Here is a 144,179-nt window from a genome sequence, read left to right as displayed (position 1 = left end):
ATATTTTACACCTAAATAGCCTTAAATTTAAATTAAAACGAATAGGTTTTATACGTTTGGAAGTGTTTCTAGAAAAAAAAAAAGATACGTTCTGAACATTTGGTAGAATTCGTTCGAATATTCTAGCCTATATCATAACAAATAAAAAGATGTCACCAGCATGAAGGTAGATTATGAAGGTGGTTTAATAAAATTGTAATGTTAAACAAATAATTCAAATGATTTCATAATGTTGATCGGACCTACTTTTGCAATTTTAATTTTAAAATTTCTATTATCATTAAATTCGCTGTAACTCAAAACAATATTCACTAAATGAATTAATCATTTTCAACGTACATATTTATACTTAAAATTCATTTTTTGCATTTAAAATGAATTAAAAATGATTAGATGGGATCAATTACTTTTGATTTTATTATTTATTAATATTTCAAAAAATTCTTTTCACAATTTTCTGCCGTGATAAACAAAGAGATGATACTAACATGAAAGAAAATCATGACCATGAAGATGGCGTATTGCCAGTAAATTCAAAATACTTTTATGACGTTGGTTAATTTTATTTTTGTAACTTCATTAGTATTTTAAAATTTACATTTTCGTTAAATTTATAGTTTGAGCCATTAAGAATGATGTTAGCTCCACTAATTCAAATCATTTTGAATGCATGGATTAATATTTTCTTACGTAATTATTTTCTTACGTAAAAATCACTTAATTGAGGTCAATTTTTGGGATCAATTTTTTAAAAAAAATTAATTTATTATTTGACATGTAATGACTATCTGATTTTTTAATAATAACTAGAAATATTATTCGAAAATTGCTAAAACAACAAAAAATGAAATAATTTAAAATGAGATTTAAGAGAAAAAATGCATAGAAATTAAGCATACCGTTGTCCCGAAGACATAAGTTATAGCAGCATCTCACTGAAATGCTTTCTGGTTTGAATAGCATATGGCATTGAATACTGATATGCTTGCTTAATCGTAAGGAAGCACTGCAATTTATAAACTATATTTGATTATTGTTTATGAGAAAAGTTCACTTTGAAATTAGGTGAAGAATAAATTGTAATAAATAAATTGGAAATATAATAACAATAAGACACTATAGTAATTTAATAACACTACTACTAATAGTAATAACAGTAGTAATAATAATTAATAATAATAATGAAAACAACAATAATAATAAATAGTAGTAACAATAATTATTAATAACAATTAATAATAATACTAATAATAATAGCAAATAACAAATAATAAAGGAAGGCGACGTCAGTTACTAACGGATAAGTGTTTGCATGTATGATTGACCTTTTACCATCACTGTACAGCGTTTATCTCTGTTCTTTATTGATCAAATCGTTCCTTTGTTTCTACCACTGTCGCGAGAATGTGTTACATTCATTGATGTTTCCACTTTCATATTCTCAAGTCCATAAATTTTTATTCTCATATCTATGCCTTACTCAATTAGTTTTTTAGCTTTCAAAATGAACAATGTAAATTGAAACTAATAATTTTTAGAATCCAATTACATATAATTGTAAATAATTGATGATTACTTTTTACGTTTCGTTACTATTAGTCCTGTAGAGCAAATGAGTTTTAAGCATGCTTGTTTCATTTATTATTTTTTTTAAAGCATATATGATTTTATTTATCATACCTTCTGTGAATATAATTTTTTTTTTTGACAGGCTAGCAGCAACCTAAAATATTATTTTTTCTTTACAAATAATTTTGAAACGCCATGCTATAAGAGGGAAGCAGTTTTTTGAGGAAATTAAACATTGAAAGTTGAAAGTTAACAAACCTTTGAAATGGTCGATATATCCGAGCATCAGAAAAATTCTGTTTACTGAATCTAAGATCAGTGACGTCATGGACTTCATAATTATTCACCGAGATTACAATTCATAAATCTTCATTGAAAAACAATCTTAAATTTAGAGATTTAAAAAAAAAAAAAAAGAATTCATAATATGAATAAATTACAAAAAGCATGCAGTTAATAGAATTAACAGAAAAATGCATGCAAACAATGTTAATAAAAAACGAGTGAAAAATAAAAGCATGCAATAAATACAAAAGAAAAAAGTGTGCGCCTTAATAATAAATGGTGTGAGTAAGTTTACAAAAAACATGCATGTTAATAAAACTAGACAAGAAACGCATGCAAAAACAATGTTAATAAAAAAACAGAAAATAATATAAAGTTACAAAAAACATGCAGTTAATAAAATTAACCAAAAAATTCATGAGAAAAAGTTACAAAAAGCATGCAATTAGTAGAATACAAAAATTTACGTGTTAATAGCAAAAATAAAAAAAAATAAAAAAAAACACGCAATTGGTAGAAATAACCGAAAACACATGCAAAACCAATATAAACAAAGAAAAGATAAAAGTGACAATTTTTTGAAACAAAAGAAAAAGTGATACAAATTAGTGGTAATATAACAATAATTAAATTAGTATTAGTGGAATGGACAAAAGTTAGCAAGAAGTAAAATGCTAAAGGCATAAAAAAATGAAAATAGCAACAAATGGAATGAATAAAAAAAAAGCATGCAGTTAATAAAATACAAAAAAAATTTCCAAAAAAAGATTCCAAATAATAATCTGAATAAAACAGGTTCAAAAAAAATTGAGAGCGATTTTAACTCATTTTTTTAAAATTTTAACTCAATTGAAAAAAAAAATTGAAAACGCAAAAATTCAAAACAAAAATTAAATATTTTTGAGATCTTTTTAAAGCTTAAAGTTCTATCAATTCAAAAAATATATTTAAAAATGAATAGAGATCAAAAGTTTTGAAATTTATTCCAGATTTCAGAAGGTCCTTCAACTGAATTTCAAAACCAAACATTTTTTCTATATGCTTGGTTAATGTTATACTGACGAAGGAAGGTATAATTCTATACCTCCCTTCGACCAACCCTATCCTCCCTCCCAACTAATACACACAAAGATAATTACAAATTGATACCGACTTATGAGAGCTCAAAAAAAAATTTTAATTACATCTTATTAAATCTATCCTCTGTTGACAACTTATCTCATTTAAATTAAAACTTGAATACAGACAGAAACTTTCAAAAATTGCTCAATTCCCTTAAAAATATATTCATATGAAAAAATTTGTGCTTTTTTTTAATAGCAAAAAATCATCTTAAAATGTAAAGAACTTATTAAAAGTTAAAAAATACAAAAAATAAATATACAATAAGTTGATATCTGATGTACACAGCAATAAAATTAAATAAAAAAATTTAACACCGCTAGTAACACTAAAATAACAATGAAAATTTTCATTAAACAAAAACAGTGGTTAAAGTAACATAAACAATAAAAAAAAAGAACAATTGTGATAAGTTTAGAAAATCAAAAAAACAGTTATAAGTAGTCAAAAAAAAAAAAAAAAACAGTTATTAAACAGTTACAAGTAATATCAAAAAAAATAAAAACATTAAATTACATTATTTAAATGAAAATAAATAAAATACACAATTTTTAATAAAAATTAGCAGCCCAAAAGGCTAAAAAAACAAAAAAAAAGCAAGAAAAAACAACTGATTTCAAAGTAATCTGATTTATCTTTTTTGTTGGCAAAAAAATGCCTTTTACAATCTTTTTATTGCTCTATCACTAGGACGGTAAATGACATACAGAAACATAAAGGAATTACAAACTTTTCCATATTTTGAAATCAGTTGTTCTTATGTTAAATCAAAGAACAAATCATTTTTTTTTTCATTTTTTCTATTTTTAATTTTTTTTATTCTTTTGATTTTTTTTTTTGGTTTTTTTGATTTTTTTGTTCTTTAGTTTTTTTTTTTATTTCTTAGTTTTTTCTTTTATTTTTTAGTTTTTTTTTGTTTTTTTTTTTTTTTTTTTTTTTTTTTTTTTTTTTTAGTTTTTTTTTTTTTTTTTTTTTTTTTTTTTTTTTTTAATTTTTTGGATGTTACTAACCAGCTTTCATTGGAAGAGGATGGAGATTCGCAGCAGGCAGCGACAGGTGGCCGCATGAGGAAGACCAGGCAATAATATTAGCCTGAAAAAAACCACTGATTAGAAAAATTACGAGACCCACTTTAATATTTTGTTTTCTATGGTCATTCAATTTTTTTTTTTAACTTTTAAATTTCACTTCTTCAATGCTAATTAATTTCTTACCTGGGATGAAGAGGTGATGTGCATCCTCTTCTCTTCCTACCAGATCAAGTCTGCGCCGCTTCACCTGTCGTTCGCTTATTACGGCCGCGCATGCCCTCGGGCACCAATCGAGGGCATGAAGCTCCATTGCTGCCGTTCTTTGGGCGACCGTAAATTCAGGTGGCAGCAAGAGGTAATGCCCACAACGGGCACAAAAACCTGGAATATGCAAATTAATCAGTCTACTGGCTTTTAAATGAATCAAATGTAGCGATATCTTTAAAAACTAATTGGAAATTCATTTCGCAATACTTACCATCTTGCTTGTGTGTTCTCGACGCGTGAATGCGCCACCCTTTCAACGTTTCAAACTGCCTGCAGCAGAGGCCACACACTGAAAACAGAAATAGTAAGAAAATATTGTTGCACAAATTGTTCTTTGAGTATCGATATAGAATTTTGTAATCGTTTTGGTGCATTATAAGGGATGAAATTTTCGATGAAATCATATGATTTTATCAGTACGAAGTCAAAATATGATTATATTTCTTCTACAAATTGCGGCATATAATCATTTCTTAAGTTATTAAAATTATAACTTACCGATTTTCTTGTTTCCTTCTTCTTGTGCCACCGTGTATGGCTCTGCTTGCGGCACTATCAACTCTCTTCGGAGTTGCTCCGGAAGATCTTTTAAATCAGCTGGTTCGAACTTTTCCGGAGGTGCCGCAGCCATTGCTTCTTGCATGGCAGGAACCGGGATTCTGATCGTCCTCGTTCGCCTGAAACAGTTTTATATTTATTGCAAATTATTTGGCAGGTAAGTTAATATCTAGTTAGCAAATTAATACAATAGCTGCTAAAACTTAAACTTACAGGACGAGTTCGCGTACTGCTTCTACCGGTTCCTCGATCTCCATTGGTACCCCCGGTACCTCAGGCTCTTCTTCTTCTTCCTCTTCTTCTGGCAGAGGGGTCCACTCTGCTTCTGATGGCCAGTTCTCGGCCTCATCATTTTCATTTTCAGGCAGAGGAGCCCACTCTGCCTCTTCTTCGTTAAATTCCGGTTCCTGAGGTACCGGGTCCTCTTCCATTGCTGGCTGGGCACTCTGCCCTACCAGTTCCTCCAACCTCCACCCCGCCTCCGCCATCCTTTCTATGAGCGACTGTTCAAACTGAAAAAGCTATTTTTTAAAGTCACTTTTTAAATTTGAGGCAGTGCAAAGTTCATCAATTCTTTCTTCATACTGTATCAATTTATAAAAAAAAAAAAAAAAAAATAATAATATAAAAAATAAAAACAAAAAAGAGGAAGACAAAGTGAAAATTACCTGAACAGTCCTGCTCACGAACCTTTGCAAAATCCGGTACATCCCCGGCTCCCTTTTAAGGTATTCGAAAAGCACTTCGATTTCTTGATCCTCCATGGGAGCCGCAATTCTATAAAATTAGCAAACTTATCAAATATTCATTAAGCACAAAAACCAGTGACGTAACTATTATTTACTTATGGTAAAAGAACACATGGTAAAAAAACACTGATTTACATATTTTAATTTACCTACACATAATTCCACTTATGCTAATCATTAAATATCCCGTACTTTCCCTGATAATTCTGACATAACCAAAAGGACAGGAAAATAATCACGAAAATAAACATTCATAATAATAGTATTTCTCTGCAATCTTTCGCGCTCATGAAGATTTTTTTTTTTTCATCTAATATATGGAGACTGTTCCATCCTTTTTTTTTCTTCGAATATTCCTTTGGTCTCTACTAAATCTCAATCTAACATCTTTGTACTACGTGTATTATCGTTCTTCTACATAAACATTTTTTTTTTCTTCTCTCAATTATTTCTATTAATTAATGCAGATTTTTATTGATTATCTTAGGAATGAATAGTCAAATAAAGGCTACGTACAAATTACCACTTCTGATTTTTTCGCAATTTAATAAGATTTTTTTATCAATTCTTTCATGTTGTATTCCTTGTATTTCTCATCGTCGTCTAAATTTTTTTATCATTATGGCATCCACCAGGTACTGTATTGACTAAAAACAGTGCAGTTATAGGAGCTGTTTACAAAAAGACTTTTTGATTTACTAGCTGAACAGGATATAACTTTTCATCCTTTTAATCAATTATTAGTCAGTATGTCATCAATGCTTTTTGACTTCGTTTTTGCTGAATATTTTCAATTGCTTGCTTTAGAATTCAGTTGAGATTGGTATTGCATATATATATTATGGTGCATCAGTATGATTTTAAATAATTTATATTTCATTATGGTGCATCAGTATGATTTTAAATAATTTTCTTTTTGGCAATTTTCTTTTTCATTGAAATTTTATTTCATCAAATGTTGATTTTTTTTCTAATTTATATGCAAGCTGAATTTTAACTCAAAACTTGCAAATGTTTTCTTCCTTGAATATTGAAATACATTTACGCTTTTATGATTCATTCCTAATTGGTCCTTGCTATTGTATATTGCTGTAGAACTCCAAATTTTAATTTATTTTTTGATTTCAAACATTTCTATCAGCAAATGAAAATTTCATCATTACTGTGTTAAACTTGTTAGGTATCTATTATAATAAATCATCTGATAAAAGTTTTCTACCAAAGCGTGTTATCATTTCATGACTTATTACCTTTCGTGTGCTTCTTGAAATGAATTTACATTCATACTATGTCCATTAAAGACTTGCATGGTCATGGCTCTCTCATAATAAAATTACACTTTATTGACATGAACCAGTAATTTCTGTTGCAGTCATGAAATATTAGTGTTTAGAGCTCTTGTAACTCTATGTGGAAAAAAATGCCCATTTTTTACGGAATGGAAGAAATAATCAGCAATAATCAACACGATAAACCACTTCACTAGTGAAACGAAAGTTTTGCTGGAATTCCAGACCATCAAGTTTTTGCAAATGCTAATTTTTCAAAAAATATTCGGTTAGTTGCGATATTTATTAAAATTTCATACATTTTATTCAGATTATAATAAGTAAACTGGACAAAAATAACACTTGATTAAATAAATATCTCTTAATAAGTAAATTTTTTGATTGTAAACTTCTGTATATAAAATTATTTTATATTATTTTTTTTCTCAACTTTAAATTATTTCAAAAATTTTTTTTGGATTGTCAGGAAATGTAGAAATTTTTAACAACAGAATTTAATTAATTTTTGCAATTGAAATAAATTTTAATTTAAAAATTTAAATTTTGTTTATTAAACAAATAAAAAAGTTCTAAGATCATCAATTTTTATTCCAATAAATTATTAAAATTATTATAAATATTAATTCATTAAAAACAAGAGATATATTCAACATAATTGATTATTTAGTAAGCATTTGCTGGGTGCTGGTCATCCACGATTTGATCACATCGCAACAAAAAAAATAAAATGAACTTTAAAGAAAACTTAATTATTAAAGTTTTAAAAATAATTCAGTGGCGAAATTAATAAAGTTATTGGCTTTGCAATCATTTTTGCAATTAAAATAAATTTTAATTTAAAAATTTAAATTTTGTTTTTTATGAAAATTTTACAAACCGTAAGAATTTTTGTTTATTAAATCAGTCAAAAAATTCTAAGATCATCAAATTTTATTCCAATAATGTATTAAAAATATGAATTCATTAAAAACAAGAGACATATTCAACTTAATTGATTATTTATAATCATTTGTTGGGTGCTGGTCATCCACGATTTGATCACATCGCAACAAAAAAAATAAAATAAACTTTAAAAAAAAACTTAATTATTAAAGTTTTGACAATAATTCAGTAGCGAAATTAATAAAATTATTTAATTTATTTTTGCAATTAAAATAAATTTTAATTTAAAAATTATTATTATTATTATAACGCTTTTGTGGATTGGTTTATATGGGTCCTCTTTCTATTAAAACCAGATGGACAGTACCGGAAGATTTTTGTTTCTTTAGAACTAGAAATTGTCGTTTTTATTCATTATACATATTAGGCAAATTCCAATCTCACGTAAGAAATCATTTATTCGATTTCCACCTTTCTTGTAGCTTATTTGCATTGTTATTTTGTTAACCAAAAATACTTATTGGAAATTGTCCTCGATTCGAAGACTGTTTAAAATTATCAACTCCTTATTTAGTTAATATATTTTTGTTATTCTTGGCTCCATAAATTAGGCTCGAATTTGACAAGATTAACAGTTCTTCGTTTAGTTAGTCTCCTTAATCATACGTTTTGTTATAAGTTACTGCTCAAGGAGTTACCTCCAATTGTTTTTTTTTTTTTTTTTTTTTTTTTCCAATTTGACTTTACAATCTCTATTCGAATCAGACTGTATTTCAGGCAGCTACCAAATATCGATCATTGAAATGGTAAAATTCTGAGAAGGAGAATTTTTTGATTCCGATCCACATAGTTGAAGTGAATTAATTGGAACTGCAAATGCAAAATGAATAAAATTGAAGACAAATCGCAGAATAGAATAACTTAATCACGTCACGACATCCAGCAATCAGACAAAACTCAAGTCACTGTAAAAAACTACAGCCCCTTAAAGGGCTTCCAAAAAATATGTTAACAATCATAAATACTCTCCTGCACGGAAATCTTTAGTAAAAGGCGAAAGATTTTCTCGGTCAAATGCAGGAGAGCAAGACGAACTAATACCTCACTGAATCAATTGTTATAGCCAACTTCGCAAGGATTTTACAGTGGTTCAGTGGACGAAAGAGACGAATAGAGAAAAGTATTCTCAGCTGTGATACAATTGAATGAGGTAGAAGAAAGTTCCACTTTAGGATTGAATTTTACTTTAGTATTTTTCACACAGATTTTAATCCAAAACAAATTATCATCTGAGGTCAATGAGTTTGACATTTCATAAAGGTATCCAACTCAAATGTCTGAAAATTCCCCTCATCAAATTGATCTTTCCCCTCTTCTTTCTTCGCTTATTGACCTTCTCTACTTCTCCCCTCTTTCCCACTTCCTTTGTCTCCCTTTCTTTTCTTCCTCCCCATGTTTCAACCGTTTCATTTGGTCTTTTGCTGTCAATGTCGTTGCAACTGATGCATTGGAAGAGAAATCCGCTAGAAAATTGCAAAACCCATCCGAAGTTTGCTGCAGCGTGAACTATTATATAATAGCAATGAGATTGCAGTATCGCTTCTCGGCCTATTGGCTAAGATCAAAGTGTAGTATCTGTTCTTATCAGCTTAATCTCTGATATGTGGTCAATCGATCACTTCGAGATTATCCTATTTTTGAGACCATGGTGGGTTTGAAGGGGCTTGCTCCTCACCTACCGCGGGTCGACCCGGTATCGCACCTACCTCCGGGAACGGCCCATTCACCCTCCGGGGTGGAAATTGAACTGCTTGGTATGGTACTGGAGGAGAGGACGCTAGAATAAATATAGTATATGCTGATGGTAGAAGTGAGAGCGTAAATTTATTTCATCTCATTATTGACCATCTTGATGATGTCAAGAAAGGAAAGCAAAACATATATCTATATACAGTAACTCTGTTTCGCCCCCTATCACATAAGATTGTCCAGCGTATCTTTTTCAAATGTTTTTGTTAGTATTCTATAACCAGAATGCAAACAGCCATTGTCAAAATTAAGTATTATTGGACAAATAAAACTTAAATTGTTAATTAATCAACATATATGTACAAATATATATGATGTCGGAAAACCGAAAAAATATTTACTACACATTAAATGTTTAGAACATTTCTAATTCATTAGTATAAACCAATTCGTTATTCCTTTGTTAATTCCCATTTTTGAAATAATGAATCCGTTATTTAAACCTCAGATCGTAAATGTGCAGATGCCTAAATGTAGATGTACATCTACATGTAAATGTATATCCGCTAAGTCAAGCTCATTTTCTACATTTTTACAAACCCTCTCTGGTCAGTTGATAAAGAAACGATCGATGGCAGTCTTCTCATCCTGTTACTCAATAGTGCCATTCATTCCTGAGTTGTTTCGATTATTCAACTGTATATCGTGTCGATTCACATTTTGAAAGAAACCAAATTTATTAATTTCAGCATTGAAAGTTTGCTTTAAAGTTGATTTTTAAAACTTTCCTTTTGCATAAAATGTCAAAAATAGTCGATAAAATGTGAGCAGATCAACCAAGATGCAAATAAAAGTAGTAGTATGAATTTGTTTTTATCACGAAGATGTTAAGCAGTGTAAGACTTCTAACATCCGCACCTCTGATGCGCCATCACTCTGACCATAACTAACGCAGAACTGCTTTGCACTTCATCGGTCATAATCCTGACGAATGCTGGACATAATTCTTAACCGAAAATTAAATCAATTACTGAACAAAGCGTGGGAAGAGCAACCGACTCCCAAGCTACGTGTGGGTGTGCGATAAGTGAATATGGTAGTCTTATTGCGTACGCCATTAGGCCACCTTTATTTGCATCTTGGTTGATCTGCTCAGATTTTATCGACTATTTTTGACATTTTATGCAAAAGGAAAGTTTTTTAAAACAAACTTTCAATGCTGAAATTAACTGAATTTGCAATTGTAAATGATTTCAATTATTTTTTAAATATTAAAATTAATTTTAGTAACAATCTTGGTCGATCTTGGTCCTTGCTTGCAGACAAGAAGCAAAGAGTTCAATTCAAGTTTTACAAACTTAAAGTAAGTCCAGTGAACTTAACTAACGAAAAAATCATCTACTCTTTTAACCAAAAAGATATTTCAAATTCACGACAAGATCCTTCTCAACACATTCATTTCCAAACTAGGAAGGTTCCTTAACAATGGCTTTATTTCTCAACACTTGATTTGTATTCGTGAGAAAGATGAGCTGAAAAGTCATCTTCAATGCTAAGTCGACAAGGGTTGATAGATCCTGAACTTCTGCTCCTCAAAATTGATTTCTGCTTACTTCTTATTCCAGTAGTTTTCAGCTGTTCATGACGGCTCAGAAATGAAAAGTAAATACTGACTTTGTAAGCTGATTGGTTATCATTCCAGCAACTATATCGACAAAAGCAATACATATAGGAAGAAAATATACTTTAAAACAAAACAATAAAAGGTTAACAACTGGAGTTCTTTCTAAAATCCTGCCGATATGGTGAAAAGACATTTGAATTATTGGGAGCATAGGCCATATGTAGTCAACTTCCCACACTAGGTGAAAACAGCACCGTGACACCCCTACCGGTTGAATTGAATGAGGGTGAGAAAGCGCTCGGTGAAAAAACTACAAGAGCAATATAAGATGGAGAAAAGAAAGACGGTGAAAGGGCAAATGGACTTGCGACCAAAGCACCAAGTGCGGATGGTGAAAAGATGGAAGGGTTTAGGGCAAAAGGACTCAAAATAGCTGGTGAAAGTACAGACGGTGATACAATACCTGGTGATAATGCGCTGGGTGACAAAACAGATGGTGCTAGTGCAGCAGGACTTAAGATACCTGGATTAAGGGAAAAAGGTGACAGGATAAGAGCAGCGAATGCTACTGGTGACAAGACCGCAGGACTGAGTACACTTGGAGATAAGATTGTGGCAAGGAACGCACCTGGACTTAATATAGAAGGACCTAGAACTGATGGAGAAAAAATTGTTAGTGCAAATGCTGCAGGTGACAGGACGGATGGTGCTCCGCCTGGATTGAGGATATTAGTGACGAAGGCTGCAGGAGCAAGTACGTTTTGTCGTTTTCGACGTATTTTCAAAGAAGAATGCATCTTTGCCATATCACGGATATCACTAAGAATGTGATGGTGCATGTCATCTTCACTTAGTGACATGAAGAAATCCAACGCTTTGCTGTTGTTTAAAGGTGACTTTGGGCCATAGAACATTGTCAGTTGCTTTGGAGTCATCATCGAGAATCCGGTTGTATTGAAGTCCATTAACTGTAATATTTGTTTTATTGACTGAGGTGGTCAGACAATTTGCTCGAATTAAGAATTTTGATAATTTTCGTTTATCGGCAACTCATGCCGGTAATGACCTCGAAATCAAAAAATAATAGTTTTTAAATACGAAAGTGATTTGAAAATTTGATTTTGATTTTTTCCAAAGGATCTATTACGAAGAAAACAATCCAACCTGTTTTGGCGTAAGTGAATGTGTCAAATTTTCGAAAAGTTCCACTTTCCTAGCCAATTCAGGATCAAATTCTGTCACGTTTTCCTTCGTAAAAAACATCGGTTGACCATCTATTCCACGTGGCATTGATTTATAACCGGGTGGTAGCCAATCTAATTCATCTTTTTCCTAAATGTTTTTCAGAAAATTATTAACTCAGACTGAATGCTTAATTGAAAACGAGGTATCATAATGTTCATGATACCTGAACACTTCTGATAAATCAGACCTTCAATTTATGTATTGCATCAGTTGTACCGGATGCTTCTATAATGAAGTTTAGCCATTCCTCGTAATCCTTATTACCGGCAACTTTCAGCAATTCCGGAATGCTGGTTAATGCTTCTAAACCTTTGCCTTTATCATGCATGCTGAACAGCGATGGAGATAAGATGCTAATCTGAAAGGAAAATTTTTTATTTTGCTCCAAATAGCAAAGTGAATAATCAGGTCGCTGATAAGAAAGAACTTCAAACGGTTAACAGTGCAAAAAGAGAACAGTTCAAAACATCCGGAATAATTCAATGTTCAGCAAGCATACCTGATCATTAACATTGTCAGGTACCAATGATAACAGACGCGGTGAACCAAATCTGAGTGTCTTATTTTCTAATTTGGTACCGTTGGCACCATTAAGAACCATCGCAAGTTTAACTGCTCGTTGAAAGAGTCGAACAATTTCCAAAGTTTTTTTTGTTTTCACATTGTTTTTATCCAAATCTTGCAGAAGATGTTTCGATATATGTAATTCTTTCGCTAAGAGTTTTTCTTCCTGAGAGAATAGAATTAAATAAAATTAAAAGTTTTACATTTCGAGATTGAACCATTCTGTTTTGTATCATGACTATGTATTGAAGTAGGAGTCGAGTAAGGATACTCAATTTATTTATCAAAATTATTCAATTCAATCCGACGAATTGCTTAACGTGCTTACTGGTGTTAGTTTGAGTTCCGCATTTTTGAGACTGAATGGAAATCGTTTCTGTAATTGCTCAGCGAAATCATTTTTTTCTTGTTCTCGTCGTTTTAAACTTTCGATTTCATACAGCGTTTTCTTCCATCTAAATTAGGTGTTCTTTTGAAATGGACTAAAAATGAAGATATAAGTGAAAGATTAAAAAATGTGGGTAGGAAAATGTTTATAGCTTAAATTCTTTGTTTCCAATCTTATGTTTCTACCATGAATCCTTTATACATTATTTCTCACTTCATATTTACCCTTCTCTTTTTTTGTTTACATTATAACTGTGAAGCCTACCAAAGAATTTATCATCACTTGCAATTCAACAACATACGTGTATGTTACCTAAAACAATTTGTAGAACCAAAAAAAAAGATTTCGACTTTTCAAATTTTATTATATTGTTGCTTCTGTGTTACTCCAAATATTTATATATGCATCAAACAAATTTTCCTGAGATCAGAAAATCTCTTCCAAATAATACTTTTTTTTTTTTGCTACAACAACAATTTCATTCTCCGTAGTGTTAAGTTTTAAGAAAACTACGCTCAAAACTAACGATGAATTTGGGTCCTTATTTTTGATAATTCTTGTCATCTTCGATAAGTATTTGCCGAGAATACCAAAGGGTGTCAAATGTTCGTATTCAGTGTGTAACTTATAACTGTGTCGATTGATTACACTTCGCCGTGTTCGGAATTCCACCTGTTCCCTTTTCCTGCTTCGATTGAAATCGATGTGATGTGATTCAGATTGGATTATAGCACCGACTATCTTCTGTTTTCCATCCATTAATTTTTGCAGCTTTTGCATATGTGAAACTGTACGAGGAGAAGAATGTTAATTAAATTGCTTCAATTAAACATCAATTTAAGTAATAACTACCTATACTATGCATCCAATACAAGTATTTCTATTGATTTTTAAATATTGAAGTGATTATATCTTCCATCAGAAGTGTGAACAGTTGCACTAATAGTTGACGTAAGTGTGTTTTAAGACGTGAAACGATACTTCTTGTAGGATCCATCTGTTTCGGTTTTGCATCAATGGCTCGGACTACACATCTTGCCTGTTCGTAAATGTCCTGAGCGGCTTGTGAACACTTTTGCACTCGATTCCGTTCATATTCGTTTAATTTGCTTAGGCTGAAGTAAACATTTTTCTGCTAAAGAATGTTAATTTCAAAATGAAAATAATATTTGGATGTGACATCGAGATCAACAACTGAGTTTTATATTTCTTTTTGTGCTCCTCCTGTCTCTTTTTTCCGTTCAGAGAGAATTTCCTGATCTACAAAAAGCCAATTTATGTTTAAATTCATGCATGTCACACATGAGAGTACAGATGACAAGAACGAACTAACCGTTGGGTGGCAATACAAGCCATCATACTGCTTATTCCCTGATGAATCCATCGTTCAATGAGTTCAACTGCAGCCTCTTTTGAAATTGGAATATTTAACTTTTTACCATCATAATATTGTGCACCTGGCATTGTTTCTCGCGTGTATTGGATAGAACTTGAAACCGGTCCAACGATGATGCCTTAATAGGTGGATGGATGAAGTAGGTACACGGCTATCATCATAATAACGTATGTCATCAGAATACATGTCGCAAATCTTGTGAAGAGTTCAAGCGAACTTCAACTTACAAGCTATCCATATCGCAAGCAGTGTCGCACTCTGATATTGGTAATTTCTCATTGAGCAATATGTGAAAAATTGTTATTCCAAGAGACAGTGACCTGGAAAATTAAGCAGTTTATCCGTTTGATACCTTCTGCTAAAAACTGTAATTCGCAAGCATTCGTAAATGATTTGCTTTACAATCGCTTAAGTGGAAGCTTAGAATGCAACAGTAATCAGAATCTCCAACTAAATCAACGAATAGTGGGGTGATTAGTCGAATGGGTGGATAGATAGATAGATAAAAATAAAGAAAGAGATAAGAGTAAAATACTTGAAAGAAATAGAAAACAAAATTGTGGTGATGCATACTCGGGTCTAAGTAACTTTATGCATAAAGACATACAATATGTTGAATTCAGCAAAGTATTGCCTCCATCACACTATTCGGAGTTTCTCAAAAGGAATAACTTCGTTCATCCTAATTCTTTCATAAAGAAGGAACTCGAAAGAAGTGTAATACTATTTGATTGAGTAGCATCAACAAGATGATTCCTTATCTATAACTTGGAAAATGGAACGCCTTTATTTAATTATGTTTTCTTTTTTTTTTTTTTTTTTTTTCGCGTATCTTGAATATCTTTGTAGTTAATGATATCCGCCATGTGTTTTGACACCGATGATAGATCTGGCAATATTATTTTTGGCAACAAGTGTTGTAATAGTTTGGTTAATCGACGTTTTATTGTGATTTCAATTCTCTTGTGAAAATGGCTCATTTGAAACGAGTTAATTGTTGACTGTTTCTTAATCACATATTTTTGCAAATTTAACGAATCAATTACTGAGACTTCTTTAAGCTCATGAAATAAGAATTATTAGCAAGGTATTGCATTAAAAAGAAAAATTGTACTTAAATCAGGAATGCAATTGGAAGCGCAAAAAGAAGGTTCATATTTTTGATTGACTGACTATTGCATCTGTTGTATTTTATTGACTATAATAAATCTTTGTAAATGGAACTTTAGGCTAAATGTGGTGAGTTCTTCTAGTTTGAGAAATAACATTCAATGGTTAAGATGTTTTGGTTGTCTTTGTTTACTGAACACTTTTTGTTTTGCAAATAATTTTCACAAAATGGTTCAAAAAAAAAAAAAAAAAAAGAAAAACTTTATTGTAAACTAATTACTATTATATATGGAATTAAGATCATTCGCTGATAAAACTTTTATGACTTTGTGACCTTTGCTACAAAAAGCTCACTTAGATTTGGTTCAATTCAATGCTACAATTTATAACCCTTACCAAATTTCTATCCAATTTTCTCGAAGAAGCTCAGTATAATGATCGATCAGTCTAGCGGCTCAAATATTTTCCAATAATTATTAGTCAACAAAATCTTTATGACAAATATTCGTTAGTGACAATAAAGACCACAAACAAAACATTCACGAAAATTGTTAGTTGTGCATTAAGATAGAGTAAAGATTTTGCGTATTGATGTTTTTTTTTTTATGTGATATTTGTGTGCTATGCTATATCGCTTAGTCTCGTGAACGAACATTTATGAAGGAATTTACCCAGATTTGTTGTCAACCCGTTAGGCTAAAAGAACCAGTGAATAATAAGGAGTGATCCTTGATATGTTCACTTCAAGAGGTAGCTGCATTCTCGAAGACGGTGCAGCACTCTATGCTTTTTTGATTGGAAACCGGAGTGAATCACTAACGATGATTCAGGAAATTTTTGAACCTTGTTTTTGAGGCACATCTATTGTAGCCAATGGCGAATTTATCACAGAGAAAATGTTGGAAAAATAACTTGCCCAAATAGCTGTATCTAACTAGCGTGACCTCAATACTACTAATCCTTGATTATTCGAAGACGATCATACGCCATGCGTTCAGGGTAGTGGAAATTTAGAATGATTCGAAGGCAACACTGATGGTGTCATTCAAGGAGAGATCGCAGATGGTGACAGTAGATGACCTATGTTTCAGATCCGTACAAAAGAGTAAATACCGACACTAATCTTAGTATTTTTCTTCAGGTGTTTATTGTTCCACATTCAAAATTGAAAAAGAGAAATTGGAAATAGATTATTAATGGTATACGTATGCTCTGCGTGTTTTTGTTAGGCCTTTGTCAAAATATCTTCCAATCTAGCGTCCGAGGAAATAGTGTTATGTAGGTAAGTAAACTGATATGCTGATAATAATTTGCGTGCAGTGATGCCAAGGATGGGTGTCGCCTGCAAGGAGAAGTTTTCGATGAGGTGACGACTGAGTTATGGGTTATGTGTTTTCAATTGCCTGGAATTGCATAGATTTCCGTCAATAAGATATCGAATTATAAGTACGAATTATAGTTTAATTATATGTATTAATTATATATATGAATTGTAAGTTTTCTTCATCAAAATTTGCCGTGATTCTTTGGAACATTGTGTTGAAGAATATTATGAGCAAAGTCTGGTGTGAGAACTTTGATTATGGAAAGTTTGTGAAACAGGGTAATTGTTTTGAGGAATTGAAAGTGACAATCTAATCATTACAAGATTTGTCATAAGTTCTTTCTGCTCATGGTGTCAAATACTTTGATATGTTAATTGATATGTTATTACATTATTCTTGCATTTACTGAAAACAAATACCACATCTAAATGCTTTTATTAATTTTAATGACTATTTCATGCTAAATTCCATAAATTTATTGTGAACTGTGCGAACAAAGCGGATTTCTATCGGATCTCATCATCACACGATAATTACATCTCGAAGATCGGAGATAGCTTGTGGAATTTAACATAGGCTGTTTATTCTCCGTACTTCCAGATTTTAATATGGAATTCTATCCAAACTCAGATACTGTTTCCAGATTCTAACTGCTGTATGACCTTGAGAGCTACATCAAGTTCAGTTTTCCTAACTGCTGCTGAGTGATGTGTTGAATTGCTGGACGATAAGCATTGAAGAGTACTTAAGATCATTTATCAGATGAGTTCAGATCATCGGATGAGAATAGTGGGTTTATCGATAAGAAGGGAGTGCCATCTGTATTGTTCATGCAATGCTTTCAAAGTGTCGTAGTGATATGATAACCGAAATCTGTATCTTTTATGCTAGATAGCTATCATTTGTTCTTTACATCATAAAATTTCTTTTAAAACTTACTACAATGCAAGATAAAAAGATGATTTTCTTGCAAGACAAAATAGGTGAGAGAGATGTGCTCGGGTGGCAAATTCTCCTCTTAGATAGTTGTTTTAAAAGACAATTCTCTTCTTGAATAGCTGTTCCTAAATCTGTAAATTGTTTGTTCGACTTAAAGAAATGCTGGATGCTATCTTTAATTAGTTATAGGAAGGAAATCCGTAAGGTGTCTGTAAGTGTAGTTCGAGGACAGCTCTTTTTATAAAAATTTCAAGGTTATTGGTTTCAAGCGTTTTTCATGATATTTTGCCATTTTTAGATTTGGCGGAAAATGGAAGTTGAGCTTATGTTGCACAAGACGGTAATTTATTTGACATTTGGCATTATTATCACTCGAGTGGAAGTGCATCTTTGCTGCACTAAAATGGTATCAATGTTTGGATGAGGTATCAATGTTTGGATCAAGAAATCATCATCCAAATTTCCAAGTCGTTTTAAATTTTTCTGCTGAAAGATGGTTTTTTTTTTTTTTTTTTTTATGTTCGTAAGTTGCTGTTCCGCATAAAACTCTAGCAAGAGATTACAATTTTTGTTGCAGTACCAAAGTCTTTTACCTATTTTGACTTTCTTTCAGGATTCAGAATTCTTTCCTACACTGAAATCATCAAGAATTATAATTTTATCATCCAGAAATCGGATAAGATGGCGAAAGTTGGTGTAGAACTTGGTTTTTCTGTGGAATCAGCTTGAAGAGTTGAAGCATACATGCTGAGAGGAACAACATGTCATTTACGGTATAGTGGAAAATTTAGAAGATAATTAGAAGATCTATCGACAAATTAATAAATTTGGAGGCAATTGAATTCATGATCGTGAAACCAGCTGTTGACTAGAAATGTTCAGTTTTGAGTTTATCTGACTTTTTTTCTTGACACTTATTTTTTTCGATGGGGATGCATTTCACGAAAGTTAGTAATGTTAATGTTGAATCCTGACTCTAGGTAATTAATGAAAGTTGTTATTTGTATTTTAGTGTTACTTGCATTGTGATGATATTCCAATATGCACAAGTTATTTAGGGCTATTGAAAAAGGCAACTTGGTCATTCAATATGCTGCCGAACAAGGCTGTAATCTTCAAGGCCAATCCCGAGTGACTAAAGTCCTGAATTATCTGTAAGCAAAGTCAGGTTTGCAATTTTTACTGCACCTTCTGCTATTTTGTTCCTCACCCATCCACAGTGCTTTATGAAACGGGATGTATACTTCGAGCCTACGCAAAGGCTTTTGAAGATGAATTGCAAAGTATGCGAAACTGATTCAAACTTAGATTTCAACTGTCAGGTTTAGCAAGCTTAGGAGACAGTTGTAAGGAAGTTCTCAGTTTAGAGTACTTCTGTAAACGGACAACTCTGAAAGCCCAACGGGCTCCATCTACTCAAATTTGAGATCAGAGTTGTTCTTCTCTTAAGCTAATTATCATAAAGCTAATGACGGGTCTATCTCTACTCATGACATATTTTTTATAATCTTTCAGTTGAGACTTATCTGGCTTAGACATATGGTATTGCTAGCATAGCTCGTAACTTCACAATGGCACTAAATTCTTCTCCCATGATCATTTAATCGAATATAAAATGTTATATTTTATTCATTTTCATTTGACTCATCCTTTTTTCATTAAGTTTATAAGAAGAACAACTCTGATCTCAAGAAAACAAGTAAATAAATAAATGCATAATGTATATATTATAAATAGATATGATATATATGTATATAAACTACTTTTTAATTTTTTTATTTTTCTAACCAATTAATTTATTCAGTTACTTACTTATTCAGTATTTATGTATGTACCATCCATTATCATGATACATCAGGAAGTTATAGAATTTGTCATAGATAAAAAGCGGCTTGAAATAAAATCAAGATTAATAAATGAAGGTCAGAATTAATAAAATCTATCTTCAAACAAGCATATTCCATTACAGTTATATTTTTCAAAGCATCAAATATCAAAACTTCAAAATGAATAAACTTTGTCAGATGATACTTATCATACAGCTTTACAATTGAATGTCAAGAATTATTCCATAATTTTATCGACTGCAACCAGAAAGTCACAGATTACTTTCTAGCGTGTCACGTGTCGTTCACACTTCATTCATACTCATGAATAAAAAAAAAAAAAAAAAAAAAAAAAAACTAAAAAGAAATTTTCGATATCTATTAGCAATGCTAAACAACTGGTAGAATTAGTGAACCGTCGTTAATTTTACGGTTATCATTCTAGCAGCTAAATTGTGCTAATAAAAACAATACATATAATTTTATGGCAGCAAATATACATTGTAGAACAAAACAATAAAAAGTCTATTCATTTTAAAATTAATAATTTCAGATTGCCGAAAGACATTCAGAGCTATTGGGAACATATATTAACTTCCTATACTAGGTGAAAACAGCACCGTGACACCCCTACCGGTCGAATTGAATGAGGGTGAGAAAGCGCTCGGTGAAAAAATAACAAGAGCAATATAAGATGGAGAAAAGAAAGACGGTGAAAGGGCAAATGGACTTCCGACCAAACCGCCAAGTGCAGATGGTGAAAAGACGGATGGGTTTAGGGCAAAAGGACTCAAAATAGCTGGTGAAAGTACAGACGGTGATACAATACCTGGTGATAATGCGTTCGGAGATAAGATAGATGGTGCTAGTGCAGCAGGACTTAAGATACCTGGATTAAGGGAAAATGGTGACAGGATAAGAGCAGAAAATGCTACTGGTGACAAGACCGCAGGACTGAGTACACTTGGAGATAAGATTGTGGCAAGGAACGCACCTGGACTTAATATAGAAGGACCTAGAACTGATGGAGAAAAAATTGTTAGTGCAAATGCTGCAGGTGACAGGACGGATGGTGCTCCGCCTGGATTGAGGATATTAGTGACGAAGGCTGCAGGAGCAAGTACGTTTTGTCGTTTTCGACGTATTTTCAAAGAAGAATGCATCTTTGCCATATCACGGATATCACTAAGAATGTGACGGTGCATGTCATCTTCACTTAGTGACATGAAGAAATCCAACGCTTTGCTGTTGTTTAAAGGTGACTTTGGGCCATAGAACATTGTCAGTTGCTTTGGAGTCATCATCGAGAATCCGGTTGTATTGAAGTCCATTAACTGTAGTATTTATATTATTGATTGAGGTGATCAAAGAATTTTCTTGAATTAAGAATGTTGATAATTTTCATTCATCGGTAACTCATGCCGGTAATGATCTCGAAATCTTTGAATCTATTCCAAAGGATCTATTACGAAGAAAACAATCCAACCTGTTTTGGCGTAAGTGAATGTGTCAAATTTTCGAAAAGTTCCACTTTCCTAGCCAATTCAGGATCAAATTCTGTCACGTTTTCCTTCGTAAAAAACATCGGTTGACCATCTATTCCACGTGGCATTGATTTATAACCGGGTGGTAGCCAATCTAATTCATCTTTTTCCTAAATGTTTTTCTGAAAATTATTAACTCAGACTGAATGCTTAATTGAAAACGAGGTATCATAATGTTCATGATACCTGAAGACTTCTGATAAATCAGACCTTCAATTTATGAATTGCATCAGTTGTACCGGATGCTTCTATAATGAAGTTTAGCCATTCCTCGTAATCCTTATTACCGGCAACTTTCAGCAATTCCGGAATGCTGGTTAATGCTTCTAAGCCTTTGCCTTTATCATGCATGCTGAACAGCGATGGAGATAAGATGCTAATCTGAAAGGAAAATTTTTTATTTTGCTCCAAATAGCAAAGTGAATAATCAGGTCGCTGATAAGAAAGAACTTCAAACGGTTAACAGTGCAAAAAGAGAACAGTTCAAAACATCCGGAATAATTCAATGTTCAGCAAGCATACCTGATCATTAACATTGTCAGGTACCAATGATAACAGACGCGGTGAACCAAATCTGAGTGTCTTATTTTCTAATTTGGTACCGTTGGCACCATTAAGAACCATCGCAAGTTTAACTGCTCGTTGAAAGAGTCGAACAATTTCCAAAGTTTTTTTTGTTTTCACATTGTTTTTATCCAAACCTTGCAGAAGATGTTTCGATATATGTAATTCTTTCGCTAAGAGTTTTTCTTCCTGAGAGAATAGAATTAAATAAAATTAAAAGTTTTACATTTCGAGATTGAACCATTCTGTTTTGTATCATGACTATGTATTGAAGTAGGAGTCGAGTAAGGATACTCAATTTATTTATCAAAATTATTCAATTCAATCCGACAATTTGCTTAAAAGTGCTCACTGGTGTTAGTTTAGGTTCCGCATTTTTGAAACTGAATGGAAATCGTTTCTGTAATTGCTCAGCGAAATCTTTTTTTTCTTGTTCTCGTCGTTTTAAACTTTCGATTTCATACATCGTTTTCTTCCATCTAAATTAGTGTTCTTTTGATATGGAACTAGAAATGATTTTACATTACTTAGTTCATTTCATTCTCATTTGAAACATTTCATTTTTCATAGTCATAGTAATAAGTTCTAAGAAAATTACTGCAAAACTCAAAACTAACGATGAATTTGGGTCCTTATTTTTGATAATTCTTGTCATCTTCGATAAGTATTTGCCGAGAATACCAAAAGGTGTCAAATGTTCGTATTCAGTGTGTAACTTATAACTGTGTCGATTGATTACACTTCGCCGTGTTCGGAATTCCACCTGTTCCCTTTTCCTGCTTCGATTGAAATCGATGTGATGTGATTCAGATTGGATTATAGCACCGACTATCTTCTGTTTTCCATCCATTAATTTTTGCAGCTTTTGCATATGTGAAACTGTACGAGGAGAAGAATGTTAATTAAATTGCTTCAATTAAACATCAATTTAAGTAATAACTACCTATACTATGCATCCAATACAAGTATTTCTATTGATTTTTAAATATTGAAGTGATTATATCTTCCATCAGAAGTGTGAACAGTTGCACTAATAGTTGACGTAAGTGTGTTTTAAGACGTGAAACGATACTTCTTGTAGGATCCATCTGTTTCGGTTTTGCATCAATGGCTCGGACTACACATCTTGCCTGTTCGTAAATGTCCTGAGCGGCTTGTGAACACTTTTGCACTCGATTCCGTTCATATTCGTTTAATTTGCTTAGGCTGAAGTAAACATTTTTCTGCTAAAGAATGTTAATTTCAAAATGAAAATAATATTTGGATGTGACATCGAGATCAACAACTGAGTTTTATATTTCTTTTTGTGCTCCTCCTGTCTCTTTTTTCCGTTCAGAGAGAATTTCCTGATCTACAAAAAGCCAATTTATGTTTAAATTCATGCATGTCACACATGAGAGTACAGATGACAAGAACGAACTAACCGTTGGGTGGCAATACAAGCCATCATACTGCTTATTCCCTGATGAATCCATCGTTCAATGAGTTCAACTGCAGCCTCTTTTGAAATTGGAATATTTAACTTTTTACCATCATAATATTGTGCACCTGGCATTGTTTCTCGCGTGTATTGGATAGAACTTGAAACCGGTCCAACGATGATGCCTTAATAGGTGGATGGATGAAGTAGGTACACGGCTATCATCATAATAACGTATGTCATCAGAATACATGTCGCAAATCTTGTGAAGAGTTCAAGCGAACTTCAACTTACAAGCTATCCATGTCGCAAATCTTATGAAGAGTTCAAGCGAACTTCAACTTACAAGCTATCCATGTCGCAAATCTTATAAAGAGTTCAAGCGAACTTCAACTTACAAGCTATCCATGTCGCAAATCTTATGAAGAGTTCAAGCGAACTTCAACTTACAAGCTATCCATGTCGCAAATCTTATGAAGAGTTCAAGCGAACTTCAACTTACAAGCTATCCATATCGCAAGCAGTGTCGCACTCTGATATTGGTAATTTCTCATTGAGCAATATGTGAAAAAATGCGACTACAAGAGGCAACACCCTGAAAAATTGAGCAATTTACCTATTTGGCACTTTCTACTAAGAGCTGAAATTTAAGATTCTGAAAGCTTAATTTTATAATAGGTTTGTAGAAATGGCTGATTTTTTTGAAAAGGAACATATTATTTCAAAAAGCTTTCTGGAATTGTAAGCTTGGAAAAGTACAACTGTTGCAGTCGATAATCTGCAATTACTCATTCCTTAATATCAAACAAATTTTTGTATTGCAAATGTTTCATTACTTTGACCCAAGTTTTTTTTTTGATTACTTTATTTGAAAATTTCTTTTTTTACTGAATAGGTTTGAATGAGTCACCAATTTGAGGATATTTTCAAATGCCTTTTTGCATAAATCGACATTAAAATACATTAAAAGAAATATGAAAAATTAGCCATTATTTCTAAAGTTCACCAAACGTTTATCATTATTACCACAAACATATCATATTATTTGATCCATGAAGATATGTTTCCAGTAAAATTTTGAACAGTAATTTTTGAATAGCAGAAGGATGACTGATTTGTAATCAGGTCGTAATTGGTTTTTAAATGGACAACAGTAAACTCGTCTTTTTCTTAACCTTTTTTGAAAAAAGAAAAATTTTTTTTTTCTTTTAAAATTATTTTATTAACAATAAACGTTTCATTAATACTTTCCAAAAAAAGAAAAATTTTTTTTCTAATAACATATCATTTGACTGTCACTTCATGTTACAATTTTGAATTACAATTGGGACAGTAATGAAAAAATGGCATCTATTTGTGATTAAATTACAAAAAAAAAAAAATTAGTTCAAGTATTTTAATAATGTACTGTAATTTATCTGATCTCTTATTTTCATTTTTAGGTAATTTTGCATTAAAAGATCAAATAAAACAATTGCACCCAAAAACAATTAACATTTTTTTATTTTCTTCTCTTTGAATAAATCAATTTTTCAACTATGACAAATGTTGCGTTAATTTTCAGTTTTGTTTATTTATTATTTGGTACATGTTTGAACAGTCAACTTCCCCCTGTATCTGTTATCGGGCAGACAACTTTCAATTTTTTAAAAATTTCAAACTGATACAGATTCTGAGAACTTTCTCATACTACTAATATCCTTTCAGTTGTGAATGTCCTTATTATAGCCATATTTTCTTGCGGCTTAAATTCAGCTCTTAAATTCAGCTTTTAAGCCTATTATCGAATTCAGCTCCATACTTGCTACTATCTAATTAATTTATATCCTCGTCCTTTACTTTTAGCCATCTCCTCATTCCTTTTTCTCTCTCTCTCTCTCTCTCTCCTTTTGTCACTCTGTTCCATTTCTCCTTTCTCCTTATGCTAAAATTCAGTGGTGACTTAAATTCACTTAAATTCTTATCTAGCATTTTAATTTTCCGTTCAATCGCATTATTGAACTTAAAAGAATGCAGAAATGTTGTTCGTTGAGTTTAACCTTTCACCCTCAATTCCGATGATAAAAACTTTAGATGATGAGCAGATCATGGTGACAACATGTGAAGACAAGCTTTAATGTATATTTTAACTTAGAAGAATGGAAGAAAGAATTAAAGTTTATTTGTAAGAAATTTGACTGAAAAAAAAAAAAAAAAAACAATCAGTCTATAAAAGCAAATTTTTCTTTAAATTGATAAAAGTTTGGATAACACAACAAATTTCAAAAAAAAGTATTTCAGTTGCAAAGAATCAGTAAGACAAAAGGTTCACTTTACAGCTAAAAATTTGTAGAAACATTCCGCAGACAAATAAAATGAACCATTTTTGAAATTGAAATTTTGCTATCTTATGAAAATATTTAACAAATATTACATCAATTCTATGGTAATTTTGGCATAAGTATCATATAAAAGAATAAAATTATCATTGAATTGCATTTTAATAAACTTATAAAATAGTAAGCACAAAATAACATTTTGACATATTTTAAATAAAAATTTTTATGAACATTTTGATAATGTGACAATATGTAAGAGAAAATAATTAAGAAAAAATTTGTATCAATGAGGAATAAATTTGATTCATTAAACACCATTTATCACTTCAGGTTATAAACAAAGAAAAAAATGATAACGTTAAATCTTTAATGTGATTATCCCTACATATTTATTTCAATTGATTGTACTCATGTATTTCACGTATTACGAGTTATAAGTGGTTGTTTTAATATTAATTTTTAATTGGAAATATAATTTTAAGTCATATAAAGTTCATGCGGGTAGCATAAATTAATATTGAAATATTTTAGTTTTAAATGATCAACAAATGTGTTATGAAAAGTGATATTAAATTGATATTAAATCTAGTCGTTATCATTTCATACTAATGAATGCTTACTTAATCATTGTCATTGTGATTATGATAATGATAAAAGCAATGCTTATCAATAAATGATATTGCTCATTTTAAATTGAAAGTATAAATTTGCTCACTTTGTAGCTTAGATTTTAAGTCTCTAATAGAAGATTTTGGAATTGTAATCATTCGTTTGTTTCAGTTATAAACTAAGAAATCAATGAAGTAATATCCCTTCTTTTCATTTCTTCTATTATTATCATTCTTATTATTATTTATTATTATTATTACTGTTATTACTATTATTATTATTATTACTATTATTATTATTATTGTTATTATTATTATTACTGTTATTAATATTATTATTATTATTATTATTATTACTATTATTATTATTATTATATTATTATTATTATTATATTATTATTATTATTATTATTATTATTATTATTATTATTATTATTATTATTATTATTATTATTATTATTATTATTGCTATACCACTGATACTATAAATCATTAATATCAGTAGTAATAATTGTGATAATAATTCTTATCTTATTGATATTAATATACATTCTATTTTTTTTAAAAAAAAAATATTCATTTTTTATCTGTAATCATAAACATAACATGTCGCTTCCAATCGTTTTCAAATCCAATGACAACAAATTTAATTTTCTGAAAATTGAAATATTGACCCGTTTTCAGTAATTTCGAACCATTCTTCTCTTATGATAATCATTTCTTGTTATTAAAAAATTGTAATCAACAGGAATGTCAGTGATTTAAAATTGTAATCAGCAAGAATTTTGATGATTTAAACTATGCATTTTAGCTTTAGCAATTCATTGATAACATAAAAAGCTTATTAAATACTTTTTTTTTTTTTAGTTTTAAAAACTTCGTTTTTTTTTAAACCATTAAATTGACCTTTATAATAATTAAAAGTTTTATTATGTTGAATAGTAAGAAAAAAAAATGATTTGAATGAGAAATAAATTAATAATTAGCTTACAAATGAATTTTCCCAAATATTGTATGATGTATGTGTTACACTGTATGTTAGCAAAATTTAATTAAGTTTACCCAACAAAAGTTTACCTAACCATTTTTGATATTTTTGATTCTGATTTTTATAAATTCAGCATAATACGATGCATACATTTGAAAAGCTATTTATTTAATTACCCATTAATTTGTAAATATGTAAATGATATCTTTTAAATTGATAGTATTTCTAGAAAAATTACTAAATTTAGAACAATCTTTACTTCAAATTTTAATAAAATACTTAAAAAAAATGACCTTATTAGAAAATTAAAAGACCAATAACTTTTACTTTTACTCAATTACAATTTTTTAAATAACTTTTACTTATTGAAAGCAGGCATACTCATTAGAAAACAAAAATATTACTTAATTGTGCTACTCACATTTTCATGACCATTTTTTTTTTTTTTTTTAATGAATTCATATAATATTATTAAAAATGATTTTGTCTAAATTCTCTACTTTGAATATTTATTTCGTGTTTTTTCTTTTTTTTTTTTTTTTTTTTTTAATGAATTCATTCTTAAAATGACTTTTAAAATAGGTAACGGTTATTATTTTTCTTGTAAAGACAACGCGGTTTTTTTTTTTTTTTTTTTTTCATTTTTATGATGATGAAAATATTTTAGAAAGTTTTCTCAGTTTTTGCAATTTTTCTTTTCTTTTTTTCTTTTTTTTTTTATAGGAAAAAGAAGAAAAGAAACTTCCGAATGTAATTTATCAGCGTGCAGTTTGCCAGTTAATTGTAAAAAAAGAAAGAATGGAAATAAAAAATCTTAGTTAAATTAAATATGAATTTTTTTTCTTGTAAAGCATATAACATATTAAAATTTAAAATTTATAAAAATGAAACTATTAAAAAGTCTCGAGTAAATTTGAAATATTTTGTTGCAAATAATTTGACTAATACTTTACAAAACAAATCAAAAATAAAACGAGCACACTTTACACAGTTTACAGAAAAGAAATCAGAAAACTTAACATCAGATGAAGATTGACCGATTAACCTAAAGTAGATCGAATTTGAATTGAAACTAAATTATGATTTAAACAAAAATCATATCAAAAAATAAGTAAACTTATAGCCTACTACCGCTCCTTCTTTTGAAAATTAAAAACTGCTGAACTTATTGAAGGTAAAATTTGCATTACTCTAAATCATTTATAAAAATTAAAAAAAAAAAAAACCAGTTCGATTTAAAATAAACTAACTTGTATCAATTTAAATGATAATAAACGATGTGTTAACTCGATTTGATATCTTTAGAAATTTCCAAAGTGCTTCTTAATCACCCTATTTTTATTTTTATTCATTCTTGATACATTCAAATTTTTTTTTTTTCAAATAAATTTTGAAGTTAATAATCACAATTGATATAATCAAAGAATTTTTAATTTAATGAATTAATGCAGTGACAAAGAATATGAAAATTTTGCCGTAATAAAACAGATTTTATAATATAGAAACCAAAAAAAAAAAAACATTCATGTAGATGAAAATGTTTTTTGATTTATAAAATGAAAATTTGCAGAAAGATTTAGCAAAATATCGATAATTTTTATTTACTAATTTTTTTTCACTTTATTAATTTAATTAATTTGAAGACAATAAAATTGATTTACAACAATAAAATCAATTATTATCAAATAATATCAATAAAAAAAAAGATGATAGTAAAGTAAAACTGAAGTAAAATATTAATAAAATTACAATGATTTCCATTTTAAAGATAAAAACAAAAAAAAAAATTCGATTTTGCTTTTCTAATCAAAAATTATTATTGATTATTAAATAATGATAATTTGATTTAAATGAATAATTCATGTCTGTGCTAAGTATGTCGTTTCATTTTCTAATACAAAATAGAATTCATTAGGAATTTTGAGGTCAAAAGGGCAAAAAGTTAAAAGATTGCACTTCGTGAACTCATTACTTTTGTTGTAATTGCACTAACTGCTGCTTTGAACAACTTCCATTTTCACTGATGCGTGAAAACTTTTTTTTTTTTAAATGAAAAATCTAAATCAAAATGAAATGTTGGATTTATCAGCTGCAATAAGTGAAATATTGAATTTATCAGTTGCAATAAATGAAATGTTGAATTTATCAGTTGCAATAATTAAAATATTGTATTTGTCAGTTACAATAATTAAAATGTTGAATTTATCATTTCCAATGCTGAATTTATCAATTGCAATAATTCAGTGTTGAATTTATCAGTTGCAATAATTAAAATATTGTATTTGTCAGTTACAATAATTAAAATGTTGAATTTATCATTTCCAATGCTGAATTTATCAATAGCAATAATTCAGTGTTGAATTTATCAGTTGCAATAATTAAAATATTGTATTTGTCAGTTACAATAATTAAAATGTTGAATTTATCAGTTGAAATAATTCGGTGTTGAGTTTATCAGTTGCAATAATTAAAATATTGTATTTGTCAGTTACAATAATTAAAATGTTGAATTTATCAGTTGAAATAATTCGGTGTTGAGTTTATCAGTTGCAATAATTAAAATATTGTATTTGTCAGTTACAATAATTAAAATGTTGAATTTATCAGTTGAAATAATTCAGTGTTGAATTTATCAGTTGCAATAATTAAAATATTGTATTTGTCAGTTACAATAATTAAAATGTTGAATTTATCATTTCCAATGCTGAATTTATCAATTGCAATAATTCAGTGTTGAATTTATCAGTTGCAATAATTGAAATATTAAATTTATCAGTTGCAATAATTCATCAAAAGCTATCTTCTAATAATTCAATTAAAAATTAACACATTATTGTTTAAATTGTTATTTTTTTTCTTGTATATTATGCAAAATTCTTCACAATCATAATTTTCTTTTGGAAGATTTAATTTTAGCAAAACCAATTAGAAAATATAAATCAAAAAAATTTTTTAAATGTCTGATGAAAATACTATTGAAGCAATAAATTAACAAACTTCAGTATTTTTCTGCTCTTGCAAAAATATTTGCATAACACATGCCGTGATGTTTAAAAAATATCTACTTCCATATTTTATAATTTATAATTTGAAATTCTAAAAACTTTATAAACTTCATAAAGAAAAACTTAAACAAATAATGAAAAAAATTAAATAAATGCATTGAAAATTTCACTTCAGTTGACAGTTTCATTGATTTAAACTTCTTTATTTTAATTTAAATCTATATATTTATAAAATTATAAAAATAAGAAATAATAATGTGTTATAATGATGTTTAGTTTTGTTGAGCAAATCTTAACAAAAAGTAATTTCAAATTTTTTATCTAATTTCAAATTTTTATTTTAATAGAAAAAGAAAAAGTGGTTCATTATATTAACACTCTTTTATTCTATCATAATCTTGCAGTATCAGCTAAAATTTTATTGATAAATGGTTACAATTTTGATATCTTCCAGTGATAGATGCTTTTTTTAACATTATTTTTACATGATAACATTTCAAAACCGTGATATTTCATTTCTAGCTTTAAGTCAACTTGAATTAATTAATTAATTAGAGGAGAAAAAAGAAATAAAAAAGACGAACTTTTGAGTGATTTTTAACTTCATAACAGTTTAGATATGCATAAAATATGAATTTTTAATAGCTATTTTATCATAAATAAAATGTTCACAAAATAAATGATAGAGAGAGAAGTCATAGATTTAGAATATAAATGGAAGAGACTTTGTATACAAATGAATATTTATGTAAATTTAGCGAATATATTAGGCTCTAGAGTGTACTATCACAAACCAGAAACGAAAGTCTGATTGGAAGAGACTTTGAATAATATCCGATTAAATATAATTGAAAAATGGAATGTTGAAGATTGATATCTAACTTTGAGGGAGAGAGAGAGAGAGAGGGAAGAGGGAGAGAAGTAAGAAGATTATAATAATATGACATGGAACACTGGAACAAAGAGATATGATATTGCTTGAGATTTAATTATTTCAAATGTTATAGCTCATATGAGAAGAGGAGTTGCATGTATTAAAGTCATGGGCCGCATTTATTTCGGCTTCATTCTTGATTTTATTTGATTTGTACTGTTCGGTGGGAAATATGGGATATCGCGGGGTTTGTAGCGGACTTTAATTGTTTGAGATGTATTAATTTGAAATTTAACACAGAATTGTGATGTCTTCTGAAACATTGAAACTTCTACCGATTGGAGCTGAAGGAATTGTTGAAAAGATTATTCAGTTGGGTGCAACAAAATTTATACAAATTTCACAGCATGTATTGGAGAGAATGCCGGACACAGTTGACGTTGCAGATATATTTGACACAGAAGAACGAGAAAAGTTGCGCGAAAATTTACAAATTGATCTTCCAACAGAACTTTCTGTTTTTGTAAGTTCGTAGCTTTTCTTTTTGTTTTTTAATTTTTTTTTTTTGATGTTTGTTGATGAAGTTTACAATGGCAAATTTTTCTCTTTAGACATTTTTCTTCCATTGTTTTTAAAATTACTTCTTTATCCTCATTTTTTATTCCTTGCAGTTATTAGTTTTCCATTTTTACGAACTTTAATTTTTTTTTTTTAACTTTTTAATTCTGCTCTACACTATTGTCCTTATTACTTGTTGATGAAACTCAGATTGTTCGTGACGAATGCAAAGTTTCTTATTGTGGATAAAATGACTTTATAAACTCAACTACGATGAAGAATGATCAATTTTCAGTTGACCATAAGCGAATTATGGAAAAACATTGCATATTCTCAGCCTAAATTGCAGCCATTGCTTGAAAGTTTGAAAGAAGTAAGTTCTGTTAAGTGGGTATCTACGTTTGTCACTTTTAAGTTCGATAAAACGCTGTGCAGTATTCTTGAACTAGGGAGCAAGTTTAAACATTAATTCATCAACTTTTTTGATATTTTCAGATTGGATTTGATGATGAAATGAGGACCGCAATCGTAAAAGTTTGGTCAGAAAGCGGCGTGACGGTTTCAGATCAGTTGCGCAATATTTCATTTTCTGGACGTCCTAATGTTAGAGATGTCGGATGGACGCTACGTATGAGTGTAGCAAGGTAGTAATGAATCATTTTTTGAACATGTAGACCTTTTGACTTTTTTCTGCTTCTTCAGTTAACAAGATAATTAAATTGTTCGACCCAATTTAGTGTCGAATAACTCATTAGTTCATTAGTATATCATTTGAATACTATTTGAAATTCCTAAATCCCGTTAGCAGCTGTTATATTCGTGGTTTAAAATTTGTTATCCACAAAGAATGAAATATTGTTAAATAGTAATTCTTTTAGACAAGGTTTGAAACTGGGGACAAAAGAATTCATTCTAACTGATTAGTCTAGTTTTTTTTTTTTTTTTTCTGAAATGGCAATAACTGAAACAGAGTAATAATTAAGTGGTCTAGAAAATATCTGCTTACTAGCTATTTGTATTCATAACTCTCAATATACTGTGATGATATTCCAAGATACCGGATCTTTTTTAAACACAGTGATAGATAAGTCTTTATAAAGTAACCATCTTTGAAGTATGTGTTTTTTAGGGTTGTTCAGATTTATATTTATTTCCTTTTTTTCTTAGTAGCCATAATCCAGTGATGCGTGCTGCAGAAACAATTCTACAGTTTGATACAGATCGGGGTTCAAAAATTGTCGAGCTGAGCAGAGGTAAACTTGTAGAACTTTATATGATGCTGCAGGAGGTGCAAAAAAGTTTGGATGTTTTGCTTGAAAGGTAGCAAATATAATTAATTCATGTTTGTTTATCAAAGTTTCCTTCGGTTTTGTTCTTTAATTTTAATTAGGATTCTTCACCTAATGAATTAAATAAACTTGAATTTCATCGATATATTTATCTGATAAGTGGGAGATTATTTTCTTGAAATGAAATTTTGGATTTACTGTGATTTGTTTGTCTTTCTATTGTTATCGATATTACATCCATGCCATTGTTATATGTTAGTAATACTGTAATCCAAAAACGATAGCTGGAGTTATGGTAACAAAAGATTATATTACCCCTAGAACGATGAAAGTGACTTTTTTAAATGAAATTGCATTTCGAGTATTTTAAGACAAGTAAGACTGCTTTATCACAAAACAACAACAAAGGGAAACGAAAGTAATGGAAAGCATTAAAATTGCATTTGCCAACATTTAAAGGCTTTAGAGCCATTTTTTCAAAATCCAGCAAGCTTAATTAGTTGCAGCTGTACTAAAAAGTAATAAGAGTACTGTAGTGGTGGAACAATCGATTTAAATAGTTTAGTATCAATTCGAAATGTTGGCAGTTCTTGAAGTATAGCAAGTAAATACCTTTCATGTCGAAATTTTTCAAATATTTCATTAAAACGCACTTTGTTTGATTTATCATGAATAAATTAGTTGTAGAAGATTATTTCAGGCATTCGTTGGGAGACACAATCTGCAAAGCACTATAAAACAATCTGAAGAAGACACTGTTACAATAGTTACAATAGATGACAGCACTTCAATAGCAACTTAGGGATCATAGGTTCGAGTTTGAAATTTAATGCTACAAGTAAAGCAGTAATTTCACTACATAAAGGAAGTTAAACTTAGGGGAAGCTGAAGCTTTTTTTTTAAGCTAGATTCTTCACACGCTTTCATCTAAATAATTAGATGCTTTTTTATCGTAGTATAATCACAAATAGCGAGTTTTTTCTTTTCTAGCTTCAAGCGTTCTGGAATTTTATTTCAGATAACGGTTGCTATCAAAACATTTAACTGAAGGCAAAAACGACCAAATAGTTTTTAAAACGAACACATAACAGAAGGAGAAATTTGTTGCATTCTGCAGGCCTTTATAGGGAACAAAAACAAGTCTAAAAAGCAGAGTTTTTTTAGAAAAAAAAATTCTGAAGAAAAACCAATTTAGAAGAGTTCCACACTGCTTATTATAGTCATTTGGTTTCATTTAAGACACTTAAATATTTTTTGATATTGTTTACTTTAGCAGCGAATTGCATATTACAAAATTTAAATTGAAAAATTAAATTTGAGGAACTATTTCAAAAGATGAAGTTTCAGGCTTGCAACAATGCAAACTTTTGTAGTAAGCTATTTTAGTTAAAATATTCAAAAAAAAAAAAAAAAAACAATCGTTGAGGTCTTGGCATCAACGACCCCTACGTAATATATTCATAATCGAGGTATTCTGCATACGTATTTTTCATTGACAGAAAAATATAAGAGGAAAGAGTGATGGTTAAGACAATATACAACTTCTAACATCCACCGGAATAAAAAGAAAACCAGTAACAACTTTTATGATATCTAAATTTTTTATCAATTCTTGTAAACTTGGACTTCCTACTGAAATTTTTGAAGAAATTGAAAAAACTTCATTGCTTTAATGATTTCTCTAAATTCCAAGAATAGAGCAAGGAACTTTACTTTATTTTACAGTCATTTGAAGATGAAAAATGAGTCTACTAGGCGATATATAAAAATAAGATTTCCAAGAAGAATAGATTTATAATTATTGTTATTTATTACTATCAATTATTATTATTATTATTCATTATAAAGAGAAAAGGATGCAAAAGATCATATAAGAACAGAAAGTTGGATTTGAAAGATTAGAAAATTAGAAAAGAAACCTTATAGTTATATTAAAATTACAATAATTGTTATGAACATGAAAAAAAGCCTATGCAGAAATGAAAGAATGTTGAAATTATATGAGACCCCGATTTGGAATACATTATTGGAATCAATCAGCATTTAAGGCACCATGTAACGCTGTGGACCGTTGTGGCGAAGACCAAAAGAAATAAAATAGCACATCTATGATATGATCTCTTTCTTTTACGGGAATATCGTATTCAGCAAAAAAAAAAAAATAAAATAAATTTCTAGAGATAATTAAATACCGAAAAAGCTAGAATAATTTCTGATAAAGCTTGATGTATGCTAAGAAGTGTACTAGTAAAATAATGATTACATTACGGTTCCAAATACTCACATGCATCTTTCTATAAAGGACGCGCATTTGAGACTTTTTATACTCATTTAAAATTAAAAGACTAAATTTTCGTAAATACAAAAACTATATTAAACAAATTCAATTATAAAGGCTTAATGACAAGGCTTGAATCTTTTCTAAAGTAATACAAAATTAAAAGCTACTATTTTAGTGTACGTTTTAAACGAGACCTATATTAATCTATTTAAGTTTATCTTTATTTCTACATAAAGGTAAAAATCCTAATTGTGATGCTTATTTATCAGTCACTTAAATTACTTAGCTTCATTACCTCTTTTACTGAAATTTATAATACCAATGAAACATTAAAATATGTTCAACCATGTTGAAAAGCACTATCATAGAAAAAGATGGCAAATAGCAGTAAGCAAAATAAGAATAAATTTCATCTTTTTTAGTCCATAATTCGGAACATACAACTTTAGGGAAAAACTTTCAAACATCTAGAAAAATCTTGTATAATCGATTAGATAAATAATTTAGCAATAATCAAATGGAAACTATTGGAAAAAATTCGAGATTATTAAACGATTAGAAATTAATGGTCAAAAATAAAGATTTGTTCTGAAAGAAAGAGAAAGTAATATTTACAGCTTGCTGAACTGCTGTAAAAATGTAATTACAGAACGATTGAAATGATTAACAATTTCTGAAAAAAATGATAACGGTAAAAGTTTTAAGCAATAAGCTAATAAGAAATTGACGTATAATATAATATGCACTCTATATCTATAGCTTTTTTTTTTGCAGCTAAGTTAAAAATTAAGTTAAATTAAATTAAATTAAAATATATACCTTATTTCAACACGGTATATGCAAAGAATGAAAAATGAAAGAATAATAATTTAGTAAAGAGATTAAATCAACTTCATCATATTTCAATGATTGAATAATTTTGAAACTATCTTTTAAAACATGGAATTTCTTTTCATATAAATATTATAAATAACATCCAAAAACATCTTCCTTGTTCATATTTCGACAAATCGGCAAGCATAATAATGACAATGAAGCAAATTTAAAATTTCTACAAATTTAACTAAGAAAATATATACTTCATTAAAAACAAAATATTGGACAATCAGATGCCTTTTTATAGAAGAAAGTAATGAAATCAATAGTTAATTGATCTCCAAATCAAAAAAGAAAAGAAAAGAAAGGACAATCTACTTATATTACAAATCAATGCTACAAGCTTTTTTGCGCTCAAAATATGGCTATCAACGTTGAAAAAAAAAAAAAAAAAAAAAAAAAAGGAATAAAAGAATCAAGAAATATAAAATGGATTCAAATCCAAAAATAAATTTCTTCAAAAAAAAAAGAATCTTAATTCCTCAAAAAAAGAAACTCAAGTTACGGCGTACAAATAACTATTAATTTTATAAATCTGCAATCAATTTGAGGCGGACTTTTTTTTTAGCGCAAATGCAGGAATACTATATTACATGCAACACCAAATATCACTGAACTAACCACAGTATTGTTATACCGTAGGAAAGGAAAATCCAACGGCCATTATTTGAATTCACCCCCAATTCACTTTCCACGCTCTGCCAAAAACTGAAAAATTCCCTTTTCAGTATTTCATTGGTTTCGAAAATTCAAAAATTTCTATCCATAAAGTCTTTTTTCAAAAATACAGAGGAAATCAAAACTCCATAACATTTGTCATTCTTAAGCCAAAACATCCGTTTCATCATTCTGTTTTATTTATCTCTGATTGCAAAATAGCTCACAGTTGGAAGTCTAATTGACAGGTTTTTTTTTTTTTTTTTCCGATTCATTCATCCAATTTTCCAAATCTCTCAATATGAACTTTTCCCCAAAATCATTTCTTCCGAATATGGTAACTTAGATTATACCCGACTTAGCAGATAAGATGGTAGCAACATCAAAGGTCAAAGGGGACAACTGTGAGCTATGTAAAAGATTTAGCAATATATCGTATAAATAGAACAGTTAAACCACAGTTCTCTAAAATTTTATACAGAAGCCAAATTGGCAAAAATGAATCATTTAAATTCTTCGTACTGTAATTAAATATCTTATGAGCATTACAAAATTCCCTACAAATAAAGGAATATCAACTTCAGATTTCTCTACAAACATAGGAATATCACACTTCAGAGAAATTGAAAATATACATAAAAACAAATCGGCATACATTCATTTACATTTTTATAAAAAGCCTAATAAAATCAGCGACGAAATTGGGACTTACGAAAATCAACTAAAGAAATAGTGAAAATAGTGGATGCAACTTTAATACTATTGAAATTCTAAAGTAGTGAAATGAAAGTAATGGCATGAGAAAAGGAAAAATAGTTAAGCTAAAAAGAACTAAAAAGAAAAAACACTTTTTTAGAGAAATCAAAGTTTAAAACTTGGGTACAAAAATGAACAATGCTGTAGTATTTGAAATAAGCCAGCTCTATATTACTGCAATTTTTCCATCAAAATCCATAAAAAGCAAATAACCACCACAAAAAAAAAAAGTAGTAAATAATAAAAAATAAAAATTCACAAAAAATGACGAAAAAAACGAAACAACAAATTAGCATTTAGCAATACAAACCGAAGGAAAAGAAGATCCAGGTAATGATTAAGAATTTTTTTTCTTTTTTCTCAATATTAAGTTTGTGGTGGTTGTTGTTGTTGCTGTTGTAGACCAAGTGCATTGAATAAACGTGATTTTAAACCAGATGATGATTGTGATTGAGTCATACCACGATGTATTTGTGAAGCAGTAGCAGTAGTAGTAGTAGGTGACATTAACGAATCATCCGCATATGTACTAGTAGCTGTTAATGCTGACTGATGACCAGACACAGGCGGTTCATGCTGCAAATAATCAAAAACTATACACTACATTCACTTGAACAAACAATCATTAAGTTTTCTTTTTTTCCTTCTATGAAGAAAAAAGAAACTTGCAACAAGATAAAACCAAATAGAGAGAAAGAAAAAAAAAAAAACATTAACAACACAACAATCAACAAAAATAAGAAATATTACGATTGATATGCTCGATTTCTCTTACTACTATTCCACAAAAATAGTAGTAACTGCAAATTTTGAAGAATAAAGAACGATGACAGAAATGAGCATGATAGGAGAATCTTTCAAATGTACCCGAGTACAGGACAACACCACGAAACAAAATTTATGCATGCAAGAGGTGAAAATTTGAAAAAGGAAGCAACTTACAGAAATCGTAAATTTACAGACCCCTTTCGTTATCAAAAGGAAAAATTGCATATATATACTAAGGTTGTAACGTCAAGAATGAAGCAGGAAGTACATCCTTTTCTACACTACCAGAATTTCGAGCATGAGAAAAAAGCGTTATAAGGATTTGGTATCAATTTGAAGTGTTGTCGACTGTACTTTACTACCACCAGTACAGAGTAATAAATTGCTCAAATCAGAGTTTTCTAAATTAACTCCACTTTTTTGCAATATTATGGTACTGAACACCAAAACACAAAAAACATCAAATGCGACAAAAGCTTGTGCATATCATAAGACAATATTTATAAACACAAGCGGTTTGAACAAACCTCAACACCTTCATGAGGTGGTGATAAATCAGTTGTATGTTCGGCAATCAAGCGAGCTACTTTCGCTTGATGAGCTGCATCCAAGCACTACAAAGCTTGACAAACAATGCCCATTTTTAAATCGCATTTCAAAGAGTTAAAATTTCAACCGAGAAAGGTAAAAGTTGCTAAGATGAAGATAAAAATGAGATAACTTAAAATTGTTAAAGCTATCGTCAACAATCCCACAGTCAGCTGATGCATAAAATTTCTACAACAAGGTTTAAAATATGAAGAATAATTGAAATGCAATTTGTCACAGCAACTAAACGCTTCTAAATAATCCAACAATCAAAATAAAACTAATAATATTACCTGTTCTCAGTTAATGTTTGAACTCTCTTTAGGAAATGAAACTAAAAATAAACAATAGCTTACCTGCTTCTTTGCTCGCAATGCAGCATCTTCAAGAGTTTCCGCTGCTTCGTACTTCCCTTGACGTCTGTACAATGCTCCAAGATTCTTTAACGTGGTGGTTACTGTTGGACTACAAGAAAATCTATAGGTTCTGAATTTGAAAAAAAAATAAACAAGTAATCGAAAATAAGCAATGCCACAATATTTTTAAATCATAATTTGCAAAACAAGATGAACTTTTTGGATAAAAAACATACTTCATCTGTTTCCCACGAAAAAAAACATAAAGAATGGAAGTGATAAGCTCAAGACTTCAATACTTCACAAATCACCTGTCAACTTTTGCAGCTTTGTGCCAACCACCATATTCTTGATACGAGCTTGTATCACCTCCTTTATGTTTATTCTCTTCACGATCTTCAGCAATTTGCCAAATTGGCTTATTGTCATCCGCTACTTTCCCAAATTCACGTTCATGAGCACGAGTTAAGATCTGTTTGTAGAGGATTTCAGCATCCTGAAAATTCACTGAATTGAAAATTATCATCAGAAGAAACATGACCAAAAGTTTTAAGTAAAGATATCACTGAAGAAAGATAAAGACTGATCCCAAATATACAAAAACTTTAAACTGGAAGGCAAAATATAAACAAATTTGTGTGATATTCTATATTCAAGATGTATGTTTATCTACTATAAAAATACATATTGCCAGCACACTACAATGTGCCGATTGTAAAAAATATACCATCAGTATTAAAGAACGACTTAATATGTTATGCAAATTTTAATCAACTAAAAAATAACTCTGTAGTTGTTCGCAACGAGAAAGAATTTAACTATTAATTCCATTTAGCATGAATGCTTCAAAATATTAAGACTATGATGAATACAAGGTATTGCAATGAATAACGTGAATCTGATATATAATAAGCAGAAGAAAAGGCAAAAAGAAAACAGCAACGAGTTCTATGTTTTTGTGAAGAGAAAAAATGAAGGAAACATTAAGTTACATTTTCAGAATATGAAATATATAAGTTTTGAAGGTGAGTGGTAGAAAATTAAATTTCGCTGATAACAGCAATTTAAAAAATTACTTTAAAAAAAGGAAAAAAAAAACTAGAAGAAGCATTAAGGCTATTGATAACCATATACTCGGATAAATAAGTACAAAATTTTTTTCAAATTTCTAGAGACTAAATCAGGAGCAACTGGATTCTTTCATTCTAACATGTTTTCTACACAGAAAAAAAGAGAAAAGCTAGCAAAATGACAAAGTATAGACACATTGATTCCAAGAATGAATGATTAGTCCAAAAAATAAACATATCTAATCATAAACATATTAATATGTAATCAGTTAACGATAAATAAATTTACCTTAAGCAATGAAGATGTGAATTCAGTAAGATTAATGATAAAGTTGTGATAAAGTTTTAACACTACTATCAGCAAAACAACGTAGACATTACTTCTGCGAGCAAAATTTCTTCATCACTAATACTAATGATAACCGCAAAAAAAAGCGGTATGCATTTACCCCATAAACTTATATCACTTCAAATATAATTTGAAAAGGAGATACCTTATATTTCCCTTGCTTCAAATAAGCTGATGAAAGGTTGTTTTTCGTTTTTGCTACATTCGGATCATCGGGACCTAATTTTGTTTCATAGATTTCGAGTGCACGTTTGTAAAACTTTTCGACTTCATCATATTTACCCTGGTTTTGACAAAGCAAAGCAAGATTATTTAATTGCTTAGCAACATCTGGATGATCGGCGCCCAGCACCTAAAAAAAGTATTCGTAATGGACAATTACCAGTACTTCTAAAAGGTACATTTATAGCTTAATAATAGCAAAATGAACTTAAATACTTAAATGCTTAAATAACAAATGACACTTAAATGATGTCGTCCTTCATCACTGAATAATTTACTAGCCACATCCTGGCATTTCGCAAAAAGGTTCTACATTTATGATGAAATCTTAGATTTTTTCGAAAAAAAAAAAAAAAAATTTGAAATCCCAATTACAAAACGAACATTTTCTCGGATTTCCAAAGCTCTCTTACAAAGTGGTTCTGCATCCTTATATTTACCCCGTTTCCCATATAACACTGCCAGATTATTGAGTGTTGCCGCAACAGCGGGATGATTTTCACCAAGACATTTTTCACGTATATGTAATGCTTCGTTTAATAAGTTAGCTGCTTCCTTATACTTGTTTTGATCACTAAAAAAGAAAAATATTGATATTTCTCATGATATCTTTTGCGAAATAATCTAAGTCAATCTGGGAAAACAATTCAAACGTTTTTATTTCACAAATAACTTTAATGGAAATAACTATTTTAACCAAAACCATATTAATAGTCAATAACATCGTGTCTTTTGCTAATTAAAAGAATTACCGGTAAACAAGAGCTAGAATATTAAGCATAGTTGCGACATCTGGATGATCGTGCCCACTAGTCTTCTCTAAATCTTCCAGAGCTTGCTTACAAAGAGGTACTGCTACTTCATACCGTCCTTGTGATGCATATTGTATTACCTATAAAATTATTAGCAAATCAATAGCTCAATGATCATTTCGAAAAACTGTTGGAATTAATTTAAAAAATATCTACCAAATTGTGCAGAGTTCGAAGACGAGCTGGAATTTCATAGCCAGCAGATGCACTTGCTGCCATCGAATGAGCAGGTGTGGGATGTGCAAATTGCCCAGACATGTGTCCTATAACTCAACTTATTCTATCGCTGTTCTATTCATTAACTAAATTATAACAGTACAGCTTATAAACAATAGTAATAAAATGTATAACTGGAAATCAGATTAAGACATAATTTTAGTAAGTTTCTAATGCATACAGAGTATAACTAAGTATTCATAAGGAATGTGTGAAAAAATAATGATAAAGCTTGATAACTAAATGGATTGATTAGTAACGAAAGCAAATAACAAAAATGTGCATTACCACTTATTTCCTCGTCTTCTTCTGGACCAAAACCTAAATCCTGAAGAGTGTTGTCATTACGATTGTCGTTCTGATCCATGGTTTTGTCATTTTCCTGAATTCATCTAACAATTTAGATTATATTTTTAACATTAAACACAGATTCAAGGATTTTCTAACTAAGAAACATTTTAAAAGCAAAATTTTGCTAAATGCTTAACATTGTGCAGTTTTTAAAATTTCCAATTCCTTGCATTACTGAATACCGCATTATCAGCAAAATTACTTATCAACTTGATTTCTTAGCTATTTATCTAAAGAAATAATTGCTTACAAACGACTATTATATTAACAGATTTTTATATATCGAACATATAACATGCTTTTCTAATACTTATTTATAGAAGACTCAATATTGCTGCGTAAATTATAAGAAACCAAAATGCAGTAACCTGTTGGTCATCATATTTCTTGATCGAATTCATATATTCTAAGTGCTTTTTTTCCTCTTCCAATTGTGCTACTTGCTGTAATTTAATTATTGTTAAAAATTTGCCAGAGAAAAGCTCAAAAATTAGAAAAAATCGTAAAAAAGGAATTTTTTTTTTTTCGTCCTTTAATATCAATTAATATCAGTCAACAAACCTGTCCAGTGGCTTGCAGCTTTTGCTGCGTTGAATTTAATTCATCTCGAAGCCATGCATTCTCTTGACAAAGTCTTCGTACTTGCGCTTTCAACTTCTGTTTCTCGGCTTCTACTGTCTGTAGATGACCAGCTAATGCCATCATAACCTAAATTATTTTTAATAAAATTAAACCCGAACTTTTACTGACTTACTCTGCTGATAGATATAAAAAATAAAAAAGAAAAATATTATTTTTTGTTAAAAAAAAAGAAAAAAAAAAAACTAAATTCTAACCTGAGCTTCTTCGATGCCTAAGCGTAACATTTCCAAATTTCTGTCCACAATATGTGTCTTTTCCTCAATAAGTGCCGATTCATCAGCATGCAATCCTTGAATACTACTCACCAATGTACCCTGTAATGCTAACTATTGTTTAGAAAAGTAAACGAATTCTAAGATCGCTTTTTCAGAAAATCATCGGAATATTTGTCTATTTACCTTGATCGATTCATGCTCATCCTTCAGTGCTTCCAAACCCTGTAAAACTGTACGTGTACTTTGTAAGATCTCTTCCTGTGATAATGCTGTCATTCTGCCGATATCCTCTATTTTTTTCCTAAAAATATCATAACCAAATTAAAAAAAAAAATTTTTTTTTTTAAATCTTTGAAGATATTTTTCAAATTGTAAAGAAGGTGAAAAATGTTCAAAAACGTCGCTATTTATAAAATCTGTGGTCATGGATACCTCAACAAAAGGAGATGATGCAATCAATGCGTAAAGTGAATGAGAAAACCTATTAAAGAGGTAGACACACGACATCACTTAAAATGTTTGTTAGGTATGTGTGTGACAGAGAAATGGAAAAAAATCGAAACGAGTATGTCATTTTGTTGGTGACAGATGAAAAATACGCACAGTAACCCTTCATCCTTCTCCTTTTCGCATCAGCTAAAGTATTCATACTTCCACCGCAAATGTCTCTATTCCCACTTTTTTCACCTACACTAAACTCAAAGAATATGCCTAATGGAGTAAAAGTAATGGAAGAAAAAAATAATAAAACTGAAGAAGTCGCACCTGGGAGATCGAAATATCATATAGAATGTTGCACATAAATATAAGATGCATATAAATGTTGCTGGTTTAATCAAAAAACCAAACTTGTGGTCAAAAGAGAGAGAGAGAGAAAAAGGAAAAGCACGATGGATGTAAGTGAATCAATGAATGTTTGGAATGCCAATGTTTAAGGCAATCAATTTAGTGAAAGCAAATAAGCCTAGGACAAAACTGTTCATGCCTGCCCAACAATTTTCTCCCTAGAGAATTCAATAATAGAAAGAAGGAAAGGGGGTTTGTTTATTATACATTTGCTCCAAAGACAAATCAAACTAAGATAAACACTATCTAGAAATAAAAATTGAAGAATAAATTTAACAAATCTAATCACTCATAAAAAAACAATTAGAACAGATGGAAGTGACATCAGAATCTAATTCTCACAAAATGTCAACGAATTCTCTTCATTCCAACATTATCCACAACTCTAATGCCTACCGATAGACAATAGAAAGTTAATTTTGAAAAAAAAAAAAACAGAATGTGGAAATTAAAGGGAATGCATAATGTAAAATAAAATGCATAGTGTCAAGGACACATTTTACAATAGAAAACAGCATCTGTCCATTCATTTGAACTTAAACTTCTCAAATTATTTCATCCTTGAATAAGTTTAATAAATAAAAGTAGTAATGGAGAGAAAAAAAAATCAAAATACCAATTTCAAAAAAAAAAAAAAAAATGTGTATATATATCATTTATTTATTATTAAAGAATATACTTTCATGTTTTTCAATTTTTTTTCTTCTTTCTACATTTTCATTCAAACCGAATATCTAACAAGAAGTGTTAAGTATAAAAATGTTAACATTTCAAAGTAGAAATTTACAATATTAAAATTTAGATACATATTTTACACCAACATTCAACTGGAACTGAATTTAAATGCCATCAAAATGTCATCATAAACTGTAATATCTCAGAGTTATGTGGCATACATTAACAATGCAACATGCAATAAAGAGATCTCAGTGTAAATTTACAAATGTAATTTTGTATAAATTATTTTTTTAATTTTCGGAATTTTTTTATCTGAAATTCTGATATCTGAAATTTTTAAAAATTTTTAATTGCCCTTCATTTTTCTTCTTTCAATCTATAATTTATTTAAAACTTACAATCGATAAGCATTCAATGTGGACATATTTGTTGAAGATTAAAAATATTGAATTGCTCCAAAATTACTTCCAAATGTGATAGTAAAATAAAGTAATGAAACAGTGGAAAGAAGATGAAATTGTGACGATTTGTCGATATAGAAATATTCCTGAAATTTTAAAAAAATAAAAATTTCATATAACAATGTTGAAATTATTTAAATAAATAAATAAATGTATAAATAATGTAATGAAATGAATATGATAACTGATAATAGATGATAAATGGATGAAATGATAACATTGTTTACTAAAATAAATTTGATTTATTCGGAAGCTATTAGCATATTATGAGAAATTATGAAGAGGAAGCTGAAATTATATTTGATTAAGATTAAAGCAAAAATCTTGTTGAACATGAAATACAGCTATTTGAATAACTTTTTCTTCTTTTTCTGGGAAGGAGAAAATTGGAGGATGATAGTAATATTCAGATAGCAATTTTTGATAAAAAAAATTTTGGAAAATATTAAATCTATTAGAAAGCACTTTCGATATTATTAATGAATACTGAACAATAATAATTCTTTTTTCTATGGGAAACTGATAAAGTAAAGAAATGATGTTGCTTTAATATAACTCAAAATGTATGATAATTAATCTGCAATTTTTAATTTATACAAAGGAAGGAGAGAGAGAGAGAGAGAGAGAGAGAGAGAGGAGGTTAATCTTTATTTAGAGCTGAATTATAAATTCATTGTTACCATTCGCTTTTCAATATTATTGTTAAAAGGATATGATAATTAGAAATAATCGCAGATATTATTGATAAAAAAAAAAAAAAAAAAAAAGAAGTGAAATTTATTAGACTGAATAGTGACAATAATAAATTACATAAATATTTAGGAAAAGTAATAGATAAAAGTGAAATTGAATTTAAAATTCTCAAATGAATGCTTTATAGCTTCAACAATTATATGTCATTTCGGTTATTGAACATTTTGTTTGTTTCAAATTAAGTACCTATATTATATTTCTCAAAAAAAAAAGAAAAAAAAAAGTAGATACATTAATTTGTAGTAGACAAAATAAGAGAATATAAAAGAATAAAATAGCTATCATTTGAAAGAAAAGCGCATTTTAAATACGATCTATCAGTTGATATTCTCAAGAGTGATAAAAAAAAAAAGATGAAAATGTGAAGGCAATAATTTGTCTTTCTATTTTCTTCCTTAACAAGTTAGCATTTGCAAAATTTTTTTTTTTTAGTCCAATAAATATTTCAATTTCATCAATGATGAAATTGTTCAAAAAGTTATATCAAATTTGTATAAAATAAAGGTTGAAATGATAATTATTATCTTTCAATTATTTTCAATATACTACAATTAAAAAAAAAACTCTTTAAATTCACATAATTCATATAAGAATTTAGCTTTGAAATCTCAATAAAAAAGTTATTTAAAAAAAAAAAAATGATAGTAAATAACTGAAATAAAAAGTAAAAAATAAAAATAAAAAAATCAGGAAATGATGGAATAAGAGAGGATGTGATATATTAGACAATGTTGTGAATAACAGCAATCAGTTAAGTAAATAAACTAATGATATTTAACAATCCCATAAGCAACTAATATTTTTTTTTCAAATATATTTCTAAATTTGTTTTTCTTTTCGTTTTTTTTTTAAAGAAAAAAGACTTTTTATTGAAAATTTTCAATTAAATGCTTGATATTAAAATTTTATGAGCGTAGATAATTAAATACAATAATTGCTTTCTTTTTTTTTAAGAAAAAAAAAGAATATAAAAGAAATTAACAATAATGAAAAATTAGCTTTTTTTTTGTTTTTTTTTTTTAAATTATTTTGTAAAATAAAAGCATTTCCTATCATTCAATTATTTCACAAACAATCTAATCTTCTTCGTCTATTTATATTTTATTTATTTATTTTTTTTATTCTTTAAGTTTCTTCTCTAAAAAAAGAAAAAAAAAGAATTTTAAACTTATATCATAAATGATTAAATATAATTCATAGAGAATAAAATACATTTTTGAGATAAATCACTTCATAAAATACCCATCTAAATCAGAATTATTCATAAGTTATATTTTATTAATTAATTGCATCTATTATATGAATTAAAATTTTGCAAAATAAATTTAAAATGCAAAAATTGAAATGAATTGAAAAAAAAAAAAAGACGAAATTGTTACTTATTCCAAAGAGAAATCATTTCATTATTTATTGCACTGCTAGCAATAACATCAGCAAGAAGCTGCAATATCTAACATCAAGATATCATTTTCAAAGTCATGAGGTGTGTGTATGTGTATGTATATGTGTGTATGCATGGTGTATGTGCATGTGTGTGTGTGTGTGTATGTATGTGTGTGTTGTGTATGTGTGCATGTGTATATGTGTATGTGATGTTTATGTGTATGTGCATGTGTGTGCATATTTGTGTGTGTGTTATGTGTATGTTTGCGCATTTGTGTGTGTGTCCTAAAGACGAAAAAAAAACATTTTTTTTTGGATTATATTTAAATTCAGTGCAGTCAGTCCATCCAAATTCCATCTATGTTTTTTTTTTTTTTTTTTTTTAAGAAAAAATCAATTTTCATTTCTAAGCATACATACATTCATCGTTATATAAAAATATTTATTCTTATTGAAATATTATTATTTCAATTTTGTTATGTAAATAAAATTTTCAATTCTTTTTTTTTTATTTAAATTTGAAATTTATTTATTCATTGAAATGATTCATTTGAATAATATGAAATAAAAATTTAGTGAGCGAAGAATTCTTCATTCAATGATTGCATTTTGTTTTTGTTTTCAACTAAATTATTTTAATAATTAAATAGTAGATGAACAATTGTAAACATTTTTTTTTTAAAGTTGTCTTATTTATTAAAATTTGAACTGTTATTTACACTTATTAACTGAAATTTAATTAACTTAAGGAAAGGAAAAAAAAATTAATAATATTAAAAGTGTCTCCTGATGAAGTAAATTATTACAAATGTAATTTTTTTTTAAAAAAATGATACAAAAATGGTTAATTTGAAGAGGAAAATTACTAATTAATAATGCAAAATTATTAGTTAGTATGATTGAGAAATATACTAGCAAATGTATATTAATTAAAATTTTAATCTTATCCTTATGTTATCATTGATATTTTGATGCTAAAAGTTTTAATTAACAAAGCAAAAAAAAAATTTTTTTTATCAATTCTTTTCAAATAATTGAGTGAATTTTACAGATCTGTGATCTACTGAAATGAGATGAGATGACAAAAATTATGATAGGGTTAGGTTTTTTCTTTTTTTTTTTTTGATTACTCAAAATCTTTTTTTTTTTAATATTCAAAATCCTCCTTCTTTTTTTTTTTGCAAAACTCTAAAATTAAAAATTATTAAACAAATGGAATTTGAATAATTAAAAACAAAAAAAAAAAAAAGGATTCAAATGAAAATTTTTTTCCAACATAATCAATTTATCATTTACAAATATCAATGAAATTTGTTAGTTATTTTTTGATTAAGCAAATAAATTTTTATCAACTTTTTGAATTAATTTTGTAAGTCAAAAAAAATAGATATTCAACATTCATGGTAAGTGAATATATCAAAATTTAGCATTTTTGATTATAAAAAAAATAAAAGTTTCGTTTTTCTTTTTCTTTTTTTTTTAAATTGGAAGATTCCTAAGATTTAAATTGTTTAGTATTGATTTTTTTTTTCCATTTAAGCTATTCCCATTTTTCTTTCTTTTCTTTTTCTTTTCCTTTTCGTTGTTTGAAATATCTTAAAATTAGAATGGAAAAAAAAATGCCCATGTATATTTTTTTTTTAAAGTCTCATCAATTAAATAAAATGCAAAATGCGATATTATCCTTCGAGAAAAAATAATGAAAAAAAAAAAAGTGGACTACTATCTGTCTAATTAATTACAGTGTTACTAGTTGAATAAATGTCATCTCATTTCATTATTTTACAATTTAATTAGAACAATATGGTTGTTGTTGTTTAAATAAATGAAAATAATACAATCATTACTTTTTGCGCCACAGAAATTCAAATGCGCCATTGTGTATGTGCAGAAATATTGAAAAAGTAAGAAAAAAATTACAGAATATGATTATTATGAATATATAGTTCATTTGAATCTTTTTTTTTTTGTTTTAATTATTCAAATTCCATTTGTTTAATAATTTTTAATTTTAGAGTTTTGCAAAAAAAAAAAAGAAGGAGGATTTTGAATATTAAAAAAAAAAAGATTTTGAGTAATCAAAAAAAAAAAAGAAAAAACCTAACCCTATCATAATTTTTGTCATCTCATCTCATTTCAGTAGATCACAGATCTGTAAAATTCACTCAATTATTTGAAAAGAATTGATAAAAAAAAATTTTTTTTTTTGCTTTGTTAATTAAAACTTTTAGCATCAAAATATCAATGATAACATAAGGATAAGATTAAAATTTTAATTAATATACATTTGCTAGTATATTTCTCAATCATACTAACTAATAATTTTTGCATTATTAATTAGTAATTTTCCTCTTCAAATTAACCAATTTTTGTATCATTTTTTTAAAAAAAATTACATTTGTAATAATTTACTTCATCAGGAGACACTTTTAATATTATTAATTTTTTTTTCCTTTCCTTAAGTTAATTAAATTTCAGTTAATAAGTGTAAATAACAGTTCAAATTTTAATAAATAAGACAACTTTAAAAAAAAAATGTTTACAATTGTTCATCTACTATTTAATTATTAAAATAATTTAGTTGAAAACAAAAACAAAATGCAATCATTGAATGAAGAATTCTTCGCTCACTAAATTTTTATTTCATATTATTCAAATGAATCATTTCAATGAATAAATAAATTTCAAATTTAAATAAAAAAAAAAGGAATTGAAAATTTTATTTACATAACAAAATTGAAATAATAATATTTCAATAAGAATAAATATTTTTATATAACGATGAATGTATGTATGCTTAGAAATGAAAATTGATTTTTTCTTAAAAAAAAAAAAAAAAAAAAAACATAGATGGAATTTGGATGGACTGACTGCACTGAATTTAAATATAATCCAAAAAAAATGTTTTTTTTTTCGTCTTTAGGACACACACACAAATGCGCAAACATACACATAACACACACACAAATATGCACACACATGCACATACACATAAACATCACATACACATATACACATGCACACATACACAACACACACATACATACACACACACACACACATGCACATACACCATGCATACACACATATACATACACATACACACACCTCATGACTTTGAAAATGATATCTTGATGTTAGATATTGCAGCTTCTTGCTGATGTTATTGCTAGCAGTGCAATAAATAATGAAATGATTTCTCTTTGGAATAAGTAACAATTTCGTCTTTTTTTTTTTTTCAATTCATTTCAATTTTTGCATTTTAAATTTATTTTGCAAATTTTAATTCATATAATAGATGCAATTAATTAATAAAATATAACTTATGAATAATTCTGATTTAGATGGGTATTTTATGAAGTGATTTATCTCAAAAATGTATTTTATTCTCTATGAATTATATTTAATCATTTATGATATAAGTTTAAAATTCTTTTTTTTTCTTTTTTTTAGAGAAGAAACTTAAAGAATAAAAAAAATAAATAAATAAAATATAAATAGACGAAGAAGATTAGATTGTTTGTGAAATAATTGAATGATAGGAAATGCTTTTATTTTACAAAATAATTTAAAAAAAAAAACAAAAAAAAAGCTAATTTTTCATTATTGTTAATTTCTTTTATATTCTTTTTTTTTTTTAAAAAAAAGAAAGCAATTATTGTATTTAATTATCTACGCTCATAAAATTTTAATATCAAGCATTTAATTGAAAATTTTCAATAAAAAGTCTTTTTTTTTTAAAAAAAAACGAAAAGAAAAACAATTTAGAAATATATTTGAAAAAAAAATATTAGTTGCTTATGGGATTGTTAAATATCATTAGTTTATTTACTTAACTGATTGCTGTTATTCACAACATTGTCTAATATATCACATCCTCTCTTATTCCATCATTTCCTGATTTTTTTATTTTATTTTTTACTTTTTATTTCAGTTATTTACTATCATTTTTTTTTTTTTAAATAACTTTTTTATTGAGATTTCAAAGCTAAATTCTTATATGAATTATGTGAATTTAAAGAGTTTTTTTTTTAATTGTAGTATATTGAAAATAATTGAAAGATAATAATTATCATTTCAACCTTTATTTTATACAAATTTGATATAACTTTTTGAACAATTTCATCATTGATGAAATTGAAATATTTATTGGACTAAAAAAAAAAATTTTGCAAATGCTAACTTGTTAAGGAAGAAAATAGAAAGACAAATTATTGCCTTCACATTTTCATCTTTTTTTTTTTTATCACTCTTGAGAATATCAACTGATAGATCGTATTTAAAATGCGCTTTTCTTTCAAATGATAGCTATTTTATTCTTTTATATTCTCTTATTTTGTCTACTACAAATTAATGTATCTACTTTTTTTTTTCTTTTTTTTTTTGAGAAATATAATATAGGTACTTAATTTGAAACAAACAAAATGTTCAATAACTGAAATGACATATAATTGTTGAAGCTATAAAGCATTCATTTGAGAATTTTAAATTCAATTTCACTTTTATCTATTACTTTTCCTAAATATTTATGTAATTTATTATTGTCACTATTCAGTCTAATAAATTTCACTTCGTTTTTTTTTTTTTTTTTTTTATCAATAATATCTGCGATTATTTCTAATTATCATATCCTTTTAACAATAATATTGAAAAGCGAATGGTAACAATGAATTTATAATTCAGCTCTAAATAAAGATTAACCTCCTCCCTCTCTCTCTCTCTCTTTAGTTTTATCCTCTACGCCTATTTGTTTTTATTTTACATTATGCATTTCCTTTAATTTCCACATTCTATTTTTTTTTTTCAAAATTAACTTTCTATTGTCTAGGCATTAGAGTTGTGGATAATGTTGGAATGAAGAGAATTCGTTGACATTTATGTGAGAATTAGATTCTGATGTCACTTCCATCTGTTCTAATTGTTTTTTTATGAGTGATCAGATTTGTTAAATTTATTCTTCAATTTTTCATTCTAGATAGTGTTTATCATAGTTTGATTTGTCTTTGAAGCAAATGTATAATAAACAAACCCCCTTTCCTTCTTTCTATTATTGAATTCTCTAGGGAGAAAATTGTTGGGCAGGCATAAACAGATTTGTCCTAGGCTTATTTGCTTTCACTAAATTGATTGGCCTTAAACATTGGCATTCCGAACATTCATTGATTCACTTACATCCATCGTGCTTTTCCTTTTTTTCTCTCTCTCTCTTTTGACCACAAGTTTGGTTTATTGATTAAACCAGCAACATTTATATGCATCTTATTTTTATATGTAACATTCTATATAATATATCTATCTCCCAGGCGCGACTTCTTCAGTTTTATTAATATTTTTCTTCCAATACTTTAAATATTAAAATTAATTTTAGTCACAAATCCAAATGGGGTTACTACAGAAATTTCGACAGATTTTAAAAGTTTTAATAAATTATGTATTAAAAAGGTTTTAATTTTAATTAATTCTGTTTCGGTTAAAATCTGCCAATGCTGGAAAAATGTAATTCATTTTAAAATAAACATTTATGATTACTTTTATTTGCATTAAACTTGATCTGCTGACATTCTATTTACTATTTTTGACATTTTATGCTAACTTTGGACTTTAAAAGTTAACTTTAAAGCAAACTTTCATTGCAGAAATTAATTAAATCTGCAATTATAATTGATTTCAAATATTTTTTAAATATTAAAATTAATTTTAGTCACAAATCAGATTGGGTTACTACAGAAATTTCGACAGATTTTAAAAGTTTTAATAAAATAAATACTAAAAATGTTTTAATTTTGTTTAATTCTGTTTCAAATAAAATCTGCCAATGCTGGAAAAATATAATTCATTTAAAAATAAACATTTACTGAACTTAATTGATTACTTTTATTTGCATTAAACTTGATCTGCTGACATTTTATGTTACTATTTTTGACATTATATGTCAACTTTAAAGCAAACTTTCATTGCGGAAATTAATTAAATCTGCAATTATAATTGATTTCAAATATTTTTTAAATATTAAAATTATTTTTAGTCACAAATCCAGACAGGGTTACCTAAGAAATTTCGACAGATATTAAAAGTTATAATAAATTAAATGTTAAAAACATTTTAATTCTTACTAATTTTATTTTTACTAAAAAGGGTGAAAAGTTATATCCTGTTTAGCTAGTAAATCAAAAAGTCTTTTTGTAAACAGCTCCTATAACTGCACTGTTTTTGGTCAATACAGTACCTGGTGGATGCCATAATGATAAAAAAAATTTTGACGACGATGAGAAATACAAGGTATAGAACATGAATGAATTGCTAAAAAATCTTTTTAAATTGTGAAAAAATCAGAAGTGGTAATTTGTACGTAACCTTTATTTGTCTATTCATTCCTAAGAAAATCAATAAAAATCTGCATTAGTTAATAGAAATAATTGAGAGAAGAAAAAGAAAGTTTATGTAGAAGAACGATAATATACATAGTACAAAGATGTTAGGTCGAGATGTAGTAGAGACCAAAGAAATATTCGAAGATGGAACAGTCTCCATATATTAGATGAAAAAAAAAAAAAAAAAATCTTCATGAGCGCGAAAGGATAAAGACTCTCGAGCGCGAAAGATTGCAGAGAAATACTATTATTATGAATGTTCATTTTCGTCACTACTTTCTTTTCTTTTTGTTGCGTCAGAATTATCAGGGAAAGTATGGGGTATTTAATGATTAGCATAAATAGAATTATGTGTAGGTAAATTAAAATATGTAAACCAGTGTTTTTTTATCATGTGTTCTTTTACCATAAGTAAATAATGGTTACGTATAAGTAAATAATAGTTACGTAATAGTTACGGTCTTTGTACTTAGTGAATATTTGATAAGTTTGCTAATTTTATAGAATTGCGGCTCCCATGGAGGATCAAGAAATCGAAGTGCTTTTCGAATACCTTAAAAGGGAGCCGGAGATGTACCGGATTTTGCAAAGGTTCGTGAGCAGGACTGTTCAGGTAATTTTCACTTTGTCTTTCTCTTTCTTTAAAGTTTGTTCCACCCGCTGTATGGTCTTTTATCACGTGTTTTTTGCATGAATTTAAAGATGGCAGCGAATTTTATAGTCTTTCGTTGTATTTTGCTTGCATAATGTCTGCAAATTTCATGCAGGCATTTCTGATTTACTGCTGTTTATTTATGTGCTGCTGTAAGGGCATATCATCAACTCAAACACTAAAGTGAGTCATGCCAGCATTAACGCTTGCATTTTTTTTCTAAATCATTCATTGCAACACTGCTTATAACCATAGACTGCGTGTAAAATAAGCTAAAAGCGTCAAAAAATTTGTCGTCTTTTATTTTACCAATATGCACGCACGCACAAAACCAATATGAATGAATGTGCCACGTTTATTTTGATTACAGTAAAGCTTATTGCAGAGATGAATGAGTGGGTGCAGTACATTTTCCTTCAGCCAAATGTTCATATGATTTTTTTTAGCTATAGGCGCTGCAACTGGCAATGCTGGAGTACCGATGGAATGCTGCTGCTGCCGCTGCTATATTATGGTAATTAGTTATCTCGTATCGATCGATGACTTTCCTCTGTACATTATGGGATGACTAATTTTGTCTACTTACACGATATACCCAAATGATTAATAAAGAATGTAAGGGTGAAATCCAAAAATGATGTTAGAATAAACGAATTTGAGGCGTATTTTGCATGGGCATTTTGTACTGCCATCAGGGCTGCACAGTGATACGTACACACAATGCGCTAAGATTTTTGAGAATCCAAGGAGAGAAATGAAAGTCTGTGAGCTACTAGCAAATAAAATAAAAAAAAAAAAGAGCTAAAACTCCACAGATTTAATTAATACTCTTTTCTGCAATTGCTGGGATAATTGTTGGTTTCTGCGTTGTTATTCATCGAGTAAAATCCTTTTTTTGTATTTCTATTAAGGATTTGATAATAAAAAATTTCAAAATTTCATTGTTACATAGTGAAACAACAGGATTTCTCTTCTATTTTTTCTTAAGAGATTTTTCAATCTAAGTGATGTATAGTAGATGATTCTAATGAACAGTTTAGTTTTAGTTTATACAACTTTTTCGAATGTGAGGGAGGCTAAAACTATTCCTGAAGAATTATTAAAGAATAAAGAAATTAGCTATATATATATATATATATGTTTCTGAAGAAAGAAAAAATATATTACCTAAAGTGAATTCTCTTTATCTATAAAAAGGTGAAATTAATAGTAGTTGTGAAGTAATAGCAATTATGAAAAGCAGAAGCGATCAAATTGATTAAAATTATTGAAAAAGTTGAGCAATGCATTCTTATGATCAGCCCAGCTATTGTAATAATACCTATAGAAGAAACAAATCATACTAATTGGTGAGTAATAGTATGTTGTTACACAAGTGAATTGATGTTGGAGTAGGTGTAGCCAATAAAAGCATGCCAATAAATACAAAAGATAATGAATAAAGTTACGAAAAAGTTAAAAATAAAAGCATGCAATAAATACAAAAGAAAAAACGCCTTAATAATAAATTATGTAAGTAAGTTCACAAAATACATGCATGTTAATAAAACTAGCAAGAAACGCATGCAAAAACATTGTTAATAAAAAAACATCAAATAATATAAAGTTACAAAAAGCACGCAGTTAATAAAATTAACCGAAAAATGCATGCAAAAACAAAGTTAATAAAAAACGAGTGAGAACAACGAAAAAAATAAATGCATGCAATAAATACAAAAAAAAAAAGTGTAAACCTTAATAACAAATGGTGTAAGTTATTGTTAATAATACCTATAGAAGAAATAAATCATACTAAATGGTGTAAGCTATTGTAATAATACCTATAGAAGAAATAAATCATACTAATTGGTGAGTAATATAGTATGTTGTTACAGAAGTGAATAATGTTGGGGTGGGCGTAGCCAAGTGATAAGGCAGCGGTCTTCGGTGTCGCTGTGCTAGGGTTCGAATCCTTCTATCCAATCCGTATATTAACGGTGGTGGCGTAAAGTGATTCTCTAATGTCAACGTTATTTAATAATACATATATAAAATATATTAACATTTATAAGTAGAATGGAAAAGTTTGTATGGAAAGTAGTAAATTAATAACGCTGGTGCAATAAAAATCTTAAGAGGTCATGGTATTGTAAGGAAGCGTCCATCCAGGTGTGTACGTTGAAGGGGAGGGGGCGGGGGGAGAAAGAGGGGTTAGGGATACCTGGTGATGGGTCTGGCTTGCATATATGAGGTTGTTGATAATATAAGGTGTAGGTGAGTCTTTAGTGCTCGGGTATTATGGCAAAATTGAGGTTAGCATAGGTGAGTATCTGTGAGTGATAATGGTTGTAGCATTTGAGCTGATATTGTCATGAAGAAGGAATATCAGCAACATAGATAATAATAATGACCCTAGTGTACGAATCTGGTAGCAATATACCTATAAGGTTTCTGACGGATTTACGTGGTACATGGTGTTGGTATCTCCGTTGTAAATGCATTGTCAAGCTGGCTGGAATTAACTATTTGGCGCAATAAGAAAGAACGCTTTATGTGCTTTGAAGATGGTGAATAAATAAGAAGACAAACAAATGAGGGAATAGAGTAACATTTATACCGTCAACGGAGATTTTTATTAGCATTGATTTTCTCCACTCTTGATAATCGTATCAGAGAATTAGCTTTTTTAAATGCAAATAAACGATAGTAAACAATCTAAAGATAATTTTGGCACAACAAATTTCATGCGGTACCTAGACAAGAATAAAACATTTTAAAAGTTCTAATAAAAAAAGTATGTTATCAAACTTACCAGCATTTAAAAGTTCTAATAAATTAAATATTAAAAACGTTTTAATTTTTATTAACTCTGTTTCAAATAAAATCTGCCAGTGCTGGAAAAATGTATTTCATTTAAAAATAAACATTTATTGAACTTAATTGATTACATTTATATGCATTAAACTTGATCTGCTGACATTCTATTTACTATTTTTGACATTTTATGCTAACTTCTGACTTTAAAAGTTAACTTTAAAGCAAACTTTCATTGCAGAAATTAATTAAAACTGCAATTATAATTGATTTCGAATATTTTATAAATATTAAAATTAATTTTAGTCACAAATCTGGATTGGGTTACTGCAGAAATTTCGACAGATTTTAAAAGTTTTAATAAAATAAATACTAAAAATGTTTTAATTTCACTTAATTCTGTTTCAAATAAAATCTACCTGTGCTGGAAAAATGTAATTCATTTAAAAATAAACATTTATTGAACTTAATTGATTACTTTTATTTGCATTAAACTGATCTGCTGACATTCAATTTACTATTTTTGACATTTTATGCTAACTTTGGACTTTAAAAGTTAACTTTAAAGCAAACTTTCATTGCAAATTATTTTTTAATTAATTTCTTTCAGTAAATGTTTATTTTTTCTAAAAATAAACATTTACTGAACTTAATTGATTCTTTTATTTGCATTAAACTTGATCTGCCTACATTCTATTTACTATTTTTGACATTTTTTGCTAACTTCTGACTTTAAAAGTTAACTTTAAAGCAAACTTTCATTGCAGGAATTTTTTAAATGCAATTATAATTGATTTCAAATATTTTTTAAATATTAAAATTAATTTTAGTCACAAATCCAGATTGGGTTGCTACAGAAATTTCGACAGATATTAAAAGTTTTAATAAAATAAATACTAAAAATGTTTTAATTTTGTTTAATTCTGTTTCAAATAAAATTTACCTGTGCTGGAAAAATATATTTCATCTAAAAATAAACATTTATTGAACTTAATTGATTATTTTATTTGCATTAAACTTGATCTGCTGACATTTTAATTACTATTTTTGACATTTTATGCTAAATTTTAAAAGTTAACTTTAAAGCAAACTTTCATTGCAGAAATTTATTAAATCTGCAATTATAATTGATTTCAAATGTTTTTTAAATATTAAAATTATTTTTAGTCACAAATCCAGACAGGGTTACCTAAGAAATTTCGACAGATATTAAAAGTTATAATAAATTAAATGTTAAAAACATTTTAATTCTTACTAATTTTATTTTTACTAAAAAGGGTGAAAAGTTATATCCTGTTTAGCTAGTAAATCAAAAAGTCTTTTTGTAAACAGCTCCTATAACTGCACTGTTTTGGTCAATACAGTACCTGGTGGATGCCATAATGATAAAAAAATTTTGACGACGATGAGAAATACAAGGAATAGAACATGAATGAATTGCTAAAAAAATCTTATTAAATTGTGAAAAAATCAGAAGTGGTAATTTGTACGTAACCTTTATTTGTCTATTCATCCCTAAGAAAATCAATAAAAATCTGCATTAATTAATAGAAATAATTGAGAGAAGAAAAAAAAATGTTTATGTAGAAGAACGATAATACATATAGTACAAAGATGTTAGATTGAGATGTAGTAGAGACCAAAGGAATATTCGAAGAAACAAAAAAGGATGGAACAGCCTCCATATATTAGATGAAAAAAAAAAAAAAAATCTTCATGAGCGCGAAAGAATAATGACTCTCGAGCGCGAAAGATTGCAGAGAAATACTATTATTATGAATGTTCATTTTCGTCACTATTTTCGTGTCTTTTTGTTGTGTCAGAATTATGGTTAAAAGAAAGGATCAGGGAAAGTATGGGATATTTAATGATTAGCATAAAATTGAATTATGTGTAGGTAAATTAAAATTTGTAAATCGGTGTTTTTTTACCCTATGTTCTTTTACCATAAGTAAATAATAGTTACGTCACTGGTTTTTGTGCTTAATGAATATTTGATAAGTTTGCTAATTTTATAGAATTGCGGCTCTCATGGAGGATCAAGAAATAGAAATACTTTTCGAATACCTTAAAAGTGAGCCGGAGATGTACCGGATTTTGCAATGGTTCGTGAGCAGGACTGTTCAGGTAATTTTCACTTTGTCTTCCTCTTTCTTTAAAGTTTGTTCCACCCGCTGTATGGATTTAGAAAAAAATGCAAACGTTAATGCTGGCATAACTCACTTTAGTGTTTGAATTGATGATATGCCCTTACAGCACCACATAAATAAACAGCGGTAAATCAGAAACGCCTGCATGGAATTTGCAGACATTATGCAAGCAAAATACAATAAAAGACTATAAAATTCGCTGCCATCTTTAAATTCATGCAAAAAATACGTGATAAAAGACCATACAGCGGGTGGAACAAACTTTAAAGAAAGAGGAAGACAAAGTGAAAATTACCTGAACAGTCCTGTTCACGAACCATTGCAAAATGCGGTACATCTCCGGCTCCCTTTTAAGGTATTCGAAAAGCACTCCGATTTCTTGATCCTCCATGGAAGCCGCAATTTTATAAAATTAGCAAACTAATCAAATATTCATTAAGCACAAAAACCAGTGACGTAACTATTATTTACTTATGGTAAAAGAACATAGGTAAAAAAACACCGATTTACATATTTTAATTTACCTACACATAATTCCATATATGCTAATCATTAAATATCCCATACTTTCCCTGATCCTTTCTTTTAACCATAATTCTGACACAACAAAAAGACACGAAAATAGTGACGAAAATGAACATTCATAATAATAGTATTTCTCTGCAATCTTTCGCGCTCATGAGTCTTTATTCCTTCGCGCTCATGGAGATTTTTTTTTTTCATCCAATATATGGAGACTTTTCCATCCCTTTTTTTCTTCGAATATTTCTTTGGTCTCTACTAAATCTCAATCTAACATCTTTGTACTATGTGTATTATCGTTCTTCTATATAAACTTTTTTTTTCTTCTCTCAATTATTTCTATTAATTAATGCAGATTTTTATTGATTTGATTTGTCTTAAATATTTGGACTAAAATTTTGTAACTTATGTATTACAATTTTTTTTCGTTCAATTAATGCATTAATCTGATATATTCAAATGAAAAATGCCTAAATGCGTGGGACAGAAAAAATATTTTAGAACTTGAAACAAAAAATAAAATTTGGTTAAACCAATAAACTAATATTTTAGTTTGGTTCAAAATTTGCAACATCAAATTCTAAGACAGAACAAATTTTTTATCCTAACTAAATGAAACATAGAAATTGCATACCTCAATGAATGAATGCAACATAATTCCAGTACCAGTAGAGGGGTAGCACACAAACGTACAAAGTATCTTGGTATTTCCGCGGGAGCAATTGCAACGGGATAGCAACCATTCGATTTCTTTCACTTACCAATATTTCTTTCTAAATTTTTTAGCAGAAAAATACCCTTAATATTCAATTTTCTTTAACACCCTTAATATTCAATTTTCTTTATTTATTATTTTTTTGTTCTAAGCATACCACAATATTCGTTGCATTACCATATCAAAGAACATTTTGCGCCAAATCTTATATCCAATATAAATATAATGCAAAAGAAGAAGAAATTCTTACTCATTTTCACTCACAATATTTCCAAAAGTAATCTATTTTATAAGTCCAAATTACTTAGAATAAAGTAATAGACCAGGTGCAAAATTCATTCACAACAGAATAAATAGATGAATGATAATCTAATTTAATTGTGACATAAATCTTAACATAAAGATTTTCAAATATTTTTAAATATAATTTACTTAATGTGTTTATAAAGTTTAAAAACATTTTTAGAAAAATTTAATAAAAAAATTTAAAAAAAGAATAAAAATTAAGATTACAGAAGCACAAAAGAAAAAATTAAAAAAATAGGGTACATTATGAAAACACAATTCCATATTGTAAAATACCTACTGCATTGACAGAGAAATTGCATTTCCACGGGAAATCATATTCTATTGTGACATCTTTTGCTGATATACATTGTAAGCCATAATGAAGGATTACATTGATATCGCGACACTGACTGAATGCGAGAATTCGTATTAACGGTTCTTTTCGGCATAAGTCCAAAAATGCTTTATAGATAAAAAAGGTATCATCTGTCACATCTTTTGTGTAATTCATCATTGATGGAATCTTTTGAAATTCCGACTTCATAAACAAATCCCATCTTAATGATGAAAACGTTTGTTGTGCAAAAATTAAAATCTGCTTAATGAATATTTGAATTTGATGCAGTATCTCATAAGCTATCATCATTACATTTTGCTTCCCTTTATCCGAAATTCCGGTTCTGTTTTAAGATGTTACAGTATTTAATTTTAAACTTATTGATAGTTCATCATAAAATGATACATGACCGAAATGTATTATGCAGCACAAAGTCATTAAGTTCAAAAAATTCATTTTAAAATGAATTATATTTTTCCAGCATTGGCAGATTTAATTTGAAACAGAATTATTAAAAATTAAAACATTCTAAAAATTTGATTTATTAAAAGTTTTAAAATCTGTCGAAATTTCTTATGTAACCCTATCTGCATTTGTGACTAAAATTAATTTTAATATTTAAAAAATATTTGAAATCAATTATAAATGCAGATTTCATTAATTTCTGCATTGAAAGTTTGCTTTAAAGTAAACTTTTAAAGTCCAAAGTTAGCATAAAATGTCAGAAATAGTAATTAAAATGTCAGCAGATTAAGTTTAATGCAAATAAAAGTAATCAATTAAGTTCAGTAGATGTTTATTTTTAGAAAAAATATATTTCTCCGGCATTGGCAGATTTTATTTGAAACAGAATAGAGTAAAATTAAAACATTTTTAATGTTTAATTTATTAAAACTTTTAAAATCTGCCGAAATTTCTTAAGTAACCCTATCTGGATTTGTGACTGAAATTAATTTTAATATTTAAAAAATATTTGAAATCAATTATAATTGCAGATTTAATTAATTTCTGCATTGAAAGTTTGCTTTGGAGTTAATTTTTAAAGCTTTTTTTTGCGTAAAAAATAAAAATTTAAAATTTTTTTCTACCAGTGCTGGAAAAATATATTTGATGTAAAAATGAACATTTATTGAACTTAATTGATTACTTTTATTTGCATTAAACTTGATCTGCTTCACTATTTTTGACATTTTATGCCAATTTTAAGCAAACATTCATTGCAGAAATTAATTAAATCTGCAATTATAATTGATTTCAAATATTTTTTAAATATTAAAATTAACTTTAGTCACAAATCCAGATAGGGCTACTTAAGAAATTTCGAGAGATTTTAAAAGTTTTAATAAACTAAATATTAAAAATGTTTTAATTTTTATTAATTCTGTTTCAAATAAAATAATATGGATGACGCTCAAACCCCGGATTTTTGATTGGTTTGCTAAAATTGTGATGCAATGGGAATTCTTCATTTTGTACCAGCTTTTATTACTTTAACAAGGGATGAAACAAAAAATTTTGCAAAAATTAAAACTTTATTCGCATTTAATAATTAATTAAAAGAAATTTTTACATAATTCAAATTTATTTTTTTGTCTAAATTACTGAAACTGAAAAAAATGCGGGATTTTCACAAAGTACTTAGATTAGCAATTGAAATTATTTTCAGTGTCAGAAATGTTATAATTAATGTAATGAATCTATTAGTTATATATATTATTATAACATTTCTGACACTGAAACCCACTGCATGCACTTTATTGCTAGGACATAGATCTTTACTATTTGTAACGTCTATTAATGCCTCAAATATTAAGTCTATTACAGTTTTATTCTTATAACATAAATTAGCCTTATCCCTTAAGCATTCACCTAATATGTCTTTAACAAACTATTAGTTAATTTTTTATTGTTTTCTTCTCTTACATCTTTTTCCTTTATATTCCAATTCCTTATAAAGTTTATTAATAAGATTACTTTCATTTTTAGTTAATGGTGCTCTTAGTTTCATCAAAAGCGAGTATTCTGTAAGAAAAAAAAGTTATCTTCGTCGAGTCTAAATCGCTTAAATTGATATCAGTATTACTTTCATCTGAGCTAGAATCATTTGAATCAGTAGTTTCAACCAGCCAACAACTAACTAACTTATTATTGTAAATCAACACCTGACAGCATGCCACAATCCTCAAAATTGGAATCAGCACCTATCACCTAATCATTTTCATCTGATTAACTAGTTATTTGGTTAACGCACTTTCGACTTCAGCTCTTAGAAGTATATTTTCTCGTATATTCATCAAGTATATTTTCTCGAACACTCCCGTAATTTCTGTACTGCACTCGCTATTTTAGCATTTTAGCACTTCTTAACCATAACTTCTGTCTGTATAATTATTGCTTTCTGGCTATCCTGAATAAGTAATACCGGAAGTATGTTGATTACAATTCTCATCTGAAAAGTGATTAAGTTCTCAGCTGATTATTATGACTAGAAATATAATCTGAAATTGTATATTCGTCACAATTTTGTGTTCCTACTTTTTTTTTTCTCTTAGATGGCTTTTCAATTGATGGTGTTCGTTATTTCCTTAAAAACAAACTTCCCAGAATTCGTTTGTCATCTGCCGGCAACTCTGAGCTTGGCAAGAAGCTACACAGTTCTACTATACCTATAAAACAAAATTATATTAAGTCTATTACAGTTTTCCTACTATATTTATAACATAAATTAGACCAATCACCAAGTATTCACCATAATATGGATAGGTTTATGTATTCTACCACAGGTATTTATTTCTTCATCTTACTTAACTTTAACAGATATGGCTTAAGATATTTACCAGTAATACTTCCTGTATATCTATTATTTCTTCTGGCAACTACTTTCCCATCTTTCGTTCCACCTTCTGGACCAATGTCTATTATATAATCCTCAGTTTTTATAACGTTCAAGTTGTGCTCGATACCTATAACAGTATCCTAAATCAACTAACTCATGGAGTTATCTTCAGTAAATTATTCACATTCTCAAAATGCAATCCCCTCGTTGCTTCATCAAGAACAGTAGACTGTTTTGATAGCTCTCTGGATAGCTTTACCTCTAGACAGTTGTTCCTTCTATATATAGTTCTATATATCCAAGTCCATTTCTCGAAAAATGACCAATTTTTCATTCAGCATTGAAAGGTTGTCAAAAAAAAATCACACGCCTGATCTATTGTCATATCAAGCACGTCAGAAACTGATTTTCATTTGTAAGTAACTTCCATTGTTTCTCGAAATGCATTTCTACCCTTAAATGCTCATCATCTTTACACGCTTCTCACCTTTCCTCCCTTGGAAATCGGCTGACTCTAAGAGTATTCCTCACATCATTGAAAATGCCAACATATATTGCTGGATTCGATGTCGGAGTTCTATCAATTGGCAATTGGTTTATTTCTATAATTTTTTTATCTATATATTCAAAGCCTTCTAATCGCATTTGCCATACTTCGAGAATGAATTATATATTTTGCGCGCTAAATATTTATATAATGTTTCTACAACTAAACTTCATTTGTTTTTCCCCTCCCTTCCTGATATCCCAGTTACACAAATAAGATTTCCTTATAGGACATCTATATTTTCTATATTTTTAAGTTATTTTTTTTTTCCTTGCATTTATCATCTATATTTTTTAAGTTATTTTCCCATGCATTTATTACTTTTATGTACTGAATTGTTTGCTTGCTGAAATTAAGATTGTTTTCTCTTCCACTTAAATATTGCTCTGTTATGCTTTTCGAGGTCCCATGCATTTGATTTGATTGTTCCTTTCTGCAACAATTATTTCCTCCATTTACCTCAGCTTCAGGACCAATATCAATTGCATAATCAGCAGCTATTATTGTATCTTCATCAAATGATCACGGTGTTTCTCACATCTTTCAGGTTTTTAAATTTGGCAGTTAATCGATTGTAGTTGAAAATTGGCTGCTAGTATAAAGGAGAATGATAATCATTCCGAATGGAACTCTTTGGAGAAGAAAACATATTTGTGCTGTCTTCGATGATTGGTCCGATTAACTCCAAAGATTTTCTTTCATTGGCATATTTCTACTCAGAAATGATTTTGTTGAATGAAAGAAATTTCCTCTGTTCTTCAACACTGATTAACGAAAAGCTGCGTTGAAAATAATTCCAATTGCAAAAACGCTTTTTCAGTATCGGCTGTTATTATATTTTCCATCGTTCTAAGTTGAATGAATCAATACGCCTGCTAAATCTGAGAGTGCGATCGGATTGATATAGAACATCGTTCAAAATTTTCATATCTTTGGTGTGAGCAGAAGCATCGTAAGAGATTCTTAATTTTATTGTCGATTTATTCGGGTTAATATCGCATGATGTGTCTAATAATATATAAAGCCAATCTGATTCATTTCTAGGACTACTACTTTAATTATATTGAATTCCATTTGTTCTTGAATTATTTCCTAGTAACGTTTGAGAAATAATTTATTAGTATAAAGTCCTCCAATTAATATTTCTAATCTTTCGAGACAAAAAACCCTAATTATCATTTAGGCAAATCTTTGAACTTTTCCAGGACTAAAATACTTGATATCTTCCACTTTGCATAGCGATTGTTCCTTTGAAATATCTCAACTGTTGCTTGAAATATCTCAACATCTCGACTCCTTATTTCCAGAATTTTCCCATTTTTGGAATCATGGTGATATTGCTTACATGCATCGATTTGGTTTCAACAATAACTATCCCCAATTTAATTTGTCTTCGTCATAATTGTGAAATTTATTTTTATATTCCTTCCCAGTTATTATAGGATCAGCATTTGTATGGATTACGTAGAATCCTGATACCATTTGACGGACTTCATTTGAAGATATAAAATTGAAAAAACAGTCTACTCCAACGAATATACAGAGCCTTTTCCAATATCTTCCTTCCTCTTCAAGCTTTTCTTGAGCTATTATTTGTGGCAAATCTTTGCTGTTGAATTAATTGCTTGTAGTTTCTCTGTTCTGTTGAATTAATTACTTGTAGTTCTTCTGTTACTTAATTTAAATAATAAACTTTTAAATAATAGTAATTTAATTTAATATATATCTTTTTTATATAATTTAATATATACCTTGATGTGTAGTACCACTTATTTAATGTGCAGTATAACATATTTAGTATGTGGATGATTGAATATTGTAATTAATACTTCATAGAGATTTAATTTCACAGTCTAATTTTCTTAATTGCTTCCTTAGTTCTTAATAATAACGGTATAGGAGAAATGTTAGAGAGAATCCTCTGATTTTGAAGAACAGTGGAAGTACGGTAGTAACTTGTAAAAAACAATATTTTCGAAAACAGGATTGATGACTTCAAGCAATGCAATGCATATAACCTTCTTTATCGCAAACTTTATTTCCAATTCCATATTATTATTAGATTAAAAACGGGAATAAAAATGCTGAAAAAAAAAATACTTATTGTGAAGCATGTTTATTTATTTAAAAAATAACAAATTTCAAAATATTCAAAGATTATTTAATGATCTTTATAAAATTAGACAGAATCATTACTGGTGTACGGTCTTACCCTGTAGTCAGTATAAAAGTCGGCTGATGATGAACGTGTAAAAACGTTCAGGTTAATATTGTCACAACTGAAATATAATACATATCGATAAAATTAACAAAAAATCGAAAAATTTACCAAATGGAACAAACAAAAATCAGAAGTGAAAAGTGGGAATTAAGTTATTTAAAACCTGATTTTCTAATGTTTCGTAGTAAAAGAAACTAACATGGATAATCCCGGATTTATTATAAAATCACGCAACCCATCAATCTGGCGTAAATCATTCGCTATCGCTCTGATATCACCATCAAAAGAATCATGGAAAACGCAGCCATCCTCAGTTTCGGTCCAGTTAATAAAATAATTCTGCTTGGTTGAAATTAACAGTTTAGGTCGTTTCAAATTCAAGCGTTGCAAATTTTCAATATTAACCTGAAAACTAATTTCAGAATGTTTTCATGTCTTCCTGTCAAACTGACTACATAATTATCAGCAAACAGTAGACTTAATTTTTAAACCTGTTAAAGTGCTGAAGCTTCAATTTCTTCTCCTCGTTTTGGAATAACATCTCTCAGATGTTTATTTTTTTTGTCATCAATTCGACAATTTCTAAAGTTTTTCAGTAATTATCTCCATATTAAATGGCTCGACATAACCATCAAAATTGAAACTAAAAACCATCCAGACGAATTCTGAGCAATGTTTTCGATGAATAAATATCATGCATATTTTCGATTAACGATACCTTATTTCCATGAAGTATGAGAAGACGCAAATCTGGTAAATCATCGTCATCTAAATTATTCCAGACTTCGTCTTTATAACAATCTCCGAAATTGCTTAGGTCCAGAAAATCTAAATGCCTGAAACAAAAATACTTGCAATTATTATTAAAATTTCTGCATAAGAGCAGTTTACAGCGTGTGAAATGAAAAGAACTGCAAGAACTGCAGCTTAATCCTTGAACGTTGAAAAAACAATCAAAAAACAGGAAAGGAGCTCTCATAAAGAGGTTATAAAAAAAAAAACTTACTTGAAATTACTAACAATGAAAGGCATAACTCCATCATTGAACGTCAAATATCCACTGAATGGCAAACCCAGTGTTTTCAAATTTGGACAACTGTAATGATTTATAACATACTGTAATATAAATTCATAATATAAACTATTTACCATTGTATATTTCTTGTCGTGAAAGACGAAATATTTAAATTATTATATCCAAAACTAACAAATTCCTCTTATCTAATTCCTTTTCCTCGCACAACAAAAATCCTTTGTTAGCAAACCCTTTGTTAGCAAAACCCTTTATTAGCAGTCTTTGTTTCATATCATTTAAATGTCCTCCTCTGCCGAATATCTGGTCAGTTCAGTTCTGTATATAATCTTGTTAACAATCTTCTTTGTTCATCCATGAGAAATCCTCCCATCTAATCTCCATTCGTTAAATCAGTCTTATATATAACCCAACCAATCCTTCCATAACCATCATTTGCTTTATGTTTTGGGTGGTATTGGGATGCGTCTAATACTTTACAATTTTGTGTTATTTGACCATTTTTATATTATTGCATGTTTTATAATTATATCTTTCGTTACGCGTTTGTTAATCGGTGTAGCATCCGTACGACGACATGTATAAAGCGCTATTATTTGCTTCATGTTAAATAAAGGTTTAATTACCCAAGTTTGAGGTTTCACGACATTTCTCCTTCTTTATATACAAATATGTTCGTACAGAAAATTAACTTACTTCCGATCAATGACTCTAAAAAGATCGACCGTGCCTTCCAAGTAATTCGACATTATTAAATGCCTAAGTTTGTATGGGAATGAATTTTCAGGTCTTTTCTCTGGCAAAGTGAATAATTGAATTAATCCATCGGGCGAAACATCACAATCTTGTCCGCCAAACCATACCCGCAGCTCTTCCAAATTGTACAGTTTCTGCAATATTCAAATAATGTAAAAACCGAAATAGTATTTGATTACGGAATGTGAACGAAATAGTATTTCGTTCACATTCCGTAATGACTACTCTAAATTGGTAGTTAGAACGTTAACCACTAAAATCAAACTACTAAAATTCTTACACTAAAATATATAAAAATATTAAAGCACTTATCAATTTCAATAATATCAAACCAAATTAAATCTAGAGCAAACAAAACATTGAAACTACCAATGCAGCCAAATATTTTTAAAGTTGGAAAATGAATGATTTTTATAAAACTGCTAAAGATGTATACAAGCATAACTGTTCGGTAGCACTACCCTCATACAAACGACAACTTAATCTTATTTTTGCTAGCATTGTTCTTGCCTTTATGTGCGCAAATTCTTGATCAGAAGTATACAAACTCAGACCCCATGAAAATACTTTCAAATTATGCAAAAGACCAATGTACTCAATGCCATCATTTCTAATATAAGATCCAAGATGAAGTTCGGTAAGAGTAGACCTCCACGGAGAAGCTCTAATCACGCTGAAACTGAAAAACACTGATATTAATAAATATATTCACAATATTACCAAAATAAAACAGCTACCATGAATCAAGTAGCTTACAACTGAACAATCCAATAATAGATTTCAAATTACGATGTCACATGATCCCATAAGACTGTTTTCAAAAATGATTCAACTTGAACCTAGCGAGTAATCTGCGCTAAGAGAATTGTAGGGGAAAACGAACTTACTTAATGTCAGCTATCCCATCGTAAATATGTAATAAATTCAGCGGACGTTTATAAGCAGGCAATCTTGGATCATTTCCTGAACTGTATACACTTACATTACCAACAAAAAAATTTCTCACTTCTGGGAAAATGTTTTCATCTTCAAATAACATTTCCAACGTCTTTTCCCATTCGTCTGGATTATCAGACCCTGGACTCTAAAAGATAAGATACGCAAATCATGAATTATTATTGCTGATACTATTCATCTCAAATTAAAACTGTCTTTAATAAATGAAGCCCGAACTGTAATATTAAATAATAAATATAGTAAAAAATCAATTACTCAAACAGGAATAAGAATAACCTATAAAAATTGCGATACCTTAAAAAGGTGGTAATGAAATATTTCATTAAATTTATAATATCAAATCATACTTGTCTCACTTTTTCCATGTGCAAAGTTTTAACATTCGGGAAGCTATTTGATAATTTTGTCAATAGTGTAGTATTCATTTCTGCAAAACTTGTCATTTACAAGGAAGAATGGTTAAATTTAAAAAAATCAATCTATTATAAAATCTCTTGATTTAATTTTACTTTAATTTGTACCCTTAAATGAGCCAATATCGAGATGGATTACATTAGGAAAACAAATTTCGAATAATGCGTACACTTCGGCGGATGGCAATGGTACAGAACAATCAATACACAATTTCCGAAGATAATGCGAAGTCTGAAAACATATAAAAAACGAATATAACATACTAACTCATTAATTAGCAAAAATAAAGGGAAACAGAAGGAAACGAAAATAAATCAAGGTGATAAGACTGTCCTCAGAGTTTGATTAATTACGGTCAATAAACTACAAATACTTTCTTCATTGATTATCATACATCATTTGACATAAATTCATTCGCCAAAACTTACCCTATGGAAAAACTTTTTCACACTGCCATATTTCAACGAAATATCGTTAACTAATACCCGAACTTCGGTGAAAAAAGCAGAATGATTCGCCAAATAATTCCAACGGTGACAAACCAAAGAGAAACAGTGGATCAAATCAATCGGATGACAATAAGCAAATATTGTCAATAATATATCATTCGACAAGTCATTAATTGTTACCTTAATAAATTACTTACAATTGAAAAACTTTTCACTGGAATCGTTTGCAATGGATCGTAATAATGAAAACTTCCAAATATTCACCGCCGCGCTATCTGAATCAGCTGTAAATTGATTGATATCCACTTCACTTCCGGTCGAAGCCTGGAAATTTTCTATTTCATATTTTATTAAAGAGAGAAACAAAAAGAAAGCAGAAATTCGTTACACTGATAAGTAAAATGGATCACTTGGGACTTCAGATTGGTAGTCTTGTGTCGCGTAGATGAGTAAGAGGAACGACCAAGTTGTATCAACGGATAATATGTTTGCATCCGATGAGCACGAGTCCTAAAATTGACTGAGAACCCAATAAAACTGTCTTGTAGAGTCTAACATTCGATGAGAGTGGATTTTATGGCAGATCTGGGATAACAATCTTAAAACTTCTTAAAACTCTTTCCAACACTTTTAATATAACACAAGAAAACTTACGCCTCAAAAAACTTATATCTTCTGTCTATCGTATCATATTTGCGCGACACAGGCCGATATCGTCCAGGCGATTCTGTTATCGCATCCATTCTAAAATAATTATTGTCTAAAGCAAGCAGAAATTGATTCATTAAGAAATTTTCATTGCAATTCCAAATCTCAAAAGCAAAACACTGTCATTTTGCGCTCAAAATTGAGCAATTATATTTCAATCAAATAAAAAATCAATAAAAAGCAAATAAATCAAAAATTTAAATACGTCCGAGCAGCACGAATTCATCATAATGTGTGAATGACAGAAATGACACATTTGATGTCCGCGTGTGATCACAGTGACTCATCAAAGGTGCACAAAGGTGTAGCAGTAAATAATTTTTGAAATTCAAAAAATAAATTAATAAAAGGAATAAAGTGGGAAGGAAGTTAGAAATGGAGTGAATTTGTGGGGAAAAGTGGGATATAAATTAAAAATCAAACCAGTGGCAGTATTAAGTGCCAATTACTATGTTATTATTTTTTTTATTACTTTATTATTATTATTACTATTATATTATTATTATTACTAATTATTATCACTTTTATTACATGTTATTATTATCAATTATTACCAATTATTATTTACTGCTATTTATTATTCATGCCATTATTCATTATATACACTGCCTGACGGGTGCTCAAGACTGTGGTGTTTACTTGCTTGTGAATCCAATATACTCTCCATAACTTCGAAAGGCTTACTCATGATAAGGAATGACAATGATTATATGCTGATAAGAAATTGAAATGATTATCTTAATCCAGTAAGTTAATGTTCAGTTATGTTTATCTCCCATTGAAAAAGTGAGTAGGAAGAATTCATTGTCGATTTTTCTTGTAAGAATGTAAGGATGGTATTTGAATTTTGAATTAGAACTGCTGTTAATTATAAAAATGGAAAATTTGCTCTAGAAACAAAAAAAAAAAAAAAAAAAAAAAAAAACGAAAAAAAAACGAAAAATCAGTCGTTGTCGAAAATGTGCTTCAATAATTTAAATTAATGAAATATTTTAACTGATAAAGTGACTAATTCAAACATCGTTGCAGAACAAATTGATATTTCGATGAAATAATTTGCATTTACTAATTTTCAATTATATTTATTTAATTTACATTAAATATGATATTTAGTAGTGTGTTTTAATAATGATTTTAATCTTACATTAGATAACTGTTACAGTTTTTGGATATAAGTCTTCATTTGATTTAATAAACAATATTTCTCTCTCTCTCTCTCCTTTTTTTTGTTATCATTTTGGCTTGTTTCAATAATAGTTGAAAAATGGAAAGAATAAAATGAAAATTATTGAAAACGAAAAAAAGATTTTTTAAATATTAAAAAAAAAAAAAAAAAATTTGAGGGAAAGTATAAACAAGAATGATAATGATTTATAATTTGATTGTCATCTTTTTTCTTCTTTTAACTAAAGCATGAAAAAGTTACGTCATAATGCAGTAATGATGCTCTGACAATAGCATCCTTTCATCAGATTTTTGCAAAATAGCAAGCATCCTTGTTGCTTTAGGGCTTAAGAGGCAATTTTATTTTAAGGAATAATTTATCATCACATGCTAGCAACACAAGTACTCCTTATATTGACATTTTTTTTTTTCACTAATTAAATCCAAAAATGCGCATAAAATTCGCATATATCTGCATATATATATCATAGATATCATTTGATAGTAATAAAAAATATTAAATAAAAGTTCGAAACAATTTTTTTTTTTCCTTAGAATTAAATCTTTTTCCTTTCATTTCTAATTTATAAATTAGGATTTTATAATTTTTGTGACTCTTTTTGTTGATTTTTGGTTAGTGTACGATAGAATCTGAGTTTTTTTTTTTAATTCTATTTCATTATTTATTATTATTATTTGTATTTTATTTCTTTAAATTTTAATCTACAAATATTTTGCCTAATATGTAAACTATAAAGGATGTTAGTTATTGGCTGATTTTGTGCATCTGGAAATAACGTTGCTATTTTGATACAGTCGCATTTGTTTATGAATCAATTTGCTACACATATATATTTTAAGTAATACTTATATTATAATTAGTCTAAGTAATAATTAAACTAAAATATTTTGAAAATAATTTATAATCTGTTGAAAAATGTTGAATAATTGCGCCTATTTCATCAAATAAACATTTGAGCTATATATCATTTGTTCTAAATTCCATTCTTGGCTCATTTAAGCTTCTAGCAGTATATCATTTTTTTTTTCCTCTTTTATTGCATCTATTTATGAACCATTGCTAGCCCATAGTCATCAATCCCTATGGATTTTCAATTTTTATCTTATTTTTTATTTAAAAAAAAAACAATCACTTATGAATACTTTGGGAATTATCATTGAGAACTAAATTTAATGTATGAAACTTTAAATATGGTAAATAAATTTTTTTTTTTTATTCAAAGAGAAAAAATAAAAAATTAAACGGAATGGAAAATTTCTATTTATTGTCAATTACTCTCTCTCTCTCTCTTGTAGTCTTTATATTTTTTTATTAATATTTTAGCACTCAGTATTCAAAAAAAAGAAAATTGTCAAATTTATAAAATTGCACCACATTTTCTTCGTTTTTCAATAGGTAAGAAAATAAAAGAATAAAAAAACTAAAGCCTTTTTTTACATTTCATTTTATTTATTTATTTATTATTATTATTTTTTTTTATTCTTAATTCATTTCTAACGAATAAGAAGGAAACTATTAGCAATGCTACATCCGGATTCGAAATCATTTTCACATTCCGAATATACTCGCTTACCTGAAAACACTGCAATTTTTCTGTTTTTTATTAATCCTTTAAGAAATGACTAAAAGAATTGTAATGTTTATATTTTTTATTCAATATTCCTTTTTTATTTTTTTCATTTTTTTTTTCCAAATAATTCATTGATTTTTTAAAAATACTTTATGAAAATCACAATCTAAGAGATTAAAAAAAAAATTGAAATAGCAAATTGAGTAGTTTTTTGCTAAATATTTGATCGATTTATCAATTCTCTTTTTTTTTTCCCGAATAAATTTCAAATAAATTTTTCTTTTTGCACTACACTTAGTAACCAGTACATTAATTAAGTCAGTTATTTAAATAAAACTTTTCGTTTTTTTTTTTTTTCTTTTAGTAAATAATCAAACAAAATATTTATTTATTATTTTCACATGATTGTCAATATTAATTGCAATTCTTATATTCTCTTCTAGTTCATAATTTCATCCCAGAATTAATTTCAATATATTCATCAATTTTTTTTTTTATTATTTAGCGAAAGTATTAATGCAATATACTGTAATTATATCAGCTTCTATTTGTTCAAATAACTTTTAAAAATTTCATTTTCTTTTTTTTTTTACAATCTTAAGCATCGCATATATATTAAAATACATGTAACTAAACTTTTTTATATTCATATGAAAATTAAGAAAAGAGAAAAGATAAAGAATTTTGGAATAGAATAAACTGTAATTAAATGAAACTTGCTTACACAAGAAATAAGAAATTTTTGAAAAAAATTTTTTTTCATCCCTTTCTTTTTATCCATCTAATTATTACTGCATGATTACATTTGAACATTCAATTTAGCTGCTTAAAAATTGACTTAAAATGCAAGTTTCATTTTTCAGTATATTTTACCAATTTGATATTTTATGAATGAAATTTTCTATTGCAATCATTTAAAAATTATTTACAACAGTTGCAAATAGATGAAATATTTTTACTTTTTATATAAGATTACATTGTTTATTAAATTTTTTTTTTGTTTAATTTTTCTATTTCATTCTTATGTTAAAGTGCTAATTAAATAATCATTTTTTTGTCAAATAATCAATATTGAAAGCACAATTTAATTTGTTAAATTGTATTTTTTTTTTCTTTTCTTGTTTTTTTGTCAAAATATTTCAGAGATTCATTGAAAACTTTGTTATCTTCTTTTTTAAATTAAAAAAAAAAAACTAATTGCCCAAACATAAAACACATTCTAAATTGTTTAAAGAATATTATTAAAAAATTTGGTTTCAGCCGTAAGCTTATCGATTTACATTATTTATACGTCATCCTTGTTAGCAGTGAATATCTCCTTTTTAATCTTTCAGTTTAATGATTGAATGTTCCTACATTCTATTTACGATCTTTCCTCCACACCAATATTTCAGTAAGATTAAAGAATTATTTACGTCTAGATAGACGGATTAAGCGTAAGTTCATTTAGATTAAGCGTACTATCCGAGAGTTCATTTAGATTCCGTACTATCCGAGAGTTCATTTAGATTCCGTACTATCCGAAAGTTCATTTAGATTAAGCGTACTATTTGAAAGTTTATCTATAGATAAAGTATACTATCTGTTTGGTCAATTTTGATTGAACATATTAAACATATCCTAGTGTGCAGGTTTATTTAAATCAAGCATATTATATGAAAATTAGAAAATTTATTTAAAATAGATGTACTCCTTGTCGGTAGGTAAAAAATAATTGATGGTCTCATGAAATAATTCTATTACTTAGATGTATTGTTTTGTTTTTTTTTTTTTTTTTCTTTTTATTCTTAATTCAATTATCCATTCTTGGTTGCATTTCTTTTTTTTTTCACTTTTTAAATTATTCATATATATTCATTTGTTTACATAAACAAATTTTTTGTATTATTTCATATAGTTTTATTCTTCGATCTCATAAATTCTTGATTAAGAAGAAATTATTAGAGAAATATATAGTATGCCTTTTAACAATTAACATGAAATATATCGATTGAAATATATTACTTAAATTTTAAGTATAAATAAATTTTCCTTTAGGATAACTGATGCAAAAAAAAAAGCGCTTAATGGATATGAAAGTATTTAAAGTAAACAAAAAACAAAAAAAAAAAAAAATCTGTTCCAGTGACAAAGGAAAAAAAAAAAGAAGGAAAATATTGGTATAATTTGAATGCGAAAAGAAAAAATTTGTGAAATGGCATGGAAATTTACTGGCAATACCGATTTTGATTTAAATGCTGGCCGTAATGCATTTCGATGTGATACAGGCATTGATGACTGGGAATATGCTGGTAAGTTGCAGTAGGAAAGTGGAAAATTCATTATTTATTATCAGTCTTTAAAAAAAAAATTAATATTTTATGTTATAATCAAATTTATCATTAATAATTATCAGTTAATCATTTAATAATATCAATAATTAAAATTTACGCTTTTTTTTCTACAAAAATTTTCAAATATAGTATTTAAAATATGAATAAATTTTATGTATATTTTTAATAATGTATCATTCAGATTATGTTATATATTAAAAAAATATTGGTATCGAAAAAAAAAAAATGAAATCATTCAAGCGAGCATAAAGAAAATATTGGAATAATAAGAATAAGAAAAAGTTGAAAATAAACTGAAATAGATTAAATAAATGATTAAGGATTTAAAAATTCAAAAAGATCTCTAAGGCATATTTATTTTTTAAATTAATTTAATGTTGATTAGCAAAATGATGATTAGCTTGTTTACTCATTCATTTAAGTTAGATTTTTTTGTTTTTTAAATCTAAGCTAAGATGATGAGTTTGAGTAATATTTACTTGGCATTTTAGTCAATATTTTATTAGTTAGTCATACATATAGCACATTTCATATCTTATATAGTAGATGAAAATAGGCTAGTTGAATAAAATGAGCCCAGCTATAGCCTAAACTATAGTTTCTTTGCCATGGCTTTTAACTGCATATCTAAGAAATCGATTTTCAAACTAACTAAGAGCTATGAAAAAGGACGATGATGGCATATAAGATGTGGATTTATAATTAGTTCAACAATCTGTGCTTCCCTTTTTTTTTCTTTATTTTTTTAAAACATAAAAAAATGAAAATTTAGCAGCAAAGTGAAATGAATTATTCAGGTAATAAACAGTGAGAAATAGAAATGATCAGGGAAATAAATATGAAAATAGTTGACAGCTTTTAAGATTTTTAGTTTTTTAACAACTTGCAAAATTTTACTTCTTTAATAGATTTTTTTATTTATTTATTAAATTACCGTTCATTAATTATTGTGATTGTGCATTATCACGTTGAATTGAAATGTAATTTTATTACAAAGATCAAAACTTTATTAATTATTATAAATGTAAGCTAGGAATGGTTAAATAGCATACGAAAATATTTTTGGAACTATCATATGTTAGCTAATTTATCACAGATTTTTTGATTGACCGATAATTAATTTTAAAGTATCTTTTCCATATTTAACGTAAAAAATCTTCTCTTAATAGATTGATAGTAGAAATAAAAAAGTTGATAAACAATTTTGATAAATATAAAACAAATTATTCCCTTTTTTTTTAAAAAAAAATTTTACAGACAGTGAAACAATAATGCGTCGTAACTCAGCAATTCGATCATTCACTGAATCGGTTGATTCGGATTTTCCACCAGCTCCGGAATTGCCTCCTTCGTTAAATATCGATTTGCATTATCCAGAAGAAGTGTTAAGAAGAAGTGAAACATCGGAGACAATTATTGAGGTTAATTTTTCATTAAATTGACTACACATAAAGATATATGCTAAAAATTAAAAAAAAAAAATAAAAAATAAAAAATTTTAAATTAAATATGCTAAGTGTAATAATTTTAATTATAGTTTGATTAATATATAATAGAGTTAAGAGAATTTTACTCAAATAAAGTAAAATATTTTGGCTAAAAGATGCATGAATAATAATAAAATAAATATAATAAAATAATAGTAATTATAATAATAAAATAATTGAAAAAAAAAAAATTGTTTCAGAGAAAACCTAAACAATCGTTACAAGATGTGGTCAGTGGTACTCAAAAATATCCTGTAATGGTACCTGGTCCAGGTCATGTGGATGAGGAACAAGAACTTCATGCAAGTCTTTTGCATCAGGATGACGAAGGCTCTGAAAGTGATATGGAAATTCGTAATTTCCAGACGGAACAATCGTTGAATATTACCAATACAAAGGTTGTATTATTTTTAATTTTTTTCAAATAAACCACTTAACAAATTGTTATGATCAATGAAAATTTTCAAAAAAATGATTGGTAGAAATCTCAATAATACATTCACTACAGCTATTTTAATTTTAAATTAAATATGTTAAGTTTAATAATATTAATTATAGTTTGATTAATATAATAGAGTTATTTATATGATACTTCGATACAAACCAAAAAGTTAATCATTTAAGATATCAACAATCATTTATGAGAAATATAATACACTATGAAATTGCTCTAAGCTAATTAGTAATTAGCTTAGCTAGTTTTAATGATTATAGTTGTTCTATAACCTTTCAAATATCACTTCTCTTGCAGCAATAGCAAAACAGACGTGATCGTAATCGTGAAGCATCACGTGATTGTAATTATGCTATAATCTTTCAACTAGTCCTTCTTTTGCAGCAACAGCAAAAAAGACGTGATCGTGATCATGAAGCATTACGTCATGAATATTCAGTATCAACGCTGGAACGACCACGACCAACAACGCCAACGTCATGGTGCGCTATTGAGAATTACGTAGAAGGTTCCATAGAAGCTGATTCACCACCGATCGTAGAAAAAAAACAAAAGATTCACGTCAGTATACCAAATCATAATGCACCACAAAGTATGTCATAAAATTATCAACCAATAAGTTTTTATATAGGAAAAGGAAAAGAGGAATTGAAATTTTCATTTTATTGCTATAAAAATTAAAATTAATTATAATTCACTGATTAGTAAATGCATATTTTTAACGCTTGATAACTTCATGTAATATTCATTTATATAAATCATTGATTTTTATTTTAAAACAAACAATATTAATAAATGCTAAAAAAGATTTGTATATGTGAATTCTGTTATGAAAACGAAAGTTTGAATTATAATCTAATTTTTTTTATAAAAATCATAAAAATTAATTGAGATCTCTATTAAAAAAAAGATTATTTTTCTTTGTGTAAAATTTGATTATTTTTGATTTTTATAAAATAAACAAATGTTTTGTTTATTATTATTATTACTACTTTTTTTATTCTATTTGAATGTTATAATGTAAACGCATATGAAATGATTTCATTTACAATTAAAATAATTTTAGCACCAAAACGTCGTCGTCGAGCATCCATGTCATGGTTTGATTTTTATGAAACAATGTCAACACAAATACCATCACAAGTATACCTTTATCTAATTTTTATAAAATTCATAATAATTAATTGAAAATTTTATTTAAAAAAAAATTATTTTTCGTTATACAAATTTTAATAAATTACTTGCTTTTAATTGAAAATTTTATTAAAAAATTTACTCGTTTAATTGAAAATTTTATCTAAAAAAAAAAAAAATTATTATTCTTTATACAAAATTTTAATTAATAAATTATTTACTTATTTATTTTCAATAATATTTTAATAGGTTCGTAAATCAATTTCTGGTCGTACTACACCACTAAATAATTATGATGGTGATATACTGGAAGAAGATCCAAAATATCGAAATGTAGCACCACCAAAACCAGTCATCCATCGTCGTTCATCAACTGATTGGGAAAGTTTCATAGATAATGGTAAAGATTTTGAATTAATTTCTTTTTGGTATAAAATATAAGTTAACATTTTTAATTTACATAAATTTTGTGAATTGGAAAATATTATTTCAAAAAATTTCATTATCTACTATCAAAAGATATTATGAATTATTTTAAAATTACATGATACTGCTTTATCAATTTTTCCATTATTTATGTTTTTATTTATTGATTAGCAAAAATCGTTTATTTCTAATATTCCAAATCACTTTTTACTTTTTTTTTTTTTTACTTCAAACTAATTATTGGATTATATTAGGTCAGTAATTATATATCCAATACATTTCAACCTTTTTCTAAAAAAATTTTTTTTAAAAAAAAATTTCTTCGTTCAGATTTTTCAAATATATTTTACTCAAATTTTTGCATACAGAAGTAACATTTATCATTTGTTTATTCATTTATTTATTTACCTACTTATTTGTTTATTTGTTTATTCATTCATTTGTTTATTTTGCTAGTTCGTTTAATTATTCTTTTTTTGTTTCAAATCCCTCCTTTTATTTATTTGTTTTTCTAATTAATAGATCATAGGACTAAAAAAAAAAAGAAGAAAAAAACATTTTAATTAATTCAATAGAAATATATCACACAAAAGAAAAGTAATAAATTCTTTATATTCAATTTTATTTTAGAAATATTTTCCATTTTTTTTTTCTTTCCAATTTCCAAAATAGTTTCTCTTAGTATTGAATAATTTTCGTTTTTCTTCTCAAAAGAGCAAATGTCCTTTACTGAATAAAATAAAGTTAATCAATGCAGTAAAAAACAAAAAGAAAAAATCCAAAAATCCATCTTTTTTCCTTGTCTTTTCTATTTTACCATTATTTTTCTAACTAATGTTTCAATGGAAAAAAAAATATTGAAATTAAATTGATTGTTAGTAAGATTGAAATTAAATTGATTGTTAGTAAGATTGAAATTAAATTGATTATTAGTAAGATTGAAATTAAATTGATTATTAGTAAGATTGAAATTAAATTGATTGTTAGTAAGATTGAAATTAAATTGATTATTAGTAAGATTGAAATTAAATTGATTGTTAGTAAGATTGAAATTAAATTGATTGTTAGTAAGATTGAAATTAAATTGATTATTAGTAAGATTGAAATTAAATTGATTGTTAGTAAGATTGAAATTAAATTGATTGTTAGTAAGATTGAAATTAAATTGATTGTTAGTAAGATTGAAATTAAATTGATTATTAGTAAGATTGAAATTAAATTGATTATTAGTAAGATTGAAATTAAATTGATTATTAGTAAGATTGAAATTAAATTGATTGTTAGTAAGATTGAAATTAAATCGATCAAGTGAGTATGAATGAAAAAGACAGTGGTTAGAGCCATATATGATGAATCGGTCAACATTTTTTAACAGCTAAAATAATTTTTTAAACGAACAAAAGCTAAAATGTCGTATATTTGTGTATGTGTATGTTGTGTGTGTGTGTGTGTGTTGTGTATGTGTATGTATGTATGTGTGTGTATATGAGTTTTTTTTATGAATTAGTAGTTTAGATGTACTTCAGAGCTTATAGAAAGCTTTTAAGCCAAAAGGCAACTAAATAGAGATATACTTCTATTCCATTAGGGCCTTTAATCTGATTTTGGCAAAGCCTTACTGATGCATTGATTTTACGGCAATCTTGCTTAACTAAAATTAGCTAGGCAGAAGACATGCAGCATGCAGTGCATGCATGTGCATGTAGCATATTTATTATGCATATTATTATATATTACTTTCTTCATTCTTTCATTATGCACTTCGGAATATTTCTAATTGTAATTAATTTATTGCATATATTTTTTGCGCTTTTTTTTGGGGCTTAAACTTTTTTTCAATCTTTAAAAAAGTTTGGAAATTTCGCTAAAATAAAATGAAAAGACCTAAATGTGTGAAATAAAAGAAGAATGACGTAAATCTTTCTGAAATTTCACGTCATCTAAAAAAAAAAAAGATGTAAAATAACTTGAATCTGTCATAAATACAGACAAATGCGTATCAAGACATTTGCGCTATTCATTATCATTTAATTACTATAAAAAAATAAATAAATAATGGGAATCTTAAAAAAAAATAATTTAAACATTAAAAATGCAAAAACATTCATTGTCCGAATTCGTTCACAAAAAAAAAAAGAACATATTTTACTGCATATTTAAATTTTGCTGGGAATTTTTTTTATTTTATTTTTAGAGATGTTCAAAAAAAAAGCCAGCAGTTAATCTAGTCAGTTTAACTTATTGGCTAAGAATGCTTTTATAAATTCCAGCAATTTCTTTCTCCTTCAATATCATTTTCGATATTTGTCCATTCTGTGTCGTGTAATTGATGTTTTTTTTTTTTTTTTTTTTTTTTTTTTTGAAATTGTCTCGTTTAAATCTTTGAAATCATCCAAATTGCACCATCCACTTATTCACTGCTATTTAATTGTTCCAAGCATAGACAATTTTGTGGAAAATAAGCCTAACTAGGCTTTTATCCATTTTTTGAATAGCTCATTTTTAGTAATCTATCATCATCCTAAATAATTCAGTTTTGACAATTTTGCTCATTTAATTCATATCATAAATTCTTAATCCATTAGTTATATTTTTATGCTAACGATCGTTAATTCAAATTATTCCGTTAAATCACTTTTTTTTTTTTAATATACATATTATAATATATGCTTTATTAAAAATGAAAGTGTTAAATTTAAAACTTCAAAAAATTATAATTTCATTTCAAAATTCAATTATTTTGTGGCGTATAAAAATTTTTTTACTTCTATTGCAGCAGAATCTGAAATATCGAAATCTGAGGAAAAGAACGATATGAGAAAATCGGATATTACAGTTAGTTCTAAATTTTTTTCTTTTTTTTTTTCCTAAAAAAAATTGAAAATATTGCAAATGTATGACCGTTTTAATATTTTATTAAATTTGAAATTTAACTTGTTTGATCTGTTTGCCTTTGAAAAATTGATTTTTCCTTTCATTTTCCTTCTAAATTTTTGCACCATAGCATATTTTTCTAGCAAATATACATTTACTAATTAACTTACCGTTTTTTTTTATTTTCAAACAAAAAAAAAATTAAATAATTTACTAGTAAAATTTTTTGTTATTGATAATTTTTTACGGATTGAAAAACAAATATTCCTTTTTTGGAATTTCGTTTTTCTTTTTTTATAGTCATCCAAATAAATGAATGTGCGTACACTTATGCAATTCGAATGTATTATTCAAAGATATATTCGGTTTGTTCCTTTTCTGAAGAAATGTCGATCAAATCGTCTTCCTGCAAAATTTTAAAGAGAGAGAAAGAGAGAGAGACAGAGAGAAGGAAAGAAAGAGGGAGATTAAGCTTAATTCATCATATTCCTTAGGGCTTACCAGATAGAATATTAATGCCATTCATTTAGTCTTCTTTTTTTTTCAATTTTAAAAATTTCAAAGGTACACTTTGTAACAAATAAACATAGGATGAAATTTTTATATTGAAAATGATCGTCAACAAAGTTAATTCTATGAAATTTTCATTTTCTCAAAATCAAATTTATTGCAAGGTATTAAAGTAATATAAAAGCTTATTTTGTATCTTTTTCTTTCAGTTTGTCCTTTAATATAATATTTATTGGTGTCATTATTATTTGCTATTATTTATTATTGTTATTACTGTTATCAATATTATATTATCATCATTGTTATCATTATCATTAATTATTGCTAGTTATTGTGATGCAATCAATAATTCGCTTTCAGATTTTGCAAATTTTACTGAATCCGTTAACAAATAATTTAATGATATATTGAGCATCCGCACTAATTTTTCTTTTCATTTTTCTTTTATATATATCTAAAATCTTCGAACTGCAAACTTTTTGAATCAAAAACTTTACTTTACTTCATGCAGCTCATTTATTTAGTCAATGAGCTGCAGAAAGCAGGTCATTGGAAAGCAGATCATCTGTCGTATTTTCTCGTTTTGAAGTAATGTTCAGCTAATCTTGCAAAATATTGTGAAACATACTCCAGAAAAGACTCTATATTTTATTTTGCAGAAATTTCTTTTAGCAAAACCCTCAAAATTAATTGTATGACTTAATTAATGATACATTGAACATTCATTGTTTATTTGATAAAAAATAATTATTTCAAATATTCAAGACAAATAATGGTGATGAAGAACTGACACCGAATAAATATGACATGCAAGGGACATCAGATGATCAAAAGATGTCACCAAATTCTAGAGCACTGATGGAACCTTCTGAAGATGCTGAAAATAATAGACAGGTTGTTGTATATATTTGATAGATCCAATGATAAGCCTTTATCAATCATTGTGAATTTTATCAATCACTCATATAACCATGAAATATCCCGATCTTTGCATAATATTTGAATAAATGTGTCAGTCGAGAAAAAAAGCTATTATTTTTTATTTAATTATATGTAATACTATTATTTTTTTTATTTAATTTAATTTTATAAAATTGCATTTTTAGTATTTTCACACAGCATGATCACTCTTAATATTATATTTTTGTTGTCATTTTCATCACAAAAAAAAAAATAATAATAATAATAACAATAATAAATATTACAATGCAATATTTTTATTAGACTTTATTCGATACATAGAACTTTGAATTCAAGATAATATCGACCATATCTTATTTTCTGCTGAAAAATGATAGTATGAGGGAAAGAGGAATAATACATAAATTTCGAAAATAAAATTATACAATGAGATTAATTGCGCATATATCTTTTATATTTGATAATAGAACGACAAATTTTTTGAATGCTTAAAAATTTCTATAGTAAAATTTGACTCACTCAAACAATGTTTCAAAGTTTTCACTAATAAAAATATCATACTTTCAAGTATCAGAAAATATTAGCATTTTCTATTTTCAGATTTTTACATCTCATACCAATAATACCACCTGCTATACAGATAAATCAGAAATTACCTCAGTAACACAAGCACCAGGTACGTTACATTTGTTTTCATCTATGGAAGAAAAAGAAGTTAAAATTAAAAGTTTACTTTTGATGATTACCATGAAAGTAATTGTTTATATTAAATTGACACCTATGAACACCTATTTCAATTGTATTATTAAAATATGCAACCCTAATGTAAACCTTACATAACCTTTAAACTTAAAAAAAAAGTCAGCCAGGTTAGTTTCACTGAAAAGCTAAACGCCAACAGATAATTTGTTCCACTTGAGATAATTTCATCCCATGTGAGAAACAATGTCAATTTGGTTGACTTTTGTTAGCTTGATGATAATATTAACAAGATGAACAGTGCATTTGAGCAACAGATCAATTCTATTGATCTCTTTCGAAAAATAAAACTTAAAATTAAATCGATATATTTGATTAATGATCACTCATTCTTATCAGAAATATTTCTGTAATACTTTCTGTGACAGAATTGTACTCAGATTGGTCAGAAAATTTTGAACAAAAGGAAGAAATTATGATAAAACAGAAAAAAAGTACAACAAGCAATGATGCCAATACGGAACGAAACGAATCAAGAGGTAACGTTGAATTACCAGATCAGGTATACGGTACGGAACAATATCCTGTTATTCCTGAAACTGAATCAACGATACATTACGATATAAGTTCAAATTACGAGAATGCAGGAAAACAGAATGCTGATAGCTCTGAAATGACAGGTTTTCAACAAACAGGTATGCTTCAATTTCATAAATCTGATTAATTCGCCTAAAAATTTTAGATTACTTGACCTTAAATTGCTTAAATATATTATATTCGAGAATCTAAATTTGTGAATTGATTGAATCTTTATAATTATCACTTATTTAAGAACATTTTTTTTTTGCTAATTTATTAAAACTTGTCAATGAGAGAGAAAAAAAATAGAATAAACTGCTATTTTTTAATACAAAAATTCTAGAAAATTTACTTTGGTTTTATGCAATTATTTGAATTAGCTATTTCAATATTTCATTAGATAGTAGAAAACAAAGTGTTATATTATTTTAGGTGACACTACACTTAATCAACAACCAGTGGAGTATGAACAATATACTTATTCTTACAATGAACCACAGATTCAAAGCTTTGATGAAGTGAAAAATGTAAACTACGATTACGGTACGACATCGTATCCTGATTATGAACAACAACAACAGCAGCAAAATGAAGTGTTTACAAATTATCAAGATTATAACGAAATGAATTATGGAACAACGTATCAAAGCTATAATCAACAATCAACTGTAAGTGAAGACTACACACAACAACTGATAACAAAGCAGGATTACGATCAACAACCTACCGTACTTCCTGATTACGGTGCTTCACAATATGATCAATCACAAGGATATACCTACAATAGCTATAATACTTATGCGTCATCTTATATGCCATCAGCAAATGACCACCAAAATTATGAAAGTCAGACTGGTTCAGAATCTTATCCAGGTGAAGTAGCCAAATTTAATAATACATATGAAATAAAATTTATAAAATTTAAGTCATATGTATCGCTTACAGGGCTTATTTAAAAGAATCAAAATATAGAGAAATTTTTTTCTCAGGATAGACATTTGCTAATATTATATGAGATAAATAATTTTATTTAAAAATTTGCATTCATCCATCTTGGAGAAAGATTACCATAATCCAATATAATAGAGATAAAAAGATAAGAATCATGAAAATTGTCGAAAAAATTATCATCAAAAAATGTTTAGGTATTGTTATAGAAACAACCGGTGATTACGATATGTCACATTATCAACAACCTGTTGCAGAAAATTCTACTACATCTCTTCACTCTAATGATGGTTATCGATCTCCTATGATACCACAATACATTGCACCATTATTTCCAGCCGTAATTAGGCAACTTTTTTTTTAAAGAAGAAAATTTTTATAAATTAAATTTCTATAATATTGCAATGAAAAATTTGCAGTATATTATTGGATATTTTTAAATAATAATAGAATGAATTTAACAGGTAATTAAATTATTAGTTTATTTTATGAAATATTCATTTTCAGGTCGGAACCAAATCCATTTTCTTGGGAAGCACAAGAAAGTGTAGCAGCAACGGTTACACAATCGATGCCACAACCTGATATCCAGTCATCACAAGCATTTTCTACTGAAACATATCAACAAAAGTTTGTTAAATCTCATCATTTTTTTTTTTTTTTTTTTTTGCTCATTTATCATAAAATTAAATTTTAGTTATATATATTAGCCAAATTTTTTCTTGATTTTTTTAGGGCAATAAAATATAATTTTAAATAAGAAGATTAATACATTAACATTATTTTATTGCTATTCTTGTTTACTCAAACCTACCTAATTCTCTTACAATTCGATTCATATGCAGTATTTAGCAAATATTTTGGATTTTGAATAGATTTAAAATTTGCTTCTTTTTTTTTTACCCAAAAGATAATCAAATTCTAGTTACTTTTTTTACTTATGACTTTTCTAGAATATCTTCTTTTTTTCTAGAGAAATAGCAACGGAAAATGATAATAGCGTTCAAAATGATGTAGAAACGAGACGAAAACGTAAGTGATATAAAACAAATATAGTGTTTTACGTGTATCGTAAAAACATATAGCATAGTTCTTTTATTTACATATATATATATATATTTTTTTTTGGAGAAATAAAGAAGAAATAATTTCTTATTCAAATAATTTTTTTAATAATATTATGAAGTATATATTTATTTGTTTGTCTTAAATGTTGCTCTGTTGTTTACTGATTTTTAAATATTGCTTTATTGTTTACTAAAGTTTAATTTTAAATGAAAAAAGAAAATTCAAGGCATGATAGATTTAGCTATTTTTAGCACCTTTACGACCTGCTCCCCCATCGCCATCCGTTGAACGTCCAGTACCACCAACACGACCTCCAGTACCACTCCCAACAACAAAATCAAAATATTCCATTGAACCATCAATGCATCAACAATTACCGCCTAAATTGATGGAATCAGAACCAGAAGAAGATGCATGGACACAGTTCAAAAAATTAACAGAAAAAGCTACATCAGCTGTGAAATCAACTGAAGAAAAATTGAGAGAATTGGAAAAGACTACAGCAGCCAAAGATATCAAAGATGAAAGTTACCTCTCACAAATTGGGTATGTTTTCCTGAAAAAGAACGAAAAAGCAAATGAATGATAAATGCTGCAACATTTTCGAATTTTTTTTTTTAGTTTAGTGATAGTTTTAATAAAGTATAGTAAAATTCTGTGGTAATCATTCCTAATATTACTTGTAACAAGTCGAATTAACTTAAATAAGATAAAAACGAAAAAGTTTGTAGTGGTTCTCAAGCCTATATTCCGGAACATGCCTATAAGCAAGCACGAGAGCAGGGATCTCTGATTGCACCGATAAAAGAGAAAAAAAAGAATAAACATGGAAAATCAAAGAAAATACCGGAACCGGAATTGACATTAGCACAGGAAGATGATATGGATCGAGCTGCTATGGAATTAGCAAAGAAGATGGCTGCTACAAGAATTGATTTACAGGTTGAATTAATTTATTACATTTTTAATTAATATAATTTACTTATAGTATCAATGTAATGTGTAAATAATTTGTTCATGAAATAAATTAAAATGCATCTTTAATATGCAACTTGGAATATTGTGCATAATCTTTGAGTTTTTTTTTTTTATGATATTGAAATGAAAATACCAAAATATATATATTTTAATACTTATTCATTTATATTTTAATATTTATTCATTCGTCATTTATATTTTAATACTTATTCGTTCTTAATTCACTTAGCCTAACTCTTTTTGCACCTTGAATATCTTTTTTTTTTATTCATCTCTGTTTATCAATTAAATTTTTTGAAATTTCTTTTTTCTGTAAACTTTTTACAGAGCGATAATCATAATAATACTTGTAGGATTGGAAGCCACCAACAGAACAACAAGGACCATCAAGTCCTAACCAACAATCAAACAAATCACCTGAGGAAATGTTAGCATTATATTCGCTAAATTAAATTAAATTTCATACTCGTAACGATACATTTTGTTAGAAAGCGACAATTAATTAAGGTGACAGGTAATAAGTGCTAATAAATTTATGTGCTTATTATTTATTAAAGTTATTTCATGAATTCATCCTTCACTTTTCTAGTCCAATGACAATGCTAGCATCAGCTAAATCGAGCAGTAACGATGCTGTAAACAAGGAAGCTTCAGAAACATTTGAAGAAACAAATACCGCAGCAACTTTTAGGTACTTTCATGAAATTTACAGAAATATTTTAATCATTGATCTAATTTAAGATTTAAAATTTGCAGAGGCAGAGCATAATCATTTCTATTTGTATTCCTAACTTTTAATTAAAATTTGGATTAATTTATTTGTAGATAATTTATTCATAAATAGTTATGTATTTTTTAGAACTGATATATTATATATTTTCTGATCTAACTTAAAATTAATTACTAGTAATAAAGAAAATGATAAGATTTGGATAGGTTTGTATTGTTTTCTCATTTTTGTCATCACTTTATCAATTATTTTCTAATATTTAAGCCCAAAGCTAGAGAATCGAACTTGGACTGCATTTGATGATTCACAGCCAACTGAATTACCAATATCTGAATCAGGTTTTTTCACAAATGCCTCTGTAGCTCCAGTTTCGCCTGATAAAGCATTTGGTTTCACTGTTGCGCCCAATGAACTTAATGCTTCGATCAGTGAAAATTTAATTGATGAGGTTTTTATGTAAAAAAATATTATTATTATATTTTATTAAATGATATTTTAAATGATAATTAGTAATCATTAGTCAATATTAAGATTAACATCAACATTATGATTAACATTTAAATGATAACCAATCAACATTAAGGTTAGCGTTAAGATAAGATTGATATCAACATTAAGATAAGATTAATATCAACGGACTAACATTTAAATAGTAATTAATCAACATTAATTACTTTCAGTGTTATCAAAAAAAAATGTTTTCTCTATCAATTTACAGGATTATGATCCATTCAATGTACCTTCAGCAGATGATTTAGTTAAAGAAGCAAAATTACGAGCTGCTGCTGCATTAGCTGCAGAAGAAACTGAAGAAGATATTAACTTTTTTGCTACTGCTAAAATAAATGAAGAAAAAAAAAGTGATATTAGCACACCAACACAAGAAGGTGGTAGTCCAGCTAGTTCACGACCTGCTGGATTTGATGATGAATTCCGTATGGAAGTTAGTTTTTAATATAGATTAAAGTATAAGCTATGTGTTTTATTTCTTTTTTTTTTATTGGTTAAATAACTATAACATATATATAGATTTCTTTAACCTTAATTTTTAAAAAATTTTTTAAAATTAGATTTGTGCAAAAGTCTAATGTTGATTAGCATTAGCTGATAACAATGATTTCAGTTACAAATATCTTAATCTGCCTATTTAATAATGAAAATTAATTAAATGGTGATGTAAGTCGATAAAACAAATCAATCCTATTAAATTTGAAACAATAAAAAATTTAATAAAAATTTGATTTTTTTTGTGTTTCATTTTTTTTTTTTTGAATTTAAGTGTTCAATATAATTTCAGGATGGTAATATCAGTACACCAAGTCCATTATACGATGAAGATGATAGTGAGCCATTGACTGATTTTCCAGATAAATTTACCGGTGATGGTTGGGAAATGATGATTCGATATCCTATAAAGAAGAAAATTATGAGTGATCGTTACTGGAAGCCATGTTATGTGAGAATACGTAACAATACCCTTTTTTTGTTCAATTCAAAAACTGAACAGAAACCATTTATGGAAATTTTATTACAGGTTTTTTCTTTTTTTTTCAGCTTTATTTTATTTCCATTTCTTAAACCATTTTGTTAGGAAACTTTTAGTTTTAAAATTAAATCAAATTATACATAGCTTTTATTCCTTATTGAAAAACAATTTTCTTAAAATTACGTGAAAATAATTTTAACTTATATTATTTACTCGCATTATATCTATCGTAATACCATTTGGAAAGCTATAATATTCATAACCGATTCCAAATTAAGTTTAAATTTTTTTTTTAGTAGTGGGTATTGTTTAAGTGATTGATTGATCATTGCTGATTGAATGGACTATTTGCTTGTTATCTTGTCTAATTAAAATTAATTTAATTTCTCTAATATACTAATTTATAATTACAATTTAGCTAATTTTATTTTTTAAGGAATTTTTTGAAGAAAAACTGTTAATTTTATTTTGAAGGAAGTCATTTTTAAACTTATACATTCGATCAATCTCAAATAATTCCATAATTTCAGGCGACGTATTCTCTTTCTGATCCAACATTACAAGCATATGATGTTTATGGCAAAATTCATACAGTAAAACTGCAATATGTTTTATACAAAGAACGTGTTGGTATCAGACCAGGTATAGCAAGTCAATATCAATGATTGAAAATTTTAAAATTTTAAAAATATTCAATGTTTGATATTATTTCTCAGCTTTGATCATTATTTTAAAATTATTACTTAATCATAATTCTAAGTCAAAATTTTGAAATTGTAATTAAAAATTCTTTTTTTTATGATTTTAAAGATTTCTATGAACTATAAAGATAAATAAATTAAGAAAAAAATAATTTGTGATAAATTTTTAGGACAAATTTCACGATTGGTAGAAGGACATGTGACAAAATATGGTTTACCATTAGAACATTCAGCACAATGCACAGTAATACTAAAATTTGGTTCATTAAATGCATCTGAATTGTTTACATTTGTTGTCACAATTGAAGATATTCTCTTTCGCTGCGTGGCTATACGAAATAATACTCCGTTATATAAGCAAGATGAAGTTCAGGTACTAAAATAGTATTTTTAGTATTAAAATAATTTTCATTTAGGATGAAGAATTTATGTTAAGAAGGACAACATGTGACATTCATTTAAGTCTTTATTTTATCTCAGCTTTGATAAGTCATTTAAGATAAATCTTAAAACTTAAAAATTTTTATCAATGGTCAGTTACAAAAAAAAAAAAAAAAAAAAGAAATCAATTATACATAATTTACTTCATTTATTAAGATTGCTTAATTGATTTACTTACAAATGTTTACATATGAATGACTAACTTATCACTTTTTAATACATAGGTGAGAAAAAAAAACTTTTTAATGTATGATATACTAAAAATATCTAATTAAAAAGTAATAAACTAAATAGCAACAAGTAAGAAAATGAAAAGTTAGCATAATTGACGAGAAAAATTTTATTATTTTTCTTCTCTAAAAAATGAAATATAAAATAAATAAATAAAGAAGAAAAAAAATTTTTTTTTCATAAATTTTTTTATGAAAATTATATTTTGTTTCAAAAAAGATTCATTGTTACGATGAATATGCTGCATATGTGGACAAATTCAATATTTTGAGCGATCAAAAAGCTCGTGTACGATTATTTTGTCTTGCATTTGTTTCCGGATCACCCATACTTGAAATTGGTCTCAATGATCGTCGTAGACAAGGAAAGGTTATATTCCTTTCTTAATTTCTTTCTCATTTTAAAATTTCACTCGTTAAATTATTTTGAATTTTTAATAACTTATCAGCTATAATGTTTGCTAAATTTATATTTCATATCATACATTTGTTAATTATTTTATCTTATGCAAGTAATCATGAAATTAATTCAGGAAATAGTTCGTCGGAAAGATATTTTACCAATGTATACCGAAAGATGGATACGATTTGAAAATCTTGAATTTCACAATACAGTTGAAAAAGAAATTTTTGAAAAAGAACAAATAATTCGACTTTCACCACCTGATGGATGCTTTTTTGAGGTACCATTTATTATTTCAACATTTTATTTATGATAAAAGTAATTCTTGCATAAGTGATTATTGCATAGAAAGTAACATTTCAGTGTTTAATTTTGGTATTCCTTTCATTACGTAATAAATTCAAGTTTGAATAATTTCGAAGTATTCAAATTCTGATTATTTGATTTCAGAATTAAATTAACAGTAAATTAGCATTTCGTAAATTCCATTGATATCAATTAATATTTACAGCAATTATATCACTTATCACCTACTTATCATATTAACACATCATATAATTTTGCATAAATGTTTTTGAACTTTTATTGAATTAAATAAATTTTAGCATAGCTATTATTTTACCATGCTTTATTCTAGCAAATATTAGCTAAAAAAAAAAAAAAAGATTTGTATAAGCTTTGGATGAGAGTACATTTAAAATTGCTTCAAACATTTCAAAATTTTTTTATGCACATTAAAAAGATTCTGATATTATTATTATAAATGGAAAAAATTTCAACAGGTAATGAGATTTCGTGTGAGGCCACCAAAAAATCGCGAAAAGCCATTAACAGTAAAATGTGTGATGAAAATTGCTGGTTCTAAGGTATATTTTTGAAATTTTTTTTTATCTATGATTTTGAAATTATCTTTTTGATAAAGATTTTGAAAAGAATTGAAACTTTTTTTTTTCAAATTTTATAATAATTAAGGTTGAAATTCGAATTGAAGCTATGGCAGCAGCACAAACAGAGAAAACAAAAGGTGATTTTAGTAGCAAACGTCAGGTACCATGCGAAGATATTCAGATTCGTTTTCCAGTACCTGAAGCATGGATTTATTTGTTTCGTGAAGAACGACGTTGGGGTGTTGGATCGGTGCATGCTAAAGTAAGACGTCCGGGTAAAGTTAAGGTAATAAAATTAATATTATTTAGTGTCATTTTTAATTATATAAAAAAAAATTTTTCAAAAGTATTTTTATTTTTATTAAAATTTTTTTTTTATTTTTTGATAACTTTATTTTATCTAAAAACTAAAAAAAATATTATGTAATTTTGATGAAATTTAACAATTTCAGAATCTCAAAGATCGTCTAATGGGTACAGTACACAATGTTGAAAATTCACTCATTGAAGCAGGTATTGGTGAAGCAAAATATGAACATGTTTTTCGTGCTTTAGTATGGCGTATTCCACGTCTTCCAGAAAAATTTCACGCTGCATACAGGGAGCATTTATTGCGTTGTCGGTTTGAACTTTCATCATTTGATTTAATGCCTGAAACATTTGCGCCAACATGTGATGTGGAATTTACAATGCCACTTGCAATGATTAGTAATACAGTGGTACGATCAGTTAGCGTTGAACAACATGATGATAGCGATCGAGTGGAAAAATTTGTGCGATATGTGGCAAAATGTACTTATAAAGTTTGTATTTCATTTATTTTATTAAAAATACTTTTATATTTAATAAATTTTTAATTCGTTTAATTGATGAAATTAATTAATGTTTAATTTTTAGAATTCATTCTTTTCTTTTTTTTAATAATTTTCTAATGTTTTTTTTTTAAAAAAATAATTTAATAATTTTATAAAGATTTTTTTCAAAAGTAAGAAATCTTGAAAATATGCTATTCAATTGAAATATTATATACTTATATTTTGTTTCTCATTGCATCTTGAAATGTGTCATGCATTTTAAATTTTTTTTTATTATCTTCAGGTTGAAATAGATTATGTTCAGTGTTCTGATTTGGATATTGATCCTATATTTGATCCAACTACAGCTAATCCAGCAGCTAATCAGGAAAGCATACCTGAACAGCATAAAGCAATGTTTAATCCGGATGAAGTGAACGAATTGCATGCAGGGTAAAGTTGTACTTTAAAGAATTTTTTAACGATACTTTTTCTTTTTTTTTTTTAATTTAAAACATTCTTTATTAATTTCATTGATATGTCTTATCACTTAAACAATAATCAAGCAGAAAAGTGTTACAATTTAAATTCATTGTTTTTTTTTAAATAATTTTAGATATTTAAAATTTTAATTTTAGATATAGGATCGATTTTTCTGATGCAGAAATTGGTGCTAAAAGGCATAATGATGCTGATTCGAGTAGTGATGAAGAAGAAAATCGTAGTGCAATGCCAATGATTCAGATCGATCCGAAGCAGTACGGTTATTGATCAATTTATTGTATAGGAAACTTTTCAGAATTTAATTTAAATTTTGCTACTATTAATTGGAGCATTTTTTTTTTTTTGGTATTTGATAATTTGAGTAATTTGAAATTTCAATCAAATTAAATTACAATTAAAGATGAATATGAACTTAAAAATTGTTGATGAATTGTGGTAAATTAAAAGAAAAATAATTGTTTTGCGAGTTTTTGACATTAAAAATTATCACTAATCACTATTTTCATTTTTATAACTTTTGAATGAAACAATAATTTGCATTGTTATTTATATTAAATAATTGTAATCAATGATTAGAAGAATTTTTTTTACATTCTTTTTTTCCTTTATAATTTATATTTTTTAAATAAATTCATTAATTTATAATTTATATCTTTTTTCTTTGTAATTTATAATTTATATTCTTCAAAATTTAAAAGATATAAATTATCCTTGTATTTTCCCAAGAAATGCCTAATGTTACGCATTATTTATTATCCTTTTTAATTTTTTCCTTTTTTTTCCTGTTTTGGATTTTGCTTTTTCATATTGAAAAACAAGAAAAGAATTATAAGCAACTGATAAATGCCTTCAACTGACTTTTAAAATTCAGTGAAAATTCAGAATTAAATTTATTAAAAGCAAAAACTTAAGAGCATATTATTAAAAGTAAAAAATTTCAAATTTCATTGAATAAAGTTACTTATATTTAGACAGGTGTTTCGCGTGTCACTTTTAACTTATTTTTGATAAAATGCTTCTCTTTCCTCTTACTTATTATCAACGTTCTTAAATCATTAATTTATCTGTTCGATTAGAACTTTCAAATTTACAATTTGACAAAAAATTTGAATACGTAATTTCTCGAGATCCCATGACAACTTTTTCCATCTAAGTATTATTGGATTTTCTTATTTTTGTACTCTAACTTATTTCTTCTTTTGTTTGTAAATTCAATTTACTTAATCTTTGTTCCACTGTAAAGTATCCAGTAAACAATTCATGCATGCTGTAACAAGAGAATAAATTTTAAATCTACTTGATAAGTTCTGAAGTGATATTTGTTAAAGATAATTTGCATAATTCAAAGTTGACCTCTAACATGCTTCTAGGATATTTTTTCCTTTAACTTTTGCATGAAATTAATGCACAATATTTCCTTAATTTCATTAAAACTTCCCTTTATTAATAATTTTGGATGCTTTTACTCATTCTAATTGTATACATTAAATATATTATTATCAATGTAAATCTTGCAGCTTGCATCAGGCCGAAATAAATTATTTTTTGCATTTGTTGATTTTCATTAATCGATAAGATGTACTATGCAACTTCATTTATGATTTCAAATACTACAGAACATAATCATGACATGATAAAAAATATGGTATAATAAAATTGATAGCAACAAGTGAGTATTTATTTTTAAACTTTATAATTTAAAATTTCTCTACTGAGCAACACGTCAGAATGGTAAGAGTAGGAAAAAAAAATTACTTCTGATAGTACTTTTCTGAAATTGTTAAATTATTAAACAGTAGGCACCTTATAAAAATTATTAGCAAATATATTTTTACAAAAAAAGAAAGGAAAAAAAAAACAACAAAGCTGAAATTAGAACTACGCTTTTTAAGTTTCATAAATATAACACATTCGATAATAAATGATTTGAATAGGAAAAATTTCGTGAAATTAATTTCGATTAGATAATCACAAGAAATCTCTCCTCTCAAATTAGCAACTACTGTCTCATTATTTACATTTTATATATTTAATGTGAAATATTTCCAATTTAAAAATGGTAATTCCACCAAAGAAAAAGGATTTGGATCAATTCTGTGTGCATTCGATCGAATTTGGTGCTTAGAATGAAGAGGTCAACCAATGCATATTATTATCAGTTCAAGCATATCATTGGAGAGGTCAATGAGGACATGTCGCGCATTTTAGAGGAGGGAATAGAGGTCATCCTTTTCATTAAGAGACAGCAAAGATTATTCTCCATCTAATAAGTGGTATACTGATTATAATGATAAGAAAGATATATAGTGGCATAGCTAATATTATAGTGATAAATGTATCCATGTCTAGGGTATCAGTAATATTACCCGAGATTTGCCTTGTTTCAATCATTGATTCCTGCAATGATTTGTTGTATTTTGATAATACTATCAGGAAAGTCATTTCAGATGCTTTAATTCAGAATGATTAGGCATTTATGCTATTAGTTTAGCTTCTGAGTTGAAAAGGATCAGCCGCAACTGATAAAAGAGATCTGAATTCATTTTAGGGCATTGATTTTTAAACTTATTCACTTTATGTCGCATGGTTGTGCATTGTAACATTCTGATAAGTGATAAGTGTCTTATAAGTGATAAGCTGTGTACATGTCTGATAAATAAAATGAAATAAATACCTGTCGTGTAATAATCAATGCTAAAGCATTTACAGGCAGTCTCTTATGTTCAACTGATGGAAATATTCGAGAGTCGTTGAATTCCAAAGTTTTCATAAACTCAGTCTTAATTTTGTTGTCTCTATTAATAAACATTCACTCTGAATGACGGAATTGCTCGTCAAAAATTTGAAACTTATCCGAAAATTTTGCTAATACTAATATTTTAAAATGATTTAAATCTTTTCAAAGCATTCTTTTTAACACCATTATGATTTACTCATTACTCGAAATAAATAAATTACCTTATTAAAATCGTTTGGTAGTAAATGCACTGTCATTCGAAATGACAGAGTTAAAATTTCAAAGATGCAAAATTGTGCTATTGTCGTTTGCAACACATAACGAATTTTGCTTCCAACAATGCAAATTAGCATGCGTTCAGATTCAGACTTCAATGCGTCCTCCTTTGTTAATGACAGAAACCATTCTAAATTTAAATTGAATTTAAACGAACCTCTGATATAGTACTAAAAAAGTTTAAATTAAAAATAGCGATTGCTAATAAGTAATCAATTTAAGCAATTCAGTTTTTAAGTTTGTTTTGTAGAATTTTGCATAAAAAAATGATTAATAATGCATTTACTTGGATACTGATCGTCAATATCATTTAATGTAATTATTTGTCCAAGGTAATCAATAACTGCTAGATTACTTAATGATGTTAAACCAGAAGTTATATCTTTGTAACCATATCGTCGTAGTTTAAGTTTTAAGCCTTCGTCAACAAATAGTGTTTCGTTTGTTATGCTATTATCATTGTAACAAAGATAAAATAATTTGTTACTCTGTCTTGCATAGTAATACCTGTGACAAACATGAAATTTCAATATAGAAAATTATTTCAATTTTTTCAGAAGCATCCAATTTATGGAAAAAAAATTTGTTGTTATCGAGAATGATAATCGAATGAATGAAAATGTAATAAATAAATAATAATCAAAATTTTTGATTTAAAGCAAAAAAAGATTTTAAAAAATATTTTGACTACGTTAATATAATAAATTTTACGAGATGAAAATAAAAGATACAATTTTCGTTACCAACTTAGGATGATAACAATGACGAATTCGTACAAATTTAGCCATTGACCAATATATTTCACAATAGAGAATGTTATTATAAATTGCCCAGTTGCAAGAAGGTAGTATAATCCGAGCTTTAGGAGCATCAATGATGAAAAAATTCACTTTCTAAAATATTTTGTTTATTCATAAATGAAATTAATTTATCTAAACGAAATGTTAAATTTATTTTTATCTTTAATTTAGCATTGTGTTTGTTTTTTTTTTAGTTATTATTTCATTCAGTTTTAAATTTCTTTCAAAATTTGCATTTTAAGCAAACCGTTCCTATAATTTTTCTAAAAATTTTAAAACAATTTCAAACTAATTAAGGAAGAGTGAATTAATGACTTGTTTTGAATTTTTTAAAATTGACATATTGATGGAAACAAGATGTACAGTAGCTGTCGAGCAATCAAAATGTTTTATTTCTGCAAGGAATCACATCTGTTCACATATTCAAAAATAATAGCTACTCAATCAGAATTAGCTTTATCAGCTAAGAAGTAATTATTTGATAAACAAATAGCTTCAAGCACTAAAGTTTAGGAAATGTTTAGATTTTATCAAATATCTTATGAAAAATTTTCTTCATAAAATTTATTCGCTTTGAATTTTTCATATATAAAAGAAATTGAGCACAAAAGATTATTAATTATTAATGCATTACGTTTTGAAAGCATAAAATTAGGCACAAATGCAAAAAAATAATGCAATTGAATAATTGAAATTTTTGGACAACAAATTTCTTCTGGAACATGATAGAACAGAGATAAATTTTGATCTTATTTTGTTTGATAGTTTCAAATGACAAATAGTTCATCATTTTTGATTATAAAGAAATTTTTTTTTTTCTTTTAATGCTATATTTTAATTTTTGTTTGATAAAGAAGAAGTTAAATTTACTTGCGTCAATGGTTTTTAAATCAGATAGAAAGTTAGCACTCGAAAAGACTACCATATCAACGATGAAAATTGCACCACCTTGTGTAATACCGTATACACCATAATTGGAAGCGATTTAAAATAAATTAAATCTTATATCAAATTTTTTAAAATCAAATTTTATTTGTTCATCAGTATAAAACACAAAATTGATAAACAAATGGAGTAGTTTGTGATTAAAAAATCATAGAAATGAAATTAAACCTTGTTATGAAGTGGTATATTGCAATTAGCATCAGCACATCCTGGTTCTAAACTACAAAACATTGAATTAAGTATAAAAGTTAGAATAATCCAGCAACAATCAAATGCTACCGCCATCAACAGCCAAAATTATGCGAAATGAATTTTGAGAATTTTAACAAAATCTGCAAAATAATGATTGAAATATATTCCTGCTAATGTAAGAAGAAAAAATTTTCAAAATTTAATTTGTTAAAATTAAATATTTAACAATTGTCAACATATAATACTACATTCAACTTCCTTCAGATATGTTGCAGAAAATTTATTTATTTCTGCAAAAGAAACTTCAGTTTCAATTTAAATTTAATTTAAATGAAACTTTTTTTTAATTTAAAATTAACTTAAGCAAAAGAAAAAAAAGTGAAATGTTTAAAATTTTTTTTTCTGTACTTATAAGTGAATTATGAGCATTGCTCAGGAACTCTTTTATTCTTATACATATCAAATAAAGTTTATCATTTATTGTGCTCAATGATTATTTCATCGTTTTGAACATATCATTTAATCGTTGAACTAAAAATTCAAATAAGCTTATATCAGTTTGCAAAAATTGTTCATATAAGCTTAAAATAATTTGTATTATTTTAAAGCATAATTCATGCCAATGTTACATAAATTAGTATTGGAAAAGAAAATATTAGCACTTAAATACTGAATTAACAAATTTTGTGCATTTTAAATATATGCAAAAAAATTTCCATATTCATTAAAATTAATCAATATAATGCAGTTATCAATTACAGCTAATTATTTTGAATTATTTAGAAAGCTCAATGGATTAATTCATTATCAGTGATAAAACTGTGTGTGTATGCTTTTTTTTTTTATACATAACAAATTCTGATATAAGCAAAATTCTAATAAAATTTGATCCAAAATTTGATCATTAAATTATCTGATAAAGAAGCATTTTTTGTTTTCTGCTTTGTAACTGAATTAGTTGATTTCAACTTTCTTTCCTTTGGCTAATTTCTATAAATTTATTTCATAGATCCTCTGCTGTTGACAACTGTGGTTTTCTTTTTTTTTCATTCTAGAGTTTAATATTTTAAGGTTATAACTCTATTTCTGAATTTTTGATCACAATTGATCAAAAATCAAATTTGCAACGATTAAATCCAGAAAAGAGATCAAACTTTGTAATAATACACTTAATTTATATTTAATTTGTATATTAATTTTAATTTATATATTAATAAAAGTATTTCACCCTTATAAAATTAAAATTAGGCAATTTCTGTCGTTAAATAAAAACAAATAAACTTCAAAAATGACAATATTATTTTCTTTTGGATTTGTCAAAAGCTTTACAGTGTTCTATTTTTCATTTTCTTTCTGATATATATATATATATCATAATATTCTATGTCCTAATCTATTTCATGATATGACTGTACGCAATTTCAATTTCTTAAATTAGATTTTTAAAATTAGAAACTGTTATGCACATCTTTATATGTTGGATATGATCGTCACCTGTGAATTTATGAAATTTAAAATAGTTCGTTTCTATTTTTAAGTGTAATTTTATTGATAGCAAACATTACTGAAAAATTCTTTGAGAACAAATAGAAAAGCAAATTTATTTTCAACTTATAAAAGTAAAAAAAAAAAGTAATTCACAACTATTATCAACATAGACGACACGTTTTCAAACATTTTTTAATTAATGATTTGTAGAATGAATTTGTGCAAAATCCATTAGCTGCCCATGCGACACATCTGCAAAAGATGAATTATCATTGAAATAAGAAATTGAATTTAATTTGATAATAATAAAAAAAAATGAGAAATATGCTTCACATTTTTGGATAAATTCTTTAAACAATGAAGCAATAGAAAACTAGAAAAGTTTAAACAACCTTTGATCTGTATCAATGCATTGTTGATCAGTTGAGTCAGGCTTTACTGTTGATGATTCTGAATGACAAAAGCCGCATGTTTCGTTGCATGATAATTGCATCAGAGGTTTTAGCTTTGGATCATTACAGTTATCTTTTAATGACGAACAATATTCTGTCGTATCGAAACAAATATCTAGAAAAAAAAGTCTTAAAAGTCTTAAAAACAGTGAATACGAAAAGGAAAGAAAGCCAATATATTGAGCAAATATAGCGACGAACTTAATGGTCGACAAACATTGCATGTTTGAGGACATAATCGTTTTGATTCTTCATTTTCACAACTTGATTTCAAAATGCGACAAATTGCGGCATTACTATCAATACATTCTTGACCACATAAACCGCATGTTTTAGGACATTCTACACTAATTAGCGACAGGAGTACTCCATTTTTTGTTTTGCATAAACCACTTGTTTTCATTCTCTCACAGTTTAAACGAACTGAAAATGAATTCTATTGAATTCTGTGAAGTGCATGTGTATTAATTTGCAAAAAAAAACAGAAAAATTCAATTAAATTTTTAGAAAAGAATTAAATTAATTTTATATAATGATTTCCTGAAATAATGTAAAACATTAAAATTATGACCTGTTTTATGTTAATTAAAACTGATTTTTTTTTTTAGAAATTGACTTCATTAAGTTGATAATTTTTATAATTAGTGAATTACCTCCACGATCGTTACATTTAAAACGTGGTAACTTGCAGCATGTTTCACAGCTTTTTGCACAATGTAAACCTTTAGCTGATAGCCTTTGCTTATCACCACCAACATAGCAGTCATTTTCTCTAAAATTAAATATTTGTTGCAAATTTTGCAATCTAAAATTTTTGTTAAGTGTGTAAGTTATTTGCTAACTTATTTTCAATTCCATCACAGAATGGTGAATCGTAATCATTCTCGCAATCACATTGATCTGCTTGAGAATTTGTCGTTTGTATTATCAGCAGACCAACAATTAAAGATAATAATATTAAAGCCATATTAGCCTTTAGTATTATTTTTTCACAATCAAAAGATCTTAAAAAAAAATGAATGAACTTTTGTAATAGATTCACATATCGCATTACACTTCCCATTTTTTCATTTTAAAATTATAAAATATGAAATTAAATCAATGTAAAATAATAACAATTAAGCAAGCATATCTATTCAAGTGCTATCTGTTCAATAAAATTTATTACATATTATAATGTCTAAAAGCATTCAACGAATATTACAATTGCTATTATAGAATGAAAAAAAGATTTGAGAAATGATAAGTAACAGAAAATCAGGTGACAATCAAGTGACAAAATGAAGTTGATATTCCGTATCTAATTCTATTATTCATTTTTGAGATGGATGGATGGATGGAATGTAACCGATTATAAATATAATTGCTAAACTAAATATACGAGTCTGTAATTTCATAAAAAACAGGTGAGAAAACAATATGCAAAACATAATGAATTATTAAAATTATCAATTCTTTATTAGTATTGTTAGTTATAAAATGGTTTGTAATTGCAGAAAAACAACACCTGAACCATCTGTGGAAATATTCAACAATAGGAAAAGCCTCGACTGATACATCAATATCACAACACAATGGAAATTCTCCATTATCTTGTTTGTCATTTTGAAAAGAAGAAAAAAAAAAAGGATAGTAAAACAACTGCTACCATCTAATATCAATTTTAACATGTTTTTTTATAACAATTTACTATATATTATTTGCTATAAAGGCTTTGTCATTATGTCACGCAATACGTCAATATATTCTAATCATCAAGATTTTAAATAAGAGATAATAGAGAATATATAAATAATTGAATTACTTAAAGGAGAAATTAATTAAATATTTAAAATAATTAATAAAAACTATAATGCAATTAAGATAATTCATAAGTTTACTATCTAATAAGTGATAAGCTGTGTGCATATTTGATAAATTAAATAAAATAAATACCTGTCGTGTATTAATAAATGGTAAAGCATTTGCCGGCAGTTCAACTGATGAAAACATTCGAGATTCGTTGAACAAAGGGAAAAAAGACACTATCTATCTAAAATGAATTTAGATCCTTTTTACCAGTTGTGACCGATCCCTTTCAACTCAGAAGCAAACCTAATAGTATAAATGCTTAATCATTCTGAATTAAAGCTTCTGAATTGAATTTCCTTTAGCTTTATCCAAATAAAACAAATCATTGCAGGGATCAATGATTGAAACAAGACAAATCTCGGATAATACTATTGATACCTAGACATGGATAAATTTATCCCTATAATATTAGCTATGCCACTATATATCTTTCCTATCATTATAATCAATATACAATTTATTAAATGGAGAATGAAGTTAATCTTTGAATCATCTTGTCTTCTCTCTTTGATTATTGCAGAATTGCATTTGTTTTTGTTCGTCACTCTTAATGAATGAAATCATTTTATTTTGCCCTCTAAATGCGCGACATGTTCTGATTGACCTCTTCAACTGATTTCAATAACAATATGATTGACTGAAATCTTCATTCTATCTCAATTTAAATTGAAGTTACAAAATATGTGGAAGGAATCCTTTTACAACAGCTTTGATTATTAAAGTATTAAAGGATAGGCGCCAATCCGATCAATTATACATAGAATTGACCCTGAATGATCTTACTTTGAAGGAATGAACATTCTCACTAACTCCTCGTATATTTTTTAAAAAAATGAATTATTTATGTATGAAATTGTAAACATTTAAGTTATAAACAACAGAATGTTATCAGTTGTTGATTTATTTAAATAGTTTTCAAATTTAAATGTTTTATATTGAATGCATAAAGTGTAAATAAATGGGACAATGATTGCTGTTAGATTTTCTTGAGTTCGAGAGAATTTCATGAATTAGTGGATATCTGGTTCAAACCAGATTTTTCGACTTGAAAGCTTAAATCTGTTGAGCTGATACAAGTCATTCTTTTACAGTTCTGATACTGCAAAAGTAAACGAAAATTTTGCAAAATTAATTTTTATTAAAACGCACTTTTAACATACAGAGAAAATAACTTTATTAACAGTTCAAGTACTGTGCAAAACAAATAAAATAATCAAATATTTGAAAATCAAATACAGCAAAAACAAAAAACTAACCATATAATTTAATGTTCTAGACACTTATTCCTTTAATATCGATACGCACCTTACGAACCTTTTTCAGAACCTTCCTTTGCGAACAGCAAAGCCAATGTCACTCTCCTCCTTCTACAAAACTTGTGACATACCTGAATAAATCTTATAAACGTATTTAAAAAGAAAAGAAAAAAAATAAATATTCATTGTAGTTAGCGGCTTATAGAAGCATTATATATTAATAAAAATCAAATAATTCTTGACATATCCGAATTAGGAGCAAAAATTCGAGCTCAGGATACAGATCATAATATTCTTCGCAGATAATTTCTTCAATATTCAATAGAACTCTTCAAATTATTGAAGAAATAATCAGGGAAGACGCTTATTATGTCAGTTATAATTTATTAGTTATAACTTATTATATTATGTCACCAAGAAGTATGGGATGAAGAGATTTTAAAAACAACAACTAATTTAGCATTGCATTTGTCTGACAAAAAAATGGCAAACCTAGTATGGGAGTAAGATTCGTCACATTACTATGAATTTTTTTTTATTGGGCATAGGAATTGTTTATGACCGGCGTATTTGAATTTTTCTTTCCGCACTTTTGATGTCGTACACTTGGCACATTTCCAATTTGAAACAAGGAAATGAAATAAAATGTCTTACATTGAGGGAATGGACATTCTCATTAACTCATTCGCATATTTTTTAAAAAATGAACGAAAGGTTAAGAAATGATAACACGCTTTAAGTCATGAAATGACAACACGCTTTGATATAAAACTTTTATCAGATGATTTATTACAATAGATACTTGAAAAGTTTAACACAGTAAAAAAATTTTCATTTGCTGATAGAAATGTTTGAAATCAAAAATAAATTAAAATTTGGAGTTCTATAGCAATATACAATAGCAAGGACCAATTAGGAATGAATCATAAAAGCGTAAATGTATTTCAATATTCAAGGAAGAAAACATTTGCAAGTTTTGAGTTAAAATTCAGCTTGCATATAAATTAGAAAAAAAATCAACATTTGATGAAATAAAATTTCAATGAAAAAGAAAATTGCCAAAAAGAAAATTATTTAAAATCATACTGATGCACCATAATGAAATATAAATGTATATATATATATATGCAATACCAATCTCAACTGAATTCTAAAGCAAGCAATTGAAAATATTCAGCAAAAACGAAGTCAAAAAGCATTGATGACATACTGACTAATAATTGATTAAAAGGATGAAAAGTTATATCCTGTTCAGCTAGTAAATCAAAAAGTCTTTTTGTAAACAGCTCCTATAACTGCACTGTTTTTAGTCAATACAGTACCTGGTGGATGCCATAATGATAAAAAAATTTAGACGACGATGAGAAATACAAGGAATACAACATGAAAGAATTGATAAAAAAATCTTATTAAATTGCGAAAAAATCAGAAGTGGTAATTTGTACGTAGCCTTTATTTGACTATTCATTCCTAAGATAATCAATAAAAATCTGCATTAATTAATAGAAATAATTGAGAGAAGAAAAAAAAAATGTTTATGTAGAAGAACGATAATACACGTAGTACAAAGATGTTAGATTGAGATTTAGTAGAGACCAAAGGAATATTCGAAGAAAAAAAAAGGATGGAACAGTCTTCATATATTAGATGAAAAAAAAAAAAAAAACCTTCATGAGCGCGAAAGAATAAAGACTCTCGAGCGCGAAAGATTGCAGAGAAATACTATTATTATGAATGTTCATTTTCGTCACTATTTTCGTCTCTTTTTGTTGTGTCAGAATTATGAGTATCAGGGAAAGTATGGGATATTATGGGTTAAAAGAAAGTATCAGGGAAAGTATGGGTTATTTAATGATTAGCATAAATGGAATTATGTGCAGGTAAATTAAAATATGTAAATCAGTGTTTTTTTACCATGTGTTCTTTTACCATAAGTAAATAATAGTTATGTCGCTGGTCTTTGTGCTTAATGAATATTTGATAAGTTTGCTAATTTCATAGAATTGCGGCTCCCATGGAGGATCAAGAAATCGAAGTGTTTTTCGAATACCTTAAAAGGTAGCCGGAGATGTACCGGATTTTGCAAAGGTACGTGAGCAGGACTGTTCAGGTAATTTTCACTTTGTCTTCCTCTTTCTTTAAAGTTTGTTCCACCCGCTGTATGGTCTTTTATCACGTGTTTTTTGCATGAATTTAAAGATGGCAGCGAATTTTATAGTCTTTTGTTGTATTTTGCTTGCATAATGTCTGCAAATTCCATGCAGGCGTTTCTGATTTACCGCTGTTTATTTATGTGCTGCTGTAAGGGCATATCATCAATTCAAACACTAAAGTGAGTCATGCCAGCGTTAACGCTTGCATTTTTTTCTAAATCATTCATTGCAACACTGCTTATAACCATTGACTGCGTGTAAAATAAGCTAAAAGCGTCAAAAAAGTTGTCGTCTTTTATTTTACCAATATGCATGCACGCACAACAACCAATATGAATGAATGTGCCACGTTTATTTTGATTACAGTAATGGTTATTGCAGAGATGAAATTAATCATCAGAGACAAAATTAATCAACCCATAATGTACAGAGGAAAGTCATCGATACGAGATAACTAATTACTATAACATAGCAGCGGCAGCAGCAACATTCCGTCGGTACTCCAGCATTGCCAGTTGCAGCGCCTATAGTTAAAAAAATTCATATGAACATTTGGCTGAAGGAAAATGTATTGCACCCACTCATTCATCTCTGCAACAACCATTACTGTAATCAAAATAAACGTGGCACATTCATTCATATTGGTTGTTGTGCGTGCGTGCATATTGGTAAAATAAAAGACGACAACTTTTTTGACGCTTTTAGCATATTTTACACGCAGTCTATGGTTATAAGCAGTGTTGCAATGAATGATTTAGAAAAAAATGCAAGCGTTAATGCTGGCATGACTCACTTTAGTGTTTGAATTGATGATATGCCCTTACACCACCACATAAATAAACAGCGGTAAATCAGAAATGCCTGCATGAAATTTGCAGACATTATGCAAGCAAAATACAACAAAAGACTATAAAATTCGCTGCCATCTTTAAATTTATGCAAAAAACACGTGATAAAAGACCATACAGCGGGTGGAACAAACTTTAAAGAGGAAGATAAAGTGAAAATTACCTGAACAGTCCTGCTCACGAACCTTTGCAAAATCCGGTACATCTCCGGCTACCTTTTAAGGTATTCGAAAAACACTTCGATTTCTTGATCCTCCATGGGAGCCGCAATTCTATGAAATTAGCAAACTTATCAAATATTCATTAAGCACAAAGACCAGCGACATAACTATTATTTACTTATGGTAAAAGAACACATGGTAAAAAAACACTGATTTACATATTTTAATTTACCTACACATAATTCCACTTATGCTAATCATTAAATATCCCATACTTTCCCTGATACTTTCTTTTAACCCATAATATCCCATACTTTCCCTGATACTCATAATTCTGACATAACCAAAAGGACAGGAAAATAATCACGAAAATAAACATTCATAATAATAGTATTTCTCTGCAATCTTTCGCGCTCGAGAGTCTTTATTCTTTCGCGCTCATGAAGGTTTTTTTTTTTTTTTTTTCATCTAATATATGGAGACTGTTCCATCCTTTTTTTTTCTTCGAATATTCCTTTGGTCTCTACTACATCTCAATCTAACATCTTTGTACTACGTGTATTATCGTTCTTCTATATAAACATTTGTTTTTTTTCTTCTCTCAATTATTTCTATTAATGCAGATTTTTGTTCATTTTCTTAGGAATGAATAGTCAAATAAAGGCTACGTACAAATTACCACTTCTGATTTTTACACAATTTAATAAGATTTTTTTCAGCAATTCTTTCTTTCATGTTCTATTTCGTGGAATAAAAATGAAAATGGATAATCGAAAATTTGTGGTCGAGCTAAGTCATCGTGGATAGTTCAAAAAAGTTTTTTTTTCAACACTTAGGCAATAAATCAAAAAGTCTTTTTGTAAACAGCTCCTATAGTTGCATTGTTCAATACAGTACTTGTACTTGGTGGATGCCATAATGATACAAGAATTTAGACGACCGTGGAAATACAAGGAATAGAACATGAAAGAAAGAATTGCTAAAAAAATCTTATTAAACTGTGCAAAAATCAGAAGTGGTAATTTGTACGTAGCCTTTATTTGACTATTCATTCCTAAGAAAATAAATAAAAATCTGCATTAATTAATAGAAATAATTGAGAAAAGGAAAAAAAATGTTTATGTAGAAGAACGATAATACATATAGTACAAAGATGTTAGATTGAGATGTAGTAGAGACCAAAGAAGTATTCGAAGAAAAAAAGGATGCAACAGTCTCCATATATTGGATGAAAAAAAAAATCTTCATGAGCGCGAAAGAATCTTCTATGAGACTTGTAACATACCTGAATAAATCTTATAAACGTATTTAAAAAGAAAGGAAAAAAGGGCTAAATATTCATTGTAGTTAGCGGCTTATAGAAGCATTATATATTAATAAAAATCAAATAATTTTTGACATATCCGAATTAAGAGCAAAAATTCGAGCTTAGGGAAACAGATCACAATATTCTTTGCAGATAATTTCTTCAATATTCGACAGAATTCTACAGATTATTGAAGAAATAATCAGGGAAGATGATCGAAGAAATCGTATTGTTTGAAGAATTAAATGATTAAATGTAACAGATAACTGAGACTTATTATGTCAACAAGAAGTATGGACATACAGCATGAAAAGATTTTAAAAACAACAACTAATTTAGCATTGCATTTGTCTGACAATAAAATGGCAAACCTAATGGAGGAGTAAGATTCGTCCCATCACTATGAAGATTCAGATACCTGCCCGCATTATTGGACATAGTAATTGTTTATAACCGACGTATTTGAATTTTTCCTCCCGCGCTTTTGATCTCATACAACATTTCCAATCTGAAAAAAGAAAGTGAAATAATAATAGCAGTTGTTTCGAGAGTTTAGCACACCGATTTTTCGACTTGCCTAGACCACGTGGATATTATCAATGGATTGTTCTTCTAAGTTTTATTACTCCTAAATGTTTACTTCTTTTTTTTATCCAAAAATATTTGATAAATTTCATGGTAATTTGCATTTTCTTTTACAATATCATACTGCAGAATACATCTATGATTGAACTATGGTCGTTGCACAAAACGATAACATTGATAAAACTTATCTGAAGAAGTCATTTTGACACTGAAATACATTATCTCAAGAAGCTTACTGACAAAGAAATATAAACTTATCCAATATAAACTGAGCAACGCCAGAAACCAATGAGAAAAATGAAATTAATTTGCATCGTATATTTAATTACAATACTATATATGCTAATCATTAAGTATGAATTCTGTCATTCATTTAATATAAGAAAAGAATGGGAAGAAAAAATGACTTAAATTGTGCGAATACTTTTACAGACTGCAAGCAATTACCATAGCCTACCAAGGATAGAAAAAATAATAGTGCAATAACAATCTATGGCGACACTCACATAGTATAATAGTAGTATGTACTAGGGATCAGAAAGGAAAGCGGAAAAAAGAAAGCGCTAGAAAAAAAAAAAGGATGGAATAGTCTCTATATGCACAAACGAAAATGTTTTCATGTCTCTATGAATGAAATATAGATTGGTTAGTCTGTGTGTGTGTGTGTGTATGTGTGTGTGTATGTGTGTGTGTATGTGTGTGTATGTGTGTATTGTGCGTGTGTATGTGTGTATGTATGTATGTATGTATGTGCGTGTGTGTGTGTGTGTGTGTATGTGTATGACCAAATCGATGCACTTAGATTACTGATAACAGTAATTATAAGATTTCGATTGATGTAATCAATACTTTTATCTAATTATTAGACAAAGAATAAGAATAGATAAAGATTTCTTGCTATAATTTAAAACAAATTTGTACAAAATTAAAACGAAATTAAATAAGAATTGAAAGAGTAGAAAAAATTGGTTTAGCAGAAAAATTACTAAAAAAAAAAAAAATAAAACATTGTTGACAACAATTATTTGTTCAAGATATTTAATTTTATATATGTAATGAAACTATAATGAAAGTTATTTTAAATTTACATTTTATTCCTGTTTAATTCTAAAAATTCAAATCATTCTATCATAATAATAAAAAGTAGTAAGTAATTCTTAAAGGAATGAATTATATGCTAAAAATTGCAGAAATATTGAAACAAAAGGAAAAAAAATCAATCAAATTAAATTTTTAAAGGTAAAAATTGAGAAAATAAGAAGTGGTTATGATAAAGGTTATGAAATCGTTAGTCTTTAATTCAAAATGCATAGTAAAAAAAAATACATAATTATATGAAGCAACGAGTAAAACAATGGATATATATCGAAAGTGTTAAGAAAGTACTCTTGCAAAAGATATTTTCCATTAAGAGTTTGTCTTGCAACTGAAAAGACTGCACGATATATGTAGGTAATGCTATCTTGATAAATTACTTAGCTTTGACTTTCTAAAAAATGTCGAGGTCAGGAAGTTAAGCATTTAAAAAATAAACTACAAGACCAGGCAAGTAAATTTCAATAATAGAAGAAGTAAGAGGGATCAAATTGATGTTTGGAATAAAAATGAAAATGGATAATCGAAAATTTGTGGGCGAGCTAAGTCATCGTGGATAGTTCAAAAAAGTTTTTTTTTTCAAAGTTTAGGCAGTAAATCAAAAAGACTTTTTGTAAACATATCCCATAACTGCACTGTTTTTGGTCAATACAGTATCTGGTGAATGCCATAATAACATAAAAATTTAGACGACGGTACGAAATAGAACATGAAAGAAAGAATTGCTGAAAAAAATCTTATTAAACTGTGTAAAAATCAGAAGTGGTAATTTGTACGTAACCTTTACTTGATTATTTATTCCTAAGGAAATCAATAAAAATGTGCATTAATTAATAGAAATAATTGAGAGAAGAAAAAAAAAATGTTTATGTAGAAGAACGATAATACATATAGTACAAAGATGTTAGATTGAGATGTAGTAGAGACCAAAGGAATATTCGAAGAAAAAAAAAGGATGGAACAGTCTCCATATATTAGATGAAAAAAAAATCTCCATGAGCGCGAAAGAATAAAGACTCTCGAGCGCGAAAGATTGCAGAGAAATACTATTATTATGAATGTTCATTTTTGTCACTATTTTCTTGTCTTTTTGTTGTGTCAGAATTATGAGTATCAGGGAAAGTATGGGATATTATGGGTTGAAAGTATCAGGGAAAGTACGGGATATTTAATGATTAGCATAAGTGGAATTATGTGTAGGTAAATTAAAATATGTAAATCAGTGTTTTTTTACCATGTGTTCTTTTACCATAAGTAAATAATAGTTACGTCACTGGTTTTTGTGCTTAATGAATATTTGATAAGTTTGCTAATTTTATAGAATTGCGGCTCCCATGGAGGATCAAGAAATCGAAGTGCTTTTCGAATACCTTAAAAGGGAGCCGGAGATGTACCGGATTTTGCAAAGGTTCGTGAGCAGGACTGTTCAGGTAATTTTCACTTTGTCTTCCTCTTTTTTGCTTTTATTTTTTATATTATTACTATTTTTTTTTTTTTTTTTTTATAAATTGATACAGTATGAAGAAAGAGTTGCTGAACTTTGCACTGCCATAAATTTAAAAAGTGACTTTAAAAAATAGCTTTTTCAGTTTGAACAGTCGCTCATAGAAAGGATGGCGGAGGCGGGGTGGAGGTTGGAGGAACTGGTAGGGCAGAGTGCCCAGCCAGCAATGGAAGAGGACCCGGTACCTCAGGAACCGGAATTTAACGAAGAAGAGGCAGAGTGGGCTCCTCTGCCTGAAAATGAAAATGATGAGGCCGAGAACTGGCCATCAGAAGCAGAGTGGACCCCTCTGCCAGAAGAAGAGGAAGAAGAAGAGCCTGAGGTACCGGGGGTACCAATGGAGATCGAGGAACCGGTGGAGGCAGTACGTGAACTCGTCCTGTAAGTTTAAGTTTTAGCAGCAATTGTATTAATTTGCTAACTAGATATTAACTTACCTGCCAAATAATTTGCAATAAATATAAAACTGTTTCAGGCGAACGAGGACGATCAGAATCCCGGTTCCTGCCATGCAAGAAGCAATGGCTGCGGCACCTTCGGAAAAGTTCGAACCAGCTGATTTAAAAGATCTTCCGGAGCAACTCCGAAGAGAGTTGATAGTGCCGCAAGCAGAGCCATACACGGTGGCACAAGAAGAAGGAAACAAGAAAATCGGTAAGTTATAATTTTAATAACTTAAGAAATGATTATATGCCGCAATTTGTAGAAGAAATACAATCATATTTTGACTTCGTACTGATAAAATCATATGATTTCATCGAAAATTTCATCCCTTATAATGCACCAAAACGATTACAAAATTCTATATCGATACTCGAAGAACAATTTGTGCAACAATATTTTCTTACTATTTCTGTTTTCAGTGTGTGGCCTCTGCTGCAGGCAGTTTGAAACGTTGAAAGGGTGGCGCATTCACGCGTCGAGAACACACAAGCAAGATGGTAAGTATTGCGAAATGAATTTCCAATTAGTTTTTAAAGATATTGCTACATTTGATTCATTTAAAAGCCAGTAGACTGATTAATTTGCATATTCCAGGTTTTTGTGCCCGTTGTGGGCATTACCTCTTGCTGCCACCTGAATTTACGGCCGCCCAGAGAACGGCAGCAATGGAGCTTCATGCCCTCGATTGGTGCCCGAGGGCATGCGCGGCCGTAATAAGCGAACGACAGGTGAAGCGGCGCAGACTTGACCTGGTAGGAAGAGAAGAGGATGCGCATCACCTCTTCATCCCAGGTAAGAAATTAATTAGCATTGAAGAAGTGAAATTTAAAAGTTAAAAAAAAAAAAATGAATGACCATAGAAAACAAAATATTAAAGTGGGTCTCGTAATTTTTCTAATCAGTGGTTTTTTTCAGGCTAATATTATTGCCTGGTCTTCCTCATCCGGCCACCTGTCGCTGCCTGCTGCGAATCTCCATCCTCTTCCAATGAAAGCTGGTTAGTAACATCCAAAAAATTAAAAAAAAAAAAAAGAAAAACTAAAAAATAAAAAAAAAAACTAAAAAATAAAAAAAAAACTAAAAAAAAAAAAAAAAAAAAAAATAAAAAAAAACTAAAAAATAAAAAAAAAAACTAAAAAACAAAAAAATCAAAAAAACCAAAAAAAAAAAAAATCAAAAGAATAAAAAAAATTAAAAATAGAAAAAATGGAAAAAAAAAATTTTGTTCTTTGATTTAACGTAAAAACAACTGATTTCAAAATATGGAAAAGTTTGTAATTGCTTTATGTTTCTGTATGTCATTTACCGTCCTAGTGATAGAGCAATAAAAAGATTGTAAAAGGCATTTTTTTGCCAACACAAAAGATAAATCAGATTACTTTGAAATCAGTTGTTTTTTCTTGCTTTTTTTTTGTTTTTTTAGCCTTTTGGGCTGCTAATTTTTATTAAAAATTGTGTATTTTATTTATTTTCATTTAAATAATGTAATTTAATGTTTTTATTTTTTTTGATACTACTTGTAACTGTTTAATAACTGTTTTTTTTTTTTTTTTTTTTTTGATTTTTTAAAATTGTTTTTTTTTTGACTACTTATAGCTGTTTTTTTGATTTTCTAAACTTATACAATTGTTCTTTTTTTTTATTGTTTATGTTACTTTAACCATTGTTTTTGTTTAATGAAATTTTTCATTGTTATTTTAGTGTTACTAGCGGTGTTAAATTTTTTATTTAATTTTATTGCTGTGTACATCAGATATCAACTTATTGTATATTTATTTTTTGCATTTTCTAACTTGTTATAAGTTCTTTACATTTTAAGATGATTTTTTGGCTATTAAAAAAAAGCACAAATTTCTTCATATGAATATATTTTTAATGGAATTGAGCAATTTTTGGAAAATTTCTGTCTGTATTCAAGTAGTCTTTTAATTTAAATAAGATAAGTTGTCAACAGAGAGTAGATTTAATAAGGTCTAATTTTGAATTTTATTTTGAGCTAAATCATAAGTTGATATCAATTTGTAATTATCTTTTTAATTATCTTTGTGTGTATGTGGTGGGAGGGAGGGTAAGGATGGTCGAAGGGAGGTATGGAATTATACCTTCCTTCGTCAGTATAACATTAACCAAGCATATAGAATGAATGTTTGGGTTTTAAAATTGAGATGAAGGGCCTTCTGAAATCTGGAATAAATTTCAAAATTCTTGATCACTATTCATTTTTAAGTATATTTTTTGAATTGGTAGTGCTTTAGACTTTAAAAAGATTTCAAAAATATTTAATTTTTGTTTTTTTTTTTTTTTTTTTTTTAATTTTTGCGTTTACAATTTTTTTTTCTAAACTGAGTTAAAATCAAAAAAAATGAGTTAAAATCGTTTTCAGATTTTTTGAATTCAGTTAAAATCTTTTTAGAAATTAATTCTGTTTTATTCGGATTATTTTTTAGAATCTTTTTTTGGATTTTTTTTTTTTTTTTTTTTGGTAATTTTTTATGGATTTTATTAATTGCATACTTTTTTTCATTCATTGCATTTGTTGGTATTTTCAGTTTTTTATGCCTTTAGCACTTTACTTCTTGCTAACTTTTGTCCATTCCACTAATACTAATTTATTTTTGTTATATTACCACTAATTTTATCACTTTTTTTTGTTTATATTGGTTTTGCATGTGTTTTCAATTTTTTCTACTAATTGCGTGTTTTTTTATTTTTATTTTTTATTTTTGCTATTAACACGTACAATATTTGTATTCTACTAATTGCATGCTTTTTGTAACTTTTCTCATGAATTTTTTGGTTAATTCTATTAACTTTTTGTAACTTTATATTATTTGATGTTTTTTTATTAACTTTGTTTTTGCATGCGTTTCTTGGCTAGTTTTATTAACATGCATGTTTTTTGTAAGCTTACACCATTTATTATTAAGGCGTACACTTTTTTCTTTTGTATTTATTGCATGCTTTAATTTTTTACTCGTTTTTTATTAACATTGTTTGCATGCATTTTTCGGTTAATTTTATTAACTGCATGCTTTTTGTAACTTTATATTATTTGCTGTTTTTTTATTAACTTTGTTTTTGCATGCATTTTTCGTTAATTTTATTAACTGCATGCTTTTTGTAACTTTATATTATTTGCTGTTTTTTTATTAACATTGTTTTTGCATGTGTTTCTTGGCTAGTTTTATTAACATGCATGTGTTTTGTGAACTTACTTACACCATTTAATGTTAAGGCGTACACTTTTTTCTTCTGTATTTATTGCATGCTTTTATTTTTTCGTTGTTCTCACTCTTTTTTTATTAGTTTTGTTTTTGCATGCATTTTTGGGGTTAATTCTATGCATTTTTTGGTTAATTTTATTAACTGCATGCTTTTTGTTACTTTATACTATTTGCTGTTTTTTTATTAACATTGTTTTTGCATGCGTTTCTCCGTTTTATTGCATGCTTTTATTTTTTCGTTGTTCTCACTCTTTTTTTATTAGTTGTGTTTTTGCATGCATTTTTCGGTTAATTCTATGTATTTTTTGGTTAATTCTATTAACTGCATGCTTTTTGTAACTTTTTCTCATGTATACTTTTTTCTTTTGTATTTATTGCATGCTTTTATTTTTCCTCGTTTTTTATTAACATTGTTTGCATGCATTTTCGGTTAATTCTATTAACTGCATGCTTTTTGTAACTTTATTCATATTAAGAATTCTTTTTTTTTTTTTTTTTAAATCTCTAAATTTAAGATTGTTTCTCGATGAAGAATTATGAACTGTAATCTCGGTGAATAATTATGAAGTTTATGACGTCACTGATCTTAGATTCAGCAAACAGAATTCTTCTCATGCTCGGTTGTATCGACCATTTCAAAGGTTTGTTAATTTTCAACTTTCAGTGTTTAATTTTCACTGCTTCCCCTTTATAGCATGGTGTCTCAAAATTACAATATAGAATTGTATTTTCATAATGTACCCTGTTTTTTATTTATTTATTTTTTCTTTTATGCTTCTGCATTTTTACTTTTTATTCTTTTTAAAAATTTTTTTCATTAAATTTATTAAAAAGTTTTATTCATTTACAACAGCATAAATGAGTCATAATTTAATTTAATTTTGACATAAATCTTATTATGCTTTTCAAATATTTCTAAATACAATTTATTTGATGCGTTTATAAAATTTAATAATATTTTTAAAAAAATTTAGTAAAAAAAAAATTTAAAAAGGAATAAAATTTAATACTGCAGGAGCACAAAAAAAAATAAATAATAATAGATAAATAAAAAACAAAGCACATTATGAAAATATAATTGCGTATTGTAAAATACTATATTGATAGAGAAGGTCATAAAAAAATGAGCATAATGGAAAACCATTTACATTAGGGTACCCATTTTTACGGGCAACCATATTCTATTGTGATATCTTTTGATAAATATGCCCATGAATTAGAATGTACTGTTCGGTTTATGGTACTACCAATTACATAAGTCATTGGACAAAATTACATTTATTGAAACAGGCGTTTCGGATGTCATTTTTAATTTTTTTTTTTCAATGAAATACGTCTTTTTTCCCTTTACTTATCATTAATTTATATTTTCAATTAAAACTTTCAAATTTGCAATGTGGCAAAAATTTGAAAACTTAATTTCTCAAAAACCCAGGAGAAGTTTTTTTCAATTAAGTATTATTATCGGATTTTCCCATTACCACAGTAATTTTTTCTTCTTTTGTTTGCAATTCAATTTACTTAATCTTTGTCTCATTGTAAAGCACCGAATAAACGATTTTTACTGCATGCATAAATCGTTTATGCATGCAGTAAAAAAAGAATAAACTTTAAATATTGTTTTTTTCGTAGATCAACTTATACTTGAAACTATCTTATAACACTTGAAAATAAGTTCTTTTTTTTCAGAAAAAATTTCAAGATTGACAATTCGGTGCTATGTATACATTTTCTGAATCTGTTGCACTTCAGTATCAAATTGTGTTCCTGAGGTAAGCTTTATCAATTTTAGATGATTATTATTTATGTAGCGACCATAGTTCAACCGCAATGATATTGCAAAAGTGCAAATTATGAAATTACGATTAAATTTATTAAAATATAATATCTCTGAGAAATAGCTCTTTAAATCCTATTGTTTATTTGAAAATCAAAAAAAAGCGATTTCACATATTGTACAACACATCAAATAATAAAATGAAATTAGCAATAAATTTTGAAAAATAATTTTACAACTGTCTATCTATGCAACAATAAAACAAACACAAAATATTAAACATATAAATTAATTTAATGCACTAATCAGTTGACCCCTTAACCTTCTTGATATGCGCGTTTTTTCGAAACCGATAACTTACTTCTCCATTGCAGAGGACAAAATCGCAGTCATTGTTCCATTATAAAATTTACAACATACATAGATAAACGTTGTGAATTTAAGAGAAAGCAAATATTGATTACAGAAAATAGCTTTTAAAGCTATTATTAGAATTGTGCAAGATTGACGAATGCGATTTGCAGCAATTGTTGTCAATTATTTTCTCAACAATCCATCATATCCATCGATTGTAAAAGTGAAACTTTGAAATGGACGTGGCGAAAATCCTGAATGATTCTGAAAATGGTCGGAAGTTTTAACAAATTTTTTCAAATAACTGAAATTTGCTAAAGCGCTCGTTTAGAGCACTCAAAAATAGATGAAATATGACTAAACCTGAAAGTGACAGCAGTCAATGTTGATTATTCCATTTCATGCTGCCATTTTTCTTCAAATCCGTTCTGATTTAAGGCGTATTATCAAATCGAGATCCTCCTTCGATTGGTCTTACTGAGGTTCAACTCTTTCCTACAAAAAGGATTGATATTTTGAATTTCATTGTCTGAGAAAACTTTTAAGGCAGGATGCAATGAAATTAAGTCTAACAAAATTTTCATCCTAGAAATTTTAATATATAAGGATTTGTATGTTGGTTAGGTATTTGATTCAAATGGAAATAACCTGAAGTGGGGAAAAAATTTTAGTTTCATAAACTTACTTGGAGATGTTACTTCGTATTTCTCTAAAATGTTCAGAAATTGAGCAAAAAACACATCGTTTTCAAGAAAACTGAAAATGAACTATATGATTCCTTTATGTTTTAGTTCCAACAAATTAATAAGCTAACAAATTCATAAACAAAGAAATGATTTGGAAAATGGATAGATGTAGGAATGATTTCTATAAATAATTCAGGGTGCTCTGTATATTGTTGAAGGGCTAAGCAGCTATATGATGAAGATCACTTCTAATTAATTCAACATTTGTAAGGTGTAGAAAGGTCAATTAGTATAAAGAGGTCAATTAATTTAGAAATAAGTAAGCAAACACAACATTGGTGACAATTTATGACGACAAATTACTTCTTATATCATTCACTCTGATCTTTTTGAATAGCAGAATGAAGAGGAAAAGTTTGTTCCACGCCGAGGAGATCAAATTCCGAATTGGTGTAAAAATTATTTGCGATCTATCTATTGGTATTATAATTAAAAATTTCCTCCCCACTTCTTATAATTTTATCTTATATTTATTTTAAAGACGAAAAGGAGAGCAATTAAATTTTAACAGTTATTTCGAAATTGCTATAAATTGTTATTTCAAAATTTCTAACTTAGACCTTATGTAGTTTTATATATCATCAATCGTAGTTTAATAAATTACAAACTATTGAAATGATATATGTTTACAAAACTTTTGAAATGACTTATTTTGTTAAAATTCATTGCTCTTTCTCGTTTTGTTCTCAGTTTTCTATAAGATATTTTGTTTTTAAATTATTTTCCCACCGTTATTGATTGATTTCATTGATTTTTACTGTAGGTCTATTAATAGGCATATCTCTCCTTCTCTCAATATGTGGCACAAACCTCGTAGCGTAATCATTGTGCGACAAATAGCTGCTAGTCATTTCTCTTCTATAAATAGATAGGCGCAAAAGGAATGAATTTATTCCGCTTCAGCAAGAATTGCATTTATGCAAAATAACGAACACCAAAATAGTAAGAGATAGAATGATGCGACATTAGCGCATTGATCGATTAATCTTATCATTTATTATTTGCTGAATTTTAATTCGGATCACTTTGTCGCATATTCTATCATTCATTCATTTATCACTGCTTTATTTGTTCTATTGTTTTCACTCATTGCTTCATATCATTATATATTTGAATTAAAGATTAACGATTTCCTAATCTCATATTTCCATTTCTTATTTTTACAATTTCTATCTTTAAAAGCTTACTTTGATCGAATTTTTTTTCTTTTTGTTCCAATATTTCTGCAATTTTTAGCATATAATTTATTCATTTTTACAATTACTTACTACTTACCTGTTATTACGTTGAAATGATTATTATATTACAGTTAAGAGCTATGAGCCACAATAAGTTTACTAATTTAAGCAATATTCAAAATTAAACAGTTGGCTCAGTTTTTGTCCCAGCAATTCATGCCTAAGGATGAGAGTATTTGGCATGAAATTCATTTAAGTAAGTGAAAAAAGCTTATTGGTAAGGTCATCCTTTGCTTACACATGCAACGGTGCATTGTAACATTTGTAAAAGGTTCGACAGTCAAATTTTTATTTCATTTTTTAATCAGAAATTACTATTGAACGGCTTTTCTTATAATTCACTCTCTCGATTCGTTTTTCTTCCTTCTTGTAGTAATTACAAAAAAGAAAAAAAAAAGAAAAAGGACAAAACAAAATAGAAAAGATAATAATTAAAGAAAAAATTTTTCAGCAGTTTTTTTCTAAATTTGGAAATTAATTAAATTTTTAGAATTAAACAGGAATAAAATGTAAATTTAAATTACCCTTCATTACACTTTCATTATATATCTAAAATTAAATATCTTGAACAAATAACTGTTATCAACAATGTTTTATTTTTTTTTTAGTAATTTTTCTGCTAAACTAATTTTTTCTACTCTTTCCATTATTATTTCATTAATTTTCGTTTTAATTTTGTGCAAATTTGTTTTAAATTATAGCAAGAAATGTTTATTTATTCTTATTCTTTGTCTAATAGTTAGGCAAAAGTATTGGTTATATTAATTGGAATCTTATAATCAGTAATCTAAGTGCACTGATTTGATCATACACACTAATCAATACTAAGTTATTAAATATATTGAAAAAAAACTAGAGTAAGATCTATCATATTTAACTGATTTTTAATTTAATTAATTAGATTTAATCAATTTAAAAAGCCTTTAAACATTAGTTTAAAAAATATAATAGTGACGGGATAAATATTTTAAAATTAGTTCTTAATTTATCCGTGCAACACAGTTTCGCTACTAAAAGCATACATGGCAAATTTAATTAAATTAATGACAAAAATGAACAATGTTTTTCACAATAATTTCCATTCAGTTCTCATCGGTACAATAAAAATTACCATTGTAGCCATTTGCGCTATTAGTTCTATTTTCTAACACAAATTTAAAATTTAATTTTAAAATATTAATTCGTTTTCCAATTGAATTATTTGTTAAATAGACAATCATTTGAATAGCAATTTTTCAATCTGCTAATTAATACCTTTTCCATTCTTAATCTTCTGATCATCAAAATTAATTTTTATTAAATTTGCTTACCTAAAACATCCAATTTTATTTAGTACTTTCTTATTCTTCTATTTGCAATGTTTCATCCAAAATTGCTATTTTTTAAATTTCATAAAATAAGGAAAAAAAGGTCATATTTTGCATTAACTTAAACAGTGAGTAATGTTGCTTAATTATTATCAAATAGTTATTACTTATTAATATATGACGAATAAATGCTATTTCTACAGAACTTCGTTTCATTCTCATCATTTTCATCATTTCTAATATTTGCAGTTTTCAGGCATACTTGTTGAAAATAACTTCCAATGCATGCAGCAATAACACCAGTAAAGAATGCTAATGATAGTACCAGACCAAGAGCACCTGTAAACTATTCAAATATTAATATCATCTATCATATTTTCGCATAAATTATATTTGAAAATTTTGATAAACATATCAAATAAATTATATTTAGAAATATTTGAAAAGCATATTGAGATTTATGTCAAAATTAAATCAAATTAAATTATCATTCAGCTATTTATGCTCTTATAAATGAATATTGGTACTTTAAATGAAGTAATTTGGACTTATAAAATAAATTACATTTGGAAATATTTTGAGTGATAATGAATAAAAATTTTTTGCATTTTATAATAAAATAATAATCCAGATGCATTTCTAATTCTCGACACAATCACTAAAAAGTATCGACCAGTAATTTTTTCTTTTTTTTTTGTTAATTTTTAGTGACATATCTTTAAGTAAAATTACTTTTTTTTTTAAACTAATGGATTATCAGCAGTCCTTTTTTCCTTCAATTTTTAAACTAAAAAATAAAAGTTCAAGAAAACCAACCTGTCTTACTTTTTTGTATTGGTAAAACCATGTCATACTCTTCCAGTACTGGACAGTTCAAATGTAAGCTTAAACAGTTCGAATCATGGCAACGTTGTTTATCAGTTTCCCAGATTATCAAACATTCATGCTAGAAATTTAACAACAAATAAAACTTTTTAAATTTTATAATTTTGCTTTTTTTTTGCTATTTGTTTGTTTGCTAGTTTTTTAATGCACAAAGATTTAGAAATTGTAAAATTCTTAATCTTTTCAAAATTCTAGAATTTTCTATTTTCTAGAATTTTTTGTTTTAATTTCTAGAAAGAAAAGAATTAAAAATCACTGACAATTTTAAAACTTTTTATCCAACAATATTTTCTTTTAAATAGTAAAAAAAATAAAATCACATTTAACTAACCAATTTTTCATTTTTTTGAACGGTACATGCGACAGATGATTTTTCAACTGTTGTCATTTCAACCATACGACAAACTGCATCAACTGGCATACAGGGTTTCCAGCTATTACCAATATTACCTCTATTACCATCATCGATCATACCTGAGGTTTTATTGTCACTAAAGAAGAAGCATGATCGAGAGCTATCTGAAATTTTTTGATTTTAGTTAAAAATTTACATAACTTATTTCTTTCTAACAAATTTTCATTCCATCCCTTTTTTTTTCTCTCTCTTTTATTTTATATCAAAAATATATTTGAATGATTTAAAACATAAAGCATCTGACCTTCTGGTCCAGAAACTGATAGCAGCGGTGGATGTGGTAATGCTTTTTCAGTGATAATATTTTGTTCGTCTTCTATCACATCATTATCACTGATAATGCCATCATCCATTTTTTTTGCAATTGGACAGGATACTGTTACGGAATGACAGTCACCTTCTTCCGAACATTTCTCCTTCATTAATGGAACATTTCCGGTCACAATGCATGACACCTGTGTGAAGAAATATATTTTGATTAAATATTATTAAATTGATTAAATACATTATTTGATTATTATCACTTTTTTTTGCATAATTATTTATCTCACATATTTTTCATTCCATTTTATCTTTTTTTTTTTTCATTTTTCATTAATCATTTATTTGTTATCACTTAATTTTTTACCTACAACCTACACTATTTTTATTTTTTTCAATATTTTATTTCAACAATTTCAGTAAGATTAATAATCGACTACAACATTATTGGTGAAATGTTGTGTTTTTTTTTTTTTTCAAACAGAAAACAATTTTAAAAAAAATATATATATAATTTTTTTTTTCTTTAAATTTTATAAGAAGTGAAATATGAAAGAGTTTCATTTTCGATATGGTTTAAAACAGCAATGTAGATTACCAATGGTGCTTTGCTTGCCGAATTTTCATCATCCATAATACAGACAAGTTCGGTTAAGTTAACAACAATTGGATTTCTCAGAAAACAACGGAAATTTTCCGGAACACAGTCATCCAATTCACCACGTAGTAATACTTTACCATAATTTCTACATGTTACCGATAAAATTAATGGATTTTGTCCAATTATCGGCTCTATCATTATCACTAATAAAAGAATTCCAAGGAAAAATTTCCATAATTTAAGCATTATTGAAAGTAATAACAGTTTTAAAACTATTAAACAGTGAAATTATTTTTGAAAGCGAAGAAATGATTCGTTTGGTTACAACAAAAAAATGTTTCAATCAATCATCGATTGAATTTTATTATGTTTTTTGTAAAACATTCTTTTTCTTTCTAAAATAAAACCAATATTTGAAGAGAAATGTGAAAGTGTTGTTTGAAAAAGAAAGAAAAGAAAACAACACCTTTTTTTTTTTTTTTTTTTTTTGTTGAAAAGTTTTGTTTTTAGCATTTTGATTTTTAGCATTTAACTTTTTCAATTTTAACTGTTCAATTTAACAAAAATGTTACTTTTACCTTTCATATCATGTATGTTTTTTGTTCAATTATCAAAAGTTGAGAGAGGGTTTATATTATGCAATGATAAATGAAAGATTGTAATAATTAGGAATGTAATAAGAGAAATAATAAGAAATAAGATAAATTAGGATTGAAAGATAAGTAAATTATTGATATTTGTAAAAGTTCTATTTTGGTGATCGATGTAATAGATAAATTGAAATGATAATATGAAATATTTTCATAAATTTTAGTTAAACCTAAATGATACTACTTTTTGTTAATATTTGAAATTAGCTGATAGAAAAAACAATCAATAATCTATCTAAGAATCGAAAATAACAAAAATCTTAATTTAAAATGGTTATAATTTATTCTGCTAAATTTCATGTGAAAAAAATAAATAAATAACTTGTTAATGCCATAGATGGATGCAATTTTTTGGATGTGCTATTCATTTTTATATCAAACGTTTTGAACATCAAATAGAAAAAAAACGAAAAAACAACTTTATTTCAATTATATTTTCTTCATTTATTTCAAGGCAATGCAAATAAATAAACAACAAAATTTGAGTGGTCAAAAAAAAGATTTAATAAAATTGAGCATATTTAAGATCTTATTATAAAATGCTTTTTTTTTTTTGACATGCTCCAATTAAGAAGTCTCTTTTAGACTTCCAGGCTCTTTTTTTTTTGTCCTCTCATTAATTGTCCATAATTTGAGGCCTACATTAGCTTATTTTTTTTTTTTTTTTTGTTTAGTATTAATCTGGCCGACTTATGCGCGTCGTTAATTGCATTTTCTGGTTCAATGATGCTTGATAAAGCGGTAATAATGGTACCAAAAGGAAGCAATTAGCATGTATTTGCGCAAAAGCTCTTTCAGCAGTGATACATGTCGGATCAGTCAATGTACCGCGTCTGAAATTGGCATATTCTGAAGTGTTTCATTTTCTTTTTGTTTTTGTTTTGTTTTTTTTTTTTTTTTTTTTTCAAAATTAAATGAATGTTCAGGATGCTAATTGTTAATTAGCAGTTAATTTTAGCAAAGCTTAAATGTTAATAGAAATTAAAACAAAACAAAAAAAAAAAATGATTAAAAGCAATCAATAGGAATTGTTGCTTCAAAAAATTTTGCAAAAATTAATTCAAAATTAATTTGAAAATTTTGAGCATATTTTGTTAAATTTCCTGAGATATTTTTTATATGTTACTAATTAACAAGTAAAAAGTAAAAAAAGAAAAATTTTAACTAATAATTTTTTCAAGTTTAATTGAACTTATAGATATATTTAACACTGTCTCTCTTTTTTTTTTTTTATTTTTAAATTGAACTTAAGAGAGAGATCTATTCAAAGAGTTGGATGAGATAGATTTTTCTTGAAAGAGCGTTTAACTGAAGGAAATAATTGAATTAGTCTATTTGAGATACAATTGTAGTGAATTTGCATTGTTTCGAATTGTTGTTGCAAATTAATGTAAAATGGCTGAGTAATAGAATTTGTTGAAATGGCAAATGCGATAAAGTGCAAACAGCGATTATCATTAAATATTAAATTGTTGGCTTTTTAAAATGTTAACTTGAAATGGTTAATCCACTATTAACTAAATGAAGAGTTCATTTTTCTTTTCTCTCTCTCTCCCTCTCTCTCTTTCTCTTTCTATTGTTGTGAATGCTTTTCAATTTTAAAATTAGAAATTAAAATGACAATAAAAATTTTGTGATGATTTCCTTTTTTTTTTCTTTGTCCTTCCTTTTATTTTTTTCTTTCGTAAATTTACAAGTGAAATATTATAGTGAAATTTATCAAATTTTGGAAATTCATTTTTGAATGCTTCTTTTTTTAGCTTCTTCTTAAGCCATCATCGATTTACATATCTTCTAACCATGAAGTGAAAATTGTTGCTTCAAGTATCTAAAGATATATGAGAAAGCGCATTTTTGCTTTTTGTTTTTTTTTTTTTGTTTTTTTTGTTTTTTATTCTTACTTTTCAAATCATTTAGGAGTATTTAAATTAAAGAAATTCTGCTGCAATTGTTAATAGCTTTAAAGAAATTAAATATTTTTTTTGAAAATGTATAAATTTCTTTTTCAGTATTTCATTTAGATTATTATTACATTATAACAACTCTCAACAATGTTATCTTTTCATTTTTAAATATGCAAAAAAAAAAGTAAATAAAAAAAGAAAACAAAGAAACAAAAATACCTGTAATGCCTATGATTTTGATTATATAAAAGATTGCCAGGTTGTGGCGTTTTTGTCACAACGAAACGCTTTGTCAATCTCACATCGTTGTTTCGCCGATAATTATTACCTGCACCGATCATATCCTCCTTAAATGCTTGCCGATGACGCTGCAAATCGTTTGGAACAATTCGTTTTCCATAATAATTAAAAAATAATAATTTAAAAAATGTAAATAGAAATTAAAAGAACCAATCTTTTTTTTTCTTTCATTTTATTAAATCATAAAAATTAAAATATTTTAAAAATCAAAAAAAAAAAAATTTTTATTAGATCATAAAAATTAAAATATATATTAATAAATAAAACTGATTTTTTTTTCACAAATAATTTGAAGAATTAAAAAATAAAAAATTTAATGATTTAAGCAAGCAAAAACAAAAAACATTTATACGAATCAAAATTAAAAATACATACGAAGCAAAAAAAAAAAAAAGATGAGAATGAAATAAGCAATTAAAATGATTAAAATGAAAATAAGATTAAGAAAAAAAAAGAGAGAGGAAGAGACGATGATAATAGGAAGAAAGTAAGAAATAATTTCATTTAAAAAAATTAACTTAAACTTATTTGTATTATTTTTTTTAATAGCTTATATCATAAATTGATCATTTAATAGTTTAAAAAAAAAAAAAAAAACAATAACGGACAAATAAAAATAAATGAATACGAAAAAAAAGGAAGGAAGGAATGAAGGAAATATAAATTAAGAAAAATGGAAAAAAAAATTGATTAACTTTCTTCCTTTTTTTTTCTTTATTAATTTTTCTTTCTTTTCTTTTTTTTTATTTTAATCATATAGCATAAATTGTTTGTAAACAAAAATAAATATTATTCATTTCTTTTTCATATAAATGAGGAATAGTTCCAATTGGTTGACTGAATGAATATCGTATTACTCTTCCCATACCGTATATAAGACCTCAAAAATTAAATTTTACTATCATTAAACTAATCTTTTGCCTACTTTTTTTTTTTATTAATAAATACCAATTTTTAAATTTTATTTTTGAATTTTTCATCAATTTTCTCTTCGTTCTTTTCTTTTTTTGTCAATAAAAAAAAGATCTATTTTGAGAGGGAAAGAAGAATGAAGTGTAAGTAATTTGAAAAAAGGAATTTTAAGATTTTCTTTTCTCGTTTCTTTGATTTTTTTTTTTTTTTGTTTTTTTTTTTAAAAAATCAAAAATCTAACCTTACTCATCCAAAAGTATAATAATGGATTCCAAACAATGGAAGTCATTGCTATTGCATGAACATTGAGCAATTTGAAGTACATTTGTATATCCAAAAATGCTTCTGCAATAATTTTACATATTTAAATTTAAATCAATCAATAAATTCGCTTATTTTTTCTAGCATTTATTTTAGAAATCATTTTTTTAAAAAAAAATTTGAAAAGTTAAAAGAAATCAAAACTCTTCGTTTTTGTTTTATGATTTATATTTTTTGAGAAAAGAAAGAAACTTTTATCAAAATAAAAATAAAGAAGCGATGAGAAAAATTTTTTCCATGCTTTGTCTTCTTTTTTTTTTTCTTATTTATAAAAATGTTAAAAAGGTGTAAAAATAATTTCGAAATAATTTTCCATTATTATTCTCAAATGCTTTAGTTTCATTTTTTTGTTTTCAAGTAATTATTTTAGAAATCATTTTAAAAAGAAATTTGAAACAAGATCATAGCACTCCTTTTTATTTGTATTTTGAAAATTTAATTTAAAATGATTGAAATGGAATAGTTAATGAATTTATACTGATTATAATAAATTTTAATTTCTTGAATTTTTAATTTTTTCCTTCGTTTTTCGATTACTTTGCAAATTACAAATGTTTACAGCTGATAATTATTTCATGCATTAGTTAAAAAATTTTTCATCTAATCTAATTTTAATTATCAAAAAAAAAAAGGAAAAAAAGAGAATTACAAAATCTGTTAGCTAATTAATCAAATTAATTATTAAGGTTAATTAAAAAAAAAAAAAAAGAAGAAATTACCTATTCCAAAATCACGGAAAATATTAACAATTGTTAAGGGAAGCCAAGATGCCATGAATACAACAACCATTAATATGAGTACATACATTACCCGTCGTTTTCGAACAGCTGTTTGAGCCTGCTGGGCTGCAGTTAGCATCGAATGCTGGGCCACAATCCAATCAGCACGAACCTAAGAAGATCAGCCAATAAAAATTATAACAATTTAAAAATTTATTTGAAAAAAAAAAATAAAAAAAAAATGAAATTAACAATTTATCTGCTACATTATGTCATTCAAAATAAATATTGAAAAAAATAAACAAACAAGTAAACAAAATAATATATAGCGAATAAAAAATGAACATCTGAAATTGATTAAAAGTGATAGTAAAATTGCAAATAACGATTTTAATTTAGATAATTTTTTAAAATAAATGAAATTTAAACACGAAAACTAAACCTTTTGTAAAATTTTCCAGTAGCAAAATGTCATAATAGTTACTGGAATGAGGTATTGACAAATAAGTAACATAGAACCATAAAATAATTTAATACGATTATCTGCTGGCCAATTATATTCACCACAAAACTATAAACCAAAAAAAAAATTTGTTCAATTTTTTGAATTCTTTAAAAAAAAATTTTTTTTTATTTCTTTTGCAGATTGTTGTAAGCAATAAATAAATTACATTCATCTAAATAATGATTAAATTTTTAGATTATTTCGCTCTATTTTATGTAATTCAATGAATTATTTAATTTAATGTATGATTTAATGAGTGATAAACTTTGATAACAGATAATACAAAGACTGACAATGATTTTATCTAATTATAGATATTGCAAAAAAAGATTATAAATTGCTAATATTGTAAGAATATCCAAAAAGATATATATATACCGATGAATTTATGAAGAAAAAATTTTACGCTTTAATTTGATTTCTGTTATCAGTTGTTATCAGCGTATTTGAATAGTTACAAATTAAAGGCTATCATTTACAAAATTTGAACAAACATTTAATACATTTAATAAATAAAATTTGAACAAACATTTAATAAAATTACAAATTGAGTTATTGAAAATCAATATGTTTGGGAAATTGAGCAATTTTCTAAGTTTCTTTCTAAAAATAGATCTAATCAACAAAAAAAGAAAAAAAAATGGCAAATGATGTCAATTTATTTATTTATTTTCTCGAAAATTCGCAGATCAAATTGATTAAATTGCCCGAAATAAAATATAACATAAAGCTATCTTTTATTTACAAATTTTTATTTATTTCTCTTTTTTTAATATCCAGTTTATTATTTAAATTAATTTTTAAAGTATTATTTAAATTAATCAATTACAAATGATAAAAAATTGTATTTTTAATGAAAAGTGAAACTTTTTAAGAATTTATATATATATATTTTTTTTTTGTTTGTTTAAAATTACACTTAATTTAACTTACATAACCACAAAGTGTTGTATTTTCAAGCGCTAATGGTTGTAATCGTTGAGTAACAAAAAGCGGTGATGAGACAGTGGCTGAAGTAAGCCAAGAAATGGCCATTAATGAATAAGCATGATATGTTGTCCACGGTTCTCGAGTTGGCATCACAATACTTCGGTATCGATCAACCGCAATAAAACATAAGCAATAACTTGAAATTAAAACTGAAATTTTTTTATTCATTGAAAAAAATGCTTGCTTTTACTAGTAGTTAAAAGTTAAAATTTTGAAATTAAGTAAGAATTTAAAAATTTACTTTTATCCTAATGAAATGATACTTTAAATAATGCAATATCAATGTTTATTTGCTTAATTTCTACGTAACTTCTACGTTCAATTTCACGTACGTTCAGTAAAATTTGGAAAATTTTGTATTGCTTTTTTTTTTTCCTAGAATTGCAAAAATAATAAGCAAAAAAAAAATTGCAAAATAACTTGCCCGAAATTCCTTGGCATAATGGAACTAATTTGCATAACAATGAACCAAACAACCAACGTTTCACGAATGCTAACACTGGCGTTATTGGTAGAGCTGTTATACATAATAACTGTAAATAAAAGTAATTAAATACAGAAATACATGTTTGTTTAATTAAATACATAAATACATGTTTGTTTCTGAACCAATTTAAATATGTATATGGAATTTAATTTCATCAATAATTGTTAATAGAAAATAACAATTTATTTAATTTACTTAATAGATTGCATTCTGAAAAAAGCACATATATATATGTATAGATATCATATATTACGTACGTCATAAGCACACGTTTTCTACTCACGCAACACATAGACTTTTACTTTTGCACTCAGTAATAATATCATGCTAACAAAAATTAAAAAAAAAAATTAGCTGATCAGTTGCTCTTTTTCCTTTTTTTTTTTTTTTGTAAATCGAACTGCGGCATTTTCCTTTTATATTAAATTTTCAAAAAAGATAAAAAATTTACGAATTAAGGTACGATAGTTCTGAAACTTAGTCAAATGTTTTGCTACTAATTAAATTAATTTCTGCATTGAATTTATTTATTACTTAACTACAAATAAACTTACTATTAGTAATTTGAAGTTAAGTTACTAACAGTTTAGACTACATGGAATTCTGGTTAGCAATATTTTTAGACTTGTTTCATTATTAAAATTTTATAAACTTCAGCATTTAAACTTGTTCCATTGTTTTCCTCTAATTTAGTACTATGATCTGATATTCAAGCAATAATAACTAAACATAAACATTCTGAATTGAAAATTTGACAGTCGTAAATAACTTTTTACTATTTTTAATATTTCATATATATTTGAAATTCTTGCAAATGTTCAAAATTATTTAATGTCATGCAAAAATTTAACAATTATTTTAGTTTGAAAAGTTAAAGGATATTTCTCTAAACAAAATTTAAAAAAGAAAAGGAAAAAAAAAAGAAGGGACAATTCATCAATTCTACATTTATTAGGATAACTTAAAAGTTTCGTGTTATCATCATTATCAGTCATAATCAATTGTTGTCATATTGTTTAAGCAAATATGATTACTCCATTGGGGAAAATAATATGAGGAAAAAAATATGTAAAGTTAGCATTAAATTTTCAAATAAAATTAATCATTAAAAATTCAGAAGCATTTCCTCTTTTTGAGAATGGAAAGATTTCTTTTATATCTTATATTCAATAAAAAATTTCTTTGAAAATATGTAAAGTCAATGAATTTTAGCTCAAAGATTAGTGTTATCATTTGATTTATTTATTTCGAATTATAATTACTGCAATTTAATATTAATAATAAAAACAATAATAATAATCAATAAGTGAAAATTATCACAAAGTTTTTCATTTTTGATCACATTCATCCCGCACCGTTCTTTTATCAATCTTATCACCATCCAACACCGTTCTTTTATCAATCTTATCACCATCCAACACCGTTCTTTTATCAATCTTATCGCCATCCAACACCGTTCTTTTATCAATCTTATCACCATCCCGCACCGTTCTTTTATCAATCTTATCACCATCCCACACCGTTCTTTTATCAATCTTATTACCATCCAACACCGTTCTTTTATCAATCTTATCACCATCCAACACCGTTCTTTTATCAATCTTATCACCATCCCACACCGTTCTTTTATCAATCTTATCACCATCCCACACCGTTCTTTTATCAATCTTATTACCATCCAACACCGTTCTTTTATCAATCTTATCACCATCCAACACCGTTCTTTTATCAATCTTATCACCATCCCGCACCGTTCTTTTATCAATCTTATCGCCATCCAACACCGTTCTTTTATCAATCTTATCACCATCCAACACCGTTCTTTTATCAATCTTATCACCATCCAACACCGTTCTTTTATCAATCTTATCACCATCCAACACCGTTCTTTTATCAATCTTATCACCATCCCACACCGTTCTTTTATCAATCTTATCACCATCCCACACCTTTCTTTTATCAATCTTATCACTTCCTTATTGCTTCATTTTGATCAAACTTTATCAGTTATATTTGATATATGCTTACTCATAGCTAAAGACAGTAATCATAATTACTTGAAATTTTTTTTTTCTTTTCAATAATTTATAACAAATTTATTTCTATTATTAAAAATTGAGCAAACAGTTGGACAAAATAACTTTCACACTTCAATAACTAAATAGCAATCAATCAAATCTGTTTTTTAATTTTTTTTATTTTGTTTGAAGTTTACACTAAAATAAAATTTGCTATAAGTTACTGAATTATTGAAAATATTTTTTTATAGTATCTTTTAGCAGCTAATTATCCATAATGATTCAATATTTTAAACTGCAAAAAAAACTTTGTCAAAAATTTAAATTATTCCAATTTCATTAGAATATGTTTGATAATTAAGGCAGACTTAAAGCTCAATTTTTATTCAAACTTTTTCATAGTTTTCACAATAATTTTACCAAAAAATCGTCGTTTAAGTATCAGATTATCAGTTCTACTATTTGCATATGAAATTCTAATAATTATATAAAATATCGAAAGAAAAAGTACTTTCTAAATATACAAAGTGCAACATAGCAAAAACGGAAACAAATGCGGAAATGTATTCCGGTGTTCCGGAACTAAGTAATGGCGTAATAAATATCGATGCATAATTGACCAGTTAAATAATTAATGAAATGAAACGACATAGTTGATTAAATTAATAAGCCATTCAGTAATTGCTTAGATTTATAAAACAAAAAATTATGCTAATATTTCACTCTTTTAATTTACATTAGAAATAATTAGTGGTTTAATTTTTTATAAGTAATACTGAAATTTTGATAGTTTCTAACTTCTAAATTACGTTCATATTTTAACAATTAGTGCGAAAGAGATTTTAGGACCTTTAATTTTAGCTAATTTTATTAAATAACAGTTTAGCATTACATAATAAGCTAAATACTAATTAAGAAAAATAATTTTGACGAGTTATGGAAAATATAAAATTCTTTTTTCTTTTCATTTTTTTTTTTTTTTTTTTGATTATAAATTTATAAATAGAACAGGTAAAGTAATATTTAATAAAGCAATTCAATTTGTTGCATTTTTTATTATATTTCAAAATAAAAAAAAATTTTCTATTTTTCTTTTGAATTAATTTCTCAACTATGAATAATTTTAATTACATTAAAAAATTTTTTAAACTTTCTTTTTTTTTTTTTAAATTTAAAAAATTGAAATGGAAAACATTACTCTGTTATTACTCTGTGAGAAACTTTGCTAATATTACTTTGCTTTTTAATGTTATATACTAATTAGCATAATAATTGAGTGGTAAATTTGTTTGGTAAAAGAAAAGCAATTCTTTTTCATTTTAGAAAAATGGCATTTACTTTTTAAAAAATTACTTAAAGCAATGAGAAGAAAATATTTTTTTGCGTCAGTTATCATTTTAAATTTTACTCTAACTTAATTTGAAAAAGTAATTGAATGACATATTGCACTGTCACATTTGTTTTGATTCGAAATAAATGTATCATCTAAATCACTTTTAAATTAGATCAGAATTGCGCAAGTATTCATTTCAAATGATTTATTCATTATTAAAAATTAAATTATTGGAAGTGAATAATTTCAAATTTAAAAGTAACAATAAAATCATGCCTAAATTGAAAGTATTAATTCAATCATTTCATATTTAAGAATAATACATCAAATCAAGAAATTGCGAAAAAATTTTTGTTGGAAAAAAATTTCTGATAAATTAAAAATTTCTAAAAATCATTGAAAATGATAACATATCACATTACACTTTTATGTTTTTTTTTTAAAGCGAAAGAAAAAATTAAGGATGAAAGTAACATTTGTGAAAGTTTTTTTCAATAACTTTTATATTTTGCTATTGACTTGATGAGAAAAAAAAAACTCTTTCGGTAGACTTTTCATTTCTTTTCTTTCACTGTCAAAAAAAAAAAAAAAATGGAAAAACGGAAAAACGAAAAAAAAAAGATTTCTGAAAAAACTTTCAGTCAATTTATTTTCTTAATATTTTCCTATTCCTCAAATTTCATATTATCGGCATCTTTTTTTGAAGTGTTTTTTTTTATCCAAAAAAAAAAAAAAAAATACATAAAAATTTATATTTTTTGATTATCATTGATTAATCGTTGATTCTTTTTTCAATGATAAATTATCACATATCCCTTTGACAATCTTTTTTCTTTTTTTTTTTTAAAAATTTCATCTGATCAACAACATTTTAAATAATCATTGAAAATGACATCAATTCCTTATTTAGTAACTCAAATGTACTCAAAATCATTGAAATAGCCAATCTATTTTCTATTAAATTTTATTGATTTCAACAAGTGCCACTTGCTCCTTTTGCATAGTGATAGAGATATTGAGAATTCTTTAAATTGAATACTTAACTATTCCTGGCTGTTGTTGTCAATGCCAAAATGCGCCATGCATTTTGCGCCTTCTCTTAATGTCACAATTGTCAAATTTTATTAAAATATAAAATATGACTTAGATAATAAAAGAAGGAGAAAAATAAATCAATAACTTCGATGAAAAGAATTAAAACTTCATTTTAGTAGATCAAAAAACGAAAAAAAAAAGCAATACTTAATGAAATTTAATGAAAAAGAAGAGAGGAAAAGATTTTTTATAACATTAAAAATTTGACAAATTCTTATTAAATCTTTGTCGAAAAAAAAAAATTATTTTTAATAAATAAAAATTACACTAAACTTTTCAAATCATTTTAGCAAGAATTTATAAGTTTTTTTTTTTTTTTTTTGCAATAAAAAAATATCAAGTTTATATCAAATATTGTACATAAAAAAACGAACTTCTAAAGCTTACAAGAATTATCAAACTTATTTTACATTCCTGTAAAAAAGTTACTTAAAATTATTTTGCATTTCAATAAAAAAAATGTTAAAATTACTTATCGAAATAATTTTATAATTGTTGTGGAAATTAGCAAAATCATTTTATATAGTTGTAAAAGAAATTATGGAAAATTATTTCGCATATTGGTAAATATTATTAAAATTTTTTTTTTTTTTTTTAAACAAAGAAAAAAAAAAAAAAAAAAAAAAAAAATTTTAAAAAAAAAAAAAAAAAAAAAAAAAATAAAATTTTTTAAAATAAAAAATAAATAAAAAATTTTTAAAATAAAAATTTTGCAATTTTGCTTTTTAAAAGATAATGCATAAAAATGAACGAGGCACTAACCAAATCGGAAATAGCTAAATTAATGAGAAATATATTCGGAACTGAAATTCGTTTCCGTTTTGCTAAACTTCCAATCAGTAAACCATTACCAATCAATCCAACAACAAATATTGTCGCATAAAGAGCAGAATAAAAGACCTAAAATTTTGAATGTAATTATATCTTTTATGTTATCAATATTATTTATCGTAAATTTAAAATGCTATATAATAAATGAATTAAATTATTTATGAAAACATTTTTTTTAAATTTTTTTTAATTATTTATTCCTATTTTTTTTTTCTATGATTCTTCCACCAATAAAATTTATTTAAAATTCACTTTTAAATTCAGTTTTAATTAGATTTATTTAATTTAATAAAATTATCACAAAGTTACTGATTGAATATTAATTTTATATTAATACTTGAATACTAATTTTATATTCTGTAAAATTTGTTCAATAGAATTTACAATCTAATTTATATTCACATAATTGCTTATGATCAAAACAATGGGAAAAAAAATTTTTTCTCTGTTCTGTTCAGAACAAAGAAGCGGCAATTGCATTTAAATGCGTTTTTTTCCTTTTAAGAAAAAGAACTTCTTCCTGCTTTTTCTTCCTGAAATCCATTTTATCAGCTAATTTTAGGACTGCAATGTATTCAACTCATAATATTGTAATCCTGAAATTATGAAACTATAAAATCAGTATCGGATGGGTAGCAAACTTGAACCGATTCATTTCCGGTAGTAATATTTCTTCATCTTTCTTTTATAGAAAGTCAACAGGAATTGGGTTTTCCATCATTAAATGCTCTAATTTCATAGGAATAATTTTCTTATAAAAAAAATTAAATTAAATATAAAAAAATATATTAAATATTTTTGCCAGAATTTTTTCATTTTTTTTCTTTCTCTTTCTCTCTCTCTCTCTCTCTCTTTCTCTCTTCTTTCTTTCTGTTTCATTTTGTTTCTTTTGATAATACTGAAGAGATCACTTTAAATACATCATTTGAATATTTCTTTTTTAGAAAAAAAAAAAACAAAAACAAAAACAAAACAACGAATGAATGAATGAATTTGTCCTTTAAAAAGCATCAAAGTTCTATTTGAAATATTCATATTGCATTCACTTATTGAAATAATGAAACTCTATTTGAACTTAATAAAATGCTTTCTCATTTTAATAAATTAAATTAACTAAAAAAGAAAAAAAGCAGTCAAAAAAAATTATTTAATAATATTTGATATATTAAAAAAATTTTCAAAGTTAATTATTTCATATTTGATTTTTTTTTTAATTTGTAAAAAAATTCCACATTTCATTTTTTTTTTTTACATTTAAAAGAAGAAAATATCAAAAATCCCAAAAATTATTTGTTTTTTTTTTTTTTAACGTTTGTTAATAATTTTATTTTTTTTGATACAAAGATTATTTAAAGACTAATTTTTTTTTTTAGTTATTATCAAAATGTAAAAGAAAATATATGAATAAATTGTTCATTTTCAGTTTACTTTTCTGTTTTCTTTTTTTTTCCTTTCTTCATTTCTTTTTTTTTTTAATAAAATTTAAATGACCGATTAAAATAAATAGTTGAAGTTGTTTTTTGCATCATCGATTTACAACAATTTACTGCAACCTCTTGGGAAAGGAGAAAAACAAATCAGATTGAAGTATAAAAACAGCTTATTTTAGACCTTTTTTTTTTTCTTTGAAAATATTCAATGATTTGTTTTATTTTTTCTAAGGAAAGAGAGAGAGAGAGAGAGAGAGAGGGAGAAAAACAAAAAAAAAAAATGATGAATTTGATTTTTTAACTTATCATCACTTACAGTTCAAAAAAGAAGAAAGAAAGAAAAGATTTTGTCAACAACTATAGTGACAACCATTAAGAAATTCCAATTATCATTCTATGCTAATGAGCTTGAAAAAAAAAAAAAAAAAAGTTAGTTTAAACTTTAAATGAACTAAACGAAAAAAAAAAAACGAATTTCATAGTTGAACGATTTGATTGTGTAAATTTTGAACGATAAATGAATATGAATAATATGCACAAAACAAATAATTGTAATTAATTAGGTTAAATTGACTTAAAAAATTAAAATATTTGTTGGATTAAAAAAATAAAAAGAAAAATTTTTCAAAGAATAAAACTAAAATGTATTTGCACTTTTCTCCTTAGAGAAATCATTTTTTTTTTAAAAAAAAGAAAGAAAAACTTCAATTGTTCATTTTTTTTTTAAAGTCTATTTTTTAACTCTGTCTTCATTATTATTCAACATTAATGGGTTGCATTTTACTAAAGTAGCCAAGTTAGAATTCAAAATCTTTCAAATACTGGGGCCAAACACTATTGCAAGCCTGAAAAGTTGACACAAAAAGCTGGCATTTTTGGCCTTAAAAAGGAAAAAAAGTGAATTCACTAGGGAAATAGAATGAATGTTTATTTATGACAAAAAGAGAATAATGCAAACATCAATAATGTTAAAATTTTAGAAAGATGAAATTGTAAATTTGATATCAAAAATGAACTTCAAAATAAGATTTATTATTAAAAAAAAGAAAAAAAAAATTCTTCTATGAAATTTGTAATTTAAAACTTTTCATTTTTATCAAGTAATAATTTCAGGATTTAAAAAGTCAAAATTTTGAATGTTTTTTTTTTTATTCAAATGAAATTATGGTACATTTTTATATTTAATAGCAAAAGTTCTAAAAAAAAATATATATATATATTTTTTGTTGTTTTAAAGTTTCATTTTGTGTTTTTTTTTTTGTAAAAAATTGCAAAAAAAAGTGGCAATAAAAGAAAAAAATATGAAATTTATAAGAAATTATGTATTATTTATATTTATAAAAATATAAATTATTCACATTTAGAGGAGGTATGCTTCAATAGAAATAAATATTGAAAGTTGGATGAATGAAAATGTGAAAATGAAAAGAATTCAAAATAGAAGGATGGAAAATTTCACAAAAAAAAAAAAAAAAAAAGAAAGAAAAAAAATTCCACTTCAATTTCAAGTAAACTATTTTTTATGAATATTACTTATAAACTTCAAATAACCATTCTATATAATAAAAAAATAAACAAACAAAAGTTGACATATGACTTTCAAAGATTGAGCATATATCATTCAAATTTTATAAACTTAATTGCATGTAAAAGAGATAAAACTCAATCATAGCATATTTTTAAAAATTTATTTTATTTCAATTTTTAACTTTTAACCTGAAATTGTGAAGAAGCATAACAATCGTCTAATATTTGTTGAAAAATTTGTTAAATATTAAATATTTTTTTAATTAAAATAGTAATAGTGTTAAATATTAAAATAGTTAAATACTTTTTTTGTAAAATAATTTAATAATGATATCATTCAAAAAAAAAAAAAAAAAAGACCGATAATTATACCAATCATTTTTAAAATAAAGTTTGACTTTTTGTTCATTAATTATTAAATTTTTGAACTAAATTTTAAATGGATCTATGATAATGTCATTACTAAATATTAAGCTATTGAAAAAAAAAAATTGAATATAATTGCAATTGAAATAATAAAAAAAAGGAGGAAGTTTGGTATGAATGACTGATAATTAATGAAAAAATTGAACTTTTGTTCTAAAAAAAAAGTTTCGATAATTAAAGGTTAAAAAAAGTGAAAATGATAATTTGAAATTTTAGTTTTGCTTTTTTTTTCTTTCATTTTATTTTTCAAATTTTCTTGAGATATCGAGATATTCTAATTTCTTTCATATTTGCATTTCCTTTTTTCTTTTTTTTTTTTTTTTTTAAATTAGTTCTCAAGAACTATTCAAGAATATTACTTATACTTCACCTAGTAATTACAATAATTATTTTTTTTTATTTTTAAAAGAAGGAAGAAAAAAAAACTAATTATACCAATCATTTTTACATTCTTTAAATCATCATTAACTCATTTCAACTTCTCTTTCTAGCTACTATCTTACTTAAATTAACTCTTTTAAGTCTTTTTTTTTAAGTATTAATTAATTTGCAGTTTCCTTTTCAAATATATTTTTTTGAACGAATGATATGAGTGTACTATTTTTCAATGATAAATTTAAAAAAAAAAATAGCAAAAAAAGAAAGGAAGTAAAAATTTTATTAAAATTCACATTTCTCGCATTCATATTTATTTATTTATTTTCCAATTGTTTATCATTTGTTTATATAAACACTTGCTTTTTGTCGATTATAATCATTATTTGAGCAAATCTTTTTTTTCAACAAATTGATGAAAATTAAAAAAAAAAAGAAATGAAATTTTAAAAATAATAATTCCAGCGATACATCAAATTACATTAACTTTACATATGATATTCAAATGAATTTTTGAAAAAGATGTTGCTAAGAAATTAAAAAAAAAAAAAAAAAAAAAAGATAGAATCACTTATTTTTCAAAAAGATTTCTTTTTTTTTCTCTCAAGATATTATAAAAATTAATTAATGCATCATTTTTTAGTTTTCGTTTTTTTTTTTTTCTGTTTTTCTAGCTTACATAATTTAAAGTTAAAAAATCAAAAAAAATTTGTTTAGTTTTTAGCAAATAATCAAAGTTATAATAACAAGAGCATTAATGAATAATTAATATCAAAAAGTGCTAGAATGAAATTTAAATCATTTTTTGAAACAAAATTTTTATAAATTCAATACCATTCCTCTCTAGTGCTCAGTATATTAAATTTAAGTTTTCCTTTTTTTAGTTTTACTTTGAAAAGATCTTTTAAGAAAGATTAATTGAAGTTATATGAGAGAAATATATTTTAAGGATAAGAATAAAAAAAATAGATGAATGCACTTCTAAGATTAATATACATTAATAAAATGTTACGAAAGCAGATAAAAATTTGAAAAAAAAAATTTCTAAATATGAAAAATTTTGAGTCTGATAAATTTGTTTGCCTTATTGTTTACGCTTCAGTTATTTATGCATAAAAATAATGATGCCTCATTGCATATAATCAGAAATTAACAGAGAAAAAAAACAAACAAATAAAAAAGCTTTTGAAATTTTTAAAGCAAAAAAAAAAGTGGAAAAACATTTGAAAAAATTGCGTATAAATTTATGCTTAAATGCAAAATACTATAAATATCCATTAATTAATTTTAATTTAAATGCAAAAAATGATAAACAAATTCTGAATTTATAAATTGCTTTTAAGAAAATGGATGGAATGTATTTAAATTGAATTTTTACATTTATTATTAGCGTTTCACTTTCTTTCATTTACACACTAAAAAAGAATTTTGACAAATTTAAATTTAATCAGTTGATGCTAAATTGATTTGATAACACCATTCGCTTATGGATTTATTAACCTCAATACTTCATTTTTCATTTTTTTAAAATTAATTAACACAGGAATTAATTGCAAATAAGATGAAAAGAGGTAAATTAACAGAAAATATGAAAGAGAGATGAATTTAGGAATATTTTTTAGATAATATTGAAGTGTTTTTTTTTTTTTTTAAATTTTTAATTATTATTATCTAATTTTATGCTAGTTTTGAATGATTTTATGCTTTAAAATGCTTATTATTAATTTGATTTACCCCTCAAATCAAAATTTATACACTTCAGTTTCAGTTTTTTTTTTTTTAAATTTTTTAAAAAATAAAAAAATGAAATTTTATTAGAACAATGATAGATGATTATAAATATTTGTTACCTTTACATCAAGCCTTAATGTCCAATCACCAAATGCAGACATAATATCATTGACATCAACACATGATACTGTCGTTCGGCTGCTCATCAAGAATTTCCTTGCGAACAGTACGTTTAGCGTTTTATTTCACAAATTATTTTGTTCAATTTTAGCACTTTAACAATTTTTTGAAATTCAATAAATGCGTCAATTTTAACTAAAAAAGAAAAAAAAATTAAAATTATTTCACAAATTTGAAATATTTCATAAATTATTAATAATTTTTTGCTTTTGTTGAAATGTAATTTCAGCAAAAGTTTGCAAAGCAATCGATTTAAACTTTCTAGCAGATCATTTGATGATAGAACTGCTAATCGTATCTGAAAAATACATCGATCGATCAAAAAAGAAAAAAAAAAAAAACAAATCTATCAAAATTGTCTAATTAATCAATAAAAGAAAATATTCCTTTTACTGATTCTTCCTTTTTCTTTTTCTTTTTTTTTTTTTTTTTAATTTAATTTAATTTATTGATATTACTGAGTTACTAATATTTCATTGTAAAATTTAGAAAAATCAGTAATGTGAAAAAAAAAAAAAACGAAATTTAACAATAATAATTGACAAAAATGATAAGTCATTCACTAGGAAATATTTTTTTTTTACTTTTATTACTTTATGCAATAATTATTTTACATGTCGAAAAATTTTTTTATATCTAAAATTACTCCAAATGATAAATATAAACATAAACTTTAATCATTATCACTGATAAGTAAATGTTTCGTTGTTGAGTAATAGATTGTAAAAAAAAAAAATTTGTAATACATTAATTAGATAAGATAATAAGCAAATGATAAAAATATCTAGGTGAAATGTATAGTAATTATGAATTAAAGCAAAATGAGAAATTAGTAATTAGAATTGTAATATTAAATTAATCGAAATATTCAATATCAAATTGAAATATCAAATTAATCGTATATTAATTTAATATTTCAACTTTTCCACAATTAAAGAAAGTTAAGCTATCATTTATGATTGAAGTAACCATTTGAATATGCTTTAGAATGTTTTAATGGATGAAAGAAATTTAAAGAGCTTTAAGTTCAATAAAGTTGTTTATCTTTAAAAAAGGATGTTGGGAAAAAAAAAATTGGAATATTTGATATTTGAAATGCATCATAAAGATGAAAAAAAAGATTGCAATGAGTAACACTAATCATTTTCCCTTCATTCATACATTTTTTTTTTAATCTTTTTGGGCCAAAAAAAAAGAAAAGAAAAGAAAAAAACTAAGGAAAGTAAATTACAGAAGAGGAAAATTTAAAATTACAAATTTTAATAGAATAATGTTTAATTGAATATATAAGTAAGGAAAGAATGGAGAAAAAAAAAAAAACATTTTGAAGTATTTTGCTTTGTAAAAAAAAAGAAATAAGTAAATAAGTAAGTAAATAAATGAATAAATAAATGCTTCATGTTGTGCCATATTTTGTTTATAAGATTAAAAGAAAATATGTAGCATTAGTGATTTTGTTTAAACTTTTGCTATCACTATCATTTAACTATTTAATTAGTAAGGATTAGTAAAATAATCGAAATGATTGCTTTTCAAATTTCTATGCTTCTTTCTCTTTTAATTCATTTCAAATATTAACAAATAAACTTTAATTTATTTGTTAAAATTTGCTAGCAAAATGAAATTTCATATCATTTCAAATTTTATTTTTATAAAAACTAAATGCTTTTTTAAGAGAAAATTTCAACATTATAATATTTATTTTATTTATGCGAAAATCTTTTTTTTTACAATAATTTGAAAATGAAAATTGGAAAAAGAAATTGGGCAATCTGATAATATCAATGATAACATATCAGAATATATGATATCAGTAGTAATTTAATAATGATAATCTAATCACATGTTGCTAATATTGAGTTCAATAATGACCTAATTGGGATCTAATATTAAGTGCTTAGCAAGAGCAATGACCTAATTGGGTACATAGTACCAACAATGACCTAATCAAGAGCATAGCACTCAAAATGATCGTATAATCGAGACTCGAGAACATCAAACAACAGCAGTGATAATAATAGCTTAATTGACTGTGATACCAAAGAACAGATACCAGCCTGAGGCAATAATGTTAGCCGTTCAGGCTATTTAGCGCTAATGATGTTTTTGGTATCTGTTTACGATTGTCTCCGCCTTTTCCAATTGCGCCAACCTCCTCTTCCGCCTTCTCCTCCTCCTCCTCCACTTTTAACAATTTCTTCCTCTTCATTTTCTTGTTGATTATTAACAAAATTTCGTTAAATTTTTTTCTCTTCAAAGTCTTGCATTAGTTTCGAGCTATTCTCGGGGGTTTTTTTCCCGAAGTTATTCGGAAAAAAATTTTTTTTTCCTACTACTTCATCAGTTGGTTCTATTTCCTACATTTTTACATATAAATATCTAAAATTAAGTTCAAATTTAACTAATCATTTTGATAATTTTACTGTCTAATTAATTTGTATATTTAGCATTGCAAACATGGTTTTATCACTATGATATGAAATGGTAAGAATATGTATAGATATAAGTGAAGAGTAGGAAAGATTTAACATAATTTCACAGATTTTTTTTCCCTTTTTTTTTCTTCCTTTGCTGAGACCGAAATCAATGAAATTTTAAAATTCGTTGCCGTAATGCTTATTGATTGTCAGTTATTTCGCTAAATTTGTCATTAATGATTTTGGTCAAACTTCAAGATGATTTAGTATTATTTTAATCCTAGTTTAGAAGAAGTTTTTAGAAGTAACGTTCTTGAACTATTAACCCAAGTGAGAAAGAACAAATTCTATTCCCATTTTCAAAATAATAAAAACAAATTTTGATTATATATTTTTAATATATAAAGTGAAAAATCGAACTTTTTTCTGAACTTAATTTATTGATTAACTCAAAAAAAAAAAAAAAAAAAAAGAAAAAAAGTGAAAATTTGGAATGTCGTAGTGATATTTTTTGAAAATGGCACATGATAATAATGCATTTGTATTTGATCTTCCTAAACCTTAAGCGGTAATTATACTGGTTGCGCATAAAACTGCAAATGAAACGTATTACTTAGTACCTAAGGCTAAACTAATTTAACAACAAGCAGTAATTAGCATTAACGCTTT

General features: G+C 26.8%; 17 protein-coding genes across 20 annotated transcripts; 5 read left to right on the top strand and 12 right to left on the bottom strand.

Annotated features, from left to right (window-relative positions):
• Nucleotides 1-1,368: 1,368 nt before the first annotated feature.
• Bm17703 (Uncharacterized protein) lies at nt 1,369-1,855 on the bottom strand (the record flags this gene model as incomplete). Its single annotated transcript, XM_043081196.1, has 2 exons — nt 1,369-1,469; nt 1,828-1,855. The coding sequence occupies 2 exons, from the start codon at nt 1,853-1,855 to the stop codon at nt 1,369-1,371; spliced, it is 129 nt and encodes a 42-aa protein (XP_042937130.1).
• A 2,291-nt stretch (nt 1,856-4,146) lies between these two features.
• On the bottom strand, nt 4,147-5,320 carry Bm17702 (Uncharacterized protein; the record flags this gene model as incomplete). Its single annotated transcript, XM_043081195.1, has 4 exons — nt 4,147-4,388; nt 4,486-4,563; nt 4,773-4,951; nt 5,046-5,320. The coding sequence occupies 4 exons, from the start codon at nt 5,318-5,320 to the stop codon at nt 4,147-4,149; spliced, it is 774 nt and encodes a 257-aa protein (XP_042937129.1).
• Nucleotides 5,321-11,349: 6,029 nt separating this feature from the next.
• Bm3750 (Uncharacterized protein) lies at nt 11,350-14,786 on the bottom strand (the record flags this gene model as incomplete). The annotated part of the gene is made up of 8 exons (XM_043081194.1): nt 11,350-12,093; nt 12,290-12,457; nt 12,558-12,728; nt 12,870-13,100; nt 13,263-13,389; nt 13,849-14,110; nt 14,304-14,437; nt 14,656-14,786. The coding sequence occupies 8 exons, from the start codon at nt 14,784-14,786 to the stop codon at nt 11,350-11,352; spliced, it is 1,968 nt and encodes a 655-aa protein (XP_042937128.1).
• A 3,616-nt stretch (nt 14,787-18,402) lies between these two features.
• Nucleotides 18,403-18,792, top strand: Bm8270 (the record flags this gene model as incomplete). The annotated part of the gene is made up of 2 exons (XM_043081193.1): nt 18,403-18,498; nt 18,706-18,792. 2 exons carry the CDS (start codon nt 18,403-18,405, stop codon nt 18,790-18,792), a joined length of 183 nt encoding a protein of 60 aa, XP_042937127.1.
• A 1,716-nt stretch (nt 18,793-20,508) lies between these two features.
• Nucleotides 20,509-23,581, bottom strand: Bm6121 (Uncharacterized protein; the record flags this gene model as incomplete). Its single annotated transcript, XM_043081192.1, has 8 exons — nt 20,509-21,252; nt 21,405-21,572; nt 21,673-21,843; nt 21,985-22,215; nt 22,379-22,505; nt 22,644-22,905; nt 23,099-23,232; nt 23,451-23,581. The coding sequence occupies 8 exons, from the start codon at nt 23,579-23,581 to the stop codon at nt 20,509-20,511; spliced, it is 1,968 nt and encodes a 655-aa protein (XP_042937126.1).
• Nucleotides 23,582-31,546: 7,965 nt separating this feature from the next.
• Bm2873 (Uncharacterized protein) lies at nt 31,547-33,121 on the top strand (the record flags this gene model as incomplete). Its single annotated transcript, XM_001895404.2, has 4 exons — nt 31,547-31,762; nt 32,093-32,170; nt 32,293-32,441; nt 32,965-33,121. 4 exons carry the CDS (start codon nt 31,547-31,549, stop codon nt 33,119-33,121), a joined length of 600 nt encoding a protein of 199 aa, XP_001895439.1.
• Nucleotides 33,122-36,927: 3,806 nt separating this feature from the next.
• Bm2299 (kinesin light chain (KLC), putative) lies at nt 36,928-43,521 on the bottom strand (the record flags this gene model as incomplete). Of its 4 annotated transcripts, XM_043081189.1 has the most annotated exons (13): nt 38,023-38,232; nt 38,952-39,038; nt 39,369-39,477; nt 39,680-39,864; nt 40,933-41,139; nt 41,394-41,583; nt 41,762-41,901; nt 41,978-42,084; nt 42,326-42,419; nt 42,757-42,831; nt 42,950-43,096; nt 43,225-43,344; nt 43,429-43,521. In XM_043081189.1, 13 exons carry the CDS (start codon nt 43,519-43,521, stop codon nt 38,023-38,025), a joined length of 1,764 nt encoding a protein of 587 aa, XP_042937123.1. The 4 variants fall into 4 exon arrangements, with proteins under 4 accessions (XP_042937122.1, XP_042937123.1, XP_042937124.1 ...); XM_043081188.1 differs by lacking the exons at nt 38,023-38,232; nt 38,952-39,038 and adding an exon at nt 36,928-36,951; XM_043081190.1 differs by lacking the exon at nt 38,952-39,038.
• A 10,468-nt stretch (nt 43,522-53,989) lies between these two features.
• Nucleotides 53,990-54,907, top strand: Bm7797 (Uncharacterized protein; the record flags this gene model as incomplete). The annotated part of the gene is made up of 3 exons (XM_001896160.2): nt 53,990-54,051; nt 54,242-54,350; nt 54,842-54,907. 3 exons carry the CDS (start codon nt 53,990-53,992, stop codon nt 54,905-54,907), a joined length of 237 nt encoding a protein of 78 aa, XP_001896195.2.
• Nucleotides 54,908-66,756: 11,849 nt separating this feature from the next.
• Nucleotides 66,757-71,150, bottom strand: Bm17701 (Uncharacterized protein; the record flags this gene model as incomplete). Its single annotated transcript, XM_043081187.1, has 13 exons — nt 66,757-66,856; nt 66,998-67,203; nt 67,517-67,634; nt 67,805-67,894; nt 68,528-68,721; nt 69,098-69,266; nt 69,475-69,671; nt 69,892-69,971; nt 70,066-70,189; nt 70,387-70,587; nt 70,672-70,731; nt 70,818-70,917; nt 71,062-71,150. 13 exons carry the CDS (start codon nt 71,148-71,150, stop codon nt 66,757-66,759), a joined length of 1,728 nt encoding a protein of 575 aa, XP_042937121.1.
• A 4,891-nt stretch (nt 71,151-76,041) lies between these two features.
• Nucleotides 76,042-94,725, top strand: Bma-unc-41 (Uncharacterized protein; the record flags this gene model as incomplete). Its single annotated transcript, XM_043081186.1, has 30 exons — nt 76,042-76,162; nt 77,462-77,625; nt 77,892-78,089; nt 78,530-78,737; nt 79,212-79,288; nt 79,529-79,679; nt 82,482-82,540; nt 83,855-83,983; nt 84,611-84,686; nt 85,150-85,404; nt 85,721-86,161; nt 86,434-86,584; nt 86,744-86,866; nt 87,210-87,268; nt 87,556-87,850; nt 88,036-88,246; nt 88,636-88,709; nt 88,872-88,973; nt 89,277-89,460; nt 89,731-89,955; nt 90,310-90,546; nt 91,029-91,140; nt 91,370-91,572; nt 92,091-92,240; nt 92,404-92,553; nt 93,056-93,139; nt 93,246-93,446; nt 93,613-93,963; nt 94,259-94,407; nt 94,593-94,725. The coding sequence occupies 30 exons, from the start codon at nt 76,042-76,044 to the stop codon at nt 94,723-94,725; spliced, it is 5,073 nt and encodes a 1,690-aa protein (XP_042937120.1).
• A 1,968-nt stretch (nt 94,726-96,693) lies between these two features.
• Bm2443 (Conserved hypothetical protein, putative) lies at nt 96,694-97,267 on the bottom strand (the record flags this gene model as incomplete). The annotated part of the gene is made up of 2 exons (XM_043081185.1): nt 96,694-96,855; nt 97,133-97,267. 2 exons carry the CDS (start codon nt 97,265-97,267, stop codon nt 96,694-96,696), a joined length of 297 nt encoding a protein of 98 aa, XP_042937119.1.
• A 113-nt stretch (nt 97,268-97,380) lies between these two features.
• Nucleotides 97,381-98,259, bottom strand: Bm18150 (Uncharacterized protein; the record flags this gene model as incomplete). Its single annotated transcript, XM_043081184.1, has 3 exons — nt 97,381-97,601; nt 97,758-97,978; nt 98,219-98,259. 3 exons carry the CDS (start codon nt 98,257-98,259, stop codon nt 97,381-97,383), a joined length of 483 nt encoding a protein of 160 aa, XP_042937118.1.
• A 2,798-nt stretch (nt 98,260-101,057) lies between these two features.
• Bm18148 (Uncharacterized protein) lies at nt 101,058-102,315 on the bottom strand (the record flags this gene model as incomplete). Its single annotated transcript, XM_001893949.2, has 5 exons — nt 101,058-101,148; nt 101,289-101,463; nt 101,550-101,771; nt 102,002-102,120; nt 102,191-102,315. 5 exons carry the CDS (start codon nt 102,313-102,315, stop codon nt 101,058-101,060), a joined length of 732 nt encoding a protein of 243 aa, XP_001893984.2.
• Nucleotides 102,316-111,795: 9,480 nt separating this feature from the next.
• On the top strand, nt 111,796-113,553 carry Bm10476 (Uncharacterized protein; the record flags this gene model as incomplete). Its single annotated transcript, XM_043081183.1, has 7 exons — nt 111,796-111,803; nt 111,925-112,033; nt 112,193-112,488; nt 112,583-112,761; nt 112,971-113,048; nt 113,146-113,303; nt 113,467-113,553. The coding sequence occupies 7 exons, from the start codon at nt 111,796-111,798 to the stop codon at nt 113,551-113,553; spliced, it is 915 nt and encodes a 304-aa protein (XP_042937117.1).
• Nucleotides 113,554-121,360: 7,807 nt separating this feature from the next.
• On the bottom strand, nt 121,361-123,557 carry Bm8765 (Uncharacterized protein; the record flags this gene model as incomplete). Its single annotated transcript, XM_043081182.1, has 5 exons — nt 121,361-121,536; nt 122,014-122,143; nt 122,414-122,601; nt 122,742-122,952; nt 123,357-123,557. The coding sequence occupies 5 exons, from the start codon at nt 123,555-123,557 to the stop codon at nt 121,361-121,363; spliced, it is 906 nt and encodes a 301-aa protein (XP_042937116.1).
• Nucleotides 123,558-124,685: 1,128 nt separating this feature from the next.
• Bma-npr-13 (Uncharacterized protein) lies at nt 124,686-129,750 on the bottom strand (the record flags this gene model as incomplete). The annotated part of the gene is made up of 6 exons (XM_043081181.1): nt 124,686-124,842; nt 126,133-126,281; nt 127,367-127,470; nt 128,166-128,337; nt 128,608-128,736; nt 129,604-129,750. 6 exons carry the CDS (start codon nt 129,748-129,750, stop codon nt 124,686-124,688), a joined length of 858 nt encoding a protein of 285 aa, XP_042937115.1.
• Nucleotides 129,751-131,475: 1,725 nt separating this feature from the next.
• Nucleotides 131,476-141,119, bottom strand: Bm18147 (Uncharacterized protein; the record flags this gene model as incomplete). The annotated part of the gene is made up of 3 exons (XM_043081180.1): nt 131,476-132,096; nt 135,356-135,493; nt 141,033-141,119. 3 exons carry the CDS (start codon nt 141,117-141,119, stop codon nt 131,476-131,478), a joined length of 846 nt encoding a protein of 281 aa, XP_042937114.1.
• Between the last annotated feature and the right edge of the window lie 3,060 nt (nt 141,120-144,179).

Source organism: Brugia malayi (genome assembly GCF_000002995.4).
Source record: "Brugia malayi strain FR3 genome assembly, contig: Bm_v4_Chr4_scaffold_001, whole genome shotgun sequence".
Taxonomy (NCBI): Eukaryota; Metazoa; Nematoda; class Chromadorea; order Rhabditida; family Onchocercidae; genus Brugia; species Brugia malayi.
This window is presented reverse-complemented; position numbering and strand designations above follow the sequence as displayed.